The 121896-nt window shown below is 39.0% G+C and overlaps 2 protein-coding genes and 1 long non-coding RNA gene across 5 annotated transcripts; 1 reads left to right on the top strand and 2 right to left on the bottom strand.

Moving 5' to 3' along the window:
* The first annotated feature begins 3693 nt into the window (after positions 1-3693).
* Positions 3694-37721, top strand: LOC139937079 (angiotensin-converting enzyme-like). Of its 2 annotated transcripts, none has more exons than XM_071932067.1 (13): positions 3694-3897; positions 25922-26048; positions 28126-28349; positions 29419-29552; positions 29652-29806; positions 30176-30411; positions 30668-30865; positions 31557-31824; positions 31973-32196; positions 32580-32724; positions 33333-33431; positions 33683-33805; positions 34610-37721. In XM_071932067.1, the coding sequence occupies exons 3-13, from the start codon at positions 28145-28147 to the stop codon at positions 34773-34775; spliced, it is 1953 nt and encodes a 650-aa protein (XP_071788168.1). In that variant the 5' UTR covers positions 3694-3897; positions 25922-26048; positions 28126-28144; the 3' UTR covers positions 34776-37721. The 2 variants fall into 2 exon arrangements, with proteins under 2 accessions (XP_071788168.1, XP_071788167.1); XM_071932066.1 differs by lacking the exon at positions 3694-3897 and adding an exon at positions 25687-25808.
* Positions 37614-59529, bottom strand: LOC139937080 (angiotensin-converting enzyme-like). Of its 2 annotated transcripts, none has more exons than XM_071932069.1 (13): positions 59210-59529; positions 46695-46853; positions 45293-45380; positions 43974-44117; positions 43552-43743; positions 42953-43050; positions 41775-41944; positions 41144-41367; positions 40660-40804; positions 40296-40394; positions 39782-39904; positions 39093-39274; positions 37614-38399 (listed from the first exon to the last, which is right to left on the bottom strand). In XM_071932069.1, exons 1-13 carry the CDS (start codon positions 59408-59410, stop codon positions 38299-38301), a joined length of 1926 nt encoding a protein of 641 aa, XP_071788170.1. In that variant the 5' UTR covers positions 59411-59529; the 3' UTR covers positions 37614-38298. The 2 variants fall into 2 exon arrangements, with proteins under 2 accessions (XP_071788170.1, XP_071788169.1); XM_071932068.1 differs by lacking the exon at positions 59210-59529 and adding an exon at positions 50444-50752.
* Positions 59530-82035: 22506 nt separating this feature from the next.
* On the bottom strand, positions 82036-84718 carry LOC139937860 (uncharacterized). Its single transcript, XR_011786100.1, has 3 exons — positions 84495-84718; positions 82976-83163; positions 82036-82548 (listed from the first exon to the last, which is right to left on the bottom strand). It is a non-coding gene; the product is annotated as an uncharacterized lncRNA (long non-coding RNA).
* Between the last annotated feature and the right edge of the window lie 37178 nt (positions 84719-121896).

Genomic DNA, 121896 nt, shown 5'->3' with positions numbered 1-121896 from the left:
TTACCGGCCATTTTTGTTACACCTTTCTTGGTAATGTGTCTATAATCAGCATGACATTGATGAAAAGAACAATCTAAAGAGAGATGTTCTCAATTTAATCCGCCTTGAGGAACTTTGCCAAAGAAATTGCACCCCCCGATGCAATTAGTTTCACCATGCATAATTAATTAGCATCTATTTCCACTCTATGAAGCCCAAAACCTGCTCACGCGTCGGCCGAAGCGTATCATCACCTCCACCTGCATAAAACAAATCTCTTTCCATGTAGTTATACTTTTGCACGACCACGTTGACTTCACAATAAGAGCGTTCTTTTTATGTGTTGGCAATACTTTGGTTTTCTCGAACTAATAATCATCGACAAAGTATTTCTTTGTCTTACTCGTGTCGGCAGTGACACCATATCATGTTGATCTGTGGTGTTTAACTTGTCTGATGAGGCCTTATGATCTTCTCCCTGCATTAGGGTATCGCCTTTGCTTTTAATAAAGACAGTGTGTAGGCCAACAGTTGGTCATTTCTCCACAAGTTTAATGCCCATAAAAAAACTCTCTTTGTTAAAGAGAACTATGGAAAGCTGTTGGTATATTAGCCTAATTTTGTTTTTAGAAACTACCTCCAAAATAGCTCTAGAGAATAATGCTTGATTCGACCCAAACATCATCTGAATTATAGCCTTTCTCATCTGAAAGGTACAATTCCATGCAAACTGGTGTTTTCATCTTTCAGTATTTTCTTGCAACTTCGATATTAACCAGTTGAGCTGAAATTTCCACAGATTTATTGTTTTATGTTGGGATACACCAAGTGGAGATATATGCATATAAATACTGGTCTTTAACAATTACCCAAGGAAAACCCTGCCTTTAAGCAGTCGATTACTAAGTCTCGCCCTCTTGGTTTGGTGAATACGATAGAATACCTCATGAGGTCTAGGTAATTGTCTTATAATGATAGAACGAAAGATGAGGTGTTGACTTTGTAATTTGTAGACCGTGCGCCTTTCGAAACATGCTTCCGCAAGGCGCTGCTTTTAATGGACCTTTATTTGTGATGCCGCCATATCGGTCGCGCTACTACAGCAACAGACCAACACTGGTTCCCCTGTACAAACAGGGGGGTCAGTCTTTTTCTGCCTATGGTATCTTAAGTTATTTTGAAAAGGTGTGCTTTCACTACGGGGCTTCAAAGGGTCGAGCGGAGCCTAATAGCTGGTTTTGTGAAGGGCCTATATAGGTGGTTAAAGGGAAACACAATGGCCACAGCATATATAGCTCCAGACTCCGCAAGGCTTGCGCGTTTTCAATGGTAAAGTGTGATTTTCAATCCATTATATCGGAGTTTAGGAGAAACGCACTCTTCATATGGAATGCCATATACACGAGACTCGGAACAGGAATATAACGTTGCAACGTAGAATGTAGAATGCCTAAATAACTGTTGCTTGTACCTCCCTGCAGATCGTGTAATTAATTGTCCCAGCCTGTGGATTTGTGTAAAGACAATTTTGAAGAAGGGGAACACGTGCCATGATCCTAATGCTAAATCGACAAGGCATACTTTGCCTACTTCAACAGATGGTGTGAAATCAAACCTTTAGTCTATGCTCAAGTCGGTGATGCCTCCTTTGTCGAATCATCAATGTGAATCATTGACAGAGGGCGTTATGTTTCCATTGGTCCGTTGCACCTTTGGTTGTTCGAGGTTGTAAACTGGATCAAACCCACAACTACTCACATGGCGCTGATATAATGCAAACATTCAGTTCAGGATACCCTGGAAGCTAGGATTAGATTTCACACAGTCTGGTGTGTGATGCCTGCGAAAACGCATACCTAAACCCCTCGAGCATGTTATTAACATCTTTTTTTTCGACAAACCGTAAATTTTACCTTCAGGGAGATGCACAAGGGGAAAGACCCTCCAATGATCAACAGCTGGATGTCCCTAATATTTTGGCTTGGATCTGAATTTTTGTTGTTTTGAAAATAAAATGAAATAAAATAAAATCAAACAACAGCACTAAAAGTCAATACCAATTAATTTCGCTCTGCTGCGATCTCTATGGCATCTGCTGGCAGTTCGAAAACGCATTCCTATTTCGCAAATTCACAGCTATCCATACGTCAGGAAACCTGATTAAAATCTAGCAAATACATTTGAAAGCAATTGCGTATTTTACGGTTGTTACCTGATAGTGCGTTTCGCGTATAACGGTGGGTCTTATAGGTTTTTTTCAAACCTTAACTACCACAAGAATTGTCAATTTGGCCTATATAATACAATGGCGAAATGGGATTTCATTGGTATGTCTTATGTATTATAATCAATGGTACATCTGGCAGACGGAAAAGGCTCAGGATCTTGCAGAATGAGCCTCGATTCTGTGACATATATTATATTCAGACCAATAAAGTCCGTACTTAATTGATAGACGTGCAAGCCCGTTGTTTAATAATTTGAGACATCCAAAATACATGGAAAGGGTTCAATTCCAATCATCATAGCTGACTTTGAAATGAAAACTGCAACTCGAAAGAAGGGCAAGCTTGGTGATGGCATTTAAAGACGCTGGTCTATGAAGGCAGCTGGTCGTGGGTTCGAACTCCAACCAAGAAGCCATAAGTAAAGGCTGGAATTATCGAGTCCAACAGCTTCCGGATCAGAGTATTTACCACGATCTGGGTCATGTCGGACCTGACCCGTTTAGGGTCAGAATGACCCGGCATCCGAGTTAAAATGACACAGAAATGGGCAAAATTACGCAGATTTAAGCTAAAATTCAATTGTTCAACCTCGATTCAGATTGACCCGTCAGCCTGACCCGGAGATGGGCCAGGTGCCATATAGGGACCAAGAATTTTGGTCAATTCTGACCCGAATAAAGTTAGAGTTTACTTCAGTTAAAATAAATAGCATCGTGTGATTGGTCGTTCATCATTATGGCATGCTGTCAACTTATTACATCCTCCAAATTATTTGGATGATGTGTGAAAATAGTGAAAAGGCAGTCGTGTGATGATGGATGGTGCAGAGTGAATTACGGTGCCTGTGTGATGGTTGATGCATCACAGTGACTCCACGATAGGCTTGTGCTCCAGGAAAATGATGCATGATTCAAAAGACAATACATTACAAAAGTTGAAACCGGGGAGGGGGGGGGGGGGTCATCTCCGCGTAATCCCCAGGAGATTTTGGGAATAAATTGGTCACAGTTTGATGAACTTAATGATGCATGCCCCTCTTGACGTCTTCAAGTCAGAGGGCTACACAACTGCTCATCCTCCTACCGATCTCAAACAGGATATAAGCTCCGGCACCGGCTGGGGGGCTCTTATAGTAGTCGTGTCTTGATGCCTTCTTGGATTCCCGTCATTGACGCGTTAGTGACGTGTAATTAGAAACACAGCGGTGATTTTGGTTTCCTTATTCTCAAAGGAGTGGGAGTCAAACAGCATAAGAGCGTGTAAAACAAAACAACATAAAACATACTACTGCCGCTAAAGATCACCATATGGTTGACTTTATGATACTGTTTTTTTCTCTTATGATACAGAGATGGGTAGAAAAGTGTGTTCGTGATCAACATTATAATAAAATCACTCGTCAGCATTTGGTAGTATACGGTGAGTGTGTAGATTGCACAGTGGCTAGTCTATCACGCCTCCTGAAGCGAGTGCATCAGATGTTGTAGTTGCTCTGTGAGGTGAAGTAGCAGTAGCACTTGGCTTGTCTTATTGGATAAAACCTCCCTGGATTGTGTGATCTCGGAGAATACTTTTCCGTCTTTATTTACTAGCCTCGCTGACTTCATCTTCTTCTTCTCCTGTGGTGTTCTCGGGAGATATCAGCTTCTGATCCCCCCGTGTAATCCGGGAGACCTTCGCTGCTTTCCCGGTAAGTACACCATGCTTTATTTAAAGGGAAAGTGCAACAGCGAATTCTATCTCCAAATGTTCCAAACAACAATATGCGACGGTGGGCAATAGGTTGTCGCTTTAAATCGGGAGACACGACAGTTCATTTGAGTCCCCCGTTATTTAAAGTTTCCAACATTTTTGAGAATCTGGCACAATCATGTTTACCTCTTTTCAATGAATGTTTGTGTGTGTGCAAATGTAGCCTGTAAAACAACGTCAAATATACAAATAGATATCGACAATGATTGCATAAGATGCATGCCAATGAAGTTTTGCAAAAAGTTTATATAAAACTACCCAAACTAATTTGAATTATAGTTAACTTCAAAGTCACTTACGAACAATGTAACGTAACTAATTATATGATTTTAGCAGTCAAGTTATTTGAGGTGTTTCAAACCGAGTGTGACGAATCGTTTTATTTCGGAACCGTTGTGAAGATTTTCCTCTGTGATGTACCAAGAGGTTCGTGTTCTCCGCGAACCGATTATTTTCATTTTCAAGTATGAGTTCTCGATTGTACAAAAACTGCAAGATGAGGTATACAACATTTAAAACATTTATTATTATGACTAATGGGTAAATGTCATTGTGTGTTTGTTGTGATAACTATATTTTAAAAATAAATACACTATTCATAAATACTTTAGACAGTTTCGCTATTCCTATTGCTGGAGAGCGTGTCACATGGGGGGGGGGGGGTGGATCATGACCAGCTGGACTCTGTTTATAACCGGTTAGTCTTGGTGCAGGACGTTTCTTGTTACGGATGATGCGGGCGCTGTCTGTGAGTTGGTCGCGCTGTGTGTGAAAGGAAAACGAGAATGTCTTGCACCAAGACTACAACGCACACGAACGGATATGATCCGGAAACTAGGCGCCTCAGTCATAACTGTGCAACACACGGACGTCGTACATACAGAGCTCACGTGAAACGGATAAGTTTTAAAGAGCTTATTACTTTATTACGCCTTTTAACCAAAAAGGCATTTATGAATGGGAATAAAAGAGTAGTGACTAAGAGTAGTGCACTAAAGGCCCTCGCCTTCGGTTCGGGTCTTTATCACACGGCAACGATCCTGCAAGCTACCCTTTTATTCCATTATTAAAGACAAATTCACAAATTCAGTTTCCTTTTCCAGAGTTTTATTCCTCTATTCCTTGCATTAGTGGAAAGCTGATAGGGAATTTGACCAACGGGTACTTAAAATCGAGTCCAAATATATTTTTAGTCAAATGTCGAATAACAGGACGTAAGAGTACAGATTGTGTTTCACTCAATATCGAGTAGAGGACTATAGTATTTGTATGGTGAATAATAGGTCTCGCATTCCGGTATCCAACTCAACTTCGTACCCAATATTTATGTTTTCAACAAGTGACCTTGATTGTGAACCATGGGGGTATAACAAGATCTCTTCATGGTAAAAGGCATCTGTGTTTTGAAAGAAAAACAAAACAAAATACAACAATTATTTATTAGTTGTGAATTAACACAACATCTAAAAAGACAACATGTAACAAACCTCATCAATGTTGACGATAGGTGTGGCGAGAAAACACGCGTGTATTGAGGATTCGCTCGAGCATTACGACGCTTTTTTTGTTACTAATAAATCGGGACACGACTGTGATAAGATTGTCTCCCTTTTTGTGGCTTTATTATATCGGTACAAAAAACCTCTTTCAGTATTGACTAAAATGGCTGGACGAGAAACAAAAACAGTAAACTCTAACTGTTCTTCTCCGTCGTCTCTTGTGGTATTCTATCATGGTTGTGATTTACGTTCCAAAAACTCCGTTTGTTTTCTATCTCAAGTCATACATAGCTTAGTCATCTAATTAGGTAGAAGAGAGTGCTAATTGACTTTCTCACAAAGGCCTTAATATTAACGATGCGACAAAAAATTCCTTGGAGACTGGTCTGGAGGCGAGTTATTTCCCGACCGCTGTCGTATTGATCAAGAACGCGGAGTCTATTTTTACTCAATCATTACGTCAAGGGAAAATAAATCCTTATCATAGTTTTAGATTCCTTGATAGGGTTGATAACTGATTCAAGCATCCGCATGGCTATTATTCATCAAGTTATTTCCTTATTATCTTGATTATTATTATTATTTTTTTTATAGACGTAATCACATAAAGTAATAGGGCTGGATGGGATTACTATTAAATCGTGATATGCCAAAATGGCAAACCGTGATGTGTTTTGCAAGAACTGGCGCTCTGTACTCATCTTCTTAGCCCTTAACGTTATCAACATTAATGGAAAGAGTTTCAAACTCAAATTAATTAATCTGAAATATTTATATCTAGATCCATTTGAATCCTGTTACCACGAGACAACGACACGTATTTCTATAGAACCATGTTCGCTCCCTACGAGTTGTCAGCCCCGACAGCCAACATGTTGGTGCATAACTATCAGATCAAAGACCATGTGACATGTGATATTATAGTGTTTGCAAACGAGCCTCAGGGACTAGAAATCCTGCAAGCACAATTTTGGTATTCCCAAATGGAGGCATTAAACATAGTCTTAGCCTGGTCCATACTTCCTGCGAATGCGTAGCAAATGTTGAATGACGTCACAATTTCGTGACGAATAAGTCGCAGGGGTTGCTCTCTGCGAAACAGAGTTGTGACGTCAAATTTACGTCTCATTCACTTCGCATTTGCATTGGCGAGCAGTATGAACCAGTCTTATAATTATTGATGAAGATTTCACTGTTTGACCACCCTGTGAATGAAGAAAGGGGACACAACCTTTCCAGCAGTTATTGTTTTATATCACTTGAATTTATGTGGAAATTCAATTACACAAATGTTACAAATTAATTGTTATTGTGACTATTGTAGTATCAAGCTTGACTGAAAGGTCGCGGAATTGTACGGGTCAATCTTTTTGTAAACAAGGCCACGCGGTCTATCCCAACTCTGATTCTGCCTTTAACTCATGTGTGACGATAAGAGTTACAGGTAACAGGTTTTGTATTCGTGATTTTAGATTTAAACTCCTCTCTTTCACGGGTAGAAAACACAATTTATATACGGGCTGATTGTTTCATGACCTGCACTCCTAACCTTATAGTGGGCCTTTACATTTAGTAGTTAATATTAACCGTATACTCGGGCGCTCACAAATACACCTACGTTGTTAGAGGACACCGATTACAGATCGACAAGCGAAACACGATCGGTAAGGGCGATGGTAAGGGAGATAAAGCAAGCAAAGCCCCGTAGTGTGACGGCTCAAGGTGTTGCCCGGGTCTATAAGACCCGATATCAGGCAGGTAAATCTCATCTCTCACGGTCACTCATGATTACCGTACTCATTGAGTGGATTACACGCGCCCACGGCCACCTAGGAGTTATTATTCACTCTGTTGTCATCGAGTTGGTGGCCTTCAACAATATTGAGCGCTTTAAACTTTTGCTGCAGGGGGGAGGTGCTTTACGAGAGTTTAAACTGTTTTTATCTGAACGGGTTGTCAAGTGGTGTTCTGGCGGGAAAAGAGGACGCCGAGAAAAAGACGCATCGTTCTCATTAGAACATACTGCCCAAACCATAAAGAATAGTTCGGCTGCGTGGTTTGTGAATCTATTGTCAATTTGGTTTTGGTAGTATTCATTGTGAATGGGTACATCTTTGACATTTAATAGTCCATAGTTACAATCAGGATCAATAGAGGGTCTATACATCACATTGTACCCGGATGGTGAATGGGTACATAAAGGATTTAAGAGGATGACTTTGTACCTCATGAATCTTAGAAGGTGATTTGGGTACATCTTGGCTCCCTAAGGATGATGTCAGATAGATCCCGGTGAGTGGGTACATCGTGATACCTGTTGAGCATATGTGTTGTTTAAACCATCAGGACAGTGGGAAACATCAAACCCTAAATGGCGAACAGGTGTATTATAAAGCGAGGGCGACAACTGGGTACATTTCGATGTACAAAGTCGATCCTCAGGGTTTACATTGATAACCCACCTAAACCCTTAAATGTGACGACGTGCCATTGTAGATGCGTCTAAGCAAAGGAAACGCTCAAAGGCTTATACAACCTGACGTAACAATAATAAATTGCAAATGTGTTTTCCTTTGCGGGGTTAGAATCTGAAATGCACGCATACCCCACCCTTCCTAAACAACAATAATTGGTTGTATAGAGTCCCTTTAATGTTTACTAAGTACGTTTGATTGGACAATTTGGTCATCAGTGGTTTTGACACTTGAAGTGGCGGACAACCACTTCGTCAGCAATCCAGCATAATGCGAATGGATCGCTGCATGAAGATCCGGGATAATCCACGAGCCTATCTGCTATAATTGCCACGTCTCACTCGAATAGAAGAAGTTGAAGGAGAAGATGAAGGAGAAGATGATGATGAAGAAATAAGCCTTGATGAGAATAGTGCGACTCGACCGGAGAAATAGAATCAGAGATGACTTGCCCATTTGCTGAGTTGCAATTTTGATATCTCATCCAGTATCAGTCATTAAAGAAAAGAAGCTTGCGTGTTTCTTCTAAAGAGACATTGTTATTGCAGCTTGCCACATGCTTCCTTGCTCTTTTCGATATTGTTTATCTTTGTTCTTCATAAAAGTCGTCTGCCATAACGCCTTGAGAAGGTCATTCAAAGTCGATAATAAAACAAGAGACGGAGGAGGGGGTCCGGGGCAAAGAGTAAGGACATGTGAAGACAAATAATTGAATTATGTTGTTTTTGCAACGGGGAAAGGGTATCTCGAAGACGAATGACTGGAAGGGGTGGGTGATGTTTGAAACATTATTTTGATTTTAAAATTGATGTTTGAAATGAAGTGCACTTGTATCGTATACACATTGAATTGTTCACAGACAGTGTGATTTAGGCAAACTTTACCGCCATCACTACCATTAGGGACACCAATCAAAACAGATGTTCCATAACAGATACTCTTATGCTACTCTCACACTAGGGAGAATATGCTAGCGAATGTGCTTACGAACGGAAATATTTAACAATCGCTCAAACTTCGCCACATTCGCCACAATTCACTACGTTCACAAGTCATTCTCAACCTCCTTACGAAGATCGGTCACTTTCTGCTGCTCTCGCAAGGCGAATATACTAGCGAATATGGTATCGGAAGGACATATTTGACAATCGCTAAAACTTCGCAACATCCGCCGTGTCTTCGTGAGCGTTGGTAACTAATTTGGAAAGTTCACAAGTTATTCCCCACCTTCTTACGAAGATCGCTCAATTTACAAACCGGTTTGTAAATTTCAGCGAATGTTGCGAAAACGGTCATTCGGCGTGATTTTCGTAAGCATTGGTAACGTTGGTAAAGCGTGCGTAAGCGTTGGCAACATTCGTAAAGGCATTGGCAAGCGTTGGTAAGCATTCGTAAGATATTGGTAAAGAGAGGGCCGACCGAGGACGATCGAGGGTTGAGAGCGAAATAAAAATATTCACTATCCAACCGCCATTTTGGACGAATTCAACACGAAATTCAAATATTCATGTTCGCAAGAACATTCGCCACTCTGTTAGAGGAGCAATACGAAGCTCTTCCGTACATTCAGCGAATGTTCGGAAGACGGTAATTCGCCATCGATTTGCGTAAGCATTTGGTAAGCCATTAGTACTGTTGGTAAAGCGTGCGTATTATGCGTAAGTTATTGGTAAGGAGAGGTTTAAAGACAGTGGACACTATTGGTAATTGTCAAAGACCAGTCTTCTCACTTGGTGTATCTCAACGTATACATAAAATAACAAACCTGTGAAAAATTTAGCTCAATCGGTCGTCGAAGTTGCAAGATAACAATGAAAGAAAAAACACCCTTGTCACACGAAGTTGTGTGTTTATATGCTTGATTTCGAGACCTCAAATTCTAAACTTGAGGTCACGAAATCAAATTTGTGGAAAATTACTTCTTTCTCGAAAACCACGTCACTTCAGAGGGACCCGTTTCTAACAATGTTTTATACCATCAACCTCTCCCCATTACTTGTTACCAAGTAAGGTTTTATGCTAATAATTATTTTGAGTAATTACCAATAGTGTCCACTGCCTTTAAGGACGACCGAGAACATAACAATTACTCACTAGCAAATCGCAACTTTTGGGCGAATTCATCGCGAATTTCAAAGATTCATATTCGCAAGATTTTCGCCCAAGTGTGAGAGTAGCATTAGGTTGTAGGCCATATACTGACCGTTATTTGCGAAAATCTGATTAGCATATAATGAGTTTACGGTAGACACATTTGATAGACTACATACAATAATGGTTTCAAAAAAATTACCAAACCTGCTTAGCATACGACTTATAGTCCACAAAATACACAAAGCAATGTAGATATACGTCGAACAAAATAAACTTTTGTTCACAGTGCCATTAAAAGGATAAGTTAAAGAAAAACGTATTGTACAAAAAAAAAATGATAAGTGGTCAAACTAATACGTAAGTTATAGTCTCAATTGATAATGAGTTATTATTATAATAATATTAGGAACATCAGAAGCCGATATAGCGTAGCACGCTGCATGCATGGCTTTGTAGCGTGACACGACACTAGCTGGATGACGGCAAAGTAGACATATCGCCAGATGGCTTGTCGCTCCGTCAAGGATAAATGCAATTTGCAGGCTCGAGTTTTTTTTTGAAAAAAATAATAAATATTTGATGGCAAGATGCAGTATACGTGCACAACTTACAGTGTATGGGGATTATCCGGCTGCACTCGTCCATGTATTAGACAATGCAGATTAGCTGACAGGCAGATCTTTTCCAAATATAAGTTTGTTGTCATCGGCATACTCATGGGACGATAGGGGGGGGGGGGGAGACGCCACAATAATCTTTTAATTAAACGAAACAGACAATGACAACTACAAAGGTTTCTTTTTTTCACCCGCAAGTATATATGACATTTAGAACACCAGCAGCAGTCTTTAATTGTGAGACGATTATGTTTAAAATGTCTCCAAACTTCTCTTCCCACCCCTTTTGCCAACTGCCTTTAATTACTGCTTTATTTATTGATGTTTATACACCCTAATAGTTTCCCAAATTCTTATATCTATACCTGCTTCTATTGTTGCTACCTATCCCTCCGATTCAGGTAATCTCATAACGCCAATACTGTACCAAAATGAAAAAAGAAAAAGAATTAATGCTAGGTTAGGTTAATTTTTAGTTTATATACATGTTAATGCAGGACGTTTTTTAAAACAAAGTTGACCTTTCTGAGCTTCACAACGGGATCGACAAGTTTCTTATGGGGGTTATTAATATTTCATCTTTTTCAATTTGGTGCAACGCTTCTTGGTCAAACCATGATCTGATCGATTTAAATGTCATTTAGTGTGAGGTGGAGCTTCGGCTAACTCAATCTTACGATAGAAAGAAACCTGACAGATCTCACTTTGCTTCATGTATCATTCAGGTTCCTGAACAGTCTAGGAAGGGGGAGGGGGAGCTCAAAGTTGATATCCAAGACACGTGCAAGCATCTTCAAGATCTCGTGCATAGTTTTTGATTATTATTGTTTTTTTTTTACACAATTAAATAGGTACATACATCAGCTTTAATTAATACATTTCGGTTGTTTTTTCTTCTATTTTGTAGAGTTATTATACCCCATTGTTTAACAGACAACAATCAAAAGAAGAAGTAACAAAATAATTGGGAATTGAACGACAACAATAATATTGCTGAAAGGGGTGTATGGGTATATCTGCCAAGTTTTGCGTGAAAGTAACAATGGAATAAGATTGGACATAACTTCACAAGAAGCAGTTGCTTCCAGCCTGCAAGGTTGTTTGATTCTGGTCAAGTATGGATAAATTATGTTGGCATTGGTGCCTCTAATAAAAGACGACACCGTGTGTTGATAAATGGCCTCTTGATACGGTAGCCCATACCTCAAGAAGCAAGGCGAGCTCAAAAGACAAGCCTATATGCATGAGTCTTTCTTTGATGGCGGTCCATGAGTGAGATGAAGTCAATTATGTTGATGTTGGTTGATGGGGGATGAAGCGTCTACCTGTGAAGCTTGTTTAGCCCGATTGAACCAGGCCGGAATAAAACCTGAAAACAGTTTCTCTTATGGATCTTGGGTTCTTACTGCTCCCTTTTATAAGTAACTCTACAACTAAAATAAACTCAATTAGCAACTTTCAAATTTCTTTGAAAGGAGCTCGTAGTTGTAGTGTTTGCATTTTGTTTGAAATTCGTGCAAAACTAGCTTAAATATAAAGGCAGTACATCAAGCTGTATGTCATTGTGAATGTTTGATGCCACTGTCTAAGTGTTATATTCTGGGATTCTGAAGTAGACATCATTATAAATAATCTCATAGCATCAACAGTTGTCCTTCAGTGTCATACATTAACATAAAGTCAACTTGAACTCATATGCGTCGACCACGTTCAGCTTATAGAAACACACTGTAGTGCAATCCCAATATTACAAACCCAAACCGAAACGGATCCATTAAAGCACGGATAATTTATGAGACAAGCTTATCTTTTTAGCAGTCCATTTAATTAGAGATGGGGGGGGGGGGGGGGGCGGGGAATGATACCACAAATCATTGCAAGAGTGTCTATTATGAAACAAAGTCGCTTTCTCTTTTAGGTGATGTAATAACTGAATAACATTATCTAGTAAATATTTGGAATGGAACTCAGTGTGACATATCATTAAGGCTAATGAATAATTCGGAGCGGATGGGACAGTTTAAGGGGCATTGTCAAATAGTTTTATTTGAGAGATACCGAACATTTTTATCTTGAAGGTACGTCGAATACAAGCGGGTGTTTTCGAAACTGTGGCGTTATCAACTCGGATGCACAAAAAAGGTAGCATGACTTTGCGTCAAGCCTTTGCCAAAAGCTGTAGTTTCGAAAAGGCTATTTAAATTAGTTAATTTAATGTGATATCTTTATTGACGCGACTGGCAGTTGTTGTATCTATGTATACCGTGGACTTTCTGGCAGGCAAACTGCACTGGTCTCATAAAAAATTGACAAAATTAATTAAAAAAAAACAGCAGTACACACGTTTTGGGATGCGTCATTTCATACAAAATTTACAACAATAATTAGACAGTGCAATCTCCATAAAATGAAATTTTATCATCGTAAGAACAAGTAGACTTTCAGAGAGAAATGTATCTAACAGTTTTTCCAACGACGTGCTAGAATATTCAGGCCACATAAACCTTTTAGGAATTATTCACATCCCATAAACAAATCTGCAAAATAAGTTAATAACGATGACGTCTTCGGAACCCAATGAACACATGATGTCGTGTGTTTATAATAACGTCGTCACACTTCAGTTGCTAATTTTCATTAAGACCGGGCGTACAGGAAACCATTTTTTCGTTTGTTTTAATTAAAGGGCTCCATTGACTCATATTCCTCACACCACAGTGCCACCTTCTTGTGTTGTCCATAATTCCTTTCAAGTTTAGTGTAGTAACGGATGCTATGAGGAAAACAACTGGTTTCTTATTAAGTTCACTTGTTCTTGATGCGTTTAAAGAATTGTTCATTCAGTATGGAAAGAAATGTGATTTTTGAATTGAAAGTTGAATATTAAACAATTCAACATGTGAGCCGCTTTTCAGGCCAGTTTTACCCCAACCCCAGCCTGCGATTAGATATTTTTCCAAACATTAGAATGAAATGTTTGAAAACGCATGTACCGAGTGTTTTATATCATCTTGTCAGACCGTTTTACTTCCAGAAATGTCTCATGATACTTGGACAAATTAGAGTGGTACAGGTCAGCTTTAAGTATCCAATATCCATGCACTGCTGATCATACTCAGGATGTTGCATTATAACAAAATGAAACTAATTATTTTCATAAATATCGTCGTCTCTTCGAAATCGATACACAATGAAGAAACACTGTAAACTATTAATTTATGCAGTTGAATAATAATTACGTCCATGACTTCTATAAACTGCTTCTAAACTGATATCATTTTATTAAATATTTTCGAAAAACGAAAAACCTTTCCACTTCAACGTTATGTCGGAGAAGCCCCCCCCCCCCCGTCCTAAAAAGGGAAACTTTATCAGTGTGTTTACTTTATAGTTGTTTGTTTGTTTATTAATTTTTTTCTTCTTCAAATATTTGAGCAGCTGAACCTTTCACAGAGTCACATGAAAGTTTTGTTTCTGAATGTGTTTTACGACCTTTGTGCACATCATCCAACCAAACATACAACTAAGTTGTGGTTCACATTGCGCTAAAATGAGTTATACATTAGCCCAGATGCACGGGTCATTATACGTAATGGAGTTTTAAAGGGAACCGCATCTTTCTTTACCTTTGCTGTTTGTTCCATGAAGGCTATGCCAGTTGTCAAGTATTACTCTTTTTTGGAGAAGTGTGTTAGTTCGAAGAAGAACTGCTGTTGTCGGTACTTTTCGAACCATATACCGTGCTTTTCATCATCAGATAGAAGACGTGCAGTGTTAGAGCAGAGAAGACGAGTGGAGCGTGATCGAAACGTCGAGACTACAAATCGGTTCTTCTCAGAACCAACACACTTCTATCACAAGAGATTTTGTATGATTGAACCCGCAATTTTACCAATATAATTATCGTATAATCCTTAGTATAAAAAGCTTCAAACACGCATTGAGTAATGATTAATTCCTAAACCCTGCATTTAAAAAGCAACATGAAAAGGCACCGTAACTATTTTTTTTTTACATATTTACGCAGTAATCAACGCCAACTTATGTCCTTACGGTGGTGCCAACGTGATATCATGACCATCCATATGATGTCAACGTTATTAAGATTGTATATACATAACCGTCATCGATACCAGCGTATAATACGATCGTATTTACGTGGCCTACAAAAGCAGCGTAATCTGGTATTTACTTGGCCATCAATAATAACGAAACTAACTTCGCATTCGAACATTAATTTGTCTGGAATACGACTGGATTTTAGATAGATAGAAGAATGACCAACACTTATGCATCAAGAGTATACCATATTTGAAACGTGACACTCCAAAACATGGCCCGGATAAAACATTTACATTAGTAAGGGTAATTAGAATAACGACTTTTGTATAAGACGTTTTTGTTTTAGAATTGAAACTGAGTTTTTTGAGAATTGAGATTAATGGCATTTCCGAACAAAGACTCCTGTAACTGAAATAACTTCAGCCTGTTTGTGTCAGTCCATGTTGTGACGTCAATAGAAAGGATATTATAGGTAATCTATCGAAGCATTGGGAGAGTTGCGACCACTTGCGGTATGAAGCCACTTCGTTTTTTCCGAACCCCAACTAAAAAATCCTTCAAAAAACACACAAACAACAACAGCAACAATAACAAGCCACATTAACAATTCTTAAACGCATATGTGAACGCATGGTGCCAGACTAGACAGCACATCGGGTTGTGCTCACTGATCTCCAGTAATGTTGACGCTCTTAATGTGACCTGTCAGTCAATATATGGATATCAATGGTTGTGCTACGCTTTAAAATGGCGCCCGTCAACCATGTGACACCAAAAACTGGTTCCCCCATGTGACAATTCGCTCTCTCTAAATAGATCTGTACCTCAGTCCCTTTATTCTGAAACAAACTTATTCTCAAATGGCATGCTCTGAGAAGAACAAGCTGTGGGGGCCTTGTACAAATGAAATTAGTTGATAGTTACTGATTTTATACACGTGTTATCCTGTCCCCACTGAGTGCTGTAATATGCAAACCAAGGAGTGTCTATGACTCCATGGAGTCGTTAACCAGGAAGATGTTGCATCCGGAGGGTTGCTTTGTAATGGTACATGACTAACTGAGTTCTCAAAAAGGTGTGGCGGTGTTGCCTGAAACCATCCTCAACGCATCAACATGTATAGTAGGAACTACTCATTCAAATCAACGTAATCGAACCGAGTCTGGAAGGTGAAACAGCCTGGTTCATTTATTTTCACTTATTAAATATGACTTGTATTGGTTGACGAAACACTGCCAAATGGTGGCAACATGTTGTCTATTATTATTGTCTGTTCGTATGTAAGTTGTATGTCTACTCCGCGGCAGTAGGATAAAGCAAGACAGTTCTCTAAGAACAAACTCTACCTGGCATATAGATACACACATGGTGTTACCGCAAACCAAATATACATTGATACCTCACCATGCAATGTCTCAAATCCTATTTAACTTGTATGTCACACACGACATATTTTGTCCGCATCTTGAGTGAAGAGCCACATGTGATTATTAAAGGTAGTGGACACTATCGGTAATTACCCAAATTAATTGTTACCATAACAATTTAAATTGGTAACGAGTAATGGAGAGCTGTCGATAGTATAACACATTGTGAGAAACAGCCCCCTCTGGTGTAACGTACAACTAAGATCAAATTGTCAAACTTTAGATAATAATGTTGTTTCTTTATACAAACGCCGATAGTCACGAACCAAATAATTTCATTGAAAGATAGCTCGGGTACATAGGAAAACAAGACATAACATTTTAAGGGAAGTTTTCTTCCGAGATGGAAGATAAAAAGAATGCAATCAAATCAGTTGATAACAAGCCGGCTAGATCGTAGAAAGTGCAATGAAATACCATTCAGTATAAGTTGCACAAACTATAGCGTTATTGTGTTACAGACTCGATCAATACTCAATTCGATGGTGCCTACAGCGCAGTGTTGAAGGCGACGAAGACTAACATTCTCAACAAGGCTGGCGCCACAAGTTTCTCTTTAGAAACTCACTTCCCAATGTCAGTATTAAAGATGAAATGTCATAATTCATCTCAGTATTTCATCTACTTATCCACCCCCAGCCACTCAATGTGTATTTTTTTTTGTTATCACATTGTCTTCAAAGCATGTCTTTCATCACTTCACTTGTGTTTGTTGGGGATTAGTTTCTTGATTAATAGACTTTCGAGTCACAGTGGTGTTTTGTTTTGATTAATGCCGGTCATCTGGGAATGGTTTTTTTTCTTGTCGGCTACATTGAAGTGGCTTTGTTTTCTTGTCTTTTCAAGATGTTTTCTTCTATAATTTATTATCATAAGCTTTCCAATATTTTCAGGTTACAATTTGTAATGCTTAAATTGGCTTATTATAATAAATGTATGTTAAATTATGTTATTCATGGGGTAAGCATTACTTACCAACCTGAGAACAAAATATGTCAACCACATTAAAACTGGGTTGTGAAACACAATGAGGTTTTTCACCAATGCCAGTATCTCTTCAGTAGCCTACGTTGTACATGCTAAAATAATTCTCGTCTTCTGAGACGAACATTATTTTCGTGACTCATTTTTCAAAAACGGCAGCACCTCTGCATAATATTTTAAGGGGAGCTTTGAACCGTGTATTAGTAAGTTTAAAGGCAGTGGACACTATTGGTAATATTGTCAAAGACTAGCCTTCACAGTTGGTGTATCTCAACATTATGCATAAAATAACAAACCTGTGAAAATTTGAGTTCAATCGGTCATCGAAGTTGCGAGATAATAATGAAAGAAAAATAACCCTTGTCACACGAACTTGTGTGCGTTTAGATGGTTGGTTTCGAGACCTCAAGTTCTAAATCTGAGGTCTCGAAATCAAATTCGTGAAAAATTACTTCTTTCTCGAAAACTATGGCACTTCAGAGGGAGCCGTTTCTCACAATGTTTTATACCATCAACCTCTTCCCATTACTGATCACCAAGAAAGGTTTTATGCCAATAATTATTTTCAGTAATTACCAATGGTGTCCACTGCCTTTAATGAGTCCCACAGATAGTACTCAAACTCTGTTTTAAGTGTACATAAAACATGCAACACGGAGCTTACTGTGTTTGTTGAGGTCGTCGTTCAAAGTCTTTTAAGACCACTACATATCCGGGTTAGCCCGATAAACACATGGGTCAGGGATCCAGTTTACGAATCAAGTTTGGCCCTGTAGTTTTTAGACAGTGTGTTTCTTGACAATCGTGTCCTCTCCAGTCTCCATTCTTTAAAGGTGTCATCCTGCCGCGTTTATGCATTCAATAATCTTAAGTCACTGAACATGAACCCTTGTATCTAATGAAATCATTGGGCTTGTATAAAGGACCAGTACCTGTTGCGGATAAAGACAAAGGGCAAGTCTAGTAGTCCAAAGCGTCACCGTCACCTGAACCCCATGTTTTTATGGCAAGATGGACATGAAACAGTCATTGTCAACTTACAGGTACTGTCTAATGTTTCATTTGATTTAACTTTTGCAATCGTTTGTTGAAGTGAGGAAGCACCGTTTTGTACTCGTTCTGCTATGAAAAACTCCGTACAATTAATAGAATTCTGCTATAAATACGTTACGTGTTTGACTGGCGGTAACACAAGTTGCATAATGCATGCACTTCGGGAGCCCAATGGTTTTTCCATTCACGAACACAGACTTTTGACTAGCTCTGTTCTCTACAAATCTGATTATGCTGAAAATAACCCAAGTTCGGATTCAATAAGGCTGTGAGATTCAGAGAAACTACGTCATTACTGAAGGTAGCGTGTTTTAAATTATGACATGTGATTATCTCACGTAAGGAATATGCAATTATTGCATTCAGCATAGTTGTTTTTGTACAGTTTGGGTCATTGTGTATAATGGAACTTTGATAATACTGAGTTCTCATTTAGAGTTTCTTCACAGTATCCTTATACCTGTGTTAATTCATTTTAAAGTTGAGGCGCGTATTCCACATTGGAGTATACAGAATAAAAACCACTCATAGTCGCCTTTATGTTCAGTCATAAAAAGCTAATTCCTTTTGACTCAGTCGTTTGATTCTCTGCTCGCACACACCACTGCTACTCACTGGCTGCTTGGTATGTTCCGACACACACCAACCCCCTTAAAATAATACACGTCTAGTATTTCCACACACGAATATGGTTCCGTAATTCCCCGAGAGACTCGGGTGAATACACTCTCCAGTAAAAACAAGGCAAGACAAGTCTCTTATTCCGCTCTCACTCTATCCATGTGCAAATTGTGCTGTTGCAAAATGATGCCGGGCCAGACGCGAAATTCTATTATTTCTTGAAATGTAACTCCACCAATGGATTTATTGAACTTACCTTTCACGTTTAATGTAACTCGGTGTATTGACACACTGTGTCTCCAGCCGCCAGCACAAGCTCCCATTTCTCCCACTCTTTGCGGATAAAGTATCTCGACAATATCCAAACGTTGAGACTCTAGTAAAAACTTAACTAATGGCGTATACCTTAGTACGGTTCCAAGTTTCGTTGCGGGTTTGATTAACGAAGCTAGAAGCCAAATACTCGCAGATAGGGATACGTTCCCACGTAACTTAATCGAATTCAACTTGAAAGTTCTCGTTCGTTGAACTAATTAGTACAAATTCAACAATTTCACTTACCAAAAGTAGTAAACTTTGTAAATTGTTCCTTTGTAATGTATACCAGCGTTGAAAGAGTGACTTCAATAAACAACAGTAAGATTTTGGATATATAACCATTGTTTTACATCATATTTCCCTTTCAAAATGATGCTTAAAAATTGAAATGTTTCTTTATTCATCAATGCAAGTAGGACTTCCACAAGGATGGTGATATTGTTCATTTATTTATTTATTTATTTATTGATATAATATTCGAGACCCATCAGTGATTCTGCAATTCACCCTTGGCTCCTGAATCCAGTCATCTATAGTGAGAAAGGTCGCGGGTTCGAATCCGAATGATCATTCAGACACGAATGAATCACGATATACCCGACATTCTTCAATATTGTCTTACTTAGTCTATTTTTTGCTTGTGTTTAAGGCATTCCGTTTATAAGCTTCGGCTTCTTGGGTAATGCATCCACGTATTAGTTTTATTGTTTCAATTGTTGTTGTTTTTTCTAAAGTGTTTATCCTTGGTGGAAATAAATGTCGATGAATTGAGTTGAATTGAATTGAATTGACTTTACAATGTTCAGTGCCAAATCATTTACATCAACGAAGATTATACTCCGGACTACAAAAATGATAATTAAAATTGTAAAAACATGAGTTGTCACTGTGACCATTAAAGGAACGCGTTGCCTTGGATCGGACGAGTTGGTCTATAAAAAGCGTTTGTAACCGGTTTTTTTTTTATAACATGCATAGTTGGAACGATATTTTAAAAGTAGAATACAATGATCCACACTATTATTATTTGCCTCGAAATTGCATGGTTTTCCATTTACTGTGCGAACTAACACGGTCGGCCATTTACGGGAGTCAAAAATTTGACTCCCGTGTTAGTCGACGAGGTAAAAGGAAAACCGTGCATTTTCGAGGCATGTTTGTGTGGATTATTGTATTCTACCTTTACAATATCTTTCTACCCATGTGCATTTTAAAACAAACGGTTACAAACGCTTTTCAAAAACCAACTCGACTGATCCAAGGCAACGTGTTCCTTTAAGACTTACTTAGAATCCATTTTGTCTGTCTTCGCTTCCCCTAAATGCTGTACTAAAATGTCTTCATAGTCATTTCCAGCCGCTCAGACGTCATTTACAGCAGTCGGTAAGAGTATTTCACTCAGCTAAGTCTGATTAAATTCCTACAAACAAATTTCTGTCATAATTAATATTAATAAATAAAATGATTAAAAAAACATACGTCATTGGCTATTTATTTTATATCTATATTTCTTCTCATCATTATCTCTGGCTCTCTTTGTGTTACCATGACAACATGACACCCAACATAACATCTTCCGCAATCCATTCTGGTTTATCTTAGACGGAGGCAGATATTATCAAACGGCTCGAAAGCAGAACAGATTGATTCCAGGGATCGCTAAGCATAATGAACAATATGATTAAACATGATTGATAAACATGATATTTCACCTTCAATCATCTTTCACCAGAGTCGGTTTTCGAACAAACAAAACAACTTATCAGTTCGCTGAAAACAAGGCCATTGCCAGTCGTTAAAACAATGGAAATTAATTATTTTTAAGGCGTTACGTCTTAAACACCACATAGTACCTTTCTCCCCCGGAGCCGGAGTCCGGAAAAACACGGAGCTGTGGGTCCCATGAGGCCTTATCCCCGTTTCCTGGTTATCAAGAACAATTTCCTGTCTTAAATCAGTAACTTCTCCAAAGCAAATCAGTTCCATTATTTGCACAGTTTAGTCTGACTTAACAGTAGAGTGTGGCTTTAAGGGGATACTGAGTTTAGAGCTTTAGTTCTGATACAGTGGAGTCGTCATTATTCTCGGCAGGACGTCAGCAATTAATGCACAAAGATGGTTTCCAAGAAATCAGATTTTTTAAGTCTAGATAATTTCTGAGGCATTTATCGGACATCAAGAAACACAACTAAAAGAGAGAAGAAAGGTGTTCACTGAAAGTAATTTTATCGAGTCAAAGTGTGAAAATAAAACACACTAAAGCTGGCACATGTTATTATTCTGTATATTTGACCACTCCCCTGTCCTGCATGTGATGTACAGAAACGCACCCTACATTGTCATCTATTTCATTTATGAGGGATTACAATATTACGAGTATCAAAGGGTATTTTTGTGACTGTTAAGTGCTACATCACTTCTCAACAACACAATAAAAGCAATTACACAGAACTTTGACGATGGACAAAATTGAATTGGAAAAAAACTTGGTAATGAAAAACGTGACTAGCTCGACACCTCTGCTCGGGCAAGCCTGTCAGTTTTAGCTCCATGTTCATTCTTCTCCCGTCACCTGATTTTTTTCACACTTTGCAATTTTTATGACACCTTGAAATTAGTTGATTTTTTTGTTTGTCCAATCTTCGTCTTGTTCCTCGTAATATCCACGCACGAGCTATTCTTCCCGGGCGAGGCTACTCCTTGCCGGATGGGAGATCAATGCGTCCCGCTGGTGAGTTCTCTAATGTCACAATATTTCCCGTCTTATATATTGGGGTAAAACATGAATCGTGACACCTGGGAATTGCGATCCTAGCAGATCGCTGTTTCCCATTTCTAGGATTGTAAACATTGCATGAGGTCTGTAGGTTGAGAGTTTACCGGTTAAACCATTTTCTTTTCCTCTCTCGCGTTATGCCGCTCTCTCTATTTCTCTCCTTCGTGCGTGGATGGGGGATTTCGACAAAGCTGTTCATACAAGCCAATACGCACACATGGATTGTTCTACGAGAACTACTTTACCATTCATTGCATTGGAGGGAAAGCAATACTGTCCGGGTACACCGAGGAATTGCTGATGCTGCAAATCGAGCGTCATGTATAGGCCTACCAGAAACAATGCACTTCGAACGGTCACCTAATACGGCTCCAACCCGGTGAAATCAAACCCCGCTGTGGCTACCACTGTAGTCTAGAGTTCCAATGACGCAGTAGTAGTAATCGGACCCTATTTGGGATCAAACAGTTGATTAAAAGAAACTCCGGATTCACGTTTTATGATGTTTGTGTAAATTACATTAAATTCGTTTTACGTTAAATACTTGACTATTTAGTTTATAATGTCAACATGACCATCCCTCCCACAGGCCATAAAGTATTGGGAGGGGGGGGGCGTGGTCACCAATTAGTAGGATGTCCGCCATAAAACACTTATTTCGTATCATGATTAGTGAACAATCAAATGTCAAAATACTATACTTTGTTTACAGGTTCAGATCACGCTTAATATTAGCTGTACCTTGATGACATCATAATTACGTCATTTGAGTTAATTCGACCAAATACTAAACTAAAATCGAACCGAAGCGAAAAATACAATTCAACGGCACGTTTTAGGTTTGTCCCGTGTTGGTCCAAACACTCAAAGGCATGGAACGAGTGTTGAAGCGTGACGTCTTGCGTTTGCCCCGGCTAGTTGTCCTAGCGTTTAGAAACAAATGAATAATTAATACCTATAGGCCAAAGATGACCTCATTATGGCTTGTGTGTACAAACTACATACTAGTAATGCTATACCCTCATCCATAATTCAGCTCTGTTTTGGGAAAACTTTCAACTTGAATTATTCCATATTTTATCAAGAGGGGTCCCGTAAAGCAATGACGGTTTGAGCCGGTGCACAATGCCTACTAGTTGGCAAGTACTAGATGAAGAGAATGCGTGGTGAACCATCAGCATAGTCAATGCCTGGGGTGTGTAGTCTTTATTCAAGGCGTCAAATGAATATGTAACTATTGTCAGTTTTTGTGCGTGAACAATCGCACAGACACCGCGACTTGCCCGCGAGGGACAATATTGTAAACAATTGGCTTTGCTTCATTTTAATTTGACGTCATGAGATGCAAAAATGTTTTCGTTGTGTGTGTTTACGGTTTAGAAATCTAAGATTACGGATCTTGAATATCACCAAGTTGGTGTACATACCGTATGTGTTGTGCTATTTGTCTCCATAAGGTACGCAATATATTTGAGCACACACCCACGTGGTTTAAACCGAGAACAACTCTCTGTTCTCCAATGAATTGGGCAGGACTTCACCACTCTGCCGGTCGGAACACCCCTACCCCTTTGGTTAAAGTCCTCATGTATACAACCCCCACACCCAAACACATGCAATCGAGGCCGACTTAATGTTCCTCCTTTGTTTGTAAACAGTCCATTAGTTTTTTTTACACGGTCTCCAACTGTGAAACTTCTAAATATTGTCGTTTTATCAGTCTTACAATTTTGTCTTCTAACAACAGCTCGTTCATCTATAGAAGCCTTTTCTCTATAATTATTGAGCGTATATCAATATCGATTACAAATTGATATATTATTGCGCTTTTTCATCTGTCCAGTTAATGATTATGTTCCATATGTTGAAAAAGTAATTAATAATTAATGGCACTGGAACTATTAATCACGTCTCTCAATATACGGAAAGAACACGCAGCGAAACGTTAATTTGTTTGATAATGTTCAATTCAGTTGGTATTGCTTTTACATCAGCACATTATTTGCTGTAGAACGCGGCATGTAAGTTCACGGGTTGGGGCTCACGCAACATAACTGTTTTTTGTGTGTATACAATACTTATTTTAATAATAATTATATGCACAATGTCATGAGTCCTTTAACCCGGGCCTAGACGAGTCTTTATAAGAACGTCTCATTTCAGAGTCAATTTTTTCCCCCGTGTAGTCGTGGGTTCGTTGGTCAAATAAATCACTGAAAATATTTAAGTAAAATCTGTTAAAAAAATAAAAATAAATAAAATACAATCATTTGAAGAAACGAGAAGAAAGAAGAAACAACACCCAGCAGGCCAAGATTTCATTCCAGATTAAAATACAAGTTTTGTTTAGGCAAGGAAAAACAATTAATGTTGGAGACTCTTGATACAAAATGTCTGCTTCATTTGGGGAAGTTTGTTATTCTAAATTGGCCCCTAAATTTGTGGTTTTCACCATCACTACCGATATAGTGACTGTTTAGTTTTAACGAATGAAACAAACAAGTTACTTTTACGGCGAAGTTATACGCAATAAACAGCCACACGCAGTGATGGGAGTCAATTAAGCTTGTAGCTGATATGCCTGGGTACCTACACTCGCTAGTTATTAACTTAATAATAATGCCATTGGTTTATCATGCGAATCAAACCAGTCTTTGCGACAGTTGCTTTCTTCGCACGCACGACTTCAATAGAACAGATTGACCTGAAACGTGCTAACCCCAAAACACACATATTCTGTTTGTGCTTCCCAATTAGTTGCCGTTTTTACTTGATGTTTAATTTAAAACTCGGGCCATAAGTCGTGCTTATCTTTAAAAAAACTCCATCAAAAATTTAGAACTTAACTTGTTTGCCCATTTTAACAACTCAAACATTGTTACCGATTTAAAATGTTGAATTAAGAATAATGTCCATACATCACGTTGAAAGCTTAAAGTGATCCGTCATCACTTCAAACTTCCTCTTGTTCCAATACCCCCTACTAGAAACCACTAAAAATAGACGAAAAGAGGCTTTCTAGTGTCAGTATTCGTTATTGTTATTGCAGACTCTAACCACTCCCGGGTCAGATTTCACCCGGATTTCGGGTCCATCCTGGACATTTCTGGGTCAGAGCAAGATCCGGAATGTTTGTCATAATTAACCGTAAATGGGTCAAACAAACTTTGTAATCTGTGAAAGATTCCCTTATTTTTAAAACCAGTTTAAGGGTCAATCCTGACCGGGGAATTTTTAGAATGTACAACATGTCATAATTTTGCATTCGGCTTCCTACGACAAAAATATGTGACTTTCAAATTAAGGAATTTAGTGTTTCTAGAAAGCTTGACTAAACCCCAGAGAAATGGTAGGATTATCAATAATATAACTTGGTCAAATCTATATGGCAATAAGTGCAGCTTCATTCAGTGAGCCGAGAGTTATTCTATTGTAAGTGTGACGGCTCGAAAAAGGCTTTGAAATTTACCCACTAACTTATGGGACAGGCGTTGGTTATTGCACACCCAGGATAACATAACAGATAATGTGAAATGTGTACACTCAGCATTGACTAAACATAAAAACAGCTTAGCACAGTCCCTTCATATCAAGCAAAACAATTAAAATATTCATCCTGGTATATCCAAGACTGGTGCATGCCCCTTTATTATCGTGTACGTTCATTTGGGATGACATGTTGACTGTATATACAGCAGCAATTCTTGACATGGGTTTCTAAACACAGCTTTGTACCATTTTCCTCGTCCCCGTCACGCTGACTGGTTGTATGCAAATATGTTCATTGTTGCATTTCAAAAAGGACTTCAGTCGAGTGTATTGAACAAACCTTTACAGCGGTTCTGTGTATACATAAACCCTACCCAAGGACCGTGGTACTTGCCCCAATAGAAACGCCGTGTTGCGCTGCAAATCACGGGATAGGTTTGTCGACAAATCTCTAATGGTTCCATGACACCATCGACTTCAGATTGTGTTCAAGTTGGAGGGAAATGTGTTTAATAAGTCTGTAACTACGTTTGTTTCTCTATATGCAGAGTTTCTCTGGACGCAAGTTGACGGTTTCTTGAGTAGAACTACACCATATGGCAACCACTACAGACTCAGTGCATGTATAACCGGGGAAGGTTTTATAAGAGGACTATACGGCCAAGATCCCCAAAGGTAAGATTGAGTTGAATTGAAAAAACATCAACATTATATATTATTTTTGATTCTCTGTAATACCCCAGGGTTAGATTGGATTGAAATAGACTACTGAAGTCTATATGCAGGTGGTAAACACGGACCTGTACGGAGACAGTTTATGGATAGTTCTTTATTGGACAGCTAAACATTTTTGGCATACAGAAAACTGCGTGTGAATTTATACACCAATGTGGGTGTGTTTGTGAGATGAGAACGACGTGGGCCGGGTGTGTATGCTCAACGAGGGGATGCCAGCGGCAAAGATTTAGGCTCACATGTTTAATTCAAAATATGTTTTTGGAAATCAATCTAAATTCTCTACAGAGTTTTAGTGTCTAAGGGAAGAAATGCTTTGTGGCTCCGTTTACTCGTTCAGAATTGTTTTAAAATCATTTTAGATTATAATTATAGCAGTTATTTCAAAACATTTGATCATCAAAATATGCATGAAATCTAAAAAGCATGAGATATACCGCAGGTTACATACACTCCACGTTCAATTGAAGGATAACAACCATCAAACTAAATTACTGTCAAGTTGTTTTTCAAATGCCATCATAGATAACAACATCATCACAAAACAAAGTTACATTTTAGAGGATTATAAAATACAAAACACGAAAAGTCCTATAACAAAAATTATGATTATTGGAACAATTTAAAATCAAAAGAGAAGGAAACGTGGTTGGAAGACTCGTTTCAGATTCTCAGTCAAGTCATTGGTAAATGCAACCATTTGCTGATTTAATGCACATCATTATTAACTGCTCCTCAACACACTAGGTCTGTACTACCCCATTATAGGAAAATACAAAAGATAATTACATATCCATCTCTTGATGACAATTTAGTCAGCTTCTGGTAAACATGCTGGTACATACAGTCCATTAATAATAAGATGTGCCAGTAGGGAGGCGGGACGTGTAATGATAAATGCCTTTTATATCAGCGTAATGACATATCCTTAATTGCAAAATGCCTTTATTTTTAAAGGCGCTGTAGTTTTTGAGAAATCTCATTTAAAAAAAAAACAGCATCTTTGCAAGTAATATTTTAATTGAAGCTTTCTACCAGCATTATCTTCAAACCGTGTAAGTTTAATATAAATCTGTGGACATTTTGTTCTGTGTTTCACAAAGAGTACCCCAATCCTTTAAAGGTTGTACAATACAACTAACCTGTGATCATTTTAGTTCAAAAGGTGGTTGGATCTTTTAGTTTTGGCCGAAAATAGGGGGTATGTCAAGGCAGGAGGGAACATCCGGAACTGGAATCACGATCTGAGAAACATTTCGTGCAAAAACGTTTCTCAGATTGACAAACTTTTGAATCCCTGTCTCTGGAACTTTATTCCTTACGAGTGAATTTGTTACACCATATCAAAAGATACAGTGCTTCTTACCAAGTAAGATTTGGTGATCATAATTATGTTTGTGTTACCAAAGTGTTCCTTTAACACTGTGTGGACATTGTTTTGTACATAAATATATTTTTCCAAGTGAAGTGTCGGAAATAAATCTATTCTTGAGTCCGTGTAATTGAACCTATAGTGCTTCAAAGGGCCATCAGAATTGTACTTTTAGTCAATATTTCCATACACTGTTCAGTACATGCCATTTCGCATTTTGTTTCGTGTTAAATTTAGGAGTGTTGAATAGGTTCACTTGTTTGATGTGTTTGAATACGTTTGTAAATAAACACCGGAGCAGTTTTACAAACTGTTCACGTATTTTTAGAGTAACTCGAAATAACATTTTCTTGGGTTATTGTGTGTGATTAGTGTTAGTGTATTGTGCCATTATTCGTGTCCTATATTTGAACGTGTAATGTACTCCAGCTAGATACAAGTCTACCTATATCAAATAACGCCTAGTTGAAGTCAAGGGAGTCAACATCCATACAACTCGAGCCTTTACGCTGACAACACACATCGGTGTTTTAAATAATAGATTCTAAACCGACTTTGTTGCAAAACCTTTCTCGTGTTACCAATACTGTATTTGGATATTTCCTCGACCCTTATTTAACCGTATTTGTATAACTCCTACCTCAGCACCGTCCGGTCTGAAACCATGGAGGGTCTACATCGGGGGAAACTCCAGGCCGTGATTTTCGTCTTGGCACTCCTGGTGGCTGCTCGGGATGCGAGCGAAGAGTTTGATCCACAAGAAACCTTGATGGAACTTGACGTCATCAAGGAGATTTCACCCAGCATCTTGAGCGACTTGTGCTGTAAAAAAGAACTGGATGTGGGCGAGTGTATCGACTTCTTAAAAGGTGGGTTTCCTACTTTGGTCAGTTGCCAACCTACGTGTACATGTAGGACATGGATGAATTACAGTTAGAAACATGGGTCCATAATTATTTCTCCTTTCTCGTGGACGCTTTACTCTCCTTTTGTTTTTGTAGTGTTGATTGTAAAAAAAAAACACAAAAAAAAAACTGACCTTTACAACCCTTACATTCCCAACTGCTTCAATCACCTTGCTAAGTACTGAGGCCAATGTAGCAGGACCAAGTGTTGGGTGCTTATCAAAAGGTCAGACATTCAAATCTTTGCCAAGTCCAATGAGTTTGGTGTGGAGTTATATAGGAGATCGGCAAACTGGAACAAAATGGGTCTCGCTGAAGCCAAACTTCACAGCCTGTAAGGATTTACATGACAACTTTCTTGCACAAAATGACAGTTTTCTGACATAAGATTTCGGTTCTGTATAATTTTTTAATTTTATTATTAACTTAAACAGTAGGGCCTATAAGCGTTAAATAGTTATTTCTTAATTTCTTAATTGATAACTTGCTCCCAAAAGTTTGCACGGTTTTTATGAGCTACAACTTTGCACATAACTAACTGAGTACCGATTAGATGAATTCGCCGCGTAGCATTATGTTCAGGTTGGCACAGTAAATCACTGACAACAACAGTGGGTAATATTGATTGGTAAGCCAGTAGGAAGGTTGACTGTGTGCTATTTATAGTCAGTCACCAATCACCAATCACTCGTTTTGTCTCAATTTAAAACTGCATTGTATGATGTTGATTGGTCAGCCAGTAGGAGGGTTGACTGTGTGCTATGTAGATGCAACTTCAGGTGGTGTGTGTGGGGAGGTCAACTCTCTAGATACATTTCCACCACATGATAATTGATTGCAGGCCAAAAAAGTATATATTATAAAATTGTGGTGATATTGCGTCATCAGAAAGTAGGAGAGTTGACTGTCGACTGTTGCAATTGTCACATTAAATGCATCTACAAGTGTCATTAAAACAGCCAATAGGAGTGTTCAAAGATTCTTGTTGATATTAGTTTGTAACTTTTCCATATTCTTGCACTGGTTACTATAGGGAGGCAAGTTTCGAATGAGAATATTGCTGACGATTGGCTGAGGAAGCTTGATGTTCTATCCGTTGAGACAGCTAACGCTGGTGCCCATGCTAACTGGAACTTTCAAACCAACATGACTACATACAACTCTCAGGTAAACTTTATTCACTGGTATCCCCCTTAGTAAACTGTGTCGTAATTCCGGTGTTTACAACAGTTTGAATAAGTCGGTTCTGATTGGTTACTTTCTCAGTACTCTAAGAATGTCTCGATGCTGATTGGTGACTTCTCCCTAGAGATGAAGAGTCAAGGTCAACAATTTGACACATCCTCCTTCGGTAGGTCTCACGAGAGGGCGTTTATGCTGCTGACAAGGGGCGGTTATTTAGAGGACAGAGACAAACGTCAGTAAGTATAATTATTTTAATCAAACTGGTTATTGATTGGGGCGTGAATAATGCCCCAGCCTAAATCATAACGGACTGTGAAGCCATATGAGAAGTTGGCAACGTGCCACCTGGTGGCAGTTGCTTAAATCAAGTTTAGCCCCCAACTCGAGGTGGCCGTCCACCAGCCATGACAGGTGATCTCTCGAAAAACAAATAGAAACGTTTCCGAGCACGAGTCACTCAGCAAATTGCAGAAAAACAAAATAATTAACTGTTCTTTCTAAAGGTTTCAAGTTGATGATCCTGATTGAAAAACCGTTGGTCCGGGACTGACTGAAATATACTACAATTAGTGAAAAAGTTAATTGAGACTTCGTAATAATTACAGGCAGATGACCAGAATTAACCAGGAAATGGAAAGTATCTATGGTAAGGGTAAAATCTGCAGAGAGAATGGTACATGCCTTCTGCTGGAGCCAGATATTGAAAACATAATGGCTGAATCTACAAACTACTCCGAGTTACTCTGGGCATGGAAAAGCTGGCGTGATGTGGTCGGAAGAGAGATACGCCCTCTATATTCAACCTATGTAGATCTGAAGAATGAAGGAGCGAGGGCAAGTGGTAAGTTCAGCACACACAATGAATGACTAAAGAGGCACATTGCCTTAGTATTGGGCGCTTTTGGGCATTAAACATATTTATTTTTCTAGTCCATACTTTTGTGGAGCCAAAATCTGCGGCCTCTATTGAATAATCTTCCTTCAGACCATGTCAATTGTGTGGTACACAGATTTTGGGACAACAACGCCAAAATGACACCGACACAAAAGCTTGAAAGAACAATGCTTTAAAACGATTCTTTTCGTTTTATTAAAAGGATACGCTGATGAGAGCGAGGTTTGGCAGGAGAAGTATGAAATAAAAGATGGCAAATTTGAGAAGATGATTGGTGACATTTACGACAAGGTAAAACCGATGTATGAGCAGTTGCACGCGTATGTTCGCCGTCGACTCTCTCAGCAATACGGGGAGGATAAAGTGGACATCAACGGCCCAATACCAGCACATCTTCTCGGTAAGTCAACTGTTCGGAAATGTTACCTTTCTAAATCCTTTTGAAAATGCCACGTGACATGCATTGAATAATTTTGCATATAAAACCAATCCTTCTGATTTTAAACATTATAGACATGTTTTGGGGTCAGGGTTTTCTTCTAATTTCTTGCCTCCCGTCCGTCTCATTCTAACTTCTCCTTTGCCTGTACTGTACACTCTTCTTCAACTTGTAATTAAGGAAGAGCTGCTTAAGCAGAAATTTATACCTGACAGTTTACTTTTTGTACTTATGTACTTTTTGTACTAAGGCAGCTCTGTGAAATGGGCCCCGATGTTTTTTTGAATTGGTGTTGGAGACTCGTCTTCACACATGTTTGACAAATTGTGATTGTGTGTTTTTGCTATTTACTGTTGCTCTCCAAAGAACATGTTTATTAAAATGCCTTTTTACCGATTTCTTTTCCGATTTTGTATTGGGAGTTCTGCAAGGTTATTGTCTAATCATCATTTTAATGACTGGTATACATGTACATGGTGTCACTGTAAAGAACAGCAGATGTAACAACTTGACGTTTCGGCTGGTATGCTCTGAGTGTCTTTAGAAGTCCAGCAGACTCATCCTACCTTATTTTGAGATACTCATTCGTCACCATTAACCATTTTCTCTTCATGCAAAGTTTTAAATCCCACTTTTGAACCCTGTCTTGAAGGTAACATGTGGGCCCAGCAATGGAACAACATCTACCATCTCGTCACTCCGTATCCAGATGTTCCGGACATTGACGTGTCGAAGGAAATGGTCCGGCAGGATTACACCGTTAAGAAGATGTTCCGTGTGGCTGAGCGATTCTTCACATCCCTTGGTATGGATCCAATGCCAGAATCCTTCTGGGAGAACTCCATGCTCACGAGACCCAAAGAAAGAGAAGTGGTCTGTCACGGGTCGGCGCACAATTTCTTTAAGAACAGAGAAGTCAGGTATAATATTGAATGCAATCCCCATTTTAAACTAAACCGTTAGTTTATTGAAATTATTTACTTATTGAATTTGGAAAATAGTTTTCTAAATCTGTAGCTCGCTTTCACTGAAACTCACGCCCAATTATTTCCATTAATTGTCCTACAGGATAAAGATGTGCACTGGTATAACCATGGAGGATTTATACACTGTGCATCATGAGATGGGTCATTGTGAGTATTATCTTCAGTATCATAACCAGCCACTTATCTTCAGTAGTGGTGCTAATCCAGGTTTCCATGAAGCCGTCGGAGATACCATTGCACTCTCTGTAGTTACACCGGACTATCTCCACAAGATCGGACTTTTGAAAGAAGTTGTCCACAATGAAAGTAAGTATTAAAACACTTGCCGTTTTCGAAAGCACGGCTTAGGTTTCGGCTCCCGGTTTAGGGACATTCAACGTGTTTGAAATACCGTAAAAGTTACCTATGAAGCTCAAGCCGGAGCGTAAGCCCAATCCGTGGTTTGGAAAATGGTATTAGTAGACACGAAACCAAGACTATATCGATCGTACTTTCAAATTGGCAACTCTTTTATACGTCACACACGTGCTTATCACTACACGCCGAAAGGTGCCGCTTATTTTTATTGGTATAGCGCCCTCTTTTGAGAAGAAGAGGGCGCTCTTCAAGAAGAAGAGGAGTCATTCAGAAGTGTGGTCACTGACAGACTTCACCAATAATTGTTATCTTTCTCCACGTTATTCCATCAGAGGCTGATATCAACAACCTAATGAAGGTTGCTTTGAATAAGATTGCTTTCTTACCATTCGGATTGTTGATTGATAAATGGAGATGGGATGTCTTCAGAGGAAACATTCAACCTGAAAACTACAACGAGGCTTGGTGGAAGCTTAGGTATGTTTGTACAGTATACTCAATCTTGACAAATATTAGATCTATGTGTATTATACCATAGGATTATCAGGGTACATGAACAGCAGTTTGAAAACCACTGTTGTTCTTTATGGTGTCTTTGTAAAATGTATCCATGTGGCTTTGCACTTAAGTGAAGTAAAGCCAGTGTGTTCTCTCATGATGGGCGAAAGTGAGTTATGGTAGAGGCGGGGAAGGGTAACCCGTCACTTATCTGTTTTATTTGAGTGCGTTTCTGTCTTTGTTAATCTGTCTCTATACGTTGTTATAATTGTGTTTTAACAACAAAGAAATCTTATGTGCCAATTCTGTAACATGCATTGATATGAACAGCAGAGTATTCTTCATCTGTGCCACTTTTTACAACTACCCCTTCTACGTCTTGTAATTATCTGTGACGGCATGTCATGGGTTTTATGTTTTATCATTTTGTCCTTTCATTTTGAGAAATATCAGCCATAAATTTTACATCCAAATTATTAATTTTTTGTTTCAGCTGTTTGAAGACACTGATTGATAAACAAAGTACATGTATTTACTAAAAGTCCTGTTTGTTTTAATTCATAATTAATGTTGTTTTTGTTGACCAGGATGGAGTATCAGGGTATTAAACCTCCAATTGAACGGACAGAAGAAGACTTTGATCCCGGTGCTAAATATCATATACCGTCAGGGACTCCTTATATACGGTAATAATCACCACAGTTGTCTTTACTTAGTATTTAGTTTATTTTACGTGTAGATTAAATGAGGGCTAGTCACACTGCTTTCTTTAGAGTTTCCACCTGTCAAGTCTGGTGTAAGCCTACCTCCATTACGAGATGTAAACTCTGTCCGCTCATCTTTAGCTTCCATTTTGCGACTATTGAAAGATAAACTCAGATCGTATTAAATATGTTAGTATTGTTCTTTTCCCCATTTTGTGTTGTTGTTTTTCCAGATACTTTGTTAGTTTTGTGATTCAGTTTCAATTCCACCGTGCGATGTGCGAGGCATCAGGACACGAAGGTCCCTTGCATCTATGCAATAATTACGAGTCTAAAGAAGCGGGTCAAAAACTCAAGTAAGTTATGCAAGACTGGTATAGTCCATCACTTTATATTACTCGTAAATAATGTACAGGAACTGCTGGAATTTTCATTCCACTTGATATAAAAGCATGTCCCAAAGCAAGCCTTTATTTCACCAAAGTGGTTTTATTCAGCCCACGAGAGGGAAAGTTCAACTTGAAGTTCAATTTTACTCTGTTTATATTGCCATATATTGTCAAAATATCCATGTTTTATGTTGACTTCTTTGTTATATGAGTGATATTGTGTTATTGCATTAATATTTTGTATACTCAATTGGATTAATATTTTGCTTTAGATGGTGTTTTACATTTTAAAGATGTCTGTGCATTTTATAATGTCTGTGAAACTCATGTATTTAAATGCAATACTCGTGTTTTATTCATTTTGCCATAATGTTTTTTTCCTATTCCAAGTTAAAAATTGTGTGCATTTTTTCTGCGCGTTGATAGTTGTACAATTTATTTAACAATTTAACAGATCGTAGGCCTATGAAATGTTTTTTTTTCTTCTTCAAAATTTAACAGAAAGTGTTTTAACATTAACTTATTATGAGGTTTACTTAGCATTTTATTTTGCAACACGCTCTTTACTAGTATACCGTTGAATATGTTCTAGGCCATTAATTAAATATGTAGTGCATTTATATCATTATGTCAGTTTGGAACATCTAAATTTAATTTTTCATGAGTAGGTTTTTGTAAAAATATCGTTAAGTCAAACTAGTCTGAATAGAGATTGAATCTAAAGCTTACACAGATTCTGATTTTGTTTGACGTTGTTTTCTAAATTGCCAGGGACATGTTGGAGCTAGGTTGCAGTGTTCCATGGTGGGAGGCATTGGAGAGACTCACCGGGCAAGACTTTATCGATCCCTCAGCCATCGAGGAGTACTTTGCCCCGCTACTAGTCTGGCTCAAAGAACAAAACGGTGACAATGTCGGCTGGGATTTATCATCTTAATTATCCTATGGTAGCCTTGGGGTTCGGTAGGTGTTGGGGTCATGTTGTGTTTTGTGGCGATGAACGATTTACTTACAATTATTTTTAACTAATCAAAAGTTTCTTTTATTTTCGGTTACTTAACAATAATTGAATGATACTTAAAGTCAGAATTATCCTATTCCGTTTGTTTCGTGTGTTATTATTATCAGGGGAAGTATATTTTTAAACTGTAACTGTAAAACCTTCCACAACAATTCACCATCAAAAAGAAAGTGCACGTTTCACACAATGCCTTTTAGCTTTCAGAACTGTACTCTTTTTGTTTGTTTGTTTGTTTGATTATTTGTTTTGTTTTGTTGTGTATGTTTGTTTGTTTGTTTGATTGTTTAATGTGGTGTTTGTTTGTTAGTTTGTTTGTTTGTTTGTTTTGTTTTAACGACTTCTGGGTGAAGCGACAGGGGATCATTCACGAGTGTACGCACGCCACAATTGAACAAAACTATTCCATGCTTTCGAGGGAAGTTTTATTCATTGACTTTTCAATCCACTGAAATAATAGTAGGTTCAGTCATGGTTTACCTACGGAGATCTTGAAGTGCCATCCAACTTGTCGAGATCCTGAAATAATTCACTGCAACGTAAGATGACGAAATTCAGAGATCTCGGGATGACGACATAATATTATTGAAATTTTATGATATCTCATCATGGGAACTAGATATCTTGAGGATGTAAGGTCACACGATGATTTATCAGGGAAGATGATGTCGTCATTAATTGATAACTTATCTCAGGATATCTTGATATTTACTTATGATTCCAATATCCTGAAGTACATGTAATCTTAATCTGAGTATGGAACCTCCCAGAGCTCAGTCTAGTTCAACAATATTTCCCTCAACAAAGAGGATGTATATCTTACAGTAGATAGCGTATTATAGAATATTAATTAGCATGTTTCTTTTTCATATTACATGAATATGCATTATGTCCACTTCGTTCAATTAAACTCTCTTTGCTGGGGGTCACAGATAATGTTATATCTCTCTATTTTTGTAAAAAAATTAGTTTTAAAAAGAAGAGGGCCAAACGGAAATAAATTTTAGATGTGCGCTAATCAAGAGCGTATAATGGAAAGGGTGGTAGGTATTTACCATGAATCATTCATTTGCTTATACATTTAAGACTCTGCAAATTAATGCAACAATTAATTTAATGCCCCCGAAATTCAAAATTAAGTTCTGCCACTTCGCAAGTTTGCATGTTATTAAGCTCGTTGGTGTTTTTACGAGGTTTTCAAAAATGTACCATTCTTTTCGTTGATAGATGTTAAGCTGGTGTAATTATTTGAATAATAATAATAACACTAATATTAATATTGAGTCAACTTATTAGCCAGTGCAGAAGCACTTGGGTAATTTTGTGTGTTACTTGGTTCATAAACGTGCGGCTTTGTTTTACCGTTCAGAAAAAACGCACAATATTACATATTAAAATGCACCTTTTTCCTGTAGCTATTCAATTTTCGAAGAACTGTAAGCTATAACTTTAGCTATGTTCATATTGTACTACTAAGTAAAAACATTGTAAACATTGCTAAAATAAAGTTCTAAAACAATTTCTGGGTCCTTTATCATATTTAGTAAACAATTCATATTAACATAAATTAATAATATTGGAGACTCTAAATCGAGAGACCAGTTAAAACAACGCATAAAGTAAAACTCTGTAACAACAAGAGTTTTAAAATGTACGTATTAATAAACTTGTACAAATGTGGCACTTTGGTACTGGTGGAAGTTGCAAGGTTAATCCAATGTTCTTGGTAATGTGCGCAAGCTCAGATGGTTATTGGAACCTAATGTTTGTTTTACTCTCTAGTTAAGGAAATAATGTACATGTACTATCCGCTAAAGACACTGGATACTATTGGTAATTGTCAAAGAACAGACGTCTCACTCGGTGCAACTCAACACGCACAAACAAACCTCCGAAACTTTGAACTCAATTGGTCGTCAAAGTTGCGAGATCATAAAAGGAAAAACGCCCTTGTCACATGAAGTTGTGTGCTGTCAGATGCTTGATTTCGGGGCCTCAAAATCAAATTCATGGAAATTTACTTCTTTCTCGAAAACTACGTTACTTCAGTGGGAGCCGTTCCTCAAAATGTTTTATACCACCAATAGCTCCTCATTGGTCGTTACCAAGTAAGTTTTTATGCTAACAATTATTTTGAGTAATTACCAATAGTGTTCACGCCTTTAAAAACTTCACTTCAAAAGGTAATGGCGTTTTTGAGAAAAAAACTTTGCCGAAAATCTGGAGCAGTTATGTCCACACAGAGGAGTTATCTGCTATTGGAGTACACTGTCTAACTTGTTCAAATGTTCAACGATAACAAGTTATATACATGTATTCTTCCATAATCGCAGTACTTCAACGTGAAATGTTTCTCAAAATGCATTTTATGCTATCCGAAGATACTGTACTTCTATATACCATGCAAATTTTTATTGGCATTAATTTTAGAGTCGTTACCAAACGTACATGTACAGACCCTTTAATAGTTTTTTTTTTGAAAAGAAATATATAACTGTGAGCTCTTCTACCAGGAAAATCATGAGCTGGAACAAGGAGGTATTACTTCAATAGATATTGTTGTATTGTGACTTCAAGTCACGTGTTTTTATCTGATGATGCCTTTACTGTTTGCTTGTTTGTCGTTTATTATTGTTATGTTTACTTTATTTATACTCGTAAGACAACTTGAATAAGTTGCCCTATTGGTCAAAAATTACTTCTTGCTCTCAGAGGACATACACGATAACAACTTCACAAAAAGCTTCGCTTATCCAATTTACTCATGAGTATTGCTAGCTCTTTATTGTTTATTTCACGCTTAACAGTAGGTTACAACTTCGATAAATGATGGAATTAAATCACAAAGTATTTATTTTCAATGAATCAGCTGTCTCTGAAGTCGTTTTTGATTCGTCCGGAGGGCTGTCGTGTCGAGAAATCACACGCCGTGTGTTTTTGTAATATACATGTAAAGCTGACAGTTTTCCAATCTGCTCAGAAGAACACCGCTAGGCAAAATATTTCTATGAGAGCTAAATCGTTTTTTTTTCCGCTTCGAAAACGACTCACCAGCAATAGCTGACTAGGAACCGTCTTCAAGAATGTCATTACGACAATCATTATATTTCCAATCAAATGAATAACATTCAACCCTCCATAATCCAGAATAATCTAACAGTATGTTTTAATTGATTGTTTTGGACTAAAGACTGCACTATAAAATTAATTAGATTATGTTTGACATGGGATCAGAAAAACCTTTGTAATCACAGTCCAGCAGTTTGTCTGATTAATACCAGTATGGTGTTGAGATAACATTATGAGGTGTTGGATTTTGTTGGTCTGAGGTAGATCCTTAGTAAATTAATCTCATTAGGGGATCAGCATTAATCCTATCTCTAGATACTGAACATATTAGGAACACTATTTGGGTGGATTTCATGTAAAACGTTAGCTTGATTTACAGTTTGAAGAATGATGCAATAGATGCCAGAGTAACTGTTACCCATACTGACATCATCATCGATGAACGAGCACCACTTGTTCCGTAAGTTGGGGGTTCTGAAATAAAGAGACAAATTGACAATGTACGAGTTAAGTAATGCGGCTTTGTCACCGTTTTTAAGATAATGTAATTAAGCACCTATATATGAAATATAACAAGCAAACATAACACGAAGTACCAACAAGCAGGATAAATGTTATCTTTACAAATTGAAAAGGAAAGCTCAAGTTGCAACGGCGTGCGAAATGCAATGGAAGGGTGATTTGTTTCAATAAATAATGTATTCGAATGGCACTAGAATTGGTGTATACAGCAGAAAGGCCCACCGCCATCTCTGCTCACCCTTCCCCACAAACGTATTCATGCATGGAAAACCTTCTCAAGATTGCCCTGAATAATAATCATGACTCGTCTATATAACAAGTTTTACTCATCCCTCAAATCAACCTTTACATTTTTAACTCTGCCCCTTTCCATGGCACATGATTCATGAGTACAATGCCGTTTCGATCAGTCTCCATTTGCCTTGACGATAGGTGGCGGCATACGGACTTAACCGGTAAATATTTTCTCCATTGATTATACGATGTCCCGAGTGTTTGCGAAAAGTAAACCCGGCCAGTCTACCGCCCCCACGCGACTATTAATTTAGCCTCCCGCTGAGAATCGGATTGAAACTCTACATGGAAAGTACCCATAATTTCTCTTTGTACCTTTAAGTAACCCATCTCCACACTAAGTAAACTCACCTTTTGGTACCCAGTCCTTTGACCAACCACGCACTTCGCTCATTTTATCATTCTCAGTTTCTAGCCATGTTATAAGTGGTTGGAAGTAGTCCACTAAGGGCTGGGCTGTCATGATAGGTGAGCCGGTGATTTTCTCTAAAGCCTCTGGCCACGGTTTACTGCTTCCCATCTGTAACATATCACTGGAGGAAGGAACAACATTGATTAAAATATATTACAATTAAACCCCACGTGTAAATCGTGTTTACATTGCGTTCACTCACTTCACTCTCAAAACTCCCGCGTCAAATGGAACCCTTTTTCTGAGTCAGCACGACCCAGAATCTATGTCGAGTTGACCCATAAATGGTCAAGCCAATTTTGAAAGCAGAATCTAATTAAAATCCCAGTTAAAGGGCAGGTATACCTTTTGGAAACGTTCAATTGTTTTCAGATTCAATTTTTGGTGGATAAAAACTAATAGTTTTGTCCTAAACCATTATTACTTCGAAATGAACAAATTCTTAAAATACTTCATACCATCAAAAACTGCTGTACTATAACCTCACATTCTGTTGCTGCCATTAATGAGAGTGATTACCAAATGTAGCCCCCCCCTTAACCAGTGTGTGGGTTGTTCCGTCCCATAAAGGCCCACTGATCGGAAACTTATGTTTCTGAACAGCACTGTGAAAGTCAAATGTTATTACCCGAGTAACTTGCCAGCTTCTTTGCTCTGGTAAATATCACATCGTAAAAGTGGTCCAGTGTGCTGGGCGGCGTCGCACATGGATTTGTGAAACTGAAACTGTAGAACATGGCTTATAAAATATCTGAAATAAAACAAAAAACGAAAGTGAGAGTTATATAGGAGGAAAAGGAATTCGATGAGAATTATTACAGCTGATAACAATTTCGGTGACAACACAAGAAGTATTTGCAATAACCTGTTGAGGACTAGAGGGTGGATATGCAATTATATGCACATTATTATTATAACTAGTACAGTGATTAAGTTCGCTTTACAAGATTCATTGGCTTCACAACATATAATTATGAAATGATACAAAAAGCCACCATTGGAAAGTGGGTTACATCGTGCCACACATTGAGCACTCATCACTCCAAAGTATGTCACAGAGAAATACAATAGATTAACAATAGAATCATTTTAATTGGATAAACTAATTAAAATCGATACTTGATACCGAGGTAAATCTATACCTAATATACGGGGTGTCGGATGGAATGTGGTATTTTGCTGCTGGGTCAAAGTTCGCCTCCGATCTGACTGTTGGTGCAACTATGCCCTGGTACTGTGTCCTATAAATAGAAACGAGAAGAACATTATTAAAGGTTTGAAACAATGTGGTCTGCACTTTAACATTGGATCGCGGGGGTTAGAGTTGCCCATGCTGATGTTACTTTTTATTTATATCATTATGGGTTGGTTTAATCTGAGCGTAATACATGTTTGTTAAAAGTTGCTTAACGGTTGCAGCGCCCTCTGTTGAAATTTTGCACGTCGCTTTGGTGACGCGCTCATTTTTTGAATCACTAAGAATCAGATGCATTGTGACATGCATACCTCAGCTTCCACCATTCAGCGTTGAAATTCTGCTCATCGATGTCACCTTTAAAGACGGCCCATCTCCATTTATCCATTAGATATCCAAACGGTAGAAATGCTATCTTATCAAGTGCCATACTCATTAAGAAGTTAATATCAGCCTCTGTAAAAATGACAAAATCATTATAATATTCAAGTTGTCCAAAGACTTTGTACTCGGCTGGAGAACTCAAGGTTACTCGGTATTTGGAGACTCGTGTTCGTGGGTGCAAGTTATCGTTTCGAGGGCTACTCAGCCACTCTCTGGTACTACTTTGATACTCGACTAAATATGTAGTTCCTGATTTTGGTATGTTTTGAAGTGCTTTGAGGCCCTACAGAATGAGCTATATTTATTATTATTAAAAAGAAGTTGACTACAACAATGGTTTTATTTTAAAGACCTGAACTTCATCCATTATGGTAATGTCTTTTTGGTCTAAACACAGTCAGCTAAACTCACCGTCATTCTCTTCTACTTCATCTAGTAGTCCCACGGCTTTAAGATGTTTAGGTGTTGATACTGAGAGAGCGAGAGTGTCCCCTACAGCTTCATGGAATCCTGGATTCGCACCACCACGATATATTACAGACAGGTTCGTGTACTGAAGATAGTATTCAATATGCCCCATCTCGTGGTGAATGGTGATGAAATCGTCCATTGTTATGTCCGTACATTGCTTGATTCTAGAATTGAGCAAGTAGATTGAAAGAATGCACACTCTTAAATATCCCGGGTCAACATTTATTTGGATTGGGGAGTCCCATGGGCCTTGATGGCTTATTTAGAATTGAGCAAGTAGATTGAAAGAATGCACACTCTTAAATATCCCGGGTCAACATTTACTCGGATTGGGGAGTCCCATGGGCCTTGATGGCCTATTTCTGGGACAGTACATGGGTCAGTATGACCCAGAATCTGTGTCACATGACGCACAACGGATCAAACTGAAATGCTAAAAACAAAAAATTGTTTAACCTATTATCTGGTCAGCTTGATCTGGTCTCCTGGCACCCATAATCCAGGTCAATTTTGAACCGGTAGTTTTAGTGGGTCTTTTGGGGTGGATATGTCTCAGTTACGTAATCTTTACCTGAAATCCTTCTGATTGGAGAAGTCCCATGCGGACGCATGACACACCACTTCCCTGTCATCAGGTTTCTCGATCATAGAATGTTCCCAAAACTCTTTGGGCATTGGGATCAGTCCTAGTGATGCGAAGAACTCGTCAGATACTTCAAACATTCTTTGTGCGTCATAGCCCTAAAAGTAAACGAAAAACCAATTATTATTTAGGCAGCATTCGATCGATCAATCAACCGTAATTAAAACCCAGTCTAGGGAGGTGACAGGAGTCTGCAATTTAAATCAAATCTGAATAGCAAATACCAGTACTGTATCAGTGATCCAAATGTACAACAACATTTTAATGTTTATATTGAATCAAAAGAGGAGGGCAGTGACATCTGTTTTTGCATTTATTATAAAAAATTAAGCGCTAAGCAAGTATTCAATTTGCATTATTTTGTTTAAACAAAAAACAGAAAAATCTATGAAAGAGAGTGCTTGATTTCCTAAACAAGGATAGCTGCATAATTCATCAACACGTAAAATGGGAGAGGGGCTTGGTATAGAGCAGGTGTCTTAAGATTAACTGAGTCCCAAGGAACATTCTCCAGATTAGGTGGCCTAGGTACAGACCAAAAATATATCGACTTTCAATTCGTATTCATAGAGAATACAGTCCAAAACAAATAGAACAAACCTAAAAGTAGGAAATGGGAAAATCCCCTGGGTTGAGGGTTAGAGTAGTGTGGATCGCAGTGAAGGCGGATAACACGAGGTGCACTATTAGGTCAATATGGGTAGAATTTAAAACTACGAAGTGTGTCTCACTGACAGATAAGTCGGGTCTATTGCAATGGGAGTAGAATGTGTATCATGTGTTGAATTATAGGGGCTTGGCTTGAAAGAGGGCGTGCTGAAGACGTGTTCGCAAAGATATCGGCAGATGCAGCAGCTATAGGGGGAGGTTTGGTACACGCAACTGTGTATTAATCAAAAGAACGCAACACACACAATAACATAGTGGTTAATGATCAAATAGGCACAATCGACTAGTAAGTGTAAGATGTCGATGACGAAGGGATGAACCCCCCTCCACCCACCCATAAGTTGACAAATATACAATATTAGTACAAAAGCATATAGTAAGGGCTGAAAGGGAAAGGGCAGCGTAACCTTTCTACGTTAACGATGGTATAAACCCACCTCGCGCACCAACACTGGTGTAACGTCGATGCTCTTGGCGTCAGGATAGGGTAGTACTAAATCCAGAATGTTAAGCCATGACTGTGACCACATGTTACCTATTGAAGTGAAAGGAAGATAATTAGTGACAACAACTCATTAAGTGCATTTCCTTTGAACTTTTTGTGACAAATTGCTGTACCTTTAGCTCCCCCTGAATGTTCATTTGAAAAGTTTTTTTCTTGTATATATAGGCTCATTATCAACAGTGGTGTTTACCTCTATAAACAACACAACAATATCAACAACAATAACAACAAAACACACACACACGCACACGCACATAGCTGTGTTTATGGTGTAAACCGAGGACTTCTCTTTGTTCTCCCATTGTTTGGACATAGTTTATTTTTCAGACGTCCCCATTGGTTTTGTACACGAAATCGAATTGAGGACGTCCTCGGTGTGACTTTTCCCGGATCCCCTTTTGTTAAAGTCCTCGGTTTGAATGCGTAGACATGCCCAACATACACACCAACAATCAACTCAGAAGTATAACAACTCCCCGACCAAAACCACTCTTGACAACTTTTCCTTCTATCCCAGTGAGTATTCCTTACCTAGAAGATGAGCTGGAATTGGTCCTTCAAGATCGATGTAGTCCGGCCCGTATACTTTGTAGAGTTTTCTTCGTACATATGCGTGAAGGTTATCATAGAGAGGGCTTAGCTCTTCAAATAGTCTCTCTGTCTGTTCAACAAGATCGTCCGATTCATACCACGACCTCCAATACGCACCACCATCTTCATATCCTATACATAGGTAGGTAAAGGCAACAAGGTTAACCCTACTGTTTGATTCAATCATACATAGTTATAAACCCTCAGCTCTTTGCTGAGCACTATTGATCAAGAAGCTGTTCACGATTAATACACACACATCATTAAAATGGCATCAGAAATAAATAAGTTACTGATTTATCGATCAGCATTAGATAATTAATTAGAATATAATCGATATATTTGAGAAAGATAGCAATTACCGTTCGCCTCAGCAGCGACATTCTTCAGTTCCACATATTTTTTGTAGTCTTCCTTTGCACTCGGCCCTACAGCCTGTCTCCATCCTTGCCACGCCCAGTTAAGCTCAGCATAGTCTCTTGATGTTGACATGATACGCGTAAGATCTATAAACAAAAACATGTATATACAACATTTCACGAAGTTTATGGTCATGGATAATATGGAAAACAGCACACCATCTGAGTCAAAGGTTCCCAAACAAAACGTGGGGTGCTTAAAAGATATGCTACAGTTGTAGGTATAACTTAATTCATATAATGCCGTGCACACCAACGACAAAGGAAATATATTATTTGTTGCCAGTGTTTTAAAACACGTTTATATTTGTATTGTTATTAGCATTGGCACATTGGCATATTTGTTTGTATATATTCCTGGTAGTGAAACCAATGGTGTATGTGAACTTAGTCACTGTAGCTGAAGTCTAAAACCTGTAAACAAAGTAGGGTGGTTGGTATGTAAACCAGAAATACTGGGATTAACCCTACTCTTAGTTCCACCTGTTCTAGGTAGTCTCTTTACGTACACTGCCTAGTACAAGGGACCAACAGCTTAAAAAAGTCCCATACATAAACACTGAGATAAACCTATACTCTTCCACCTGTTCTAGGTTCTCTTTACGTACACTGCCTAGTACAAGGTACCAACAGCTTAAAAAAGTCCCACACAGAAACACTGAGATAAACCTATACTCTACCACCTGTTCTAGGTTCTCTTTACGTACACTGCCTATAGTACAAGGGACCAACAGCTTAACGGCAGTGGACACTATTGGTGATTGTCAAAGGCTAGCCTTCACAGTTGGTGTGTCTCAACATAATGCATAAAATAACAAACCTGTGAAAATTTAAGCTCAATCGGTCATCGAACTTGCGAGATAATAAATGAAAGAAAAAAACACCATTGTCACACGAAGTTGTGTGCGTTTAGATGCTTGATTTCGAGACCTCAAGTTCTAAACTTGAGATCTCGAAATCAAATTCGTGGAAAATTACTTCTTTCTCGGAAACTATGGCACTTCAGAGGGAGCCGTTTCTCACAATGTTTTATACCATCAGCCTCTCCACATTACTCGCCACCAAGAAAGGTTTTATGTTAATAATTATTTTGAGTAATTACCAATAGTGTTCACTGCCTTTAAAAAAGTCCCATAGCATCTTGCTCAGTTGGACTGGAACCCATACGCTGCTTTTATCGGAAACACCAAAGCTCAAGTCATGATCTCTGACTGTATGAGCATGAACCGTATGTCCACGACATAATTTTAATATTAGTATACCTGGTTCAAGTGAAAGACAGCGGCCGTCATCTCGGCAAACCTCTCCCTTAGAATATCTCGATTCCAAACTGGCAAGGACATTGTTGAGCTGAAGACAAATAACACATCAGATGTTAGGCGACTGTCAATCTGGGTTCTCGACACTTGAACCGGTGCACCGGTTCAAACCACCGGTTCAAACCACCGATTCAAACCGCCGTATGAAACACTGAGACAAATCCTATAGCTAAGCTTTTTGTTTCAATTCAACATCGTTCCCACATACCGCACAATTATTTGATCATCACACCAAACTAAAACACCCCGTCTTGGGGGTAGACATCGTGAACGGATCAGCATCCCCAATAAGGGGTCAACTCTGCACTGGGGGTAAACTATAATGGTTTGCTAATGGTCCATATCGTTACGTGTGGTTTTAAATTGAAGTTGAACGCAAACATTATGTTAAAGGAACACGTTGCCTTGGATCGGTCGAGTTGGTCTTTGAAAAGTGTTCTGTAACCGTTTGTTGTAAAATGTATATGGTTAGAAAGCTATTGTAAAAGTAGAATACAATGATCTACACCAATATGCCTCGAAATTGCGTGGTTTTCTTTTTACCCTGTCGACTAACACGGTCGGCCATTTATGGGAGTCAAAATTTTGACTCCCATAAATGGCCGACCGTGATAGTTCGCGACGTAGAAGGAAAACCGTGCAATTTCGAGTGATTCTTGTGTGGATCATCATATTCTACTTTCACAACATCTTTCTAACCATGTGCATTTCATAACAAACCGTTTCAAACGCTTTTAATAGACCAACTCGACCGATCCAAGGCAACGTGTTCCTTTAAGGTCTGTCATTGTAATCTTGATTACAGACGTTAATTTTTTGATAACATAGTTGCCGAGAACACGAATACTGTATACAACAATGTTTACTGGAAGAAAGATAATTGTATCACACAAACATCTGACTCAAATCCAGATTTATAAACTTGGTATTGATCATTTATAGTCTTGTTGTCAAGTCTATTATCTGGTTGCAGTTTTTATTTGTTCTTTAATTTTTCGCTTCTTGTCTGGCCTAGATTTTGATTTGTCATCGTCCTTGGCTTGTTGTTTTGCTTAATTGTGTTGATTTTAACAACCTCGCCTCGGTGTCCATTAATAAATTGTATTATCTGTAACATTTTGGACATGTACTGTTTTTAGTGGGAGACTTTGGAACACTAAATGACAGCATACTCAACATGTATTTTATTTCCACTGCATACGTAGTTCTGTGCAAGCTCACATTTCCTGAGCACAGGATTTCACCTGGTAAGTCACATTAACATATAATGAAAGTCTCCCTTTGATGGGCATTTGCAAAGCTAAGCAATGATCACAGTAAGACATCGATCAATACTAAACCATACTTCTTCTAGTTTAGCCTGGTCTTCGATAGCAGCATCACCGATGGTCTTCAGAGCTTCAAGTTTCCGAGTTGTATCAAAGCTAAACCCGGTCGTGTTGAATCGAGAGGCATTGGTTCTGGCTTCCTTCTCAAATACAGCAGACTTTAAATTGGCTGCTATCTGAAATACAAGCAGTGATGGAAGACTTGATTTAAATTTGCAATGCTAGTCAATCTCAAACACGTTGTGTCGTCACGTCTCCACTGATTACCAGAAACACATGATAGTAACGGCATTGAGTTAGTGTCTGATTGACGAATAATTGTGCAATAAAAATGTTATTAATTAGAAATGGCAAATACATATACGCTCTTCAAAGTCACATCTTCTCAGTGTAATAAAACCATTTTTTAAAAATAAAAATGCCTTTAAATGTTGGAATTATTGATCTTCAAATCAATAAATATTGCACGGTTCTTATGTAGCGTTTTATCACATCAGAATGTGTCTCCAAACGCTCTTTATGAGACCGTGCGGTAGCACCATGTGACAGTTGACAAGGTGCTGTGGCACACTCTGCCACCAACCATCCAGAAAACAGCGGAGCGAACTCATCCTCTTAAGAATAGGTGCACGTTGAGTTATTTTACGTAAATTACAACACACGGGACCTGCATCAGTTATCGTCCCATCCGAAGGACGGAACAATATTATTTGTGTCTTGCTAAAGGGAACAACTCAAACCCAAACTCGGACCAGACAAGCCAGAGCTTGAGCGGGCCACCACTCAGACTCACTCAACCATGTTTTGGAGATTAAAGACACTTTTGGTAATTGCCTAAAATAATTGTTAGCATAAAAACGTTCTTGGTAACGAGCAATGGAGAGCCGTCGATAGTATAATACATTGCGAAAACGGCTCCCTCTGAAGTAACGTGTTTATATAATTACCTACCCGGATGCTCATTGTGGCGCAATTGCAACGTACTGAGTGTGGGAATGCTCTGGTTGACGAGTCGGTGTCAAACCACTTACCAATCAACCAATCATGGGTACCCCATACTAAGATGCCCAATCAATAACCACCAGACAATTTGGATCTCCCTTGGCAACAGGAATTCCGAAGTAGGAAGCCAACATGACAGGTAAACAGTCAAGGACGAGCAACTATTAAAGGCCCCCGGTCAACATTTGAGAATTATCAATAACTCTGATCTGCACTCTAAAATGACACATTACATGAAGTAACACATTTTTGAAACTTTAATCACAACCAAGCTCAATCGGTCATGGGATCCGCAGCTGGCGAAGAACTGTTTATACCAACTTTACATATACAATTGCCCCCGATGATGTACAAAACTCATGGAACCCCGTTACAGCGTGCAACTTATTGTATCCTCAACAATGAGAACAACGAATATTAATAATAAAAAGCGCTTTTTCCAAAAAGCACGATCAGCGCTTTATAATTAGACATTAACAGTGAAAACAATGACATCAATATCAATAACAACAGCAAAAACTTTATAACGAAATCGTAGCGATTTCATTACAACACCATGCACGGCATCCCAGCAACAACCTATTTATTGTGCAATAAATGTTTGTATAAATAACTGCAAGGTTATAAGACGTGCTCCGGCCGTCGTTTTGCCCAGTATAACCCCAATTCCTCCAGATATAAAACAAATACGCATCTTTCCCCAAATGCAATGTCTGCCAAGAGTACATGAGTGCCGATATTGTGTTTGCGTTGCTGGTGGTACGATGATTTGGATCAACACCAAACATTACGGATCAGAAGTCAAACGGTTTACCATCATCAAAGTCAATATACAGTTCCAATAAAGTCCACCACGGGATCGATCCGGAACACGCCCATTTAGACAAACAAACTGGTGTTAAATTACTGCGTTGCACATCCATTATGAGAACTCAATCCAAAACGCATAATTCATCATCAAGTTAAAGACAAGGTACACGTTTGGTAATTACTCAAAACAAATATTAACTTAAAAACTGACTTTGTAACAAGCATTGGAGAGCTATTGACGGTATAAAACATTGTGAGAACGGCTCCCTCTGAAGTAGCACATATTTTGAGAGAGAGGTAGTTTCTCACTAAAATAATAAAAGACTTCTAGCTAGAAGTCTTTTATTCCTATCTGAAAGCACAGAAATTCGTCAAACAATGGTGTTTTTCTGTCATCATTTTCTCGGAACTCAAATTTTTACAGGCTTGTTATTTTATGCTTATGTTGGGATACACTAAAGACTGGTCTTTGACAATTAACCAAAGGTGTACCTTCTCTTTAAGCACCATATGAGATACCCATATGTATTAATTTTCTGTAATAACGAATGACCTTTAAGGTGCATTTCGTTCAGAATTTACCGTTTGTGGTTCGCCGACATTATTCGGAACATCAATATTTTCAAATTTGATATTAAGATTTGGGGAGAAATTTATATAATGATTCAAGTGGACTGAGTTAACGAATTAATTGACTCGTTAACCTGGAAATGAGGGGCATCTGAAGGGGAGCGGAAAGATTATTGGTAGGGATAGGAAAAGGGATGGGCGAGTGTCCACAGCTTTTTGCTTTAGACAACCATTCATAATTATTATTAGTTTAAGGGTTTATTTCAAAGCTGAATTGTCCAGCCGGACCACTTCTAGAGAATTGATAACTGGTACTCGTATGTATTTAGCTGCTGTTGACAAGCAGACGTTTTATCAACACTGCAACTATCTCCTCTATGTTATTGTGTAAATTGTCCTTGTCTTTATAGGGAAGAGGAAAAACAAGCTTTTGCTTCTTCTTTTTCCTACATGTTAACGTCAAACTATTTTCTATTTATTGTTCATTAACTGGATTAAGTTTTCCTTAGTACAAGTTATTATATCATGTTTTCTGAACAATGTTATCACACTGTATTGATTGAAGCCATTGGACACTTTCGGTAAACAGTATTGTCCAAAGGCCCACATTTCGTGTATCACAACTTGAATTTAAAAGAACAAACCTCTGAAAATTTATAGGCTCAATCGGTCATCGGGAGAAAATAACGGGAAAACCCACCCTTTTTCCGCACGTTTCGCCGTGTCATGACATGTGTTTACTATAATCCGTAATTCTCGTTGTCGAGAATTGATAATTGTTTTAATGTTTTCTCAAAAAGTAAAGCATTTCATGGAATAATATTTCAAGAGAAGTCTTTTACCATTAGCTTCTGTAAGCCTTGTAAGTTATTGGTAAATCTGTGAACTTTTATTTTGTTTTCTATTCCGAAAGTGAATAATGGCTTTGAGTAAAACTCGTTTACGTTCGACCAATGACCATTAAACAACGAACATTTTGAATTTAAACACACACACCTCAGGTGTATTAATTTTCAAATCGACTCAGTGAACACTGGATATCAACTTCCCACAAGCAAACTATTCTAAGCGTAACTACTTGGTTTGAACAACCATAGGCCAATTAAGGACATGGGCCAGAGCTGTTAAGCAGTAACTATTGCTTAGCAATTGCCTGCTTAGCATAAATCGGCAGGATAACAGTCACAAATTGTACAAGTATAACATGGTAGTTTAGCTGATAAGCTTATTCTAGTGAGCATTGTTGTTATGCTTACTGTTTGTGCTAAAATAAGCAGCTTTATGAAATAAAGCAGCCTGGTCCTTGGTTTATACGGAACAACATGCTGTCCGCCATACAACGTAACCACACCATGCAGCCAGCTAGCAGGCCGGGGTAACTTACCATATGGGCTTGGTGTTCATCTGTTAAGTCTGTATAAAAGTCCCAAGCGGCAATAGTTGAGTCTGAGTATACAACCATACCTTGCTGATTGTAGTCCTCTAACCACGCTATGGCTTCCGTTTCATCATTAATTAATGCTCCTTGTTGTCCTCCTTGAACGACGTAACAACGGAGCAGACACAACATCAATAAGAACAGAGATGTACCCATGTTTAGGATAGTTCGGGATACGCATAGAATGTACTGTTTTTTGTGTCTGTTTCTAATTACTAGCCCGAGACCACCAGTTGATTTAGAAGTTGGACACAGTAGTACGCGCACCAAGCAACATGTCCTCGGAAATTAGACTACCTTCTGGTACTAACGTAACCCTCGCTGCGCCCCTGACCCGGGATTACAAAAACTGTATGCTGGAAAAAAATGAAAGAATATTATATCTTATCGACCTGACTACCATCAGGAATTGTATTTAAAGTTATGCGACATGTAGATTGGGCAGGATGTCAAGACGAGATCAATTTGTAGGTGTCAAAAGTTCTTATGGGGTTAGGGCTTCTTGTTTGTGCGGATAGTTTTTATATTATAAACAAAACATATATCAATATTTTTCAGCAATGGAAGTATCACCATAAGCTTTCTGTGACAGCTTCAAGTTGTATAACCTAAAATTGTACTCTCAACTTATCGAAAAACAATTGCTATGTTGTTTGTTACAACAAGTTTAAGTGATTTATCACCGACTCTTTTGCTACAATAATTGGATGAGTTTGACAATTCAGACGCATGTAATTGTTTAAATTTAAATGTAGGCATATCTCATCCAGACATATCAATAGTTTTCACTATGATGCAGTTTAATGTAACCTATAAAATATTCAGTGATCCAATGACTGATCCTTTTGACTGCTAAAATCATTTTTGCGACCGCTGTACCTCGGGGGAACTGTAACTCATATCGATATCGTCACGCTCTGATAGGCAGCTTCCAAATAGTCAACGGATGTCATTAAACATCACTTGACAAATTGTGAGCCACCTCAATAACTTATATAATTTGCACCATGTCACTTTTTAGTCAGAAACTCATATCATTTGCCGCATAGCATCCATGATGCGCACCAACGGCGCACCCGGGGGGGGGGGTCCCCCCAAAAGAAGAAAAAAGAAAAAACGGGGGAGAAAGAGGGAAGGAAAGAAGAAGAAAGGGAAAAATAATGGGGGAGGGGAGGAATGGGAAAGGAAAGAAGAGCCGAGGGAGAAAAGTCGCAAATGCGTGTGTAGTTTTTGGTTTTTATTTCCGGTGGAAGTATTTTCTTTTCTTCCTTTGCCATTCGCATTTTTTCCCCTTCCAAAATAACTCTTTTCTCTGGGATATTCGATAACGCGAGGTGCGAGGTGCGAGGTGAAAGATTTTGAACACATCGTATGCAATGATCTTATGACAACTCCCTTGTAATTGTGTAAACTTGCAACAATAACATATTAAGCATTTGAAACCCGTTGTCCAGGATAAAATATATATCACGTCGTTCTTGGTCGCTCCGGCATTCAATGGTTTTCTAGTACTACACTTAAGTTTGAGAAACGCCGGATAGTAAAGTTTTTTACCCGCGATATATAGTTTTTACTGAATATGCATGAAACCAGATACCGACCGACCCGATCAAATGTTGATCACCGCGCAAGAAAACAAAATAATCCTGTGTGCGCCGTTGATGCGCACATGCCGATTAACAATGTGAGCTCCATGAAACACAAAAGCGCTACATTCATCTTTCTGACTCGTTGTCAATATTGTCATATTGAATGATATTAATGTAACAGCAATTGCTTAGCAATTGAGAGTGCTTTCCAGTTAAAGACATTGGACACTATTTGTAATTGTCAAAGACCAGTCTTCTTACTTGGTGTATCTCAACATATGCATACAATAACAAACCTGTGAAAAGTTGAGCTCAATCAGTCGTCGAAGTTGCAAGATAATAATGAAAGAAAAAAAACAACCTTGCCACACAAAGTTGTGTACTTTCAGATGCTTGATTTCGAGATCTCAAATTCTAAATCTAAGGTTTCGAAATCAAATTTGTGGAAAGTAACTTCTTTATCAAAAACTACATTACTTCAGAGGGAGCCGTTTCTCACAATGTATCAACAGCTCCCCATTACTTGTTACCAAAAGGGTTTATGCTAACATTTATTTTGCGTAATTACCAATAGTGTCCACTGGCCTTTAGTGAAACCGAGTCTAGCAAATATTCGAACGAGCTCGCATAGTTTTCAAAAATGCTACAAAAACGATGTGGCCCTCTGCAGCGCACCCATACCAAATCCCCCACTCACTGACAAACCCATACCCCCCCCCCCAACTTAGAGCACCCCGTCCCAAACCCCAGCCCCAACATTCCCCATAATTACTATAAACATGGAGGTAGACCTCCATGTTATAAACGTCCTACACTTGCCGCCCTCTCCTCATCCTCGTTGGGATTTGTTACTACAATCACAATACTCAGTTGTTAATACTGTCGCTTATAGTTATGAACTCCGTGCAATTCAAAAGTACAGTGACACCTATACGTAGGTACGGAGCTCTGGAGGTGCCATCCAAAATGTTGAGATCCCGGCACAATTATCTCAGGACAAACAGTAGATGTCGTCTTCCCGTGATAATTTATCTCGGGATGACGACCTCCTCAATACAGAAGCGTATGACCATCCACGTTACTACGTTTTAACAAGATAATTTATCATGGGAAACAAGGAGAACAGTTCTACGAACATAGAATTCACAGATACACAATTGCGGAAAACGTATTGCTAAAACACGGAATGCAAGATAAACAACTCGGAAATACGGGTTTGACGAAGATGTGCCATCTCGGAAAGAAGGGATTCTGAGTTATTTCAAAGTACCATAGTCCCCTGCAGCCAAAGTTAGCAAACTGCTTCCAACTAAAACTACATGGTGTACGTGCAAATTGTTATACCGGCCTCACGTTTTGACATGTATATCAGCTACGTGGAAAGAACTGACATAATAAATCATGCATTCAGTTCAAAAGGATAACAGTTTGTTTTCGCCATACAATTGAACCGGGTTTAATCGAAACAATTCCAAACGTGCAACCATCAGCCCTTGAAGTTACATTTTACTGTCTACAGGCTGATGATGATAAAAGGATACAAGTTTGTTGTCGCCACAACCACCCACTTATATTCAATGAACCATGCATCTACGCACAGTTAAAATATTCAAAAGAATATCTGAACTTAGGTTTTTTTATGAATGAAATGATGTCCTGGCTCTGGGATTTGTGTGTGCTTTTGCTAGCTTCCTCGCTCCCCAACCAAAGTGACTACAAAACGTCTGTAGTCACTTTGGTCGGGGAGCGAGGAAGCTAGCAAAAGCACACACGAATCCCAGAGCTAGGACATCATACAATGGTATAATATTTCGCCATGTTTTTTGCCCATTTTCTCTATTTTACCATTCCTGTTCCTGACCGGGACTCTAGACTCGAACCCACACTCCTCACGAGTTGCGATACACCTCTAGGAACATCTCACTTTGCATAGATTTTCCCCAACCCGTTATCTTGTCTGGATTCTTCAATATTACATTTCAGTGTTTTTTATTTTATTTTTTAACTCTGTTTAAATCTGAAGTGAGTTAATAAAATATAACAAAGTATTAAGCCATGAACTAAGCTTGTTCATCAAAGCATATAGCTAGGAAAAGTCATCATGGTTGGTGACCAGTATGTGTGTACGAACCATACGACCGCTTGTAGTGTTAACAAGCTGATGGCGCAGTACAGCGTTGACTCAGGGCGGTCACTGAAATAACGCTTTCATGCAACCCTGGTCCACTGGCCTGTTGTGACCAACCAGTTAAAACATGTGAGGACCAGGCAAACTTCGTAATCTGGCTATAGTGTAAGTTAAAAAGCATCCGTATTAAATTTAAAAACAGTGTAGACAACTGGAAAAGCTGACGGGCTAGTTAAATAACAAGAAGTGGTCTAAAGCTGCTTGTCAGCTTGTCAGTCCACTGTGATTACGTTAAGGTGAAACCCCTAGATGTAGGAACAACACAATTTACTACGCGTTCATTTCACTTATTCTTAAGGGTCGAAGGTTATCAAGACCCAGACACCCCGCCATGGAGGGTGAAAAATTCAATTAACCTGGTCCTGGTAAACAATAATAACTAGAATTTAGTGTTTGTAGAAACAAACACAAGGTGTTCGGATATCGTCAGGGTCAGTGTTTGAGTCAATGAAATAAGCTCGTCAAATAGATCGTCAAAATGCAAAGTTTTTTTTCTCGATGTGTTTTATGGTAATTTAGCATCAAAAAGGCTGTTGCTCGAACAACTAACAATTAAAGGAACACGTTCCCTTATGAGGTGCCAAGTGTAAACTTATTGTTTAAAGCAACTATTTACAAATAATTCATTGTTTAATATATAATTTATTATTTAACCATTATTTAATCTTTGTTTACAAATAATCAGTTTTTCACAACACAATTATTTATATATAGTCGTATGAAATCTTTCACTATATATAAATAATCCTAATATACACAATTTCATTATTTATAAATAATGTAGACGGATATTGGCCAACCGTGTTAGTCGATGAGGTAAAAGGAAAACCACGCAATTTCGAGTGATACTTGTGTGGATCATTATATTCTACTTTTAAAATCTTTTTAATCATATGCATTTTTAACAAACGGTTACAAACGCTTTTCAGCGACCAACTCGACCGATCCAAGGCAACGTGTTCCTTTCAATGGAGAGCTAACATTTTTTTCGTAATGTCAAAAGTTGCACTAATAGTTGCTAGCTCATAAATGACAATAACAAAACATTTACACCGGCTGTTGGAACCCTGGATTAATTAATAACGTTCCAAACATGAATAATTCACCAGTACAAACTATAAAGTGCAAATTTTACCATGTGACCTTTACTGATGTCGACTCCAGTTAAAATCTAGGGACGAAACCTTGCATCGTGTAGATTGGTTGTTCAGACCCTACGTGATTGTTTTGGGGCTTCCCTCTACCAGGGTTGCGCACCACATCTTAAACTGATATTTATTTACTCCTTTTCCACACAAGTATCTTTGGGTTTATGGTTCTTTCGACAAAGACGAATAAAGAATAAAAACATGTTGCGTTTCTTAGCGACCATTGTAATATTGACAAGCTGTATGGGGACATGTCATCAGCGCAAAGAACAATTGATTTCTTGTTTTAAGTGCTGCTCAAGCATTATATGAAACGGCCGGCGCAGATTTCCAGCGATTTTCAACACACTGAACAACAAAGTGGATGCTTATCGGAAAAATGATTCCAGCAATTTTCCAGGCATTGTAAGTAAGCATGGAAAAAGCGGTACGGTCCGTGCTTATCCCAAACGCTTCCAAAAAGTATGGGAAACGTTGGGCGCATTTCCGAGCCGATTCCAAAAGATGAAAAATGATGGGCACAGATCAAAGCCGTTTTCATGCAGTGGTGCACAATTCAGGCCGTTTCGAGACTCCTTAACTTTTGAATTCGGTCGGTGTAATTACGCTTGTCGAAATGATCTTTGAACAAAATGTCAGAAAACGTAAGGAATAAAGAAATAGCTTAGCTCTTGGCCCATATCGTAGGAATTTGTTTTTACTAAAACAGCAACTTTTGCACATGCAGGGGAAGTGTCCAACCAAAGAGCTACAAGAAAGAGAAAACATTACGACTCGATGACACGTGGTTCAGGAGATATATCTTTGGTTAACTATAAGCATTGAATTTGCATGACCTGACATTTAATGATGTCATGCTAAAAAAAATTAACGAAAATTATAATTAGGTCTCCGTTCTACAAACTTGAGTTAATTCGAATTTCTTCTTGCACAGCTGTTTGACATAATTATTCCACTTACTGCAAGTACTGATTTGTACTTTTCAGATTGATATGATTGCGAAGATAATATTACTAAAATTTTCACCTTAGTTTGTATTTGTGAATTACTCATGTTTGGAGCATTGTTAAGGTTCCAACAGCCGGTGTGGACGTTTTTGTATTGCCATTTATGAGCTAGCAACTATTAGCTCCCCATTTAACTGTTTACATCTGTTTTCATAAATATACAAGTCATTAAAGAAAAATTATTAAGTTTTTATTGATGACTTTTATATTCATGAAAACAGATGTAAACAGTTAAATGGGGAGTTAATACTATTTGTAATGTCAAAAGTTGCACTAATAGTTGCTAGCTCATAAATGACAATAAAAAACGTCCACACCGGCTGTTGGAACCCTTGATAATGCTCCAAACATGAATAATTCACAAATACAAACTAAGGTGACAATTTTAGCATGTGAACTTTTAGTGCACCCCAGTTAAAATCTAGGGACGAAGGCTTGAATCGTGTGGATTGATTGTTCAGACCCTACGTGATTGTTTGGGGTTTCCCTCTATAATGGTTGCCTACCACATCTAAAAACTGACATTTCTTAACCACTACACGAGTATCTTCAGGTATATGGCTCTTTCGAAAAAGATTTATAAAGAATTTTTTGACATGTAGTGGTTGTATATTTACAAACACTTGTTCGGTGTACATATCTAATTTTTTAAATCAAAACTTAACCCCTTTACTCCTAACCCAATGTGTTTGATAAAATTGGTGGGATTTGAACCTAAAAGGTTTGCACTGCTGGAGCAGATCTCTTACCGCTGCTAGAGCAGGACCCAATCTAATAGAGCTGCTTAACGATCAATTATGCTTACTGGGCGCACCTAGGAAATTTTTCATTTCATAGCCTTGCTTAAGACAAGTCAAAACCAGGTCAAGAGAAGGTCACCAACATCTCCTTTTTTGTGAAGTACGTAAAGCTCTTTCGTATGATGTAAAGATTGACAAAATAGCTTTTGTGGTTGAGGAAATATGAACTTATTAAATACTGACGACTGTAGAAGAGACTAACTTATTGAAAGAGGAAATGTATTTTTGAAAACGCCTTGAACGCGACTATACACAAGCATTAATGTGTACATTACGACTGGAAATGATGGTTGAATTTTCATCTGATGGTGAATGTTTAGTCTGATGGTATAGAAAACTTGTTCTGGGCCAATACTGGTTTTGTAACGGCACACTAAGGCCAACAGGTATAAAAAAAAACCCAGGGTGTCAAAGCTGTGCCACAAGATGGCTTAAGATTATGAAAATATTAAAAAATGACAAAGTGATGATTTGTTAGGATTTTTGTTGTTGATGTTTTGCTTATGCAACCCTATGAAACATCAAATGGGTCACTCTGAAATGCAGTAGTCAGGAGGGAGATTAATAGGAAGTCCGAGGTCGCCACCCACTTCCAACCTGAAGGAATGGCTCTGTGTGCAGCCTACGGCGACCTCCTTCGACCAAGCAACAGGTAGCCCGTCTCAAAACCAAACAACTACAACACTCACAATACGATGACCGGAATGTTAAGAGATATCGCTCGGCCTCTGACCAAACCAGAAGGCTCGTCTCAATGGTCTCAGCCAGCAAACCAGACGAGTCGATAGTGAGTTCGGAAGAGGCTTTTTGAAGTCTAGCAATTGACGTCTGAAACGACATACTCGTGTGTTGAATTCTACCAGGATGCCATACCACTGGACCTTAATTTTAATTCGATATGGCGCAGGTTAGGGCTTTAATAGTATAGATGGTCTGAAGACTCAGTCCAGTTCAATCAATGTACCACCATGGGGAGTGGCAGACCTATGTATGATGTACCATCATGAAGAGTGGCAGACCTATCATGTATGATTCGTCAAGGTCCAAAGACTCAGTCCAGTTCAATCAATGTACCACCATAGAGAGTGGCAGACCTATGTATAATGATGTACCACCATGGAGAGTGGCAGACCTATGTATGATGTACCACCATGGAGAGTGGCAGATCTATCATGTATGATTCGTCAAGGTCTAAAGACTCAGTCCAGTTCAATCAATGTACCACCATGGAGAGTGGCAGACCTATGTATAATTCGTCAGGTAAGGGCACCAAGGCACCATATGAGAAAATTATAAATTCCTGGGGCATTTCAAGGGCATCACGGCAATGACCAGGGGGGCATGGAGGCAATCGCCTTCGTTGCCACCATGAAGTATCAAGCCTATGCCCGATGGGGTGGTATCTTTCCCACATTCTGCCTTCACAGAGATGGCGGGATCATAAAGCAAGTACTATAATAGTTCTGTTGAGTAATTAAAACTCCATCGGGAATATTCTTGATCTTATACACAGCTGTGAATATAGAAGAAAGGCGATTCAATTTCCTCTGATTGTTGTCTAATAATTGGTTTACAGAGGGACCACATAGTAATAATACGTGGTCCTTTTTCTTTTGTTATGTTAAACAGGTATTAACTTGTTTTTAGTTGGTATCATTAGATCGCATATAATGGCTCCATGGTTATCGTATAAGTTCTATCTATGTTTTCCCATAGAGTAAGGGTTTACCGAATTTGGTCGTACCAAACGTCCTTACTGAACTTGAGACAGGCTTCAGTCATCTCAGAGCACACATTATTCTGTTATGCAACAATGGTGTTTTTCGTTCCTTGTTTTCCTGTAATGACTTCGATGACCAATTGAGCCCAATTTTTCACATTATATGCGTGTTGAAAAACATTTAGTGAGGATATACGTGTACTTGGCAATTACTAAAAGTAAAGGGACCAGTGGTTAGCGAAAGAAATATGTCTTCTTACCGATTCCTGTTCATGTTCGTCGGTTATATCTGTTTGATAGCTCCATGCCGCTACTGTATTCTCGTAATACACGCTCATAGCCATTTGGTTATACTCTTCCAACCATGCTATTGCCTGTCCCTCGTCATTGATCAAGTCCTGGCCTCGAACCGTGAGCTGACAGAAAACACAAACTAGAAATAATAACAAGAACCTTGCCATTATTATGATGAGTCTCGTAATTATCAGGTTTACAAAACTTGCCTAGCCCGGTGCAAAAGTGTGTCCTTTATCTAGATAATACGGTTTAATAATGGGGCCTGGAAAACTACAAACAACACTGTCGGACCAAAACTCTTTACGCAAGAATTGTTATGGACTTCGAGCTACCAAAAGGGGAGTGGTTTAGTATGTTTAATAAAGCGATTAATTGATAGGTTATCAAGGTGCATCAATTCGGATTTCACTCCACAGTTTATTGGCCGCAAAGATTAAGGAATACAGTTGTTGACGCACAAGCTTAAGGTAAACATTGTTTGGTAACGGAGCTTTTGAACGCAAACATGAGTGCCGTAATATACAGACAAGCAAATGATACAAAGATGCATGTGATTTGGACTTGAATTGGGTTGTTAATAACGGTACCCTCGCTATGAAAACATGACACAATACCGCATTGAGGTTGCCGACCAAGGCCACTTCTAACAAACATTGGCGCTTTCATTAAACCTTTTGAACGCAGCTCCAGAAAAACATCAACAACTTACAGTATTTACTTGAAAAGATATATAGGACACAGAAACTTTTGAATAAAGTTAGTATTATACGTGTAGGTTTGGTTCAGCTTTCAAAAGACAATGGATCCGCGCTTATGTAGAGCAGAGGTACATTTCACACGAGTGGACTCAACTTGCAGCAGCGTTGTGTTCATTGGACCATGCCCCGTCCCCCGCTTATTTTCCTTAGGTGAAAACTATCCAACAAACTTACACATAACAATATTACAATTTTGTCCAACAAATGATGCAAGTTATGTAAATATATCATTTTATCCGTCAAGGGAAGTAGTGTACTTTACCTGTCTCAGCAAAGCAACAATAATAAATAAACATTATACACAATGCTCAAAATGTTTTTTTATTATAAAAAATATTATTCACATTTTTCCAGATAGTCCCATTCTTTGCATTTTTACACATTTTTTAAGGATCAACTTGGAGCATTCTGCTCCCAAATGTTTTTTGTTCATAATATTACATTAACAAACATTTGGTTGTTGTTGTACATGTACCCAGAGCTAAAATATCAAGTTATGAACCATCCCAATGGAAACTGACTGTACATTTTGTACTTCGGGGTTAACAAAGAACAATTGACTAGAACCGGATTAGAACCAACGACCAGCCCTGGGTAAAGTGAGCTACGCCCTGAGCTGCCCTGAGTTGCCCTAAGTTGCCCTGAGTTGCCCTGAGTTACCCTGAGTTGCCCCGAGTTGCCCGAGTTTCCCCGAGTTGCCCTGAGTTTCCCTGAGTTTGCCTGAGTTTCCCTGAATTTGCCTGAGTTTGCCTGAGTTTGCCTGATTTGCCCTGATTTGCCCTGAGTTGCCCTGAGTTGCCCTGAGTTGCCTCGAGTTGCCTCGAGTTGATCTGAGTTGCTCTGAGTTGCTCTGAGTTGCCCTGAGTTGCCCTGAGCTGCCATGAGTTGCCCTGGGTTGCCCTGAGTTACCCTGAGTTGCCTTATCAGCTGCAGTTTTACTTAAAACCACCATTGAAAACAAACGCGACCTGACTTTTCCTGCCAATGAATCAACCAAATCGCCAATAATTATAGTTCAATATTTTACCAGATCAGCTGAATAAGGTAAATAATACCTGATAAACTGACACTACATCAAACACAGAAACCGGCTTCTAAGTCGGGTTTTCCTAACCGAGGCTTAAGTCAGGAGAAACGGTTAAACAGATGCGCTGCTTCCGTCTACAGAAAGGGAAGGGCGGACGTCAAATAGGTTAACAATAGTACTTTTAAAGCTGAATAAAAAATAAAGGGCTGTGAAATATTTAAAGATGGAAAAGTCATAAGTAGGCTAACGTTATCCATCTCAAATATGGGCAGTATTTCAAATTGTGATACGGGGACTGTTTGGTGTGATATGACAATGAATAATACACATAAACTCCAGGGGGAAAACAGCCCAAAGTAAATGCCGGGTCCCCTTCACTTGCAAAGGTCATCTACATACGGGCCGATATTAATAAGGACGTAAATCTAACGCAGTGAGCGTCCCCCCCCCCCCTCCCGCTGCTTAACAAGGGATGAGCAAGGGGCTGGACCAACCACCCCAAACCGACCACCCCAAGAAACACATGATTTGTTCGATAATATTTAACCCCCCCCCGTCTTTGCCCCCCACCCCCCGCTTGCTCCAAAAGATATGAACAAATCTGAAAACGCCATCCACTGCAACCATCAATATTAATGATGACTAATGATAATATTAGCGCTATATTTAATACTATATAATCAATGCAGGGATATTTATTTGGTCTTGACATTTGTAGGACAGCCCAATGTTCATTGCGCTGAGCATCTTCAGTCAGTGTATTGTATCCCGTCCATGTACGTTTGCAAGTGCGCCCTCCTTCAGTTATGTAGTGCCAGGCGAAATCTATTATTTTTTTGGGTAGTTTAGTCAGCATGGTAACTGATGGACGGAACCCTTTAGGTGTTTAAGATAGGATTATCCCGGGATACTGGCGTATAGATAGATAATTTCTTTAAGGGGAGACTATTGGGGGTGGGGAAAGGAAATCATTGCTGGAACTGCATAACTGGCAAGGCATGTATGTGTATATAAATTATAATTAGGGAATGTAAACTACAGAGAAGTGAGGAACTAAAAATGTATCCACAGGGATGCACCAACATAAATAGGTGCTTGCCGACACTTCACACTTAAAGGCAATGGACACTATTGGTAGTTACTCAAAATAATTATTAGCATAAAACCTTTCTTGGTGACGAGTACTGGGGAGAGGTTGATGGTATAAAACATTGTGAGAAACGGCTCCATCTGAGTCCCATAGTTTTCGAGAAAGAAGTAATTTTCCATGAATTCGATTTCGAGACCTCAGACTTAGAACTTGAGGTCTCGAAATCAACCATCTAAACGCACACAACTTCGGTTGTAAAGGGCGTTTTTTTCTTTCATTATCTCGCAAGTTCGATGATCGATTGAGCTCAAATTTTTACAGGTTTGTTATTTTATGCATATGTTGAGATACACCAACTTTGAAGGCAAGTGTTTGACAATTACCAATAGTGTCCACTGCCTTTAACACTTGAAATCACGGACCTCGACCTATTGTCCCTCTTTTGTAATTTTTGCCGTACCTGTTTTCTGTTTTGTTTAGGGTATTAAACTTTGATTAAACACAGCTATGTTACTCTCTGTTTTCAGTTGTTCTGTTCGCCTTATGATTATCATATTCGTCAATACTGTACATGACCTCATTTTGTTCTCATCCAAAAGATCCACACACTTACGTACTTCGTATGTAATATTTTACAATCTCATCAAGCGCTCATCTCTAGAAATTATTTATTTTCCCTATATCCTTTGCCCCATCATTGATGAACGCTTACCTCAAAAGATCGTTGTCAGCCCCTCCCCAACCTTCTCTCTTTTTCCATTTATTTGCAAGCATGAGGGGATTAGGCTGGATCAATGGTTTCTTTCCCTGCTTTATACTCTATAGACCCCGTTTTGAGTTCAAGCTCGGATAACTGCCCATGTCAGTTTTCAGTCCATATCATTGCGAGGGTTTGTTCCACAATGTGGGATTTTCTACCCTGTACATCCGGACTCAAAAGTCTCGCATAGGCTGACCTACTCATGGGTCAGGCTTACCTTGAAATGTGGGTTAAATAAGGGAATCAATGTGTGGTAAAGGGACTAGTGGTTTAAACCCAGCGAGGCCTGGTTCTTGATAATTTTACCGAGGCGAAGTGGGGGTAAATTATCAAGAACCAGGCCTCGGCGGGTTTAAACCACTAGTTGAAAACCGATTCAACACACTTGATTCCCATTCATAAATAACTTTCGGTCAAAAAAACATCAACACTTTTGGTCAAAAAGTAAAATAAATGCAAAAATGATAATTGTTTAATGTTTTCTTTCAACACAACATCCCTCCAGCTATGAAATGGTAAGGCCCTCGGGTAAACAACTCCTTATAAGGGAATGCTGTGCGCGTCGCGCGTATCGCGTGATGTGGCACAACTGTTTCAGCCGTTGCTCTCGACCAATAGGAATGAAGAAACTGTCTTATACGCACAGGCGCACAGGTGCAAGCTCGCGTGTCACGCCCATGTTTCAACACTTTTTACAGGTCATGAACAAAGGTTTATACACACCCACGTGACGCGCTCTCCAACCAATAGGAATAGCGAAACTGTCTGAGGTATTTATGAATGAATAGTAGAGTGTGTGTAACAAGCGGTTTCACCCACGTTACTCTTGAATATATGTTTACATAAACACGCTCACAAATCCTCCAAATACAAGGAAAATAAGTGGCCACCAATAATATTGTACATTATCTATTTAACTGTGTTTGAAACTTTCAATTTCCCATAGCCACTGAGAAGGGTAAACAATTTGGCACACATCCACGTTATCACAACTGACATTTCGCAGTTGACATCCAGTACAATTAATTCGCTGAAGAAATAAATAACTGACTCCTCAAGTTACTGTTAAAAGAAAGTAAAATCCTACTACCCCACCTCAGGGGCAACAACTAGCCGAGCCACACGCAACCATCCATCAAGTTACGGAGTAATTTCAAATGTTCCTTCTTCTTCTTCTCCTTCTTCTTGCCAAGTTATGGTCCACACACGGCCGGAAATATACTGGAGCGATCTTCCCCATAAATCAAAACATGTAAAACATGCCCCTAGTTTCTCCCGCCAAAAACTCGGTCAGACTGGAGTATTTTAATGAGCCGAGCAGACACTGTGCACGCATGGATTAAGTCCATGCCCTACTTTGACATGAAAAATTGAACACCTGAGAAGGAGCCTGAACTTGTTGACGTCAGAGCGATACGGAGCAGAACATTCAACAGCTCTCAGGGTTTCTCGCATCTTGAACCTTCACTTGAGTACGTCTCGGGGACAAGGCTTAAGTTTAAGAAGACGGGACCGGCTAGCGCTCTAAGTACACCAAGTGTAGTTGATCAGATACGGTACCGGCTAGTGTTATAACTACACCAACGGTAGTTGATCAGATACGGTACCGGCTAGTGTTATAACTACACCGATGGTAGTTGATCAGATACGGTATCGGCTAGTGCTCTAACTACACCAATGGTAGTTGATCAGATACGGTGCCGGCTAGTGTTATATACTACACCAATGGTAGTTGATCAGATACGGTACCGGCTAGTGTTATAACTACACCAATTGTTGTTGATCAGATACGGTACCGGCTAGTGTTATAACTACACCAATGGTAAGTGATCAGATACGGTATCGGCTAGTGCTCTAACTACACCAATGGTAGTTGATCAGATACGGTGCCGGCTAGTGTTATATACTACACCAATGGTAGTTGATCAGATACGGTACCGGCTAGTGTTATAACTACACCAATTGTTGTTGATCAGATACGGTACCGGCTAGTGTTATAACTACACCAATGGTAGTTGATCAGATACGGTATCGGCTAGTGCTCTAACTACACCAATGGTAGTTGATCAGATACGGTACCGGCTAGTGTTATAAATACACCAATGGTAGTTGATCAGATACGGTACCGGCTAGTGCCCTACCCACACCAATGGTAGTTGTTTAAGGGAGTTGTCTGCCTTGTGGTACTAGTCTTCTTTCAAGACGAGGGGTCAATCTAAAATGTGACAGGAAATATTTTATTGAACCCTTTTTCATAAACAAAACATCATTAACAGGCGGGTAATAACACTATTAACCCCGAAGTGGTAAAGGTAGTATAAATTTGTTCAACTGATTTGCTCCCGTTCATTAGAAATCAATACAACCATTTATCTGAAAAATCAACGAGTCACTTACGAATCACTTCTTTACGACAGTGTCAATTCCACATTTACTAGACACTGTTTATCAGCTAAAACTTCAACACAAGTATTTTCATTGTAGCTGTCTTGATAATAAAGAAATAAATCAGCATAACGTTGACAAAGACCAAACAATGGCTTTAACATTAGATTTCTAGACCAGTTTATTTTGTACATTAATGACTCAACTAATATTATACTTACAACAACAACTAACTGTGTACAACAACTAACAACAACTAACAGTACAACAACTAACTGTGTACAACAACTAACAACAACTAACTGTGTACAACAACTAACAACAACTAACAGTACAACTAACTGTGTACAACAACTAACAACAACTAACAGTACAACAACTAACTGTGTTAACTTTGTTTTGATCCGAAGAGAGCAATGCAAACAGTTTTTTAACCGTATTAATTGGCAGAGTTTCTATCTGTTTTGGTTAAGACGCTTCGAGAAGCAATTTCACCGATGATGCCAGACACTCTACCTTATCTTGTTTCAAAAATGCAAAGTGGTACACCGTTATTACGTACCAACATTGTTACCAGTTTAGTTCAAGCATTCTATTTTCTTCCTCCATGGTTCAAGCACGTCATGAACAGAATGACCGATGCCGTACCTTAATTTGATTCGAACTATAGGACAGGTTCACCAACATTGCTGTAGGCCTACCTGTGTTGATTTAATGGGTACAGTTGTAAACGCACCCCAGTTGTAGTTTAGGTAATCATTTGCACTGATATACATTATATTGATTCAACGATCTTAAGCAACTAGCAAAAGGGTTGTCCCGTAGTGACTCATTCCCAATATTCACCCTTAACTCTCTGAAATCAGATCTCAAATTGCAGAATGAGTTTAGATTCAAACATAATACGACAACTGATGCCAGCCGTGATCACCAGAGTCCCCGGCTGAACACTCACTCGTCACGGCACGACGATCCATCATTGTACGCCAGTCTGCATAACTCAACCTCGGACTTTAAAGAGGGGATTGAACATGAATTGTTTGTACATACAAACAATATCCAAAGTTACAGGGTTGATATGTACGCATATTATTATTATTTTTTCTTTTATTAAATACACTGGACACTAAGTTGGTAATTGTCAAAATCCAGTCTTCTCACTTGGTGCATCTCAACATATGCATTAATAACAAACCTGTGAACATCTGAGCTCGTTTGTTCGTCGAAGTTGCGAGATATTTATTAAAGAAAAAAACACACCCTTGTAACACGAAGTTGTATGCTTTTAGATGCTTGGTTTCGATACCTCAAATGCTAAATTTGAGGTCTTGAAATCAAATTCTTGGAAAATTCTCTCAAAAACTACATCACTTCAGAGGGAGCCATTTCTCACAATGTTTTATACTATCAACTTCTCCCTATTACTAGTTACCAAGTGAGGTTTTATGCCAATAATTATTTTGAGTAATTACCAATAGTTTCCACTGCCTTTAACCATCCGGTTTTCAAAAGACGTCAATATGTATTAGTTCAAATTTGAAATAAGTTTCTTTTGGTGACAACCAGTTTGTAATATATATTATAATAAAGCCCATTCTATTAAGTGAATAACCGGGTTGCAATCTGATGGTAACCGTCTCAGTGCTTCAAACACTATACTCGTCTTCAGAAAAAGTAGTTGACGGCAGACTTACTAGGTAACTAATTTCCTTTGCTAACGTAGTTCTGAGCATGCCCACATTACCGGGGGAAATTGATTTGACAGGAGTCTGCTGCCCCCATCGTCCCAAAAGTCCCCTTATCAGCCATCGCCCTAGCCTTGGCCCTAGCCTTAGCTCCCTTGCCCCAAGCCCAACCCTATATATATAACCCTAGATTTAGCTAGCCCTAGTCTCAAGGCTATCCCTAGCCGTATAACCCCAACCCTATAATATAACCCTAGCTTTAGTTAGCCCTAGTCTCAAGGCTATCCCTAGCCCTATAACACCAATCCTATATATAACCCTAGCTTTAGCTAGTCCCGTAGTCTCAAGGCTATCCCTAGCCGTATAACCCCCAACCCTATCTATAACCCTAGCTTTAGCTAGCCCTAGTCTCAAGGCTATCTCTAGCCCTTTAACACCAACCCTGTCTATAACCCTAGCTTTAGCTAGCCCTAGTCTCAAGGCTATCCTTAGCCATATAACACCAACCCTATAATATAACCCTAGTTTTAGCTAGCCCTAGTCTCAAGGCTATCCCTAGCCGTATAACCCCAACCCTATCTATAACCCTAGCTTTAGCTAGCCCTAGTCTCAAGGCTGCCCCATGCCCTATAACCCCAACCCTATATATAACCCAAGCTTTAGCTAGCCCAGTCTCAAGGCGATCCCTAGCCCTATAACCCCAACCCTATCTTTAGCTAGCCCTAGTCTCAAGGCTATCCCTAGCTCTATAACCACAGGCCTAGCTAGAGCACTAGCATAGATCGCAAGGTCGGAGCCAAGGGTTCTCGGAACATAGATCGGTCGATATTGTTTTTCAAACACATTACACCCTCAATCTAACATTTAAACCATTACAAATGGTGAACTTACGCGCGAGCAACTTAACGCGTCACCCTTTGGGGACATATACAAGTCTAAATTAATCAAGTTATCATACGTCATCTTTAAATCACTGTCCATTACGTACCTTATATACAATAATGTTTAAATCCGACGTTCGTCACTTTCCGTTGTCATTCGAGTGCAAACCGTCAGCATGCATTAAAACTTCCCATTTGACATGTAAATTGTACGTAGCTTCGCAATAATATTGTACCTTCCTCCTGTCAGTTTACACTTAATCTTTACCCCCAGTAGAGACACACGAACACCATTTTATAAGACTCTATCTATCTTAACATAATAAGATTACATGACTGCTACTTCTCTGTCCGGAGTGGTAATAACTCCCTAGGAGTTCCCTCAGTCTTTTACTCGTTAACACTCTCCACACTGTCTGCAAACGACTGACTTGTGTCAATAGATAAAGATTGGTTTTTACCCTATTGGTTTTTACCCCTATGCTGATTTATAGACAACTTTATAAAGAAAGATACAATAAAAGTCACATGCGAAAGTTTCAGCTGAATATAGGGTCCACTTCCAGAGAAAATGGCAACTAAACTGTTTCGATATTTCCACCAGAGCATGGAATCCATCCACGTTGAGTGAGGTGACAGCGGGTACCAACCACATATATGGCTGCAGTATTTGCAAACGGACACCAACTCACAGAAATCTGTAAACAGATCCATTCATTTATTATTTTTCAGATACAAAATAATGTTTTAGGCTGAAAACTTATCCGAATAATAATACTTCGTAGGGATTGCTTTCTCAAAATGAATATACTCATTAGCTAAGTTGTTATTGCTTTAGAGTATCCCAGCAATACATCTTGCACTACCTTTAAGTTCCAACAAAGGGCTCAAAGTATTAGAAGTACTGACAATAATACGTATTATACATACTCACTTTTTGCTTGAAAATTGTCGTGTCATTGGCTCAGTTTTGACCGATGACCAAATTATTGGTGAAAAATAGGAGCTAATAAACTGAGTGCTGCCCTCAACGCTGAAATTAAAATAACTGAAGTCTAATTATTTTCCCGGTTCAGTGTCATGGGAGACACTTGGTGGCAGGATATACTTACGAACTTAGATTACAAACAAGGGACATGTCTGGTCCACCTGCCTGCTAGTGGGGGCACTTTAATGGGCATAAAATAACCGAGGACAAGCTAAATAAGACCGGCTAAAATCCATGTAGTCAGTGGTCTGGTTGATGTAGTTCCATCTCTGCAGGGCCCCGGTTCAAACCATACCGGGGGTAACTATGTGGTTTAGGTTTCAGTCCCCACCTGACCGCGTGGGATTTACTGAAACTCAAAGTTTATCCCTTGTCTTAAATCCATATGGTTGGTTCTTGGTACATCGACTTATTAAGTTCGCAATATAACTATGAGAATCAATTCTTCTTCATATACTTTATTTTATTCACAGTCGTACAATTTACATCAGCCATGTTGGGACAATTAAATTTAACCATGAAATATCTGAAAGTAAACTAACAAATTAATAATAAAACCCAAGCATAAGAAGTGACCTTTGAATTTAGTTACTTGTAAAACAAATAAGTGTGCCCAACTGACATTAATTTGATCTTTAGACATGTGTAATGATCACACAATTAGTTCGGACCAGCTTACGGCACGAAAAATACGAATTATCTTAAGTTTAAATTTTGTTTGAATGTTAATTTAAACAAATTATGTGTATTGTTTGATTACTAATTGGCAAGTCTTGGAATACAACGAACAAACATAAATGCCTAAAAAAACACACAAATGATTTACTCCCAACATATATATGTATTAGGACTTAAACAAAACTAGTCAAGCTTTCATGGATTTTGATAGTAGTGTATACAAACACTTTCAGTGTGATGCAACTGTGAATATCTAAGACTCTTCTTGGATGAGTCTTTACTCGATGAAGTGCTCATCTCTACAAAACAAAAAGTATCGGATCTCGCTACTGCCTGTTTCACCTCAGGCATTGCGTCTTATTCTGTCTCTTTTTCAACAAGACAGCAATCTCTCACGTCTCACAACACCCCCCCCCCCCCAACACAAGCCTCTCTTGCCCACACAAAAACAAACTCACCGACGTTCAATCTACGTTTTGGTAAAAATTAGAGCAAATTTTCCTCCTTCAAAATATATTGACATGCTAGTATATTGGAAGGTTTGAAGGAGAGGCTGTCTTTGATACGTTAGGTAGAACTTGAAATCTGAGATAGCAACCTAAATACAACACGATATTAAAAATAACAATGGTTGACAGTGAAGACATCGTGAGTGGAATAGTTTATTGACCATAGAAATTGTAAAGGAAAATTGCGAGCTCGCTCGGAAAAAAATACATTCCGGAGCAATACACTATTTTTGTAGGTTATACATCGAGAAGGCTTATCGACATTGCATCGAGGTGAACAGACACAATAAGTAAATAGTCAGACAACTTTCGTTCGTTGAGATAGGATAAAGCATTCTGACTGTTAGGAACCAGAACAAACATATCGCAGCTTATAAGGACCATTTTCGAAATCGCGGCTTTGGATTCGGCTTCAGGCTCAGTTCTCTCGTCTGAAGCCCTGGTCGCGTACGGAAAGCACGCGTAATATTGTCAAAACAACCGCGGGGCCAAGCTAGCCTGAGCCGAATCTGGAGATGAAGCCGTGGTTTCGAAAAGGGTCATATAGTGCCACACACACCTCTCAATTCACCTGTGACATATTCCTTGTATTCACAGATGAAATTTACTTTCATTAGATCGATATAGTCAGGGGAACCAGACTATCAGGCCTACTCTACTAAAGATTGGACGAAGCACCGTTTAATGAAAACAAACGTTGTTTTGTGGCTAAATTTAACGAGCTGTTCAACACTTCAAGGCAATTATTATGAACTCTACTTTTAAAAGACTAGCTAACTGGCAGCGTGTATATTAACTAGAATGTTTGTAATTTAAATACAGACTGAGGTTGTACTTAATTGGTCTTAGGTACAATCCTCCTTGCCTACCAAACCTAAAACCAACCCATACCACAAACAATATTAATCAAATAATACTGCAACGCAGCCACTTCTTAAAACAGCAGCATATCATTGCACTCATTACTCCAAATTTCGTCGCTTTAAACCCGACCCCGGCCAGCCAACCTCATCCCCAACCCCTTTATATAAAATAACAATAATTATTACAAGTATCAGCACTGCTTAAACAAGCACAGCCATACGTCTCCAACTGATAATTAAAACAATGTCAACATCCAATAGATCATGTGAACATTTGGACATCCTCATTATCAAAGTCATGACCGCTACTGGTATTTCAACGAATGAAAGTTCAAATTCCTTTCTATGGACGCTGGTCCTGTTTAATTACACATCAATGTCTAGTAAGATATGATCAATGCCTGCTATACATGCTTCCAAGCGTGTAATGTAAGGTCACTGTATCTCTACCATCAAAGTAGGTCAATGTAAACCATGGCATCTGATATAATGCTGGAGACTCAAAACATTTGTAATCTTCTTGTTTTGTGGCTTCTATTATATGATAGATTAATCTGAAGCAAAGGGAAGTGGCAGGACACAAACGTGAAAACATTGTTGGTGTTGCTGTTGAGGCGGGGAAATATTCTGAATATTAAGTCTACAAAGGGCTCGTCTTGATTAACATAATTAGATGTTAATTTCTCCTTTCTTGCCGAAGCCCATTGTATTGCAAAAAAACAAATGTCATATCTTGGCAATGCTATTATTTATGGTTGATAAAACAGAAAGCAACCACAGTCGAACCAACTAAAGGTATAACTTAATTTGTAGTGTTATACGACACAGATTATATCAGCATGTCTCTCGTAGTGGCCACATAAAGGCTGTTTCATTCAGGTTGTGGGGTTTTCTCCAACACGAACGCACACTGAGGACAGAACATAGTCTGGTGTCGTTTGTCGGTATTGGTTGTTAAAGTGTTATAAGAGATGTTAAATTTGCATCGGGGATAAATAATATTATTTTTGTTTGTTTACCCATACACCGATGTGTGTTAGCACTGTATACTCAGTACTTTCCCGAGTCCTGTGAAAAAAAATATCACAGGCATGTTACTCGGGTGGGATTCGAACCCACGACCGTTGCAATTCTAGAGCAGTGTCTTACAAACTAGACTACCGAGGTTGCCCGGTAGCTCTAGAAGTACTGAGTATACAGTGCTAACACACATCGTTGTATGGGTACAAAACAAAAATAATGTTAAAGTCACCTGGAAATATTAATTTTTTTCTTTCAAACATATTAAGAGTATAATGCTTACGAACAATAATTTTTTTTTTTTAGTAATTGTTTGTCACGATTTATATGTTTAAAAAATATATAAAGTTGTTTGGGGGGCTGACTCCGCCTACCCCTTTTGTGACGTCAATCGAGGCAGACTTTGCCTGCAATGCGTATAGTAAACACACGTGCAAAGTACATGTACGTCCAAGTCGTGAGTTGGTACATTTCAAAAAGTGTTTTTTTTTGCATTCAGCAGCAATACACCTGGTCGGCATTGCCGGAAAAAACTTTTTTTTTTTTTTTTTTTTGAAACTTACAATTTCACGACTTGGTCCGTACATGAACTTTGCAATTGTGTTTACTCTACGCATTACAGGCAAAATCTGCCTCGATTGACGTCACGAACAGCGCCCTCTCGGGTCGGGGTCTATTCTTAAATTTGTAAATAACATAAGAACTGATTTTTTAAAACCTTAGTTAACTGTTTATTCACATTCCACTCATCAAAACACATATATTAGTGACAAAAGCTTTGTTTTGAAAAAATACCACTTCCAGGTGACTTGACAGAAACGGGTAATGATCCTTATAAAGCCGAGCACGGACAGCTATTGCCAAGTAGAACAAGAGAACCAGCCAAAGTGCCATGCAATTATTCATTGCGTGTGGCGGGTTCCCTGCTCTGTATCATAAAAAAACAAACATTAAATGATGCCTAAAATAGCTGTATAAAGCAAGTCAGAATGCATAAAGTGTTTATTAGCTTACAAACATAACTGATACAAATGTTTGTAATGTCAACGTAGGTTCAGTTCAGTAAGCCTTCCTCGACGATCATGCTACGACTGAATATTATCATTATATATTGCTGGTGATGAAACTCATTCACTGCAGCTGACAAACCCAAGGAAACCGAGCTCAGTGAATCGCTCATTATCCCATCCGAACGACAGTACATCTTGCAGAACGATAGTGCCATGACGGGGAATCGAACCAAAACTCTGCTGATCAGAGGTTTAGGTTCAGTCCAACTGCAATGGGATGTTTACTTTTAACGTTTTGATAATCAATCTTCTTTTAAACTTCATAAGATGGAATTACTTATCATTTTGGTCTGGCACATTGCCTCATGAAAATAAATTCCAGCATACACAGTAGAGTTCATGTTCTAAGTTATTAATATACATCATATATATACATATTTTTTAGTGTTGTCTGATATTAATAGTGAGGTTACCACCCTGCGGGTTACCAGCTGTAATGATCGAATGGCAGCGGCAATGGGTAGAGAGAAATTAAGCTTAAGGCACCGTCGACTCTTGTTATGGTAATAATACACGATGGGATAGTAGGCTGAGGATACTTTACTTTTCAACTAACTCGCCAGTGAGTTGAAAAGCGAGTGACATGATAGTGATTTCCCTTTTGTGTTGGTTTGATATTATGTTATGGTACGATGTGGCTTTTGTTCTCCCTGTAGTCAGACAAAGTACGTATCGTTTAAATTGAGTGAAAGCTTGTATATTTATGCGTTAGCATTCAAAATTGTACTCCGCGTTTCTTTCAATAATGCAGCAATAATTTGAATAATAATTGCGTCCCTGGGCTGGTGGTATCCTAACAGTAAGATCAAGTTGAGTAAGATGCTGGGTATGTTTTAAATGAAGCTCGGAACCTTAATCGATGGCTGGGACCAAAGTAAAGCTATATACCTCAAAGTCACCTGGAAGTGGTATTTTTAAAAAAATAAAGCTAAAATATGTGTTTTTACGAGAGGAATGTGAATAAAAAGTTAACTAAGGTTTAAAAATATTAGTTTTGGTTGTATTTACAAATTTACGAGTAGGCCCCGACCCGAGAGGGCGCTGTTCGTGACGTCATTCAAGGCGCGATATTTGAAGAGAAAATTTGTAGTCAGGCCCCGTACATTACGTCTTTCAGATACCTTCTTCGATTTCCCACTAGCTGTAAAAATTGTTGGGACGGCGTCGTGTTTAAGAATGGCTCTTCTCGTCATGTCAAATGAGTGGTGTATCCCGGATTCGAAGCACGACGGCTCGAAGTGTTCGCTGCATAGCGCTGAAAAAGACGTCGGACCGGACCACTTTGCTCTAGTTAATCTGACTTTCGCAGCCCACAACCGCCTATACTTCGGATCTGCAGGAAATAGATGAAGACTGACCCCATCTTTAGTTGTTTTGCTGCATCCAGCAGCAATACACCTGGTCGGCATTGCCGGAAAAATGCCAGAAAAAACCTTTTTCGCAGCGTACAAACTCACGTCTTAGAATTACATGTACTTTTGCACGTGTGTTTATCTACGCATCGAGGCAAAGTCTTCCTTTTCCTACGTCACAAAAAGGGGTAGGCGGAGTCAACCCCCCCAAGCACTTAATTATTTTTTTTAACATATAAATCGTGACAAACAATTACTCAAAAAATTGTTTTATTGTTAGTAAACATATACTCTTATGTTTAAAAGAAAAAAAATCCTATTTCCAGGTGCCTTTAACGATGAGAAGTGAAGCTCGGTACCTTAATGAAATACGGGTCCTAAAATGAAGTCTGGGACCTAAATTAGACCCATGAAAAATGAAGCCCGGAACCTTATTTTGAAGATTGGGACTACCAAAAAAGCCCATGACCGGACCTAAATGGAGCATGGGAGTTAAAGAAGCCGGAACATAAAGACCGGAACTAAATGATGACCGGAACCTAAACAAAGCCCGGGAACTTACTGAACTCCGAGACCCAAATGGTGTCTAAGGACTTAATGAAACCTGTGATCTAAACGATGGCTGGGATCTAACTTGACTTAATGAAACCTGTGATCTAAACGATGGCTGGGATCTAACTTGACTTAATGAAACCTGTGATCTAAACGATGACTGGGATCTAACTTGACTAAATGAAACCTGTGATCTCAACGATGGCTGGGATCTAACTTGGAGCACGTTACGACCTTACATAGCCGTGACACCTGTGTCCTTAAGTAATACACTTTACCATTGCTTCGTCCTTCGGATGGGACGTAAAGCCGTTGGTCCCATGTGTTGTGTAACGCATAAAGAACCCAGTGCACTTGTCGAAAAGAGAAGGGGTTCGCCCCAGTGTTCCTGGTTGTGGCTGCTTAATACGCCGTAGCACCTTGTAAACCCTTATAAGTGCTACATAATTGGGTCTCAGAATCCATCACTGCAATAACCTATCGTTCTGAAAGTTTGTATACATTCAGCGCCTTGAGTAACTCGTTTGGTAGATACGTGCGCTATATAATACTTCGGTATTGTATTATAATTATTATTATAAAATTATGTCTTAAATGTATAGCCCAACCATGGTTCAGGTTGGCTCTGTGCTTTGTAGATAATTTCTTCAATGTATCCACATGGTAACGTATCAAACAAATGAAGTTTATACAACTTGACAACCCTTTAATGCAACATTATAACAATGTTTTTAGTGTGGTAAAAGTCACTGCCCCCCCCCCCCATTTTTTATTGCTACTTAATTACATCATCTCACGCATAAATCCCGTGCCATCTCCTTCCGTCTACGTTCTACTGAAAATTAAAACAGCGCGTCGATTATTTGGTTACGCTTATTTCATTAAAGTCATAGACTCCTTTAGTGTGTAGGCGTTTTATAAGGGCATACAACTAAGTAATGTGTACAGAAGAGCGAACAAACCTACCCAAGAGATTTCGTTCACTTACAAGCGAAACTAAAGAAAACCGTCCCTTGTTTGGCAGGAATTCTTGATACTCCTTTAATTAAGTTTGGTAATTTAATTGGCAGAACAAGGTGGGCATAAACAGAACTACGGTGAAGTTAACTTTAATGAAATGAACTGAACTGCTAACTGAATCGTCGCTACTTTGTTGCTATACTCTACATTGTTCGTTCTAGGTATCGGAAATCCGTACTCGGTAAAGTTGTTCCATTGATAGATGTTCAAAACAACTAATCAAGTCAGAATTAAAAGAGTTATTTGCTGAAAACTGGCTTCAATTTGCTTGAAACTATTAGATTTTCCGGAATTGTTTTATTGTTTCTGGTTTCAAGAAAAACGTTTTCTCAGTTTTAGTTATCACATTTTGGAAGGTAGGGCACAATCAGTTGTAATTTTCGATCGATCAAAACTGTTTATTAAAATAATTGTACAAAAGAAGGTTTTAATTGAAAATAACGGAGCACTGCATTCATCATTTTTGTCGAAGTATTGAAATAATTATATTGCAAAGTGGCAATCTATTATTAACGAAGAGAGGGCAATTAATCAATGTGTCATTTTATGGGGTTTTAAAGAGTTATGAATCAAAGTTAAAGATGAGGGATACTTTTTATAATTTGCAATAAAGGGCTGGCCCTTATTATAGACATGGGAAATAAATTAAACACCGAACCTAGTATAGACACACACGAAGACGTACAAAAGGAAACGACCAATTGATCATTTTGCAAAAGATGTTTTCCCCATGTGAGTGGGAATAACAATAACAGGTCTAGAACCTCACTTTATAATGAGGAAAAATGCCATTATATTCGATACCCCCCCCCCCCCCCAACCCACCTCATGTGCAACATTTGCCATCCTCTGAACCATCCTCCAAAACAAATCAAATTTATGTCCCCACTTGTCCATCGGAATAATTTTGTATTTTCTTGACTTTTGATAACATTACACGGCATTGATTGAATTTGACTTTTCGACCGACAATAAATTCTTCCTCAGAATCTAATTAAAGATTTATATTTTAATATAAGTTGTTGAATCCAATAAAAAAGTTTTTCAAATTTCGCTCTGAAAAAAATAATCAATTATGCACCAATATTTCTGTATAAACATTATTAACACGAAGAGGTTAATTGTTATCAGAATGATGCCATCGTGTGTTCCAGATGTTGACATTGTTGCACTGGAAGCATATTGCTGTAATTTACACAATATTTTAACACGAGGATAGATACTTGTAATGTTATACCACTATCTTTTGGAAAATGAGTACTTCAGATAATTGAATTAGTAATTTCCCTTCGTCTTTTATAAAGAGGATCTCAAAGGCTAATAAGTGGAAAGTGGGGAATATATTCTACTAGATCTACTCAAGTCATAATGGTGTAAAAACGCCATTGTTATGGTCCGTTAGAGCGAACATTGAAACGAGACGTCATTCGATATTATTAGTAACAACATGGGTCTGTACAAGTTGTGCGTCAGTGACAGTCAGTAGGTAACAAAACAAAGCCTTTTTTGATTGAAAAGCATCAACATTGAGAATGAAACGTTTCCTGCACACAAATGCACACAACCATATTATTTGAAAAATGACGTCATTAGATGTTTTAGATTAGTGACGCACTGAGTATCAAATAACAACAATATACAATTTCAACACGAAGTTTTAAAGAAAATTCTGGTTTCCCTTTCATTCATAGACTCCATCTATTGGAAAATGAGTTCGTTTTTTTTTAAAACACATCAAAATGGAAATTGACGGTAAACACAAACATACGTATTGTGAGAAGATTTGGAACAATCAAATGCTGTCTGTCAGTAGACTAAGAAATGTATAAAACTCAATGGTTGGAAGATAACAATTTAATTATAACGATTCAAGATGATGATACAACATATTGAAAGATACTTCATGAAGAATTTTAAGGACAGTTAGAAATACATTATTTTGTCCTAAGGATAACTGTATTCAATCGACCCTGATGTTAAACCAAAATAAACAATATTTTTTTAGTTGGTATAATATCAAGAAAGAAAAGGCTTAAACACTCTTTGTCTGCCCCCTTCTTACATAATCATTGACCCCAGCCTGTAGATTGACACCCTTTCTATGACGTGTGGCATGGTCTAACCGATCATAGTATGATTGTGTACCATAAAACAATGGAAATATTACAATTATTTATATCCGTGCTGTCAGCAGCAATGCATGGTTTTGCTACCGTTTATCTTGGCTGCTTCAACACGCTTGAGATGCAATCTCTCTCCCTCTGTGGAATACGTTTCATTTTCTACTGATTCTCGCCACACAGTAAGTACAGATAGAGTTACACATTAATTAAATAATTCACTATGTGCAGATGAAAACATCAATTTAATGTTCAGCTATGATACTCGAGTCTGCTACTGTCTTCTAGTTGTACCCTGCTTCATGCGACCTTTTCCCACATTGTCAGTTTGTTGCATTTCCGGCTGATCTGCCCGTCAGGAAACCCGAACCGGGGAAAAACTCGTGATAACCGGATTGTAAGTGAAACGATTTAAGACTTCAAAAGAGTTGTTTTCATTTTTTAATTAATGTGCTAAAGGCAAGGTTGCAATGTTATGAATAACCAACTGTGTTGTACCTTTTCCACTGTGACCTTTAATGGGTAATATGAGACAATTCTTTTGGTTGTTGCATACTAACCAATGAATAGGCCAGTATTCCACCTGTTCGGTTATACTTTTCCTATTTTAAATTTGGTATAGGTCTTTATTTGTACACATTTTCCTTTTTTAAGCCATTGCACACTTTCGGAAAAAAAAAAAAATCAAAAAAAAAAAATCAAATTTCACAGATTTACAACTAACTTACAGGGTTTACAGAAGGTAATGGTGAAAGATTTCTCTTGAAAAATTATTTCATGAAATGCTTTACTCTTTGAGAAAACATTAAAACAATATCAATTCTCGACATCGAGAATTACGGATTTATTTTAAACAAGTAATGACACGGTGAAACGTGCGGAAAATATGGTGAGTTTTCCCGGTATTTTCTCCCGACTCCGATGACCGATTGAACCTTATAAATTTTCACAGGTTTGTTATTTTATATATAAGTTGTGATACACGAAGTGTGGGCCCTTTGACAATACTGTTAACCGAAAGTGTCCAATGGCTTTAAATCGACCAATTCAAAGAGGCGAACTTATTTCGTGTTCGAATTGCAGTGGAGTCGCCAACTCCATGTTCAGTCATTAAATGATTGCTCTATTGACACGCAATATATGGAATTGAACCCAACTGAGACGAGAGGGCAATGCTTTAAAATTATTTATAGGCTATTATTGAAACTAATTAACAACGCAATTTCATAGTGGCTCCATATTCCAGTACGTTCGGGCATCCCTGTTCCGACTACAACGTTCCGATAATGATTATATTATAGTTCCGACAACCAACATAGACTGGTGCCAATTAGAGCCGAGATGAGCCTATGTCTTCATACATATTTCGATGATATCCCCTTGCGATGTACATGCTAGGGTAGGGTTTAGGATCAACGTTAGGACTACTGGTGCACAAGAGGGTGTCGGAACATAGGAGTGTCGGAACATAGGGGCGCAAATCCTGCCACGTCTTTCACCTTTAGTTTGACCTGTTATAGCACACAATGTTACTCCGGGTACATAAAGTCAACAATTGTGAGATCTGTGAAGTTATCTATGAAGGTAGGGTGGTAACACCTGAGGAATTGCATGATATAGTTTACGGAACTCTTTCTCAAGCAGTGTGTTGTACCGAGAGCCATATTCCCTAAGGGTTACAGGTGTTTGAGGCCTGGACCCAGGGTCTTAGAGGTGTACCGACAGCGACTCCAACATTGTAATGCCCCGGCGGGTAGCAGGTGGTTGTGAAGTCCCTGGACATCGTCTTTGCAAGAAAACATCAATCACGAAATGGAAATAAATTGTATGATGGGTTTGTCTCGCCAGAGTGAAGGATAGATTTAGAAAAAAAGCATTGTCGAACTTGACCGAGCAAACAGATCCTTTAAATTTTTTGCGACGAACACATCCAGTCTTTAATAACAATTATATATGATAACAATTCAGAGCGCCATATGTGAGCGCACCAATTTGCTTCACTGGTACAAATCAAAAGCAAAAACGAAAACAAAGAACAAAATCAACAAGGAAAAAAACCCACCAAAAAACCACCAGAAGATACAAAAAACAAGTATCTAAAAACTAAAAGCAAAACAAGCCTGCACCTGTAAATAAAAGTATAAATAAACATTTTAAAAAGAGCCAAAGGAACATGTAACTATTTAACTCCATTACTTTGTAACGTCGTTATTGTCTAGTCCCAGTTTGCACTGGCAACTTAAAGGCAGTGATCATTATTGGTAACTAATGAAAATACTTATCAGCATAAAACCTTACTTGGTAACGAGTAATGGGGAAAGGTTGGTAGTATAAAACATTGTGGAGTAGTTTTCGAAAAAGAAGTATTTTTCCATGAATTTAATTTCGAGACCGCAGATTTAGAATTTGAGGTCTCGAAATCAAGCATCTGAAAGCACGCAACTTCGTGTGACAAGGGTGTTTTTTATTTCATTATTATATCGCAACTTCGACGACCAATTGAGCTCAAATTTTCACAGGCTTGCTATTTTATGCACATGTTGAGATACATCAAGTGAGAAGACTGGTCTTTGACAATTCCCAATAGTGTCCAACGTCTTTAAGATACTGATTCTACTTTAAACAATGGTCCAGATTTGTTTGTCTGTACTGCATCCTTCATGACCTGAATTTGTGAAAACAAAATGTCCGCGTGCAGAGTTTTTTTTTTTTTTTTTTAAGAAGTCCTTGAGATCCTCTGTGTCTGCGAATATTTTCTTCTTTCTTTCTGAATTCTAACGGGTCGAAAGCTCACTGGAGTGTAGGGCAGTGTCCTTCATTCATGCTCCATTGGTGTCGGATGTTATCACTTTATCTCGGTTCTTTCAAGTATGAAACTGATTTTTCACGAGCAGTGACTCCTGAATGAATCGAGCGTGAACAGACTGGAATGACCAATTGGGAAACAGAGAAAATCTGATTGCGAATCTTGAAGAGCATGTTAGAGTCACCATGATTTTTAAATAATCAGGAAGTGCCACTTGAGAATAAACGCTAACGTGATGTATGTCGTCTGTATTGGATGTTAGTGAAAACCCACAGCGATTTTACGTCATAAAATGTCATGGCGGCCAAAGCGACCCCGTGTTGACGTCACGGTTGTCGTGGCTCTGAAGGTTATTCTGAGCTGAACCCAAATTCTTAACAAACACACACACTCTTTAAGATAACCTGTCAGCCTCAACACAACTTACTGTGATCTGGTATGATGAGTTACACCTGCACCACCTGCGGAGGTTTTGTCTTCCAATTCAGAATTATGTGTCTGTCCATCATAACTGACATTGTCTCCAACATCTCAAGGCAACTCCCCCCCTCCCCCTCCCATCCCCACCTACCTCAACCTCAGAAGAAAACAAATTGACAGATGAGTCAATGGAAAGTAAATATGAAGAACTCGAGTCGTAACGAAAAACAACCGAGCTTGGCATTTTGAGTAACGGGACGTTCCCATGCCACGTTTAACTCTCGTCCTTTGATGATCCGGACGTTGGCAAGATGAGGCAAACTTCTCGATTATTATGTCATCAGACATTGTATAGGTTCTGCGGGTGGAGACCGTGTACTGTGACACTCACTTCGGAACTTCGGAACCATGACTGTGTTTTTTCTCCCCTGTTTGCTAATGTTTTACGTGCGCGCTATTCACAATGAGAAGGGGGGGGGGGTGTGCAGTGTGTGCAGAATAAGTAAGGATTGAGATTTTAGTCACAGAGAAAGGAATATGCCCGCAAGTCCACTTTGAAGACTCAGTCCACTTTCTCGTCAAGTAGGATTGACCCCCCCTCCAAAACAAACAATCAATACATAAACAAAAAAGAAAGATAATAATTAAAGTAAAAAAGGCCTATTTGAAAACAACGTATTTATTTGTTTAAATTTACATAATGAAAAATAAATAATAATGATAAAACTAAATTTAGTTTTGTTTCTTAATAATGTGTATGAATATTTCCTTTTTTAAAAGTTATAACAGACATTTTGGTGGAAAAACACACAAAACAACATTCATAACTGAACATGATTTATGGCTGTTCTAAGTAAAGGAACATTAATATTATTAGAGATTATGTAATGTTGTTGTTGTTGTTGTTGTTGTTGTTGTTGTTGTTTTTAAAGATCAACCGCAACCTAAACTGTAAATCTATGTTAGATAACGGGATACGTAAAACAACGGATTACCATCGTGAACAATCAGTGAAACAATGAACTAGGGCGTAATAATTAAACTCAAAGCTAAAACAGTGAACACACTCGGCGCCATAGTAATTCATGTTCGCGGAACCCAACTCACCCTGTTTAACGAGGCCCATATAATATACGTAATATGCTTAGAATCCATGGTGTTTCAAACTGGCTCTATTAGGAGAGCTGCTTTCATTAATTCCAATCTGAAATCCTATCCCATCATGGAAGGTGGGGACTGCCCTTTCTTGATGATGTCTCACCCTTCTTTTTCTTATACCATTTCTTTTGATGTGATGTGAGCTCCATTGGAGGGTGTCCTTGTTAGCAGCCAGAGAGAGAGAGAGAGAGAGAGAGAGAGAGAGAGAGAGAGAGAGAGAGAGAGAGAGAGAGAGAGAGAGAGAGCGAGAGGGGCAGTTAAATCGCTTAAAGCCGTTATCACTGACGGATATAGACACAACCAATACGACTCAGTCCCGTTTATTAGCCCACAGTGATGATATCTAGTTTGCAATTGAACCATTCCAGCCACCTTTTTGAAACGAGAGTCTAGGCTAGGCAGGGGAGTTGATTAAACGACTCAGTCATTCTCTCTTTAAGATAAAAAGATATATATCTCTTCAAAATCCACATACCCTCTTCTCATCAGGGAGGGATTGACTCACATTCAATCTCACCATACTTTTTACTACAGGAATATGTATATATCTATATCAATGAAAACTCCCATCGGCCTTTTGGGCTTACATTTTCACGATTGTGTCCAATTCGCTAGTCGTCTTGAGATAGAAAAATAGCCGGCCCCTCATCTTGATCTTCCCACAGCTTCTTATTTCCTCCAAACGAAGGCTGAATAGTTTTTGAGGAGGAGGAAGGTCTCCTGACTGCTCGCTGTACGTGGAAAGGGGATTGCGATCTCATCTTAGCCAGACGACCTTAGCAATTGATACGGTAAGTAAATAATAGGAATTGACTTGTGCCCGATTCTCTCTCTGATAACGTGGAGACAGTGTTTCCAGTCTCTTGAAATTCAGATAGGCCTTCAGGATTTGGACGTTGTTATCAATGTAGTGAAAACCACTTCTAAATATGGGCTGCTTAAAAAATACTGTGAGCCATTAAAAGGCAAAAGTACATCAATTTCTTCCGCTATTAACATGTGTTTAATTCCGAATCAAAACTCATTAAAGCCGGAGTAATTTTTTACGGAGTTGTTTTTTAGGGGTTATATTATTTTGTCTTATTTTGCAAAGCTTTATGAATGACTTACTGAGATGTGGTGATACAAAACAAAACTTCAGTGTAGTTAGCGTAATAAAGGTAAAGGCTACACTTTGTTTGCATTTTCGTTTAGTGTTTCATATAAAGTTTATAAATCAGGAAATATTCACTAATGAGCATTTGCAATTGATTAATTAGAAGTGGATGACTGTGAAGTTGGTATTTTGGATGGTCTTTCCAACAAGAGAACTAGACAAACCCACAATGGGGTATAAACACCAAGCTATATGAGCCATTCACTTGATATTAACGCCCATAGTCAGAAACTGCATACAATCAAGAAATTATGATTCATTAAAACAAGACCACAAACTTATTCTATAGATAGTCATTGTGAAATCAGCAGTAACTTCATTGGATGGATTCGAATCCACGCCTTTGTGCTTCCAAATTATATATTTTAACCACGTAATCACGGTGACAAAAAGTGTCAATATAATGGAGTTGGCATGTAGGATAAGTCCGGATCGTATTAAAATGAAAAGTTTTTTTCTGTATTTTGACAGTTCGTTTGTATTTGTTTATTTTTCGGGGTTTAATTTTCTTTTTCACTACCGTGTTTTAAGTTGTGTTAAAATAATTATTTTATTTCCACCGGGGTTGTTGTTTTATTTATATTTATGTTTTTAAATGTACCACAGACTTAGAGTCAGTGTTGTATTAACCGTCACTTATCACTTTTATATAATTATTTGTTGATAAATTATTAGACGATTGTGGATACAACGTGTAAGCGCCTAGTAAGTCTTACCTGTTGTCTTTTAATTAACGTCCAGGTCTCTCTACACACAGTGACCCATACCCCAAGTGGTATCTCCGTAAATAACGTACGGACAATGTCAACAAGAAATGAAGCAGATTGTTCTATTATATTACATCCCCGAGGGACCAAATCTCCAATATTGACCACTCAGATGGAAAAAAAAGAAAAAAAGGATAGACAAAAAGATGCCGTGATATTTAAGAACTTGTCGTATGGGATTACCTCTGGAGAAAATGACAAAACCGAAGCCCTCCGATCTCCTTTAAAGTCAGTGACACTACGGCCAGCCGAATTGAATAGTGAGTAGTACTAGAGAGAGGCGTGCATAAGCCATTCAATTGCCATTGCCAAGGCGCCTCTTTGCAGCTTGTTGTTTCGCTCAACCGTTGAGATTAGAAAAAAAAGGACATGACGGAGAGAAAGGGCTCCATGTGCCCTTGAGCAGAGTATGGTGGCTGTAAAGTGAGACGACAGTAAGGGGCGTCGTTAATATATCACGCAGGAAACGCTCAAGAAACGAATAAAGACAGAATGTGTTGTCACCGCCTTCTGATGGTATTCTATTTGTGAGTGTTTCGCGCCCTTACGCGCAGGAACAAGATCGCTTGCTATATCGTTGTACACGAATGTCTCAGCCACAGCAAGCCGTTGGGGTATCTTGGCATTTACATGTATATATGAAGACTGATACTAATCATAAAGCCTAAACAATATTACTATACTCTTATTTTCTTCAAATATATGTCGAAACGTGAGTAAGATAAAACAAGTTTTATTAAATTTAACTTAAACCCCGCTTTCGATTAGTGTTGTCGATGAGCTTATGTTTTGATACTTTTACTTTGTAGTAGGTATATTGATGACAAGTTTTGTACTCTGGAGCTTTCGAAAGGTTCAACGGCAATTTCTGTCGCCATAGAAGCATAGGCCTACCCAAAGGTTTATGTTTATTGATTTTGATCATTGTTTAAATCTCCATTATCTATGAATTACGCAATAGCTTAGGACTTAGCTTACACAAGGACTCGTGACAAGTGTTCACGTGTACATTGTCCAGTGACTTCATTGGGTCGACGTAGGAACGACCGGAATCGAATTCCGTCCGGGTGAAAAAAATCTCCCCCCCCCCCCAAAAAAAAAAGGAGGTTTGTATTGGTAACACGACAGACTCGTTTCAAACAGAAAACAATTCTTTGAATTTAAGAGTCCCCTTTTATAATAATAATGTGGATGCTGTGAAACTCCCCTACATTATCAACAGAGAGCCCCTTGCATTGAGTGTGACCTCACCATCATGATAGCATCTGGAAAGCAAATAACTAGATCGGGGTCTACTCTAGTAAAAAGCCCTCCAAAAGAAACAAATCTAATCAACTCAACTTTAATCAAATAAGCTTCGATTTATTTAGAATGTGTGGAAGGGATGTCGGCTCCTATATGGATAGAACTGATTGTTATAAGCTAGTTAGCAAGCCGGCCGACTTGCTTAAAATAAAAGATTGCTTTTTCGTTTGTTATTTAATTAATCTTCTTTTAAGCAAATTGTCAAAGATATTAAAACAAAATACACTCTCGCATGATTTATGCAATACAAATTAACAATACCGTATTTTGGTATGAATTAATTTAACCTGACATTAAGCTTATTAAAGTTTGCATCTAAGCGAAAATAATGTTGCCCGAGGTGGGTCCGTCGTCAAGAAAGTGGAAATTTCACTTCAAGAAAGACTTAGCCTGTGGGAATAATCTAGCGTTCAGGCGTAAACACACAGCGTGAAGTTTTAGAAGGATGGCATATTATTCAAGACTATTATAAAACATGCTTATTTGCATAATACTTACGCAACAGTAAGTACATCTCAAATATTAAGCTATTGTATGAAATAAAATAAGTCCCTGCGCATAAGTCATGTGTAAACCAATCCATAAACGATACGAAATTTATCGCAATATTGTGTAAATGAGATGAAAGCAGTTTCTTTGTAAATATTTAGTGTTTTAGTTTTAGGTAGGGGTTGTTACATAATAACATTTGGACTACACTTGTTTTTTACATTGATTTGAAAGTTTAATATACAGTTGTATCAACCCATCGATATTGCATATAAGCTAGTAATTGATGTAGTTGACATAACACCGACTGCAATTCACTAGATTGCAAGGACATGCTCCAAGGACATAAAGATACAGATTCAAGAGTCTAAATTTATTTTGCTCGGAACCAACAATGATTGTTGTCGATAAACAATGAGCTAATTCGCTAAAGTGCAGCGCACTCCTCGTCCCAAAGGAGGCAATAGCGTGCATCGTTGTGAAGATCGTATTTATCCTGCCCTCCGCTAGATTCAGAAGTAATTATCTTGCAATTTGCACAATTGAGTGTTGCCTAAGTATCATATGTCTTCATGCCCACCGCCATGTGCGATTTCAACTTGATATTCGGCTTCAGACGGACTGCATTGAAAGTTCAGTCAGCTTCTGCTAATTATAGCTTTCTTACTTCGGCCAGTTCTACCCCAAACTGTAGATTTATCTTCATTGAATTGAATCAGACCAAGAACTGTTTGACGGCTATGAACCGAGTAACATTAACATTTACATAATGCGTATCTTTTACGTTGTGTCGGTTAACTTGTGAGACTACAGGGTGACTTCATATTGCCCAATGCCGTGGGTATTCCTTCCCTTCAAACGCCAAGTATGATCCTTATAATTGGTTCGGCGTTTAGTTTTCCACCAAAAACACACCAAAAAACAAACGGCAGCGTTGGTGCAAAAACACATGCCGGGATTTTTTTGCTGAAACTTCATGTAATTATTAATACGCTGGAGGGATAGCAACTCCATTCGATGGAATTGGGTCGTAGCCTTAAACGAGACTTACACATGGACTGGCTGTATCTCACTTAAGGCGCCAGTCCATGCTCCTTTCCATGTCCAATACAATATAATCTGGTTTGTTTCCGCAAGTCTCAATACATTTTATATCACCAAATAGATTCAACAGACGGCTGTGTTGTTAGTTTACACTTCCATTCTCGTGTTACTCGTCTGAAATCAATAACTCGCCGTATATTATGAAAATCGAACATTGGTTTTCATTGATTAGGATTTATTGAATGCAATTTGAGTTTTCCGTGTTAAGTCGCATAAGATCAATGGAAATGTTAGTCTTGGTTCTCTGCCTCAAAGCATATTATTTACACCTGGATAACTGAAAAGACACGTTGGCGTGACAATCCCTATTGCGACTCAGGACGTATTAATGCTGAAAACCCTCTTGTTATGAAAAATAATGCGCCCTCTGTTGATATTTGTTTGTTTTGGCTGGGAATCCACATGTTCACATAAATTAATATCTCAAGTTACCGTTTTTTTTTATTAATAGGAAACTCACAATAATTGCCACATCGGCAATTTTTTATCTCTGGATGAGTTAAAATAACACAGTTTATTAGCAACCAGCGAACCACTATTTATTATATTATTTAGCTGAATCACTGTATCTTTCTGAAACAGGATCTTCAAGGACGACTTATTTTTGCCATCCACTGATTTTCCAATAGATACAGTCCTCGAGTTGAAAGCGGGTGAAGAAAGTCTGTATCCTCACGTTGCGATGGATGTATTAATGTGTTTGCCCCACTCCTTCAATGCGAAACTTGAAACATGGCGTGGTTGGGTAACTGCAACAACAATAGGGTACGGACGATCCAAAGAGGAAGTTTCGCCTCAGTCAAAATTTCACCATAAATGCCTTTCTGCACGTCGAAAGGTTGAACACCAGGCCACTAATTTTGTTCATGTATGGTTTGGTTGATAAGCAGTTTGCACCAGCTAATTCTATTTTCTCAGACTTGTAACTCATTCATGTCCCCTTTCGCTGGGAATGAGTTCATCACCAAACTGAATTTGACCTTGGCGCTCCTCACAAAGGGGATGAATTGGTGATTAAAGGGAAGTCCAAGAATGTACTTGTTTTCTAACGAGTGAGGAATTTCATTAGCTATGGACGTGCTTTGAATAGAGATTGGGAACGTTATTCTACTGTGTTTGTCGTGTTCCTTGTGTGATCATGGGTACTTCTTACCATTAGAATAACAAGTGGTCAGTATATTTTTCTCTGACAGTTTTGGTTGTACCACATGGGATTGGAAGAAGGGGGGAGGCAACAAACGGAGGAAGTGCATTCTGCTCTACCAGCAAGGCTTCCGATGGATGATACCCAAGCCTACATCCGTGTGGACTGTAAGGGGGGTAACTCTGTTTCAGCCCAAAGAGTAGGTGGCAACGACCCCTAGAAATATACTTGATTCGTAGCCAATAACTTGAAGTGACCTTCATGCCTTGTGGATGGCGACTTGCAATAGAAAACAAAATCGGTATAAAAGTCCACCATGTTTTAAATAGTTGTTTGACTTATATCTGAGAGCCACTTAGTTACAAAGAATGGCCTATCAGATTACTTTAAGAAAACCATGAATATTTGTCGAAAATGTGAATGTCCAAAGATTTGTAAAATGCGCGTTGTGATTTCTTGAATACCACCATTACGACCACTAATGCAGTTGGTACCCGCTGTGTCATTACGACCACTGATGCAGTTGGTACCCGCTGTGTCATTACGACCACTGATGCAGTTGGTACCCGCTGTGTCATTACGACCACTGATGCAGTTGGTACCCGCTGTGTCATTACGACCACTGATGCAGTTGGTACCCGCTGTGTCATTACGACCACTGATGCAGTTGGTACCCGCTGTGTCATTACGACCACTGATGCAGTTGGTACCCGCTGTGTCATTACGACCACTGATGCAGTTGGTACCCGCTGTGTCATTACGACCACTGATGCAGTTGGTACCCGCTGTGTCATTACGACCGCTGATGCAGTTGGTACCCGCTGTGTCATTACCTCCGCTGATGCAGTTGGTACCCGCTGTGTCATTACGACCGCTAATGCAGTTGGTACCCGCTGTGTCATTACGACCACTGATGCAGTTGGTACCCGCTGTGTCATTACGACCACTGATGCAGTTGGTACCCGCTGTGTCATTACGACCACTGATGCAGTTGGTACCCGCTGTGTCATTACGACCGCTGATGCAGTTGGTACCCGCTGTGTCATTACCTCCGCTGATGCAGTTGGTACCCGCTGTGTCATTACGACCGCTGATGCAGTTGGTACCCGCTGTGTCATTACGACCACTGATGCAGTTGGTACCCGCTGTGTCATTACGACCACTGATGCAGTTGGTACCCGCTGTGTCATTACGACCACTGATGCAGTTGGTACCCGCTGTGTCATTACGACCGCTGATGCAGTTGGTACCCGCTGTGTCATTACCTCCGCTGATGCAGTTGGTACCCGCTGTGTCATTACGACCGCTGATGCAGTTGGTACCCGCTGTGTCATTACGACCACTGATGCAGTTGGTACCCGCTGTGTCATTACGACCACTGATGCAGTTGGTACCCGCTGTGTCATTACGACCGCTGATGCAGTTGGTACCCGCTGTGTCATTACGACCACTGATGCAGTTGGTACCCGCTGTGTCATTACGACCACTGATGCAGTTGGTACCCGCTGTGTCATTACGACCACTGATGCAGTTGGTACCCGCTGTGTCATTACGACCACTGATGCAGTTGGTACCCGCTGTGTCATTACGACCACTGATGCAGTTGGTACCCGCTGTGTCATTACGACCACTGATGCAGTTGGTACCCGCTGTGTCATTACGACCGCTGATGCAGTTGGTACCCGCTGTGTCATTACCTCCGCTGATGCAGTTGGTACCCGCTGTGTCATTACGACCGCTGATGCAGTTGGTACCCGCTGTGTCATTACGACCACTGATGCAGTTGGTACCCGCTGTGTCATTACGACCACTGATGCAGTTGGTACCCGCTGTGTCATTACGACCACTGATGCAGTTGGTACCCGCTGTGTCATTACGACCGCTGATGCAGTTGGTACCCGCTGTGTCATTACCTCCGCTGATGCAGTTGGTACCCGCTGTGTCATTACGACCACTGATGCAGTTGGTACCCGCTGTGTCATTACGACCACTGATGCAGTTGGTACCCGCTGTGTCATTACGACCACTGATGCAGTTGGTACCCGCTGTGTCATTACGACCGCTGATGCAGTTGGTACCCGCTGTGTCATTACCTCCGCTGATGCAGTTGGTACCCGCTGTGTCATTACGACCGCTGATGCAGTTGGTACCCGCTGTGTCATTATGACCACTGATGCAGTTGGTACCCGCTGTGTCATTACGACCACTGATGCAGTTGGTACCCGCTGTGTCATTACGACCGCTGATGCAGTTGGTACCCGCTGTGTCATTACGACCACTGATGCAGTTGGTACCCGCTGTGTCATTACGACCACTGATGCAGTTGGTACCCGCTGTGTCATTACGACCGCTGATGCAGTTGGTACCCGCTGTGTCATTACCTCCGCTGATGCAGTTGGTACCCGCTGTGTCATTACGACCACTGATGCAGTTGGTACCCGCTGTGTCATTACGACCACTGATGCAGTTGGTACCCGCTGTGTCATTACGACCACTGATGCAGTTGGTACCCGCTGTGTCATTACGACCACTGATGCAGTTGGTACCCGCTGTGTCATTACGACCACTGATGCAGTTGGTACCCGCTGTGTCATTACGACCACTGATGCAGTTGGTACCCGCTGTGTCATTATGACCGCTGATGCAGTTGGTACCCGCTGTGTCATTATGACCACTGATGCAGTTGGTACCCGCTGTGTCATTACGACCACTGATGCAGTTGGTACCCGCTGTGTCATTACGACCACTGATGCAGTTGGTACCCGCTGTGTCATTACGACCACTGATGCAGTTGGTACCCGCTGTTTCCTCGATACAACTGATCGATTCAACATTTCACTTTTTTTTCTCAACAAGTTCACATTTGTTTTAACTTGAACCCTAATCTATTTTGTTTCTGTAAATCAACATCACGATGACAAATATACGTTGACCCAACATTAAACCTCAATAAATTATCCTTAATAAGTCTATTACTGTTTTTAGCTATTTTAAAGGTGTCTTTTTTTTAAAGAGTTCAACTTTCAGAATGTCCATTAGGAACGTCTGGGAAACCATAGAGTTGGTACAGGCTTATCCCGAATAGTAGGTCGTATCTAAAGAAAACACAAGCTATAGGTTTACCGCAATGTTTGGCAATTATGAACTAGATTCCACTTTGTGAGTCTGGGAATTATAACAATTATTAGCAAATGATTTCGATCAGTTTAGGGTCCACCGACTACAGACTGGTCGGCTTAGTGGATTTAGTATATTATTGATATATACGATTTATGACCAGAGATCCATATGTTAAATTATTACCGCACCAAATGGAAAATTGATGGGCGCTGAGTATTCTAGAACTCTAGGAGATTGAATAATTTATTTACCACGATCGGGGACAACAGTAGGGGTCATCGCTTAGCCTACAATCTAATTGTGTCATCATCAACCATGGAAAAACGATCTCAGAATAACTAATCATGTTTCCAGAGTTCCTTTTAAGACAGTGAAAAATAGGGGATACTTAATTACGATTTGGATAAAAAGAAGTATGGCAACAGAATGATGGCTATAATTTGCACACATGCTTCTTGAAATCCGGCATGAAAAGGTTTAAAACATATTTATCCCGTGAAACTTCGGTATAATATAGCCGAGCAGGGCGAGGCCACAAGCTTTTGAGAATATAATTCATGGACAAAAATAATGTAATCGAATAAAACTGTAGATTCGGGTATAGTGTTTCTCTCAAATGCGTGATCGGCATATTTTAAGTTGAGTGTAATATAAAGCTAACTGGTGAAACAAACAGCCTCTAAACAACAAGTCTTTTGTCAACATGTCCTATAGTTTTAAATTGTGTTATGGTATAGGGGTCTGGCGTGGAGTTACTAGCACCAGGAAGAAAACAAACCCAAAACACCCCATGCATGCTATCGTTCTGCACTTCTGCATAACTTGTCCCAATTTCGTCATGTTTTCATTCAAGCATATACCCTTTCGGGCACTAGGCACCGCAGCGTAAAATCCCTACTCCTCGTGGCACATCACGCATTCAAACTAACCCTTACCCTTACGGGCGTTATCCATGCACACTCGTTCGGGATGTGTGGGTCCTCCGTCCCCCAAGTAGACTTCTCTTGGCGAATACTCACCGAGGTAATTAGCACTTCGCATAATTTATGTAATTCCCGGTGGTCTTGCCCGAAAATGAAGAAACAATCAAAGTTCATTCCCGGTTTCTCCAATAACTGAAGTATCGCCTGTTTTTCGATGACGTACGCCCACATCGGTGGTTCAGTGCTATTATTTAATCAGTATAGCATCACTAGTTTTCCCTGCATTGTGTAATGAGAGAACAAACAAACAGTCACTACCGTTCTAGTGATTCCAAAAATGTTTTTATAAATATTCTTATGTTATTCACAGATGTGTTCACAATGCCTATTCTGTGCTATCTAAGTATGAAAGGGATGTGAGTTATATGGTTATAGTCCCCTACCTCGGCTGGCTTTGTTATCGGTAACTTCCCCTAAAGTAAAAACAAACAAACCTTAAATTCATCGTTTTTAAAATGCGTAAAATGTATGCCTCTTTATCGTAATTATGACGTCACGATCGTTACCTTTTCGAGGGATTACGGTATTCGACTTGTTTTTACCAAGATGATATATTCATACGGATGCCTTCAAGTCATCGTCGCTTCGACTGAACACAACTATAGGATATATCAAATTAATACGCGTTGCCGTTTGTTATTAGATAACACCAAATGCTCATTCGTAAATCCGTAGCTTCTGTTTTTGTAATTCTTCCGTTTTGTTTTTAAACCAAACCACTGCACTAATACCCCGGCTTACATTGTTAGACATACTCAACCTGGTACTATATTTCAACCCCATGTGATAACGCACAATCTCATACTGTCCACATACTCAGGAGGGTAGAACCAGGCTGGCTATGGACCGTATTATAAAGTTCTCCTTCGGGCGGGTTTGTGTGGGCTTAGGACTGGCAAGGCTTTCGCTCTGTTCTATTTGACGGTGTCTCCTCGCTGTTTAAAGGAACATTACAGATTTGGTTTTGCTAGCCAAAAAAGTTGCTTGTAGTGTAAGCACTTTATGTAATCCACCACATACATAAACTGGCAAACCTGTAGAAGTTTGAGATCGTAAATCCTAGTTTCATTATGTTTAATTTATTTCATTTTATTTATACATCTTCACTTTGGTTGTTGTCCCTTGTTTTTTTTTCTTCTTCTTTTTGCACATTTATCTTTAAATCATCATGACAAATGAACTTGTGCACCGCAATTACAGCCATTAGACACTTTCTGAACAAAACATAAATTAAAAGTTCCCAGATTTACAAATAACTTACATTGGATACAGAAGGTATTGGTGAAATAATTTCTTTTAAATAATATTCCATGAAATTCTTTACTTTTTAAGAAAACATTAAAACAATTATCAATTCTCGATATCGAGAATAACGGATTTATTTTAAACACATGTAGTGACACGGTGAAACGTACCGTAAACAAGGGTGGGTTTCCTCGTAATTTGAGCTTAAATGTTCACAGGTTTGAATATTTTATATGTAAGTTGTGATACACGAAGTGTTGGCCTTTGGACAATACTGTTTACCGATGTTTTGCGATTGCTTAAAAGACAGTTGACACTATTGGTAGTTTTCAAAAACGAGTCTTCTCACTTGCTGTATCTCAACATATGCATACAAAAAAAACCTGTGAAAATTTGAGCTCAATCGGTCGTCGAAGTTGCGAGATTATAATGAGAGAAAAGACACCCTTGTCTGTGTGCGGACAAAAGCTTGATTTCAAGACCTCAAATTCTAAATCCGAGGTCTCAAAATCAAATTCGTGGAAAATTACTTCTTTTTCGATAACTACGTCACCATTACTCGTTACCAAGAAAGGTTTTATACTAATAAATATTTTGAGTAATTACCAATAGTGTCCACTGATTTTAAAGAACCAAACATGATATAACCTAGTACGTTGCCCTTTGTTTAGGGAAACTTGTGCTACAAAGAGCGTTTGAAAGGGTTCGTTATGAAATGAACAAGATTGGTTGGAAAAATGATTAATAGTAACGAGTAAAAACTGTTTCCAAAAACTGACGGACTGTGTTAGTTCCCGAAGCAGAAAGAAAACCACAAAATGTCGATGCATTTGTGTTGTGCTTTGTTATTGAAAGAACGTTGTGTGTACAGTGGGTGACAATGAGTGACTATTTTAAGGTCTTTCAATTTCGCCCAAAATAGTGACGTTTAAATTTTCAAATAAGACACATTTATATCATGGTTTTACTTAGTTTAGCTCCTAAAAGATTGTTTGAATTTAAGAAACAAAAATCAATGCTTAATCGAAGGCATTTGTACAAATCGTCTCTGACGTGTTTCCTAGCGTCCTTCCATGCAATCCATATATATCTCAAGGACACTTCAGACGTTGTCAGCAATATTTTACGTGCACCCAAAACATGTTCCACGGGGAATGGAAACTTCGTCAATGAATACGACTGGTAGGCAAGGCTAACTATGATGAAAATTCAGCCCACGAGCGTACAATAAAACGAGTGGGACTCGCCTCAGAGCCGATTACACGGTGCGTTAAATGAGCAGCGCGCTCATCGCTAGTCTCGCCTCGAGCAGCGTTTCAATGTTTAGCTATTACACCGAGCTGTTTTTCAAGTACTCCCAGTGTTTTAACGCATGTCCACTCTCGTTTCGCCAATACTTATTAAGTCCACGCTGCTAGGTCTATCAAACAATACCCTAACATCGATACACGACAGAACCGAGAAAATGCTACAAGCAGTTTTTGTTTTAAAATTATCCGATTATTAAAGATAGTTGCCAACATCAATTTTTTCCTTCGACTGCTTTGTATGCCCCGCACAGAGAGAGACGTTCGAGTTGGGGCTGTCTCCTGGCAGCAAGTCTAGACAGGGATGCACCCCCTCGATTGGTAATTAGTTCAAGGTAAATTGTCTTACCTTCTTTTGTACATATCTGTTAGAAAGCACTAATGATCAGGTTTCAAAACCTGAACCAAGAATAGGTTAAAGACAATCGGTTTCAATGTCATTTAAGAAATCGTGGTTTTCTTTATCAGTTCGCTGATTCGAGACTACACTGATTTAGTGATGTTTTAATATATTCTCCATCCAGTATCCTTGCAAATACGAATATCGTTATAACTTTTATGTAGCTCTGTAGAGCTTTATATTTTGCAGCTTTATAGGCAGTGGACTATATTTGTAATTACTCAAATTAATTATTAGCATAACACCTTATCTGGTAACGAGTAATGGGGAGAGGTTAATAGTATACAAATACTGACTGCTTCGACTGCTACAGTTAAAATTTGACTTTACGTTTTAGTTTTAACCGTAGCACGAGTAAAAGCAGTCATTAATAACACCCAAACATTTCTAAATACTACTATTAAGTTACATACCTGAATGCTACAATCCACGAACGACGCAAATGCAAATTACAAAAACTTGTACTGTGCTGCATGTAGTGTCATAAACGAACATGGTTACAGACTATTAATTTATCATCCTCGTACATCTTGTGCATGCACGCCGTGTGATAGTCGCCGGACTATCACACGGCAAACGATGCACTATCACACGGCCGCCATTTCTAGTAAAACTAACACATATCATGTGACGCGCTCTAAATAAACCAACGAAAAGGCATACTATTTGTAAGGGGTGTTATAATACAAAAAAAAAAATATGAGAAAACGTTCCCCCTCTGAGGTGACGTAGTTTTCGAGAAAGATGTAATTTTCCGCGAATTTGATTTGATTTCGAGACCTCAGATTAAGAATTTGAGGTCTCGAAATCAAGCATCCGAAAGCACACAACTTCGTGTGACAAGGTGTTTTTTATTTCATTATTATCTCGCAACTTCGACGACTAATAATTGAGCTCAAATTTTCGCAGGTTTGTTATTTTATGCATATGTTGAGATACACCAAGTGAGAATACTGGTCTTTGACATCTACCAATAGTGTTCAGGGTCTTTAAAGATAGTGAATGTGTTTTTTTACTTTTCAGATATGTATTGTTGTATAGCTCTAGATCTATTTATTGTCTGGCAACCCTATACAGATGAACTGTTTTTTCGCTCTGATATATACTGTTCTGCAGCTTTGTTGATCTTTAATACTGATGTTTAATTCTGCAGCTTTGCAGATGATTAGTGACTTCTCTAGCTTTGAGTTTTGTTACTTTTTTGCAACTCTGCAGATCTGTGTTGTCCTGCTACATCGATTTGTAGTGTTTTGAATGCAGCTCAGTCTGTATATATTTACCATTTAATGCTATGTGGACTTTCATTGTTCTAAAGCTCTGTGTATTTCTACTGGCACGCACTTTTCTGTTGCTTGGGGAATAAATAACTGACCTTGAATGTTGAGACAAAATAATATACCAAACCATTTTTCTCTCAGCCTTTGTTTGTACAAAAAGTATTACCAAAGTCTGAAGATGTTTGCAATACGAATATAACATATATTTTAATGAGAATAACATCAACTCAAATCTTGACACGACACTTGGTTGTCGTGTGTAACATCGTCAACTCTTCTAATCAATGCACAACATAGATTGAAGGTGTACTTTACGACACTGGTTACCATGACAATCGATGTTATTTGACCCAGCCAGCTAGTTTAACTGGAAACTTTTGCAAGCTCGGGTAACCGATTACTTTTGGGTAGTGTGTTCAAATGCTTATTTAGTCGATGCATTTCAGAGGGTCTAAAGTTTTTTCTTTGTTGTTCCTGTTGTTGCGGTTTCTGATAATGTTGCAGTAGCTGTTGCCACTGTTGCTGCTTTCGTAGCTGCTGCTGTTGCTGTTGATGTTGCTGTTGCTGTTGCTGCTGCTGCTGCTGCTGTTGTTGTTGCTGTCGCTGTTGCTGCTGTTGCTGTTGCTGTTGATGTTGCTGTTGTTGTTGCTGTTGCTGTTGCTGCTGTCGCTGCTGCTGCTGTTGCTGTTGTTGTTACCACTGTTGCTGCTGTCGCTGTCGCTGCTGTTGCTGCTGTTGTTGCCACTGTTGCTGCTGCTGCTGCTGTTGCTGTTGCTGTTGCTGTTGCTGTTGCTGCTGCTGCTGTTGCTGCTGCTGCTGCTGTTGCTGTTGCTGTTGCTGTTGCTGTTGCTGTTGCTGCTGTTGCTGTTGTTGTTGCTGTTGCTGTTGCTGTTGCCGTTGCTGTTGTTGCTGCTGTTTCTGTTGCTGTTGCTGTTGCTGTTGCTGTTGCTGTTGCTGTTGCTGCTGTTGCTGTTGTTGTTGCTGTTGCTGTTGCTGTTGCTGGTGCTGTTGCTGTTGTTGTTGCTGTTTCTGTTGATGTTGCTGTTGCTGTTGCTGTTGCTGTTGCTGTTGCTGTTGTTGTTGTTGTTGCTGTTTCTGTTGATGTTGCTGTTGCTGTTGCTGTTGCTGTTGCTGTTGTTGTTGTTGTTGTTGTTGTTGCTGTTAATGTTGCTGTTGCTGTTGTTGTTGCTGTTGCTGTTGCTGTTACTGTTGCTATTGTTGTTGCTACTGCTGTTGCTGTTGGTGTTGATGTAACTGCTGCTGTTGATGTTGCAGTGATGTTGTTGCTGCTACTGTTGTTGTTGTTGTTAACTTTAAAAACAGTAATGTTTTAATACTTGGGCACTTTTTGTTATGTACATTAAGATGATAACCACCTTTGAAATTTAAACTTTTGGTTTCAAAAGATACTTTGTTGTTTTATTTAAGTCATCAAAGAATGATACATGATAATGGTATAATGTACAACATAAAGTAAACTTGAACATTCAAATCGGGTAGCACAATTCTAGGACCCCGTTGCTTTAAAGTCGTTCCAGCTCAGTCAACACAACTTTCCATTGAAACTGCACAGGGAATTGTTCATGAAACATTCATACTCAAAACGTGTATATATTCACATTACCCTGCCGGATAATAGCATTGCCCTAGGCGCCATATTGGCGGCGTCGCCTGGATATACTATACGTTGGAAAGAACGGTGTGATCTGTCTGGTGATTTTGATGACTTAGTTTAAGTTTTCACACACTTTCTCTTATACAGATTAAGCAGGGTTGGACAGATGGGGAAAGGTACCGTGCGAAGTAGATGGTTTGACTCTACATGGATTGCAAGCACGAAGTTGTGTATTCAATTCTTTGCTCAATATGAATTTATTCTTTGAGTTATTTCTTTAAAGGCTTGAGTTTGCTGAAGAAATATTGATGTCAGATTGTGTAAGGGTAAAAGTATGCGGCAAAAATAAAGATTCATGATTCTTGACTTGCACATGATCCACGTCACCTCAAGCTATAGCGGCTTCCCCATTGTGAATGGTTTGAATAGGTTTTGATTTGCTCTCTTATCGCTTATGAATGTCAGAAACAGTATGGTAGCTTATATTGGAGCTAAGTAGCTGTGTGGATATAATTCTACAAACATTAGCTCTATGGTGACATTATTATTGTTATTATTATTTATTTGACCTCAAAAATACAAGTACATCAAAAAGCACAGCAAAAGTTAAACAAAAAGCAACGAACCAATCAAAATAATAACGAATACAATAAATATACAAGCAAAAAGCACATTGAGACATTGAGACAAACATGTGCCCAAAATGATCTTGCTAGATGACCTGTAATTACAGCGTTAGTTGTTCGAATCCAAGCTGATACTGATTTACCATAGGTACCACATACTTCCTCAATCATTGCCAGTTCGTATTCAAAGAACAGCCAATTTCGTACTGCCTCATATATAGAAAGATACGTCTCTCATACCATCATGTCGACTCAAATAAATAAACAAATTCATATACAGAAAGTATTGAGCCAATATTGACATCTGAGTCCCATGCGTGTATTGTTTCGTATTTAACATCTCTTTTTAAGTGTTTTTTTTTTATGACAGCCTATGCGGAGAAATACTTCCTATCAAAGCATAATGTGGCATTCCTAAACCGATTGACATTTTACAAGTCAATATAGTGACGTCCTAACTTCAGATATGCTTTCCTCATTATTAGTGGATAATGTATAAGCCTCTGAGAAAAGCGTCCCTTGGAGAAGTTATGGAAATGGAACCGAACAGATTGGTATTCACGTTTCTGCACCTAATGTCCAAGGCACTAAGTGCTGGTTCAGTAATAGAGCCCACGGAGAATTACTTTTATAAAAACTACACATGTGAAAACTTGTCGAGTTTCCGTGGGATGTTTTCTAATAGTTCTACGAAGTGGTATTTAGGGAGACTCATTTGCATGAGTTCATGAACTGAGTTGGCTACGATGTTTTGTATTAATCCAAAAAGGTCAATATAACGAACAGTTTAGTATTTCTATAAGTTTGGTTTATATTGTTGCATATCACTCCCTACTTTGAATATTGATGTAGATTATAATTTCCCGTGCTTAATTAAAAACACGTTTATTGTCACAAGCAATCAATTTTGATAACAACAGGGCGTGGTCAGTTCATTTAAGATACGTGATAGGACAATTTTTGTGTCCACTGTCCAAAAGAGCATTATTATTAACGCTGCTGTCAATATCCTCGATATAGCAGCCACTTTTGTGGTTCAGTACACACACCTGTGGTACAAATAAATGAAACAAAAGATTGAAATAAAAACAACATGCCTAGCAGAAAATCATCATCGTGCCAGCCAATTTGGTGTGCCCCTCCTCCGGTTTATGGTTTAACTAAAACAGGTTCTAGCTCTAAGCTAAAACAAAATTAGGCTGAGCCAGAAAGTAGTCTGGTCCTTTACATAATGAGATTCTCTAATGGCTTCTGACATCGCATGGAACTATGATTTATTTCATAATGTAACTTTCCACGGCCATCGTGAATCTAAAATGAAAACAAAAAACCTACTAGCACTTATTGGTACAGCTAGGCTTACATCAACAATGTTGTGCCATGTTTGTATAATGTTAACACCTGTGCCTTTCCAACTTGGTATTTCGTGCGCATTTTTCAATCGTTAAAATATAAGTAAGAGCAATGCCTTTAAAAAAAGGTACCCGGGATAGTAATGCATGTCACTTTGATGAGAATTGATGTGATGGAAATTGACAAGCAGCGATTGAAAAAGATTCATTTTCATTTCTAAATCCCCGAGGCTGGTGAGGAAAAAAAAGCGTTGACCCAAGTTCTCAGTTCTTCTTCTTTTTCTCATTCTCCGTTTTCTTACACTATCCCCTTCTTCGCCTCAAACAATTAAGGAAAAAACTCAGCAAAGTGAGGAACACAACGTTATAACCCTTGTTTTAGGAACAACTATGATGTTATGTATTAAAAGAGTTAAAAGCCGAGGGAAAAACAGTTGAAACTACCGTCGGGTGCGTGGAAGTTTGAATTGAACGTGATTTGGGGGGTTATCGACCGAGCGTGTGTTGAGTGTTTCTAACCATAATGTGTTGATGACATGACAAGGAACATGTAATCGGAGTAGGTTTGTTACGATCTTACAGTTATTATTAAAGATCCAATGAATCTTCTGGTTATTATCAAAGACCAAATGAATCTTGCGGTTATTTTTAAAGATCTAACTATGATTGAGAGTATTAATTTTGGTTTTTACCCGTACACCAATGTGTGTTAGCACTGTATACTCAGTACTTTCCCGAGTCCTGTGAACAAATATCACAGGCATATTACTCGGGTTGGATTCGAACCCACGACCCTTGCAATTCTAGAGCAGTGTCTTACCAACTAGACTACCGAGGTTGTCCGGTAGCTAGAGGCAGTTCGAATCCAATGTTTTGGCAGCGGGTACCGCAACGATATAGGTGATGTTAAACTTGCATTGTGGATAAAGAATATTAATTTTGGACACTTCTCTAGAAGTCCAAGGGTCGTGGGTTCGAGTACTGAGTATACAGTGCTTACACACATCGGTGTATGTGTAAAAAACAAAATTAGTATTCTTTATGATTGAGAGTGTTTACAAATCAAACTTGATTTTGTATTATTATAAAGGTTAGGCTAAAACGTAACCCACAGTCTTCTAGAGGTTGTCAAACAGGCTGAGACATCAGAACGATTCAAAACCCGGTTAAACACACATCTATTTACTTTTGTACAATAACTGTCGATTTCCTTTTACAGCGCATGGGGACCTCACGGTGATTTGCGCTGTAATAATAAAGTTTTGTTATTACACGTATGTTCAATATCTTCTAAATTTTGAGCATTCTTTTGTTACATGTGTATAATAGTTAATCTACTACAGACAGTTACTCCGTCAAACCAACTTCAATGTGAGGGGCGCTACCATTGTTTTTTTTTGTGCGGGTTTGCAATTTTTTGTGTAACAAAATTAGTTGTTTTAAAGTTCTTTGTGGCGTTGGATAATTATAAAACGGAACATTTATAAAGCGCTATAGAACAGAGCGCTTTACCGGAGACGCGGACAAAAAAAAAAAAAAAAAAAAAACTATTTATGATTGGTTGAGAAACAGAAGAGGAGATGTCTTCATGAGACCTTTGAATACAGGCAACGGGATCGCTTCTCTCAGACCGGCAGGAATACTCAGTCAAAAGCTTGCTTAATTTCATTACTTATAATTATGTTATATTTGTTTTTCTCCTTTGTTTTAATTCGGAATCCTTACAATTTCCCTGTCTTTGATTAGAAAGAAAGATAAATATCACAACTCTAGCCACGAGTTTGTCATCTCAATTATTATTTCTTGGTCTTATTATTTTGTATTACTATTTTAATGTGTCGTTCGTTAGTTGCCGGTTTCAAAGGTTGGTTTTATTATAGCTAAGGTTTTGTAAACTTAATGGTGCAACATTACACAAAAACAGATAAAAGTCATACAATGACGTTAAGCTTATCACAGTGTGTACTTGCTGAGAAAACAGGAGAAACGGTCAATACAGGGCTTCGAATCCGTCATACTGTTTGGTGTAGGCTACTATTCCTACACTTTGTAAGTTTTTTGTGCTGATTTTATTGACAGTATCTTTTCGGATAATAACTTGTTTTGTTAATGACAAAAGTTAAATGCGAAAATGTTGTTACACCTACGCCCTCCTTCGTTGAATATTGAGCGGACGGAAAACAAAATGGTAACCACTGAGGATAAGTGCCCTGTAAAGTAGCATACCCCTCTTGTTAGCTATAATTGCATGCCATCAAAACATGTGTTCTTCATGCTCAGACTACTTAACTATCACGCTAGCAACACAATTTGCCCCTCGGTGGACATTATCGGTGTAATCGAATGCAATCGTTGATCATTTTTCCCGCAATTACTTAATCGATAGTATTGCTTGAAATGGAATATACCAGTGGTGGTGTTCCACCGCACAGAACCACCGCCAGTGTAGCACACAAGTGGTCGGGGGGAAAGCCCTCTTACGACGCATCGAAATAGGGAAAATCTCAGCTAGCACATGTTGATATTCCAATTGAGAATGTGGAGCAATATTTAGAGCCATTAGTGTGCACATGAACTCTGTTTTTGTGTTTCTGTCCCTACCTTTCAACCACGGGGTGAAGATAAGAGTTTGTTGTTAGGTGGATGATACCCACGGATAGCCCCGGGTCGCTTCCACTGGAACGCTTCCAATGGAACGCATTCTGTGCTGACTTTACGGGCGTTGACCCACGATGTAACAAACACTGTGCCTAGTCTAGGAATTATTCTAAATTATTATCGACTGGCAGGCTCCTTACCAGAGGGCTGGTGTGGCTCATGTCATTGTCCTGTGACGCATTCTCCTCACTCCTTCGACGGACATACACTGGGATTTACTGGTAAGATTGTCAAATTTTGGTGAGCGGGGAAAAACCTCTTCCGGAAAAATGGGTACACAAAAACCCGGGGGAAAATTTGAATCCGTGCAAAAACGGCCGAACAGCATAATGCACCATCAGCTCAGCCGTACAAATATAACTAATTAGACGGCCGGATGGGGTAGATGTGGTAACGTCACCGTTTGGAAATTAACTTTTGAAAGATCGTTCCTGTCAAGTTGCCACAAGTACCAATCTTCTCGAGAAATCTTTTTAATAACTGGAGTAAATGCAAAGACCTAGTATGTCACCTGCAAATAAAACAACACCGGGATTTGGTGGTCATAACAAAAATTAATGTTGCTGTTACGCGGCAGTCTGCAAAACATACAGTAATATTAAGAGTGTACTGCGAATGTCCCATATAGGGTACTATAACATGCTGCCGAGTCTAGCATTCTCATCAGTTTCAGCTCAACCACCACTGAGTATGGACCCCCTGGACATGTTGCCTTCTCCCTGGAATGAAAAGTGAATGTTTCAAATGCTGTTGGAATGCCATAAGAATATTTAAGAATGCAGTCAGAGTGCAATTTTAAAACACTTAGAATACCGTTTAAAATTTCTCTATTTGCACCTGGAAAGTTTTAAACATGAGCAAAATCTGACCGGCTATAAAAATGGGGCCTAATAGTTGCTTATTCCAAATGCATTCCTGATAATTCTGCCTATGTGTGAAAACCTTGTGTTACTTGAAACTATAAAAAGTCACTTTTCACGAACGCCAACAAATGTATATACGCCTGCAATTGTTGACCTCCTATTTTCCTTTCTTGCTTAACCCCTAACTTTTATGCAACAGGTCACATTGGTTTGTACATGCACGTTTTCCAACTGTGGACCTTTCCCTAACTGTGGACCATAATTGTCTTCTTTTGTTACAAGTCCCCATGTATACATACTCGAATATATTGCCGTCGATTTGAGTAATACCGTTGGGAGAAGTGGGAAATTGAGCTACAAATCACTCATACGTGAACATGTCGCTGTTGTTCCCCTCTTGCTATTTCTTTCAATTATAAAAAGATACACATAATAAAATAAGCGACCGAATTAAAACATTCGTTGACTCTTCGCTTCATTTTCAATTATATACAAAAGCCTACCATTGCCGGGTTCATTAATTTCCCGTGCACTTAATCTATCGATTTTCAATTAAAAGTGGACGGAACACCGATTCCAGCTAATGCTCATAGCTAATAACAAAATGTTTAACAAGATCTCTCCTCGACTTATTAATCTGAATATCAAATCAATCAGGTCTTCCAAGTAAAGTAAAACCGACAGTTGATTGTTTTCTTTTACAAGGATATGATAATTCTGTAGATCGCTTGTTCTGAAATGTTTATTTTTTATACGTCAAGTCGATTTGAAACAACTAGTAACACCGGATAAAAAGTACGGGTGCCCTTGTATAAAAAAATAAAAATAAGAAACTTGTTATTTACGTAGAGCAATTGATTAAAAACGGTCAGCCAAAGGATGACATTTCATAGAGATTAATTTATTAAAGACAATGGAGGACACTGTTGGTTATTGTAAAAGACCAGTCTACTCACTTGGTGTATCTCAACATATGCGCTCAACATTTGAGCTCGATTGGGCGTCGGAGTTGCGAGATAACTATGAAAAAAAAAAAAATTGTCACACAAAGTTGTGTGCTTTCAGATGCTTGACTTAGAGACCTCAAATTCTAAACTTGAGGTCTCTAAATCAATTTTGTTGAAAATTACTTCTTTCTCGAAAACTACTCCCCTTCAGAGGGAGTCGTTTCTCACAATGTTTTATACTACCAACCTCTCGACCATTACTCATTACCAAGTAAGGTTTTATGCTAATAATTATTTTGAGTAATTACCAATAGTGTCCACTGCCTTTAAAACAGAAACAATATCTATAAAATGTCTTTTAATGCTTAAATAGTACCCTAGCTCGACCGTGGCAACATACTCCAACAGTCGATCTGTATGTGGTGTTTACAATTTTAGAATCAAAATCTGTTTCAAACAACAATAACACTCTTCATCATAGTTTCAGCGCTAGTCTTAACTATGGCAATGTTATGTAACTTGGTTACTACGTCACATGAATTAGATTGACTACAAAAGATGAACAAACAGTGCAGCTCGTTTACGTCCAACACCGTTGATAAATCATTTTGACTCCTTACTCATAAACTTTCATTTGCTACAAATTACAGAACAAATTATTAAATAATTGCTTCAAATGTCTTGATAGTGCTATTTAACTGTCATTACACTCTTCCAAGATGTCTTCGGTCAACCCTATGACAACATTCACTATGCTTTAATGTTCCCCGCGCAAACAAAGTTGTGGGTCATGCTAGCATTCAATATGTATCTCGAATCCTTTTTGTCATTCAGGAATCTATCATTAGGGCACCTGTATTAGTTTATCTTAATTCCTTAAAGTTGTCAAACCTATGTTTATTTCTAACGTCTTAATTCTTTAAAATTCTTAAGACTCACTTTTATCCTAGTTTATTTCCAACTTTAAAGTTCTTAAGACTCACCTTTATCCATGATTATTTATATAACAAGTGTGAGTTGATCTTGACGAAAGTGATCTTTCAATGCCTATTGTTATGTAAACGAAACATGTTGAATGGTTTTGATAATAACTTTTACCTGTAAATGGCGCTATATAAAAACCCATTGTGTTATGTTGTATTGTATTGTATTGTATTGTAAATGGTGATTTGATGCTAAGCAACGTGTGGAAAATAAAATAGACATTTTCTACAAGAGTAAACTCGCAGGTTTAATGTGTAAAATGTTTTATGAAGAGATTATCATCAAGCACATTAGGTCAAAACTGCATCACCAAGCAGTAGTCCGGCTTTCTCCTAAAGACAAGCAGAATTACTTGTTTTTTTATCATGCATAGGGTTTGTATGTGCAGCCACTTTCCAATCACACCGCATAATATCGCAAAGCTTGATTGCAGTCTGTTTAGGAAATAACAATACAAACAATTATAAACAAAATCAATTAATTGCGTCTGCACAATTTAAATGTGAGTACTGACATTAATTTAACAAATTAAATTAATTGCGTGATTCTTTAAAAGTTCAGTCGAAAATCCCTCGGGGTAGGCCTAAAAAATACTCTGGCATTTCTTCAACACTTTATTGAATGACACAATTTGGAAGGTTGTTTTCTTGGAGCATTAATTTACAGTTAAACTTTCATAGAACAGTATTTCGAATTATGTTTTGACAGGATATGTTTTCGTGATCTGGACTTTTCCCAGTTTTTCGGACATTGATTAGCCAATCATGAATGAAAACAGAATGTAATGGACAAATCATAGTTGGTCAGACTGTGTTTTTCGTCTTTCCTTTGTTTTCTTTCTATGTTTCTGTTCCCTTTTCGTTTTGAAAAAGACTTATATTACGCACTTGTTATCACATTGATCAAAGCGTTCAGAATGAAACTGGACAAAGAAAATAATTTTGATCATGTAGCAGTATATAGGTCACATTGAAATCGTTAGTATTAATGCCAGTGACTGAATATATCCTACCACAGTCCAACGTTGGGGACTATAGAGTCAAGAAAGAAATATTGCTTGTCATACATTCTCCGTGAAGTTGAAAGGGCCAGCTAGCACGTCTTATTTATTGCGCTGAGATAGATTATTGTTCTGCTGTGTGCAGGGAGCTCTGGGAATAGTGGGTAAATATTGCAAGAAGAACCCACCATTGACGAACTCACAAATTGGATCTTTGGAACTGTCCCCTATCTACCCCCCATTTGCTGGCCCGTAAATTGGTATTTAAATAGAGGGACGTATGCTAATGCCAGTAAATAGTACAGGAGATTTGAACCTTTGCTTTCTATAGACATATCACTCCCTGGTCAAATTGAGACCGGATTATTGGTGTAGCTTGGGAGTTGATCCGGTCACAGACGAATCTGGAATACTGGTTTAACCGAGACGGAGGTCCAAACAATTCAATTGCTTTTACTCAAGTTCTGACTCATATTTCATCCCCATGACAAACACTCACCCATACACAGACCCACACCAGCTTTGCCCTACGGGTCGGGTCTATATTATGACCGGGTTTAGTCATTGGTATCATTATTATTTAATTATCAACATGGTCATGGTTACACTGCAAGACGTGCTTTTGCAAGAGCGTGGGTTCGAACCCAGCCATGCTAAACGCTGGTTTCACAATAACTAATTTAAGTTTTGACGTCTAGTTCTTGATTTGTGCTATTTATAATCACAGATACTAACAACCAATAAAACAGATTACTTCCAATATTACCTGCAATCAATTGGTGCATTGTTATAATGTATTACATCTGACTATAGGACGCCCTCTCTCGCTTTCTTTAAGGTATATGCATGCAGCATTTTATTAAGATAAACTGTAATGTGGAATTCCCCTTCTTTTGTTCTAGAAATATTCATGAATTTTTCCCCGTGTGGCAGTGTATCGATATGAAACACAAACCGATATTTTTCCCTAATCCGATTATAACACATAATATAACCTGCCATAAATGTGTTTGTCAGCAAGAAACTACAATGTGATCTCATTTCGACTGCTCACCATTTTTGTCATAAATAGTGTCTACTAAATATCAAACTCATCTGCAAAATTCTATGATTGAACTATTTTTATAATTAGGTTTTCCGAGTTAATACAATCAGAGCAGTTTGGACGGGGTAGGGTTTTCATAAATTCGATTGAGTAACCACACCCGAACCCTGTAACATTTTTTTCCATCCAGAGCGAAATTTAAGTCAGCCGAAATCTTTAGGGATTGGTGACAGAAATTTGACCCGAGACGGAGTAGACATGCTAGAAAATGTAAATTACTTCTAGAGCTGCGGACAAAATGGCTAGTGCAAGATCATTGAGTGTTTTTCCACACCGTATCATTCAAAGCGTGTTTTTTTTTTTTAGAAAGATGAATGGATAATTCATATATAATCATCGGTTTCGGTATATTTTCAAGTGTGTTTCATGTGTTCTTCAAACAGACAGAAAATACAATTGTTCCTCTTTCCAATCAACAGTTACAGCAAGGAAAAGAGAAACCACGGCAGTCGTGGAAATACGTTTTCCGTTTCCCCGGAAAGAGATGTTGGCGCTGTCGTGCGTGTATTGATCACGGCAGAAGTTGGCTTGAGTTTCAAAGCCTGATCATCGATTCCGTTTCTCGTTGGAATGCAAAACCAAGCTGGGGGACGGACCCTCTGGGGAATTCTCTCGCCAAACTGCCACAGGTTGGGCCCAGGAAGGAAGTGCCACTACTTTGATATTCTCGCAGAATATTGATACATTAAACACGGTGGAAAATGTGGGTGGTTTCACGGATGGGTATCACAGTTTGATATCCCGGGGTGGAACCACCAATACGGTGTTCCATTCCGCTGTTTCTCTGATCTTGTGCTTCCGGATAAGATGAGGGGGGGGGGGGGTGAGTTGGACGAAATGGCATATAACCCCGTCCTTGTCAGAAACAATCATTCCCGCTCCCGTTCTGTATAATGTGCAATACATTAAGCAGATTCTGAACAGCTTTTAACTCCGGAAGAGAACAGACTTAAGTCTCGGATTACCGCGTGTCTCATGTTGGCAATCACTCTGCGTATTTGCTTACCGCTCACAACAGTTCAAAATTTCATCCGTGAAAAAAAGGGTATTGGCCCCAACGTATGGCTGAACCGCAACCAATCATGATGTGGGGGAGCTTATTTACTAACCATTGTTCTCACTTGATGCGTGACAGTGTGATTTACCAACAACTCGAATTGATCACCATGCAGTCCTCAAGAAAATTATAATCTTGTTTGATACCTTAGTAGTTACCTGGTGGCCCGAACAAGGTGACCTTTACTCTCACAGAAGGGCAGAGGTTCCTAGGAGATTTGATGTACAATAAATCCACATTGAACCGTCTCATTCGTTGGTAACTTCATTACGATTACCCCCCACATACGGTCCGCACAAAGGCGTTAAACAAATAAATGTAAATAAATGTAATATTCTTACGTGAGGATTAATTTATGTACTCTAGATCGTGTACACCATAAACACAGAATTGACCAATCCGAGTCAGGCTGGCTCTATTTTAGTTAATTTCAATGACGACGACGAAAGCGAAAACGACGACGACGACAAAAGCGAAAACGAAGACGACAACGAAAGCGAAAACAACGACGATGACGAAAGCGAAAAACTACGACGACGACAACAGCAAACAGATCAACAACAGTAGCAACAACAACAACAGCAGCAAAATAACAACAATAATATATAACCGACATAAATTTCGAAAACGATTTAGCAACGGGCTTTTTTCCCAAACAAAAATGGCGGAATTTTTTTTTAGAAAAAAATGTATCGAGTAATTTTCCATCGCGCTAAAGACAAACCCATAGTGTCAATGTGATTTATATGTTTGGTAGAGGACCCTGGTCGAGGTAGAATAGTCTTCTGACTAATTGTTGAAGTCGTATGGGTTAGCCATGGGTGTTTTTCACAACGAAAACAGATAGTGTCGGGATCCGTATAATAATAGTTGCTATTTTGTTAAGCCTAGCAAACACTTTGTCGGATTGCGTCGTTCAACACCAATCACGCTTTCTCGAGCCTAAAAGGTAGTCTAGTTCTATATCCCTCTTGCCGTTTATCTATTTTTAGTATTCTGTTCTTGTTCGACGAGTCTAACCATCCGCTTACCAGTGATCGTAATTGTATCCGATAACAAACTTATTGGTTAAACGTAACGATGCATTGTACTTTCACCCTAATGTAAAAGTACAAGCCCTTTTCCCCTCTTCCCCCCTTTTTATCTCTGAGCAAGGTTGAGTCGCAGAAATTCACCCAAGTGTAGTCTGGTCTCCTGGCCCTGTATGCATTTTCATTGCTAAGATGAACGCAGGGACACAAACTAATATGGGGCCACTCGACTCAATTTCGGCCAACATAGACCCTTTTTGAAACCGTGGTTTTTGCTTTGGACCCGACTCGGCTCTGTAAGCTATTTTTTTGCCATTCATACACTATTGGCGCAGGGCTTCAAACAAGCGGACAGAGAGCGGGGCTCGGCCCAAGCAGTGGTCTCGAAAAGGGCGAAATAGTAACTTTTTTCTTGTATCATTATCTCAACCATTTGAGCTCAATATTTCACAGGTTTGTTATTTTATGCATATGTTGAGTTACACAAAGTGAGAAGACTGGGCTTTGACAATTACCAACTTTCAAAGAACTCGTCAAGTGTAACAGACATTTATACGGTTACCCGTTCATGTTTGTTGTGTTGTCATTTAGCCTTCGAGAAAGTGTCTGCTAGGGTCGAAACGTCAGGCCATTTACTATTTTTTGCATTTATACCCTCGGTCCATTTGGTTGGTCAGTTGTTGTAACAGCTAATTCTATTTTCTCAAACATTTTTTTCCTTTGATCTTTTCTTTAAAATAATTCTCTGGACCAATCAGTAAAACATTGAAGTGTAAATGCATGGAGACGATCGATCACAATTCTTAATGGGTGTGTGCAGAAATTGATTTACGTGGGCGGGCAGCGCCAATCGGTTTTTCAACAACAATGATTGAATTTCCGATAAAGAATAGTAAATTTTCCTTTGAGACACTTTTAGAAAAGTTTTAATAGTGGCTTTTTACGTCTTTGTTGTTGTTAGTGATATGCCTCAATTGTTGAATTGTTTTATGTTCCCTTTTGAGTGACACGGGCGACGTTGTAGAGTCTGTATACGCAGGAGCTGACCCATTTTAAAAGTCAAATTGTTATCTTAAACCCTAAACCAACAATTATGTCGCGTGGGCGAAAACCGCTGGGATCAAGTAATTTTTCATTTTGTCAGAAGCGAAAACATTAAGTTTCTGATAACAGACATGCTCGTTGATTTAAATTTACATTGATATATTTTATAAAGGGAGATAATTGCACTTGGGATTTGGGCGTTGTTTCGAGTGATTTGTTTGGGTGTCATTGAATTTGTTGTTTTTAGTCTAATTTAGTATAGTGTCCATTTACACACTAAAAGACTCCCTGGTTGGAATTTACCTGGATCCAGCCGTCAATTTCACCGAGGTAAGTTCCGTTTCAAATGACATTATGACGCATTGAACCCATCCTATACAATAGGAGTAACTCGTCCTATAACTCAAGATGAGATTAATCCTATCGTTTTTTTTTTTTTTTTTTTTTTTTTTTTTGGGGGGGGGGGGGGGGGAATCGGCTGATGGGTTCCGGGAACTCCGACCAATTTCTTGGTCAGGCTAATCCGGAAACCTGTTTTTAGTTCTGATCATGCGTCACTTTGACCAATTTTCGGTCGTTTTGTACAGATTGATGTAGACGTAACGTACATGTTGTTTTAATTTTGTAACCAATATTGGAAGGCATAGTTTGGTAAATCTAGGGAATAGGAATGTGGAGTTATCCACGACGTATGCAGTCAACACCATCATGCTTTTCGTAATCTCTCCTTTCCTCGGCTGTTCTTAGCAAACACCAACCGTTAAGTCAACGCCCCATTGTAATGGACGACATGCTTTGTAAATATTTACCCTATCGAATTTACTGGAATTTTAATAAGCCTTCCCTCTCCAAAGTCTCTCAGGCTGCGTTTACTAAACACCTATGTTCGAGAAGAGCTTACGGTATAGTGCCTAGCAGACTGCAAAATCCATTCACAACCTGCGAAATATATTCCGCTGTATATTGATTGTGCTGTACCATCTGAAATCATTCCTAGCCTTCTAAGGCTTTTAAACAGAAGAGCCACAGCTTCCGTGATGGGTGAGCTCGGAAATGCAGATTCTTTCACCGGCATGAGACTCGCACAACCATCTGCGTAAAGCAACAGTGATATGGGAAGTAAGACAACAGCGCGCCCGGTTCGTGAGAATGTGCCCACCCTTTTAAGTCCACCGAGACACTTGTCGAGTCCGAGATGAAAGCACTCTAAGGGACCCTGTCATATTTTGTTCTTTCTTCTGTTGATTTAACGGCGCGCCGAGGTAGCAAATAGTGAGGCATTTCTCTCTACTCATCATCGAAGGTGACTCTATACAATGTAGCTCATGAATGCCAACTCGGATATTGGCGACTGCATAACGTCAGACTGAATGTATCGGAGTATTAAATACGCAGTGTAGGTCGTCATTGCCTTCTGTGCACACCATACTTAATTATAAATCAAACAATATTTTGGACAACCTCTTTCTGTGAAAAAAACTCGTTGAGGCAACGATATATTTAATAATAAAAATAAATGATGTCTTAAATGATCAGTTCTTGGTAGGACAAGCTGATCGAAACTGCCAACGTATAGTTAAATTTCCTATGGTGTTCAACTTACTTGCCATTACTTCTTCAATGATTGGTGGGCTCCACTTAATTAGTGTCTGCAGATTGAACCCTAAAACAAAACCGAAGTATCTATTAATAAGTGCTTCATCCCACATGGCGGTGATGGTAACAATTAAAACAAAGTAGGCCTTTTACAGTTTGGTTTAATGATTAGTTGGCAGTTTTTAGAGTTTCCCTCACTTTCAGCTTCGTTAACTGTTAAAATAATGACATTCTAAATTGAGCACATAATCCCCTTGAAAGTCATGATGTGCTCCATGTAATAAAAGGCGTATTGAATTGTGACAACCAAAATTGTATTTTTCCCATTTTTAAAACGTTACGCGGAAAGTCAACACTCTGTCATTTCCGGTTCAGCATTGACGAGGATTCCGGGTCTTAGGGGATGGACTTCACAAAGAGCTTTCGTCTCAAATGAGGACTAGCTTTAAGTTTGTTAATATCTCGTAGGACTAGTCCCAATTAACTTCTGACTCAATTGTTAATAATAACCGAATTTATAAAGCGCCTTTTCCAAAGGATGCAAAGCGCTAGGGCTAATGCAAAAAAAAAAAAAGAAAAAAAAAGAAAGACTAGTACACAATGTATTAAGCAAAAATACAAAAAGTGACAGAATCAAAATACATTTATTTAGATAGTACGATTAAACAGATGTGTTTTTAAAAGTGCTTCTGTTCTACAGAAGAAGCATTCCGGATGTTTGTTGGGAGTGAGTTCCAGTTGCGGGGACTAGCGATGGAGAATGCACGGTCTCCAAACTTCCTTGAGGATCGAGGTACTTCACGTTTGGGTTTGCTGAGATCTAGTGTGACTGAAAAGTAGGATGGGAAAGTATTGGATACAGTTTTAAACAAACATGTTCAGTGCCGTCTTAAAATGTATATTCGCTGGTTGACTGCAATCCAATGGAGATCCGTGAGCAGAGGTGTGGCATGAGAATATTTTGGCTTCTTATGGATCAGTGGAGCGGCCTTGTTTTGGAGTCTTTGTAAGCGGTTGAGATCATGTTGCTTCAGTCCAGTGAGAAGGGAGTTACAGTAGTCGAGGCGTGAGAGTACCAGTGCACGAACAACAGAATGACAGGTGTGTCGTAGTCTAGGTATTTGCGGAGCATTAGTGATGTTGCGTATGTGATAGATAACGGACCTGCACACCAGTGACATGTTCACTCATTGACATGGAGTTTTCAAACGTTACTCCCGAGGTTCCGAACGGATGAGACAGGATTGATGGTTGTGTTTCCTATGGTGAGGGTTAGTAGCTCCCAGGTTCCGAACGGATGAGACAGGATTGATGGTTGTGTTTCCTATGGTGAGGGTTAGTAGCTCCAAGGTTCCGAACGGATGAGACAGGATTGATGGTTGTGTTACCTTTGGTGAGGGTTAGTAGCTCCAAGGTTCCGAACGGATGAGACAGGATTGATGGTTGTGTTTCCTATGGTGAGGGTTAGTAGCACAAGGCGTTTGTAGTGATGTGGAGACGATGCTATGAAACACTCTGTTTTGTTTTCATTCAGCATGAGTTTGTTTGCAAGCATCCAGGACATCATGGATACAGTAGGATAGCCTGAACAAGCAGCACTCAGCATCACACGGGATGGTAGGATCAAAACCTAGGTAGATTTGAATGTCATCAGCATACATGTTGTAGTTGACTCCATGCCGATGAAGGATGTCCCCGATAGGGAGCGTACATGGTGAATGCACGTGGACCGATAACAGAACCTTGGGGGACACCGAACTCAATGTGATGGACATCAAAGTTGGCACCTGCATAATGGACCCAATGTGTTCTTCTTGTGAAGTAGGACGAGAACCACTGAAGAGCAGTTCCAGTGATCACGAAACGACACGAAAGCGATGTAGTAGGATATCGTTGGTCGTGCTGACCCAGACACCGGTTACACTCGAACACGGCGTTGTTTTTGACACACATTCCGGATCGTACTTGGTCAGGTCCTACGTGACCTGACTGGGCTAGGTACTACACCTGGCGGGGTTAGGTCAAGCATGATCCGGCTCAGCTAGGTTCTACATGACCCGGCTCGGCTAGGTCCTGCATAACCTGGCTGGGCGGCTAGGTCCTACATGACCTCGCTGGGACGGTCTTACATGACCCGGTTGGGCTAGGTCCTACATGAACCTGGCTGGGCTAGGTCCTACATGACCTGGCTGGGCTTGGTCCTACACGACCCGGTTGGGCTAGGTCCTACATGACCCGGCTGGGCTAGGTCCTACATGACCTGCCGGGGCTAGATCTTAAATGACCTGGCTGGGCTAGGTCCTACATGAACCGGCTGGGATAGGTCCTACATGAACTGGCTGGGTTAGGTCCTACATGACCTGGCTGGGCTAGGTCCTACATGACCTGGCTGGGCTTGGTCCTACACGACCCGGTTGGGCTAGGTCCTACATGACCTGGCTGACCTAGGTCCTACTAGACCCGGCTGGGTTAGGTCCTACATGACCTGGCTGACCTAGGTCCTACATGACCTGGCTGACCTAGGTCCTACATGACCTGGCTGACCTAGGTCCTACATGACCTGGCTGACCTAGGTCCTACATGACCTGGCTGACCTAGGTCCTACATGACCCGGCTGGGTTAGGTCCTACATGACCCGGCTGGGTTAGGTCCTACATGACATGGCGGAGCTAGGTCCTACATGGCTTGGCTGGGTTAGGTCTTACACGACCTGGTTGGGCTAGGTCCTACATGACCTGCCTGAGCTAGGTCCTACATGACCTGGCAAACAGGTCACTAACCCGGATGTTTGGTGATTGAAACGACAGGCATGTACAATAAAAAACCATCAGTGTAGTCCGTCGTCTTATAGCTCAGGTGGAGCCCCAGGTGTTATTTTGTTATTTGCGTCCTCTTTACTGGCTGAGCATGCTAAACAAATATTCACTCTACCGAAGCCCTTACGTCGCCGCAGTACGTCCAGCGGCTTCAAGCGGAAGTGCCATTCGTCATTAATTCTATCTCTCACTTTCTAGCAATGTGGTCTGCCATTTTACACCGAGAGTTATAAATGTACGTAAGTATTAGAAGTGAAATTCCCAAAGGGTTCTTTGGGATCAAGAAGAGAAACACTTCAGCTCCTCTTCAAATCTCGTTGTATTACTCATTCTCAGAGTACAATTTTCTGCGTTTGGGGCGCGCATGTGAAAGAAATGCCTGTAGCGGTTTCCGTTTGCTACCCCCCCCCCCAACTCTGTTCTATTCTTTCATTACCACCACGTGTAATTTGAATTAACGGGCCCACTTCTGACTTTCAAGTGATTGCGGCCTCGATGTGAATGATGTAATTATGACATTTGGACGGCGTGAGTCAAGTGCTCATCCGAGTAGGGGGTTGAACGACTACCCTAGCCCGTTCAAACTAAACTCTCGCTTTTCCCCTCCTCGTTTAGAAACAATCCCTAACGGCTCTGGTGTTTGAGTTGAGGAAACAGTCACGTATGTTATAGCTATTTAGTCTATATGCACGTAAGCAACCGAGATACGCCTTTCCCCCTCACCCCCCGCCCCCCCCCCCACCCTGCCCCGACTGTTTAATAATGATGTGGAAATTAGAATCTGATAATATGACAACTTTCCTTCTGGACACGAACGTCGTCTGTAGCTCTTGGGTGAAACAGAAACGTCACTCTACCAGTAAAATTTGTCGTTGAAATATTACAAAAGGGACGGGAAGATTGGGAGCTGTTGACTGACCTATCGTAGCAATTAAAGTTTAATACGAACACTGGCTAATTCTTGACGCGTTGTCTAATCCATGTGTTGAGCGTCTATTCTTGGATGGTCTCTCAGTATGTTTAGACTCCAAGCAAGTTTGTTCACCTTATAAATATTACTTTAATTGGCAACCGACCTCTTCAGATTTACAAAGTTTGACTGAAGTTCTTGTTTGGAATAAACACAAATCTGATTGTTGATTTGCAGAACATAAAACAAATAATTAAAAGTAGTTTTCATGCTTTCCCTTTAAAAATATGCAAACAATTGTTATAACAGTTTCACCGAAGAGAGCACATTTCTATCTGACAACTAAATATGTCAACGGGTCTTGTAATAACATATTTTCCTTAATGACATGTGGCTTGTAAAGTGCATACAAATACATCCACTATATATGGCGATACTGGTCAATCTATCAAAATAGTTGATTCAATTACCTAGAACGTTTGTGTAACTGCCAACTCTTGCTAAAAATGTTTCATGGCATCGTTATACGAGGGAGGCTAACAAATTGTATAGAAAAATATACGAAGAACAACTAGGAGAATGGGAATAATATTTTTAAATTGTAATTAATAATATCAATAATCAAACTGAAACAACAATAATGATGATGTCGAGCACTGTTAAAGAACCGGTGTGGGCAGAGATTAATGTTCCCCCCCCCCCCCCCCGATGGATATGCTCCCTAGACAAGTTAATAATTGGCTTATCTTTGGTACAACGTCCCCGAGACAGTATCTCCTAGGATAAACTGTATTAATTTTGTCTAAATAGTCATTGGTGTGGTGTGAATAATGGTTGAAGTTGGCATTTGATTAGCTCATGTAACATTTTAAAGACAACTTGCTATGTATTTCAAAACAAACGTGAAATGTGAAAACGTGTAGTTAAATGTGAACCTGTTTGCAGTGCAAATAGTGTATTGCCAGCGACGTTGCTGTACCAGTGGATTATTGTCAGGGAAGTTGTTGTGCCAGTGGTGTAATGTCAGGGAAGTTGTTGTACCAGTGGTGTATTGTCAAGGAAGTTGGTGTACTAGTGGTATACTACCAGGGAATGTGTTGCGCCAGGAGCCAGTTTACAATCTTTACTGTTTAAGAGAAATATCAATTCCTACCTTCAGCTCCCCTGAATTCTTTTCACATTCAATAAATGTTCTTATTGTAGCCCCGCACCAAGGTGGCCATTTAGCTTTGTTTGGGGGATAATTTGCATACAATACAAATATTATTATAAAAGTTTGTGTTTTGTCAGGTAATTATTGTAACAATAGTGTGTTTTCGGGGAAATCGTTCATCGTGCGCCTATTTTGATTCGCCAACTCAAAATAAGAACTGACTTTGGAGCACCTGACAAAAGCTCTACTTCAGATAGTCTCGTAGCTATTTTAGAAATTCATCAAAACAAGTTCTTCGATATAAATATTCAGTTGTTTTTTCCATATCAATTGCACATCTCTAACAATCTGTATGCTTTTTAAATTTACATCTCACCAACTCATAACACAGTTTCATTAAAACTCTAGATGACCTTGTTAGTTGTGAAACTCCCTATCCTTCGTTGAATGATTACATTAAACAAAGTGTGCATAAACTTCACTGATTCATGCAGGGTGGTTTGGCACAGCTATGGTTTGCAAATAAGAAAAAGCGTCCATGAATGTGTCAGTTTTGCGCCGAGCTAAACTGCCGCTAGAGTATTTGAAGTACGGGGTTTGATTACACATTGGCATGCAACAAAAAAAGCAACTTTCCTGAGTTGAATTCCTGCGTCTGCTAAAGCTAAAAACACTCTTGTCCCGTTTTAGGTCTCCTCCCCTGATTTGCTACGTTAACTGTGCGCGGTGACGTCAGGGCATTCCTGCTACGCTATACACATTGTCGTGTTGTAGGGATCATTACTGCTTGTGTATGTTATGTGCAGCCGGGTAGTCTGTCCACATGGTACAATGACTCCATTGTATAAATTTACTTTGTTACGTCTGGCTACGAATGTGGCGCTGATTTAGAGTATTTTAATCTGACTAGCAAAAATATGAGCATCTGTTTTAGAATCTTCGTTATTGCCAATTGGATAGTCTTGCGCAGTTCTAACTCTAAAGAAAAGTGCGCCGTATAAATCAAGTCCGTGTTCTATTTTAAAAACAAGTTTATGTCCGTGCAATTTGTGTCTGCCTGCTTGACGCTGGTTCCCGGCCTTTAATACATCAATGTCATTCACCTCAGCTGGTTCCCGTCATTGTAGCCCAAAACCATGAGCAAGTTGCCTGTATTTAACCGACTACATGCAAATCCCCACCCCCCTCCTTCTTTGTTTTGCTCAATGGCGCCAATTTGCTCCCACTCGTAAAAAGAGCGTATTATCAAAGATGGAATAATGAAATTTGCCCCGGCCGCTAGTCTCTTAATCAGTCGTCGACCTCTTTCATCCGCAACATTGACACCTTTAGGCTCATGTCAGACTCCATGTCTGCACGGGTAATTTACAAACAATTAACTTGTAAAGAGACGAAACTGGTCGTTGATCTTCACAGCAGAGGATCCCGACGGGTATCAATGAAAGTATTCCAGTTATTTGACGGATCGTTAGCTTCAAGTTAGTCTGCTAAACTCAAGAATGTTATCAAAGATCACACCTCAAGAACATAACATACACATAACAAAATAAACTGACCAGTAAACGGAACATTGAGGTGAACTGCAAAATGAACTATCTGTGCCTGTTTTTTGTCTTAAACAAACCAAACATTATAAGTAAATGAGCGTTGTTCCTGCACCCCCCCCCCTCCAAAAATAATGTTCAGTGTATCTTTGATGGGTATTTTAACACACACAATTACCACAAACAGATGTCCTCAAAGCTGACAATTTTTTCCTGATCGCTTGCGCATTAAATTGGAACTGTCAAAAGACCAAGAAGTTATGTCTTTAATTCGTACATATAGGAAGCCATAAATCTCACAGGATTTTTAGAGAAAAAGAGAGAGCTTGGTGATGGATGGAGAGTTGGAGAGATGTAACCGAGTCCGTTGGACAGTGGACAAGCCATGACGTAAGTGGTGGACATTTAATCTAGTCGTTTGGGCAGGTGTGGCTGTACGAGCCGGTACCAATACTGGATCGAAATATCAATGCGCAAGGTGATTAGCCGCAGGGACTGTACACTTACACCGGAATATTGCATCGTTATACCGCTGGATAAAATACGTCTTCACTAAAAGCTACCCTGACAACCCTAAAATAGAAATCTTTGGTTAAGCAGAATGAAAAAGATATTTATTTTTGGGGCTTTTTTTTAATACAGAGCTCGTTTGATGGATTAATTTTACAGTATAATGCAGGTTTTATATAGCGATCTAAATGGCTCACCTTTTTGATGGTGATGGTCGATGAAAGAGGGATATTTGTTGTTTATGGTCGATGAAAGAGGGATATTTGTTGTTTAATTCTCTGAATTCGTTTTGTTTTCTAGAGAGTCTGGTTACGGTCTCCGTTTTTTGGAGGGGAATAAAGTTTGTATTGCTGATGCGACTTAGTTATTATTGGGCGTTATTTGTCATCAATATGTTTCGATTGAAGTGGTGATGTGTAGTGTATCTAATATTCGGAAGACTCTGATAAGCGTCCACTGTGACACTCGTGTTATTGACAATTAAAATAATTTGACTCGTTTTGGTATGTCAAAGACAATACAATTAAAATCATGGATTTTTTTAATTTGAATTTTAATAGCTGTTATGAATTTTAATAGCTGTTATGAATTTTGTTCAAAGTTACCCAATACAAATAATTTATAAATAACATTATAATCTGGCTTGTTGGTCAATGATAGTTTGTCGTAAAATGAAATGTCACAAGCCACATGGTTTAAATGTCTATGACTTATATTTTGACAAACACTCAACAACTCTTAATCCACTTAAGAATCAAGAAAGAAAAAGAACTTGTTCGTGGAAAACAAGATTGGTGTAAAGTATTTCCAACATTCTTAAAATGAATTGATCGAACACTCGTGTTCCATTAATTCTACTGTCATTTTTTACTCTCTGTCTAAATATAATATCGTATGATTTGTTTTTATATACCTAAATTGTGTATACAGCTTATACAAGATACAACCGTACAATAACATGTACAGAAACAGGGACATTGGAGCTAAATGACGAAAAATAACACATTTAAATGGCCGTACGTGTTTGCCATTAGTGGGAAGATTATGAGTAAAGGAAGAAGTAAAGACCAGAGAGCAAATTAAAATAGCCGAGTCCTCTAAACAAATAAAGTACTACAATTCCCAACTCGTCAATGTACGCTTTAGCCGTATTGTTATACACATAATGGATATCAAGGAAATGGCATTATTCTTCCTCTTCTCGTAGAAAAGATGAAGAAATAGGATGGTTCCTTTTTAGAGCTGAACTCACAGTTGTTGTGTGGATATGCCAGTTCGTATATCATGTTTCATGGACCGAAAGATTCTTGCCTGTCTAACCAAATCAAGCTCACTGCCTCCTCTCCACAACCCAATCAAACAACTTCAAAATGGAATAACGGAGACTAGAAATTGGTGAACTTGAAAAGCTGAGAACCAGAATGTGATTCGTTTAGGAGGCAGGTGATACAGTCTTCTTGCAAATTGTGAACCTCACGGTTTGGGTAACTCAGCAAATAAAGATAAGCTACAAATAAAAGGGAAACAAATCCCGTTCCATTTGTGGACAGTTCTCATCTCTCTTATTTCAAACAGTTTGTTGGCTTAACTAGCTAAATATAACTTAATTATGAGACTTGTTGATTCGATGAGTAAAACTGCACTCAATCAGGGAGGCAAACACACGTAATCAGTGGGAGTGATACGTTCTGTGAGCAGTTTTCTTTTGTGTCAGTCCATAGTGCATTTTATGTTTACTGGAATAACCCTTTCTGTTTTACTTTACATTTTCAGGCTAATTTTGTACCCCACTGAATCACGTTGTATTATACCCGTGGTTAAATGTATAGAAGTACTTATAATATATTGCAATGGACCCGAATATATTTCATTTCAATCTGGCACCTGTTCTTAGCTTTCCAGAACTAACTCCCGACTCATTTCAACCCAGACGTTGTCACCTGTTGTACGGTGCAAGGCCATGTAATTAAACAGACGAGGAATGTGTTGTAACTGATTTACATTATCATACTTGCCATTATTATTCCGCTATCGTACAGTCACAAAAATAGAATGTTGCTTTATTTTTTTCTGTAGATTTTGTGGACATATGCGAAGTATTGTGGGTTAATCAAGAGTGAAGTAACGTCGATGCCAGAACAGGGTTGCTGCAAAATATTGATCAAGATTTAACAAAATATTGTTATAAAAAATAAGGAAAATAAATTGATTTAGCTTCACCGAAAAAGAAGAAGAAAACAAAACACTTCATGTTATACTGATTTTGTCGTGGATTCATTATGCGTTCAGAACTCCGAAAGACAAAAACAAAACTGTCTTTTGAGTTCACATCATTAAACAACACCCCACTTATAATTATAACACAAGTATACAATGTTTGTTAATAAATAAAGCACAATG

The sequence above is a fragment of the Asterias amurensis genome, chromosome 5, assembly GCF_032118995.1.
Source record: "Asterias amurensis chromosome 5, ASM3211899v1".
Lineage (NCBI taxonomy): Eukaryota > Metazoa > Echinodermata > Asteroidea > Forcipulatida > Asteriidae > Asterias > Asterias amurensis.
The sequence above is the reverse complement of the archived record's forward strand: the minus strand, read 5'-3'. Positions and strand labels throughout refer to the sequence as shown.

Excerpts from the sequence above, each read along its gene's own strand:
- LOC139937079 (XM_071932067.1), top strand. The coding sequence starts at position 28,145 with ATGGAGGGTCTACATCGGGGGAAACTCCAGGCCGTGATTTTCGTCTTG. Across the intron at positions 30,412-30,667 it reads TGAAGGAGCGAGGGCAAGTG|GATACGCTGATGAGAGCGAG; the intron begins GTAAGTTCAGCA and ends TTTTATTAAAAG. Across the intron at positions 33,806-34,609 it reads GAAGCGGGTCAAAAACTCAA|GGACATGTTGGAGCTAGGTT; the intron begins GTAAGTTATGCA and ends CTAAATTGCCAG.
- LOC139937080 (XM_071932068.1), bottom strand. The coding sequence starts at position 50,653 with ATGGGTACATCTCTGTTCTTATTGATGTTGTGTCTGCTCCGTTGTTAC. Across the intron at positions 45,381-46,694 it reads ACCAGGCTAAACTAGAAGAA|CTCAACAATGTCCTTGCCAG; the intron begins GTATGGTTTAGT and ends ATTTGTCTTCAG. Across the intron at positions 44,118-45,292 it reads CTGTCTTTCACTTGAACCAG|ATCTTACGCGTATCATGTCA; the intron begins GTATACTAATAT and ends TTTTGTTTATAG.